Source organism: Esox lucius, chromosome 14 (genome assembly GCF_011004845.1).
Source record: "Esox lucius isolate fEsoLuc1 chromosome 14, fEsoLuc1.pri, whole genome shotgun sequence".
Taxonomy (NCBI): domain Eukaryota; kingdom Metazoa; phylum Chordata; class Actinopteri; order Esociformes; family Esocidae; genus Esox; species Esox lucius.
The window spans coordinates 10,795,612-10,939,790 of record NC_047582.1 but is presented as its reverse complement, the minus strand read 5'-3'; the positions used below and the strand labels follow the sequence as shown (position 1 = coordinate 10,939,790).

The 144,179-nt window shown below is 40.7% G+C and overlaps 6 protein-coding genes across 12 annotated transcripts; 4 read left to right on the top strand and 2 right to left on the bottom strand.

Annotated features, from left to right (window-relative positions):
- Positions 1 to 68,634: 68,634 nt before the first annotated feature.
- gpat3 (glycerol-3-phosphate acyltransferase 3) lies at positions 68,635 to 84,148 on the bottom strand. 5 transcript variants are annotated; one of them, XM_020053425.2, is made up of 13 exons: positions 83,615 to 84,148; positions 83,187 to 83,354; positions 82,785 to 82,857; positions 80,716 to 81,010; positions 80,089 to 80,163; positions 72,745 to 72,834; positions 72,550 to 72,643; positions 72,318 to 72,433; positions 72,040 to 72,095; positions 71,706 to 71,791; positions 71,406 to 71,534; positions 69,631 to 69,710; positions 68,635 to 69,480 (listed from the first exon to the last, which is right to left on the bottom strand). In XM_020053425.2, the coding sequence occupies exons 1-13, from the start codon at positions 83,615 to 83,617 to the stop codon at positions 69,336 to 69,338; spliced, it is 1,410 nt and encodes a 469-aa protein (XP_019908984.1). In that variant the 5' UTR covers positions 83,618 to 84,148; the 3' UTR covers positions 68,635 to 69,335. The 5 variants fall into 5 exon arrangements, with proteins under 5 accessions (XP_019908984.1, XP_010875563.1, XP_010875564.1 ...); XM_010877261.4 differs by having other exon boundaries at positions 83,187 to 83,385; positions 83,658 to 84,148; XM_010877262.3 differs by having other exon boundaries at positions 83,187 to 83,357; positions 83,658 to 84,148.
- Positions 84,149 to 85,237: 1,089 nt separating this feature from the next.
- abraxas1 (abraxas 1, BRCA1 A complex subunit) lies at positions 85,238 to 88,298 on the top strand. Its single transcript, XM_010877267.5, has 9 exons — positions 85,238 to 85,825; positions 86,141 to 86,231; positions 86,314 to 86,350; positions 86,465 to 86,531; positions 86,646 to 86,842; positions 86,945 to 87,064; positions 87,160 to 87,244; positions 87,324 to 87,441; positions 87,523 to 88,298. Exons 1-9 carry the CDS (start codon positions 85,739 to 85,741, stop codon positions 87,933 to 87,935), a joined length of 1,215 nt encoding a protein of 404 aa, XP_010875569.1. The 5' UTR covers positions 85,238 to 85,738; the 3' UTR covers positions 87,936 to 88,298.
- Positions 88,299 to 88,371: 73 nt separating this feature from the next.
- Positions 88,372 to 91,444, bottom strand: mrps18c (mitochondrial ribosomal protein S18C). The gene is made up of 6 exons (XM_010877266.3): positions 91,343 to 91,444; positions 91,018 to 91,079; positions 89,969 to 90,052; positions 89,806 to 89,863; positions 89,552 to 89,611; positions 88,372 to 88,513 (listed from the first exon to the last, which is right to left on the bottom strand). Exons 1-6 carry the CDS (start codon positions 91,401 to 91,403, stop codon positions 88,437 to 88,439), a joined length of 402 nt encoding a protein of 133 aa, XP_010875568.1. The 5' UTR covers positions 91,404 to 91,444; the 3' UTR covers positions 88,372 to 88,436.
- A 19-nt stretch (positions 91,445 to 91,463) lies between these two features.
- On the top strand, positions 91,464 to 100,945 carry helq (helicase, POLQ like). Of its 2 annotated transcripts, XM_029124991.2 has the most exons (18): positions 91,466 to 92,170; positions 92,321 to 92,984; positions 93,283 to 93,461; positions 93,601 to 93,801; positions 93,955 to 94,027; positions 94,114 to 94,211; positions 94,716 to 94,814; positions 94,932 to 95,077; positions 95,184 to 95,423; positions 95,903 to 96,044; positions 96,144 to 96,248; positions 96,366 to 96,573; positions 98,605 to 98,762; positions 98,942 to 99,040; positions 99,511 to 99,684; positions 99,812 to 99,925; positions 100,095 to 100,229; positions 100,401 to 100,945. In XM_029124991.2, exons 1-18 carry the CDS (start codon positions 91,985 to 91,987, stop codon positions 100,482 to 100,484), a joined length of 3,105 nt encoding a protein of 1,034 aa, XP_028980824.1. In that variant the 5' UTR covers positions 91,466 to 91,984; the 3' UTR covers positions 100,485 to 100,945. The 2 variants fall into 2 exon arrangements, with proteins under 2 accessions (XP_028980825.1, XP_028980824.1); XM_029124992.2 differs by lacking the exons at positions 99,812 to 99,925; positions 100,095 to 100,229; positions 100,401 to 100,945 and having other exon boundaries at positions 91,464 to 92,170; positions 99,470 to 99,630.
- Positions 100,946 to 102,918: 1,973 nt separating this feature from the next.
- On the top strand, positions 102,919 to 109,206 carry hpse (heparanase). Of its 2 annotated transcripts, none has more exons than XM_010877271.4 (12): positions 102,919 to 103,408; positions 104,385 to 104,524; positions 104,773 to 104,901; positions 105,011 to 105,184; positions 105,483 to 105,654; positions 106,112 to 106,159; positions 106,467 to 106,560; positions 106,654 to 106,760; positions 107,297 to 107,411; positions 108,105 to 108,223; positions 108,323 to 108,475; positions 108,648 to 109,206. In XM_010877271.4, the coding sequence occupies exons 1-12, from the start codon at positions 103,191 to 103,193 to the stop codon at positions 108,805 to 108,807; spliced, it is 1,629 nt and encodes a 542-aa protein (XP_010875573.2). In that variant the 5' UTR covers positions 102,919 to 103,190; the 3' UTR covers positions 108,808 to 109,206. The 2 variants fall into 2 exon arrangements, with proteins under 2 accessions (XP_010875573.2, XP_010875572.2); XM_010877270.5 differs by having other exon boundaries at positions 104,385 to 104,542.
- Positions 109,207 to 114,089: 4,883 nt separating this feature from the next.
- btc (betacellulin, epidermal growth factor family member) lies at positions 114,090 to 131,929 on the top strand. Its single transcript, XM_010877272.5, has 6 exons — positions 114,090 to 114,343; positions 115,169 to 115,276; positions 120,086 to 120,203; positions 126,788 to 126,934; positions 127,955 to 128,100; positions 129,276 to 131,929. Exons 1-5 carry the CDS (start codon positions 114,304 to 114,306, stop codon positions 128,094 to 128,096), a joined length of 555 nt encoding a protein of 184 aa, XP_010875574.1. The 5' UTR covers positions 114,090 to 114,303; the 3' UTR covers positions 128,097 to 128,100; positions 129,276 to 131,929.
- The last annotated feature ends 12,250 nt before the right edge of the window (positions 131,930 to 144,179 follow it).

Genomic DNA, 144,179 nt, shown 5'->3' with positions numbered 1-144,179 from the left:
TAGGCAATTATTTCCCCAGCTATTGAGATTTGTATTTTTGGTTACTTAATTAATTAAACAGCTTTTATTTTCAACAGGTCTCTCATCTAAATCATTACGCCAGAGATGATGGCCCACTGATTGGGTTATTACATTGTCATTGTAGCATCAAGTTTGAACTGAAGTACATGCACACATCATTCTGACAATTAAATGTAACACCCTTTCTATTTGTGTGGCTGTTATTATACTGGGGATTTTAAAAATGAAAAATACCCCATTGCATTATTCTTTGAAATAGTTCCCAATATAGAGAACAAAAAACATACTACCTAACAATATAAATTATAAAAACATTCAAACTCCCAATGTAATGAACAAAAACCTACTAGCTCCCAATTTTGAGAACAAAAACATACTAGCTCCTATTATAAAGAACAAAAACATACTAGCTCCCAATATAAAGAACAAAGAAATACTAGCTCCCAATATAGAGAACAAAAACATACTAGCTCCAAATATAAAAAAAAACTAACATACTAGCTCCCAATATAAAGAACAAAAACATACTTTATCCCAATATAAAGTACAATGAACATAAAATAGTGGCACCCTTAGTAAATATGAGCATAACAGGCTAAAAATAATGTTAGATTTTTCAGAGTCAGAACGGATCATTATAAAATACAATATAAAGTACAATAAACATAAAATAGTGGCACCCTTGGTAAATTTGAGCATAACGGGCTATAAATAACATTAGATTTTTCGGCTGTGAAAAAATGTCTTTAAACAATAAAGAAATCTTTTCACAGCTGTTTTGCTCATATTCACCCAGGGTGTCAATATTTGTGGAGGACACTGTAGATAGAGGATGACACCTGGCTACCTGTCGCCAATCTACCCTATGGTGACTTATGAGTAGAGACCTTTTTCATCAAGTCATACGGTTAATTTTGTAGGGTGTTAGTCTATACCTTTAGACAATAGAGCTAGACTGTCAAAAACCTTTAAATATATTCCTACATTAATCTAGCCTACCCTTGTTTAGCTTCAAAAAAGGGATTTTTGCAACAAAGCAAATTGGCATCCATAATATCAGCACAGAATTCCAATCCAGAGCAGTGGTGGCTCTGTTGTGTAGCTGTGATATTTTATATCATCAGACATGCATTGTGGTCCCTTCAAGCAATCAATTATTGGTCACAGAAATAAAACACACAGATCTTTTGATCTGTTAACATGTAGGGCATGAAAAAATAATATTGACAAGTGGCAAGCACAGGTTTTGCTCATAACATAACAACTTAGACATCAACAATGGAATATTGATCACAATTAATGCTGCATACTACACTACAATGTACAGAATTGTATTTTTAAGTCAGGTTGACAGAAAATATAATTCGATCGATGGCTAGAAATTATTATTAGCCAACAACAGTAGGGATTCTGATTTACACCACTTGTTTGGAGGAATAAAAGAGAGACATTTCTTGCATAACCAGAAGCAACCATAAACATATAAAGGTTATTATAATATTATAATCTAACAAGTCCTCATTCAACATGGCTGCTGAAGTTGCCTAACTAGTTGGCTACGCTGTAGTATTTCCAATAACAGATGTCCAACTCTAAACATGAGCCAGCAGCTTAGTGTAGCTAACTATGATTACACATTTAAAAACCTTTTCAGGCATCATGTTCAAGTCATGGCTATACCTAAGCTACTTACTCTGACCTCTGAATTATATACTGTAGCTGCAAGCAGTCAAACAGGAAATATGGGAACACTGTTCGTGTGTTATCTCTGCAATACAACAGAAGCATGTAAACTCATCAAAATGTGCTAACTATATATATATTTCTTTTCTCAAAAACCTGAAAAGAATCAAGTTATTACCTTGCATTATGGCAAGAACACAGTCTAACTTTCACACATTGTAAATGTCCTTTCCTTGATCGCCCTGTCCGAATTCCAAAACCCTTACACAGTCCTGGGTTCTCGAATTCTTTGGCTTCTTCCCTAACTTACAGATCAAAACTCAAACTTGACTGTTAACATGCTTCAGCAACCTGTCTTCTAGTCCTGTCTGGCCGTATCCTATGTTAGCTTGGGCTTACAGCTTTACTTATGGTTAGCGTGGCTAAAAGTTAACCAATCTTTTCAAGGTATTTCCAAAGTGTTCAGCCACACATCCATTCTGTCTTTTCAGTCCAGTAACTGCTAGATGTTTCCAAGTTATTAGTATATTTCTTTCATCCGTCGTAATTTATGCTGTATGTTGTTTGGTGCAGATGTACTTCTTATCTGGTCCAATCTCTCTTTTTGTAATAAAGTGAGTAACTATATTGCTTGTTCGTTCGTACCAAACAAGATAACAGCTAATTAGTTTGGTCTTTTAGCTAAATGTATCCACCGTGGGGTTTGAAAATCCCCTTTTTAGAGCCTATTCTGCCCATTATATAACTAAAACTCAGTGAACAAATGTTTTTGTATAATTTTCCCAAGCTAGTGTTTTCCTTGAAAGAAATATAGCATATTATGGGTAAGTTATGACTAGCTAGCTTCCTACATGTGGAGAGTTTATCTGGAGGAGAAAAGAAATTGCCAACAAATTGATTTTGATGTCTGGTTGCAACATCAGCCCGTGTATTCCTCCATCACTTGAAGGGGATGCATATATTTGAGTTACCCCCAGACTGGCAATGCAAAAATACTGTGTGAAAATAAACAAGAGATATTCATTGTGAAGAGCGTGAGTATGGTGACAATAACTCTTGGTCAAGTACATTTCATATATATGCTTAATATAAAAATTGCATTATTCTGTTTTTTATATGGCAGAAATCTTAAAAATGGCACCTTTAACAACATCATATTTTTGAACAGTGGCATGTTAACACATATACCACACTATTATGAGAATTATAAACTGTAATATTATAAACACAATCGTAAGTGGGGCTCACCCCTAATGGCCTAAAAAGCGGGCCGCCACTACTCCAGACCGCACACCTCAGGGAATAACTGTACACCTCAGGGAATAACTGTACACCTCAGGTAATAACTGTACACCTCAAGGAATAACTGTACACCTCAGGGAATAACTGTACACCTCAGGGAATAACTGTACACCTCAAGGAATAACTGTACACCTCAGGGAATAACCGTACACCTCAAGGAATAACCGTACACCTCAGGGAATAACTGTACACCTCAAGGAATAACCGTACAACTCAGGGAATAACTGTACACCTCAAGGAATAACCGTACACCTCAGGGAATAACTGTACACCTCAGGGAATAACCGTACACCTCAGGGAATAACTGTACACCTCAAGGAATAACTGTACACCTCAAGGAATAACTGTACACCTCAAGGAATAACTGTACACCTCAGGGAATAACTGTACACCTCAAGGAATAACTGTACACCTCAGGGAATAACTGTACACCTCAAGGAATAACCGTACACCTCAGGGAATAACTGTACACCTCAGGGAATAACTGTACACCTCAAGGAATAACCGTACACCTCAGGGAATAACTGTACACCTCAAGGAATAACCGTACACCTCAGGGAATAACTGTACACCTCAAGGAATAACCGTACACCTCAGGGAATAACTGTACACCTCAAGGAATAACTGTACACCTCAAGGAATAACTGTACACCTCAAGGAATAACCGTACACTTCAGGGAATAACTGTACACCTCAAGGAATAACCGTACACCTCAGGGAATAACTGTACACCTCAAGGAATAACTGTACACCTCAGGGAATAACTGTACACCTCAGGGAATAACTGTACACCTCAAGGAATAACCGTACACCTCAGGGAATAACTGTACACCTCAAGGAATAACTGTACACCTCAAGGAATAACCGTACACCTCAGGGAATAACTGTACACCTCAAGGAATAACCGTACACCTCAGGGAATAACTGTACACCTCAAGGAATAACCGTACACTTCAGGGAATAACTGTACACCTCAAGGAATAACCGTACACCTCAGGGAATAACTGTACACCTCAAGGAATAACCGTACACCTCAGGGAATAACTGTACACCTCAAGGAATAACCGTACACCTCAGGGAATAACTGTACACCTCAGGGAATAACTGTACACCTCAAGGAATAACCGTACACCTCAGGGAATAACTGTACACCTCAAGGAATAACCGTACACCTCAGGGAATAACTGTACACCTCAAGGAATAACCGTACACCTCAGGGAATAACTGTACACCTCAGGGAATAACTGTACACCTCAAGGAATAACCGTACACTTCAGGGAATAACTGTACACCTCAAGGAATAACCGTACACCTCAGGGAATAACTGTACACCTCAAGGAATAACCGTACACCTCAAGGAATAACCGTAGACCTCAGGGAACAACTGTACACTTCAGGGAATTACCGTACACCTCAGAGAATAACCGCACACTCAGGGAATAACCATACAACCTCAGGGAACAACTGTACACTTCAAGGAACAACCCCACACCTCAGGGAATAACCGTACACCTCAGGGAATAACTGTAAACCTCAAAGGTTGCCTTGTGCATTCTCACACGGCTGAGTTATGCATTCATTCTCTGGTAACTTGTAGTCTGTCGTGTGTTATTACTTACGTAACCCTGATTCTCAACACATGGATCTTCCATCCGGTCAAAGAAAAAATATTGTTGTCTCTATCTCTCTCACATGAGCGACTTGTCACATCACAATTGCATGTCTTACAATAATATTAGTCCAACTGGCTAAACGAGATGATTAAACCCTACAGAGGCTTATCAGCTAACATAAACTCTAGAGTTGAGGCCTTCAGGACTGCAGCTGCTGGTATTTTAATGAGGTGTTAGGTTATGAGGTGCTCCAGGCTTGTTCCATGGGCCCTACATAGACACCACTCAGCCATGCTCATCCTCTGTTAGTATAAGAGACGGAGATGTGTGTGTAGGCACATGTGCATGATAAGGCACGTGTGCGTCTTACGATAGGGATGCCTTCACTGGCCTTCAAAATGTCTGTGAAGAGACATCCAGAAGGTACTCTTACAGAGGGAGCACATTCAGACATTTTCTCTATCAGTGAATGTGTCTTACTGGACAAATTCCATGTTTTGAATCCTCATGGACTTCAAGGCTGCTTAGCTGGGAGTAAAGTAGGCTTTTCTGCAATGGGATTCCGGTTTAATTTTGTGGCCGATTAAGAAGGGTATTACCAAAAAGGTGTGATTCATGTATATCTTTCTTCAGGTAGAACATTTACTCAGACTGTCGAAGTACATGCTATGACGTTAACGGCATCATCTCCCCATCTGTTATTAAATGCATTTATGGGCCACTTTGGATTAAACATGCTGCCAACTTTGCTCTGCATCCACATAAGCCTCAGGTCACACACGCATTTAAAGCTGGCTGAACTCCATTATCGTAATGCTACAATTTAACAGATTATTTCAAACACCGTCATTCACTTCCCCAAGATTGTAATTCATGTCAGAAGATGTACAAAAGTCCAAGTTTTAAGGTGACACCTACTGCATCTGCCAAAAATGGTTTGATGCCTAGCGGTGCCAGTGCAGTATGCTAGCCTGACATTGAGTCTGCCTCTGTTGTGTAATGAGTGATTGTGTGTAGGCCCCAAAGTGAGCTAAGCAAATTATGTCAAGCTTTCTTACAATGATTCATGTGCGCCATGATTTTATAGGGGAACCGAATGAAAAGTGAATAATGCACGCTTTTAATATTGCATTTAAAATGTTTACCGTTTAACATGTATGTTAAAGCCTCTATTAATCAAACATGGCAGCCGCGTAATTTGTCATTTAATTCAGACATCCAGGGCTGCTGTGTCAATACAACAGGGCCCAGGCTCCTATAAAAGGCACGAACACCTCAGCACTTAAATGAACGCAATTAAATGAAGCAGCGATTTCTCAGAGAGATTGTCACATGGTTTATATGAGCTGGCTGCAGAGTGCAGATTCACGTCCACCCTGTCAAGGCCCCAATAACTACAGGGTCTCCTATACATTTTAGATATGATATACATTATATTGGCTGCATTATACTCTATGTACTCAAATGAATAATGCCTCTCTATCTAATGAAGACAAAAACATTGTGTACACAACTGAGGGGATAGAAAGATTTTTGATTGTCCTGTCACGTAAGTTTGTCAACTCTGGTTGACTAATACTTTGTATGATGTCACACAAATACAGAAAAAGCCTGTGTTTCAAAGCAAATACTGCCCTGAGTGAAAAGTGGGGATCTACAATGAAGGCTATTCAAATAATAAACTAGGGACCATTTAAGTATATTGTACAGCTTGACTGTTGTCTGCATATGCATTCTGTGGATATTACTGCAGTCTTATATTGTTCTCAGCCAAATGGCAACACTCATTCCTATAAAACAGGCAGTTTTACACCATGTTTTCATAGTAAGATTTTATTTGACTGCCGTAACAGTGTCGTGAATTCATCAAATGCATTTACAACCCTCACTAACTCATGAATGTCTCTCTCCAGCTGTGGGGATATCTGTTAAATGGTACCCTGCTGTCAGCCAAGTTCCACTTCTCAAATATCAACTATGCAACATGCTCATGTCCGTGGAGAACACACTCAGAATGAACAGCTTATACATTGGCCCTACAGTAATGCCTTTTATATGTGAAGCTGATCTGATTGATCTCCGCCTTGAGTCAGACACTATTCCGAGAGAGCAGAGCAGTAACCATTTCGATAGGAAGTGAAATCCAAAACATTTGAAGATTGTGGTGTTGTGATGCTAGGCTATTCAAATTATGCCATGGGGGAGGAATCAAAAGAAGTAGTAAGGGAAACAGTTTTCAGAACGCTTTATTTTAAACCCAGAATCCTCAGAACATTTATGTACAGCAGCACCTTGTGCCATTCCAGAAATGAACGCAAACTAACTATTTAGCATCAAAATAAAAATGAGTAAGTGAGGAGGATTTTGTGAGAAATGTGGAAGGAGACCTACAGATGTCTTCACTGTACAGCTGATTGACTGATTGACTGACTCCCCCCGTCCTCCCATTGTCTCTGTGAACCGGTCACGGCCCCTCCTCTCGGCCCATCCTGTGCCTGTGAATGGAGGGACCACCCAAGAGCACCATTCGACCAGAGTCCAGGCAGGGTCCAGGGGTTCACAGGCAGGTACAGTAGCCCTGGCAGGGGTTCACAAGTTCCTGCTCTGAATAACAGTTAGGTAGACGTATAGACCCAGCTGAGTACACTATCCTGGGTGATCTGCTATCAATGCAATATAAAAGGTTCAAGGAGGCTGACTAAGGAAATCAGAGATAGGATGCAATTCTTTGCCACCGCATGAGTGCATGTAGGTAATAAAGATTTTAAAACAAAACAGCGTTTGCCATGTGAAACCGAATGACAGGTGCCTTTTGTTGTTGTCTTGTTTTGCCAGATAAGGTCTACAGCATTCAGTGAAAATGGACAGCAACAAGATGGAGAAATTATCAACAAACTAATCTCCATTAGACATACAATTGGTTATGTTGAATGTGTTTGCTTATTATGACAATATTTTTATATTGTCAAGCTGCTAATGAGTTGCAGGTTGGAGGATAGCTGCTGTTATCATAAGCTGGAAATTATGTAAAATGCCGTGAGGAAAACATTTGCCTTTGTCTACAGCACAAACAGAATCATCTTGGAAGTAATAGGATCTGATTTCATTATATTATATTCAGTTTCACACTCATCTGACATGTGGCCCTAATGTGACCCGTGGATTTTAATGGAGCATAAATGATTAATCTAAATTCTTCTGCCTCATCCCAACACTCACAAATTGCCAAAACCAATGGAAATGATTGCCTGGGCGCCGGTACACAAAAGCTTTTCTCCCTGGAAAAGAGAAGGAAACAGGGCAAACACGCACCAAAGCCAAGCTATTTGTGGAGCAACTCCAGAGGGTTATTAAAAACTTTTCAGTCAAATGCTGATTTGCCTGAGTGGATCACAACAGCCTACAGGGAGGCAGAGAGGCAGGCTGCCGGGCCTCCCTGTTTGGACACTCTCATTTCATGACTGGTTAACATTCATTACAGAGTGAATCCCCTTTCACTGAGGGTTGCGGTGGGGTGGGGTGGGGTGTTGGAAATCTGGCACTGGGAGGGACCGGGGGGGTGGGGGGGTGGGAGGATGCCAAAGGGGAGAAGGTTTTTAATTTGACCCCATTCATTACGCAGTCTTAATTCAGCCAAAGAAATAACATGTAACGTCTGTGAGCTCCAGAGACCAACGCTTCATTTAAAAGGCTACATCGATGGACCCTGCTCATTCTGCTGGTGAGAGTCTGTGTGCCTGTGTGTGTGCTTCTACACAACGCCCAAACACAGCCGGAGAGTGAACTTGAGTGTGTGTGTGTGCGTGCGTGTGTGTTCGTGTCCACTGCCTGTATGGGTGTGTCCCGGTCAGGCGGGGACAGGGACATCTGCTTCTGCTTTGGACCAGCAAGAACACAAAGGCCATCAAAGTGACAGAGGTTAAGTCAATCCACGAAAGACCAGCTGCTCCCCCACACCGCACACACACCACACACACACACACACACACTCTTTACCCAATCACCCTCCTTACCCATTCATACTCCACCCACACACGCCCTCCTTACCCATTCATACTCCACCCACACACACCCTCCTTACCCAATCACAGCGCTGAGCAGAACGCCCTCCAACCTGCTTGATGGGTCGACACTAATATCATCAGCTTAAACATTCAACAGATTGTTCCAAACCTCATTCCATCCAGACACTTAAAATCATATAATTCTCCTTGGCCTTAATTGATTTATCAAATTTGCTCCAATAGAATTTACATACAGTTCCATCTCACAAAAGAGGAGCCAGGGAGGAGAAAATCAATTAGGCCTTAAACTGTTGGCCGTTTAGTTAACCAAGAGGATGAGTCAGGCATGCGTGTTAAATCAACTGCATGCAGGGCCTTTAAAAATGACAGGATAAGAAGACTTGAACTGGACTTTAACAGGCTAAAGCCCCAAGGGTCTGACACCCGACTCCCCCAACAGCAGGCACTTTTAAAGGACCTTATATTATAATAAAAAAATATTCTAGAGGTTTACAAAAAAATATTAAAAAGAAAATATTTCAAATTTCTTTCCAGATTACTGAAAAAATATATATTCACTTTGTTCCTGGGTGTACTTTTTTAAACACACCGAGCAGACAAATAGCTTGTGCTTGACTCTGTAGCTGAAACATTTCAAGCCAAATAACTTGATTTCATATCTGCTTTGACATACATAAATACATACATGTCATTTAGCTTATTTATTAAAAAAATATATATTTTTTGATGTTTTCTAAAAATAAGTTGGACCATCAATTTCAGTCTGAGTCTTAAACGAACAGAATAATATTTTGAACCTGTAACACCGCCATCTATGGGACGCGGCCGTTCTGTGGAGAGATTCTCTTGGGAGATAGTGAAGCTATTCCTCAGTTACAGTGTTTTTCCCCCTGAGATTTTTTAATAGTAACAACAGCCGTAGGTTTCCTTTACCCCCAAAAGTAGCAACACGGCATAATGCCCTTCTGTTTCGTTTGAGTATCCAAAGTTTCTTAAATGAAGAGAAAACGAGACAATTGTCGTGACTTTATTTTCTCTCCTTTTCAGATATTGTCTCTCCCGAGAAACGCACCTCCGCTCAGCCCACTGAAGACGTGTAACCGACTGAAGTCACAAACGATCAATCTGGTACTGCAGTTATATATTCAACTAATTACTAGACTTTTCCCACCGTCTGCTCATCTCATGTGCGTTTCACCAGTGTAACAATGATTTATTGTACGTAATACGTTTTTAAAAATGTGTTAATTCATCGAGTTGTGTGCCACTCCCTTACAAAACAACAATAAAATTAAAAAAAAAGGTGGAGAAAAAAAACTGAAAAAAGTTCATGTTGGCACTGAAATGATCGAAAAGATTGCAACAGTCAACACTGAAAAATATGAATTAATTATGGTAAAGTAGCAAATTGTGAGGAAAGTATATTTAAATAAAAAAGTTGTCAAGTAAAATAATAAAATAATAATCGATTTCTGTCATGTACTTGGATTAAAAACATTATTAAGATAATCAGGATTTTTAACGAAATCCATGTTTTATGTAATCCATTACAGTAGTCATACAATACATTCTTGTGACGTGAAAATCACCTGATGTGTAGATTTCTACATTTACCAGAAAAGAAAACAGAATTATATGACTAACGATTTCTGAACAAGAAAATGCCTAATATGAATATGGTTGGTATTTTTAGGCTAATGATGTGATTATGTTATAGATTTCTCCATCATTTACTATCAGATTTTTCCATCACAAAACTATCTGTTTTTTCTCTTAAACATAATGCTGATGGTTCTGATATCTGATGGCAGTATTATTCTGGTAAATGTATGCTGATGCAGCGTTGAATGAGTGAAGTACAGACGGTTCTTGAATGAGTAAAGTACAGACGGTTCTTGAATGAGTAAAGTACAGACAGTTCTTGAATGAGTAAAGTACAGACGGTTCTTGAATGAGTAAAGTACAGACGGTTCTTGAATGAGTAAAGTATTGACGCAGATTGGAATTGCTGCTTAAATGTCAATGTGGGGGGAAAATATATTTTTATGAGAATCATTAATTACCGCAGTTTTTATGAGCTGGATTTCATTACTTTTAAGCATATTGAGAACTTTTTTTGTATGGATTTTCACTATTGCTACTACCTAAATAATATTGTTACTGCTCACAGAGTCTACTAGTTCCACAATGTCCCAAAGGGTGATATTGATATTAATAGCAATGTGAATAATGTAAAAACAAAGAACTGTATTTATTATTTAAGAAATGTCAGATAGTTCATCACTCAAAGGCCATGTTCACACTGTTAAAAAATGTAAACTCTGTCTCTAATGAGATATTTGTTCCTTTAAATATTTGGTCACGCTCATTGATTTTGGTAGTTTCACAATGCGATCAGTCAAGAGCCACAACAACAACCTCCCAGTGGTTCTGTGAAGCAGGCAGGTGACACTCAGGTCTCCATGGCAATGATCTTTAAACCCAGAAGGTCATTGGATGACACCATTTGACAGGGAGACAGGATTGGATGATCCATAGCCCCATCCATGGAAATCAATTAAAACCCAATGTCTATGTGCATTGTGAAGTTTTTTGCTCCTTTTGTCAGAATCTATATCTTTTCATTTTTCCAGTTCTGGCTCTGTGATGCTATTCATTGGTCAAATCCTGAGACTATCTGTGACTGTTTCCACTAGGTCTCTGGGGTGTGGTGGCTGTCTTCCAATGATGACCAATGACATACAATCTGGCCCGCATCAGCTTTTCCCTAAATTACTATTGGAAGTAGTGTACAGGGAGTTTTTGTTTTTGCTGTGAATACAACACAGCCAAACACACTGTTTCAAGTTGAAATAAGCATGATTTGGAACACTGAAACAGCTTGATCATAAAGTGCTCTTTTCAGGCGAGGAATGTTACATTAAATGAATAACCCATGAGGGTAGGAGTGTGTTGATATACAGATATACCTCTTGTATAGTCTCTGTAACTATTTTTATCGTGTCTAGTATCAACAGCATTTTGGATTTGGTGAAATGGTTTACACAATCCATGGAGTCAGAGTGTGATTATTATTTCATTATTTCAGTCACAGTCCAAGTAAAAGTGACAGACCAGTAACAATGACAGACCAGTAACAATGACAGACCAGCAACAGTGACAGACCAGCAACAGTGACAGACCAGCAACAGTGACAGACCAGTAACAGTGACAGACCAGCAACTGTGAATGACCAGCAACATTGACAGATCAGCAACAGTGACAGACCAGCAACAGTGACAGACCAGCAACAGTGACAGACCAGCAACAGTGACAGACCAGTAACAGTGACAGACCAGTAACAGACCAGCAACAGTGACAGACCAGTAACAGTGACAGACCAGCAACAGTGACAGACCAGTAACAGTGACAGACCAGTAACAGACCAGCAACAGTGACAGACCAGTAACAGTGACAGACCAGCAACAGTGACAGACCAGTAACAGTAACAGACCAGTAACATTGACAGACCAGTAACAGTGACAGACCAGTAACAGTAACAGACCAGTAACAGTGACAAACCAGTAACAGACCAGCAACATTGACAGACCAGCAACAGTGACAGACCAGTAACAGTAACAAACCAGCAACAGTGACAGACCAGTAACAGTAACAGACCAGTAACAGTAACAGACCAGTAACAGTGACAGATTAGCAACACATTGCCATTAGCCCTTCACCTGGTATTGTTTTATAAGGCGTTACAGTGGGATGTTGGCTAATTCAGGGACATATGCGACAATAAAACCACATTGTCTACACAATGAAAGCACGATCAGAGTTCTTTTAAACAAAGTCCCCCCCACCCCTCGTCACCCACCTCCTTCTCTCCTCCTCTTTCTCTTCCTCAGCTGAGGGGGGAGGAGAGCGAAGGAAGAAGTCACACTGAGTCTTCAAATATACTTCCCAAGCTTTTGACCGACCACAGACACACTTTGATGTTAATTTGTGTATGGATGTTCATCACTGGAGCGTGGTCTAAAGCAAACAGAACAAGCCTTTTTCCTTTCTCACATCTCCCCTAAAAACAAATTGTAAGTTCATGTTCCAGAAACTGTCCCTTCATCTTTTAAATACCTTTACACCCATAAGACCAAGAGCTGTGCATTTTTCCACGGATGGTTTAGATTGGGTTGTCACAGCACCTGCCATGCCAGTCTACATACAGGGATTCCCAACCTTCTATCACCTGGATCCCCATGTCTCACATGCGAAATGTGCATGCAGAGAGGTGCTTTCCTCTGGCATTTTATTACGGTTTGATATAACGTCCCACAAATACATTTTCTTTTCTCAAGTCAATGAAGGTTCCCTAGGTTGGAAACCTCTATTCTGCAGTATAGGCCCCAGTAACAGCCCCAGTAACTGCTGTTGGCTTGCTTCCCTTTCCCTCCAGTGTGGAGTCAGTATGTCCAGTCTAGCTAAAGCGAGGTCACATCTTTGATGAGGACGTTAATATCTCAGGGGGGTCACCGAAAACACTCACTGAGAACACTTTCAAACAGAGGTCAGTCCTGCAAAAATATTATCCCCTTGTGACATTAGCCAGTTCCCCCCAAGCGGAGCGACCATCTGTAAGATGTAATTCCCAAGCTGAGTAAACTTCTCAGAAGAGGGAGGCTCCGATATCCCTCTCAATGTGGATAGCTGTGTTTATGGTGGTGCAGTGCAACGTGATATTGGAGCTAGGTGAATTGTGTTCTTAAGGCCGTGTGTTTCTTTCTGGGTTTATCCACAGGCTGAGGGTGTCGCTAAGTCGAGTGCCTATTCAGCAGCCTCCTCATATTGTCCTTATCGCTGGTCTAATAAGCTCCCTGACTCACCCTCTGCTGTGGATCCCTGAGTACAGATTAGTCCTCGGAAAATGAGCTTCTCCTCAAGAGGCACGTATCGTCACTACACACCCACAGCTGACACAGGCACGCACATCTTCTGCCTTCCATTCCTCGTCGGAATAGTTTCACGTTTTTGGAGAAAAAAAAAAACATGGGTGTCAGCTTCAGAAGCCAGCCTTAACTCCACGCGAGGGGCGTAGGCGTGATGGCTGCCGGGGAGTGGAATGTGTGTGAAAGACTTGACTTTTCCAGTGGAAAGAATGGGCAGGAGAGGGGGGCTGTGTGTGGAACGGGGCGAGGGGCGTGAGAGGAAGTGTTTGATGTGGGAGGTCTCCCCCTGGCCCTGCTGCGCTGCTCCCGAAGACCTCTCATTAAGCGTGTCATCAAAGGCCCTCCACCCCACCGATCATAACATTAGCGCTGACGTTGCCACACAGACATGCGTTTCCTCCGGGCTGTCCACAAACATGCCTGCGCCAAAGGCTGGACCGACCAAGCCATTCCATCCCGCAGCAGGGGAGGGCGGGGGTGGGGGGGGGTCACACAATTCACGCCGTTCCCCCAGAGCAACGAGGCCTGGCTGGATCCCGGAGTTACAGTCATATAAACACACCGGCAGGCATGGACTGTCAAATGTACAAACACTACCTCAAACCCCCCCCCCCACCCCCCGCACACACACACCGTACATTGAACTGACTCACCAGAAACACACGCAAATAAGCACAGACTGACGCCAGCACGTGGAACATACTTGCACTCCAACCAAATGAATCTGTGTGGCAGATGGATGGGGTTTTTCTGCAGCGTTGTGCTCGATTAAAGCAACAGTGACCGCTCTGTGGATCAGGGGACAGGAAATGACCGTCCTCTTTCCCTCGCATACATTACCCCCCCCCCCCCCCCCCAGTCCTCTAGCCCAATCCCCTACTCCATCACACGTTCCCCCATCTCCTGTCTCAAGGTCAATGGGTCTCCCGTGGCCACCTTGCTTTAAAGCCATCAGACACCCCCATGGGGCGCATGAGGGAGATCTATCAGCATCGCCCCTCTCCAGGTGATCCCTGGGTAATGCACTGAGGGACATGAGTGCACCCATCAGCCCGGACCTCCACGGGGCTGCGCCACACTCCGGCACGCTCCCCGCCTCCTTTCGGTGGGCAATTACGGGAGGGGCTCCCACCGCCGTGGGAGAGACAAACCAATTAGAGAGTGTATTTGCCGTTAAAGAACACTTCTTGTGACCAACCCGGCCACAGGGTCACGTGTTTATTATGTCATCTGCTACCACGCGGGGGTCGTTATTGCAGATAAGTGTCACAGTCTGGAGGTCACTGATGGAAATTCTGTTGTGGCCTCTGGTTTTACATGCCCTCGTGATTATGCCAATGGCTGCCTGAGTGGTTGATTAGGATCATTTGTTTGAGATTCATATTTGATTCTGGCCCAACACTTATCCCTTTAAAAGGGTTTTAACAAATGTCCTGCAGAGATCATTCAGGGACAGTCAGGAGAGACAAGAAAGGTCGGTGCTTGAGTGTTTTGCTCATAGTGGTCATAGAAGAGACCGTAGATCAGAACTGTATGTGTGTGGGTGTGTGTGTGTGTGAGTGTGTGGTGTGTGTGTGTGTGTGTGTGTGGTGTGTGTGAGACACTGGATGTCTTGAGGTAATCTAGCGATATGTCTGTTCCCTCTCAAGGCGTCAGAAGTCAGTTTGAGAGAGGGCTTCTGTAGCTCAGTGGTTAGGGAGTCAGGTGTGTAACAGAAGGTTCAAATCCCGACTGGGCAAGGTACCTTACCCTATGTTGCTCTCTGGGAAAATGTCCATGTACTTACTGTAAGCCACTTTGGGTAAAAGTGTCTATTCAATTAGTAAAATGTAAAGACAAACTCATAGTCTAAACAAGATGCTTGTTGTTCCAAGGATGAATGTGTATACAGGTTTAACAATACAATCCCCATAAATATAGTAAAATAAGGAATATTCAACCTCATGCAACATTTTTCCAGTCCCCATGAGAGATAGAGTTGGTATTAGAGTTAAATGTGGGGTTGAAGTTAGGCTTAAAGTTGGAGGGTGAGGGTTAGGTAAGAGTTGGGCTAAGGAGAACATCCCATAGGCGGAATCTGCATAATCACATAGTTGACCAAATTATGAAAGATTTACTTCTGTATTGCAGAGGTTACTTTTAGGGTTAGAATTGAAATGGAAATATTTTTGAGGTCCCCACAAACCCTGTGTGTGTGTGCTTTTCCAAAGCATGTGGACGTTTAAAAGGTGATTAAACAGCGGGACGAATCCACCAGGGGAGCAATGAGTTTTAGACCATTACCAGCCCTGTCTACATTAACTCTTCACACACCAAACATAGAAGCATTATGAACTGTAGTTTAAGAGTGAGGGATTATTCCATTCTCCACAGGATATCAGTAATAACAGCTATTAATGCTTGTGGAAAATACTTTAGAAAATACAACATTTGCACCCAAACAGACCACATGTTCCAAATATTGGAAACATTGAACAGAGAAGTTGGGTGGGAGCCCTTGTGTGTGTAGATCCATCACATCTCAGTTAAGAGTTGGTTGAACAAAACACTGTGTCTTTAAATTTGTTGAACTAAACACTGTGTCTTTAAGTTTGTTGAACTAAACCTCTATTACCTCACACCTCATTACCTGCTTGTCTGAAACTGATGATCTGCTCGCTCCATTTTCATTTTGCTCTATTTTATTAATGAGGCACAAAGTGCTTAAGTAGAGAAACTAGAAATTGTTCATAGATTTTTTTTTAAACAAGTTGGTGTACCCTTTCGAAATCTAATATTCAAACTGATCAACTGATCAAATGATCAACCAGCCAACCAGTTTCATGTGAAAAGTCCCTCATGTACTTCATGTCACAGATAGGTCTGCACATGGTGAAGGTTATCCAGAGTGCAGAGGGACCGTCCCTCCCTAGCGTATGTCTGAGTTGGGACTGAGTGTGTGGGCCCGGCATCTGCATAAGGCCGGGACAACACCGCAGCTCTCTCCATCAGCATGCACTGACACCAACACTGTTTAATGCACTCCTTCAGTTTATAAATGCCCATCGCGCGTTAACATTGCAGAGGAAGCACACAGGTCAGCCACATGGCCCTCGCATTACTAACCCTCCCGGTGACACCATCCCGGCTGCCCCGGCCTGTCTGTCAGAACCAACCAGATGACCGCCTGGCTTTCCAAAGTCCTTGCTCCGGTCCATTTATTGCAGTATTTGTTAACAAATTGGATAGTTGGTTTGGTAAAGATTGTTTCAGTGAGATGCACACTCAAAAACATTCTTCCTGTGAAACATGGCTTTTTGTTTGGTGGGGTGCCGGGATATAGAATAACCAGGAGGGTTCTCACTCTGTTGGCTCAACAACATTTACTCTTTTATACAGGTACTTGCGCATTAGGCAGCTAATGGTCATTTTGGTAACACTTTATTTTGATAGTGCCAAAACTGTTTTTGTAGATTTTCTACAGATTATTTGTGGACTATCATTTTAACTAACTCTACAAAGCCTAACTCTTAACCTAACCTTAACTCTCATCCTAATCCCAAACCCAACGTTAACCCTTACCCTGCACCTTATTCCAAACATAACCCTAACCCTAACATTAGCAAGTAGTAGTTTATCAACAGATAATTTGGTGATAGTATTGCTATATCTATATACAATTTACAAATGGAAATTGGTCAATTTCCATCTGTAAATTGGACTGTCAAAATAGTGTAACCACTTTTTTTTATTGTTGTCACCCCAAAATGGAGCTCATCACATTGACCTGGAGAGTGACATTTTTTTAACTCTCTAATAAGAGCAAACCCAGTCAGCCTCATAAGCGTTAGTGGCTTAGCAGCCAGCCTGAACCTCAATCATACCCACAGAGCAAACCTCTAAAGACAGACCTGGTCCATAATCTGCTGCTAAGACACTTTTGTCTTTCCTTACAAGTCTGACGATTATTTCATGTAGACATAGTGGGGTCTGTATTGATTGACACCTTTCAAATGGTCCTGTGTGGCAAGCTACATGATTCTCATGAGGGGGACAGAGCGCCAAATTATCAAAATGTACACATTGGTTTTGTATAGGAACGTACACTAAATGACTTCAATGTAAAAATAAAGATGACCAAACAAGACTATAAATAATTTGATTGACCAAAATGCCAAATAATTAAAGAATGACTTAATATGCCTACATCTAGCACCAACAAGATGAGTATTTTAGCAACATTTCTCAACAACATCCAACTAGTGTCCTGTCATCTTCTCTCACAGGCATTCACTGTTCAGTTTAAAGGGTGTGTGGGTGGGCACTAGGTACATGTTGACAATAAAAAAAATGCTTAAACATTGAAAATGACTGTTTTATATAAATCCCAGTCTTAGTTTATATCCAAGATCATGGAGACCAAGATCATCCAAGACCAAGATTTATTCCAGGGCATAGGTAAAGTAGAGTACAGTACTGTATAGTAGAATAAAGTACAGTAGAGTACAGTATAGTAGAGCTGAGTACAGTAGGGTACAATGCAGTACATTAGAGAATGGTACTGCTCAATGTAGTATAATATGGTAGAGCAGGATATGGTATTTGATCTTAGGAGTATGGTAGGGTACAGAACAGCACTATATAGTAGGATAACATGGGGCAATACACTCCCTAAGATCAATGTGTATTTACTGCAACAAAAAAAGAAACGTTTTTTGTATGTTGAAGATGGCTATGCTTAGGGTATTGGATTATATAGTCAAATACATGGCTACAGTTGACAGATTAATTTGTTTTTAATCAAATGTATTTTTTTTAGGAAAGGGGCATTTTTTCCTGCTGCTGGGATAAGATGCCCCCCCCCCCCCCCATTGGGTTAGTTGCCCCCCAAGGAATCTGATCCCAATAGAAGGTAATGCCTTAGGGTTTTTAAGGATCGGCCCTGTTTTTTTACACCACACATTTCCCTTACACACCATTTCATACAGTTAAACTAAACTTATTTTCGTTTAAATAAGGCAATGTTTTAAATCCCAGCAATCCTTATAATGAGATACAGAAGAAAATGTTTTTAATAGTTGGCTGAGAAGGTTTGATGATACAGAGGAAATCTGTAGTTGATTAAGACTAATGGCAGCCAGAGGAGGTGTTGAAAAAAAGAAAGGTGACATTTTGTGGTTTTTGTGAGAGTTTTATCCTAGGGGCCATATTACCCCAGGGGGCATCCTGCCCCATGTTACCCCACAGGGCAATTTAATACAGTAGAGCAAGGAACAGTAGGGTGGGATACAGTACATTAAACATAGAGCACCTTTGGAAATTATTTATGCTTTTCACTTTCTCCACATTGGTGAAAGTAAATATCTGTTTTCATTTTAAATGGCTCATGTAAACACATAGTCAAACCCTTTGCCATGACATTCCAAATTGAGCTCAGATTTAATCATCATTGAGATGTCTCTAGTACTTGATTGGATTTCCAACTGGGGCCAATTCACTCACTGATTGGACATAATTAAGAAACGTATGTGTCTCTCTGTATAAGGTCCTACCATGAAGTACAAGGAACTGTCCATATACCTCTTACATAAAATTACAGGGCATAGATCTGGGGAAGACTCTACCTAGAAATGGCTGTTCAGCCAAATTAATAAAATGGGCAAGAAGCGCCTTGTTCAGTGAGTTGACCAAGAACCCTATCTGACAGAACTTCAGGATTTCTCTGAGATGGAATAAATGTCAGAATGATAACCATCTCTGCAGCACTCAATCCAATAAGCCTCTCTGGTACAGATGCTAGACAAAAGCCATTCCTGAGTAAAAACAATTCAACATGCTACACCTGAGGGCCTCGTGAGAAAAAATATTATCTGGTAAGACAAAGAAGTGGACATCAGACTGGGTGAAGAATCCTCTTTCAGCAGGACATCAACCCGAAACTCACATCCAAGACAATGCTGAAGTGGCTTCAGAACAAGTATGTGAATATCCTTAAGTGGCACAGTCAAAACACCCAAACCCATTGAACATCTGTGGGGATGTATGATGATTGCAGTTCAGTGACGCTCCTCATCCAATCTGACCGAACTTGACAGGATCTACAAGAAAGAGCGGGAGGAAACTGTCCAAGTTAAAACACAACAAAATCTGCTAAATTGAACAGGTCTGAATACTTTCCGATGGCTCAGCACATTACATACATTATTTATCTATATATTACATGTTTAGTAATTGCATCAGCAACTCTTTTGCGACCTACAGACTACAGCGATGCTAAAGAGGGGTGGAAAAAAAATCTAATTCCATGGGTCACATGGTGATGCTTGTAGAGGTGTGTTATAAGAGGTGTGTTTTAAGTATTTTAATATACAGTGGGGAGAACAAGTATTTGATACACTGCCGATTTTGCAGGTTTACCAACTTACAAAGCATGTAGAAGTCTGTAATTTTTATCATAGGTACTCTTCAACTGTGAGTGATGGAATCTCAAAAAGAATCCAGAAAATAACATTGTATGATTTTTAAGTAAATTATTTTCATTTTATTGCATGACATAAGTATTTGATACATCAGAAAAGCAGAACTTAATATTTGGTACAAAAACCTTTGTTTGCAATTACAGAGATCGTACGTTTCCTGTAGTTCTTGACCAGGTTTGCACACACTGCAGCAGGGATTTTGGCCCACTCCTCCATACAGACCTTCTCCAGATCCTTCAGGTTTCGGGGCTGTCGCTGGGCAATACGAACTTTCAGCTCCCTCCAAAGATTTTCTAATGGGTTCAGGTCTGGAGACTGGCTAGGCCACTCCAGGACCTTGAGATGCTTCTTATGGAGCCACTCCTTAGTTGCCCTGGCTGTGTGTTTCAGGTCATTGTCATGCTGGAAGACCCAGCCACGACTCATCTTCAATGCTCTTAATGAGGGAAGGAGGTTGTTGGCCAAGATCTGGTGATACATGGCCCCATCCATCCTCCCCTCAATACGGTGCAATAGTCCTGTCCCCTTTGCAGAAAAGCATCCCCAAAGAATGATGTTTCCACCTCCATGCTTCATGGTTGGGATGGTGTTCTTGGGATTGTACTCATATTTCTTCTTCCTCCAAACACAGCGAGTGGAGTTTAGACCAAAAAGCTCTATTTTTGTCTCATCAGACCACATGACCTTCTCCCATTCCTCCTCTGGATCATCCAGATGGTCACTGGCAAACTTCAGACGGGCCAGGACATGCGCTGGCTTGAGCAGGGGGACCTTGTGTGCACTGCAGGATTTTAATCCATGACGGCGTAATGTGTTACTAATGGTTTTCTTTGAGACTGTGGTCCCAGCTCTCTTCAGGTCATTGACCAGGTCCTGCCGTGTAGTTCTGGGCTAATCCCTCACCTTCCTCATGGTCATTGATACCCCACGAGGTGAGATCTTGCATGGAGCCCCAGACCGAGGGAGATTGACCGTCATCTTGAACTTCTTCCATTTTCTAATAATTGCGCTAACAGACCTCTACATGCTTTGTAAGTAGGAAAACCTGCAAAATTGGCAGTGTATCAAATACTTGTTCTCCCCACTGTGTGTGCATTGGTGGGCGAGATCACAAGGTGGAATAACTTGTTTAAAGATCCCATTCAGTCTTATATTTTATTTCAAAACTGTATGTCTATTTTTTATTATTGAACAATCAGGGAAATCAAGCTGAGACCAATATCTCTTTTAGAGTTGAGCCCTGTATTGTCCTGGATGTATATATAGAAAGAATATATGAAATAAAAAAAACAATGAAATACATGGATTGGGAGCATAAACATTAAGAAAAGCACAGTTCATGGTGAAACGGTCTGATTTAAATTGTCTTATAGGATCCAATGTTTCCAACTTTAGTTTATTCATTCACATGATGAACAGGGATAGTCTTGGTATATCTTGATTAAAAAGTACTCCAGGTAAATGGGCCAGCAGATTGGTGGAACATACACACATCGCTAATGAAGGACTGGGTAAGAAATGTATTCAGGCTGGCTAGTTTAAAGCTTGACAGAGTAATTTATAGACCAAGGCCCGGTATCTCAAAATTATTTGAATTAAGGTACCATTAGGAACCATTGAGTTGCTGTTGTTCCTGGATTAACTTAGCTGTAAGATGTTTGAGGAAACCAAGCTCAGTGTTCCATAGTCCGGGATCAATATTGTGCACAAATTAATAGGTATTGCATGTGATGATGCATGTGACTGCAGAAAAAAACATGATGTAAAATGATACTGCTGTTTTCGTCCTGCACAGGGTTTACAATCAACTTAAACACCAATGCAGAACAAATAAATGGTGTACACTCATTGAGCTGAAAATATTTTAGTTTCCTTGTTTTTGAACAGAGGTGACTGCTAGGCTAAATGTCTTATCTGTCCCACAGATAATGCAGTTTACCAATGTCTGTCATGAAGTAACTGCAGTGTGTCTCTGTGCTGCTTGGCTCTCAACACTGTGTTAGTCGTGGATGTAAAGAACATCCATCAAACACCCTGCCGTCCGAAACCCATCCACTGTATCCAACATCAGTGTACAGCAACCTGTAATTGAGCCAGCAACACAATGGAGTTGTTCTTGAAGTTCTAGAATGTAGATCTAGATCGGGGAGGTTGTGTGTGTGTGTGTGTATATGTGTGTGTGTGTGGGGAGGGAGGTGTTCCTGTGCAAAATCATGATTCAACATGTTGATTGATTGTACCTTTGTCACAGCACTGTTGTGAATACTTGTTAAAGCTTCCTATAAAAATGGGTGCCAATAAATATTTGGTCTAAAGCAATCCAAAGGCTTGAAAACACCATACCGTCTAAAAAGAAGCCAAATAAGTAGTAGCTAAACTGTTTGTCATCATTTTGATGCCATCAAATTGATTTCCGATGCAGTATAATGTTAAAAGCGTTAAATGATTTTCAAATGTTTTCAGAAGGATAAATACATGCACAAATGACCGGTAGATATGTGCAGTTAATGCTTTAAGTTAATGTTTAAAATACAATTGTTCTACAAAATAGATTAGGGTGCCTGAGATAATACACATTTAAACGTTCTCGCTGGACCCTTCTATTAGTTTGACTTGAAATCTCCTTATACTCGCCTTAGACTCTCACAGTGCTATTCTTTCCATCCTATATCACCCTGGACTAGCTAATGCTATTCTGGTCCAATTTGGTAAGGGAGGATGAGGAGGAAACAAGATGTGTTATTGTTTAGAAGCAGGATTCTACCCAGTGCCACTTTAACTAGCTAGGTAAAAGTCCACTGAATTTTGGCTATCTAATGTTAGCATCACTAGCTATTCTTGACAGGCATTGCTAGATAATGACAACATTGCCATATGTCAAAGTAAATTTTATCAACATATGAGGATGGCTATGTTGTTTTTTATTCAATATTAGCCTACTTTAGCAATGTTGAAGTATTTCCTAGTTCCCATAGTGTAACATTGACAAAATGTTAATTAACTCTTGTTTGAAGTCTTCAGCCCTCGTTTAACCTCTAGTCATTGCAGCATATATAGAATGTTTATGTCCAGAGTAACAACGTGACTGAGTGTGGTGCATCCATGAATATTATAATCAACCAACATTAATAGGTAGCATTACTAGTTAGGGGACTTGGTACTTTGTATTTCTTGCTTCTACGTCTACAAGCGTTCACTATGGAGAACATCTCTGTGTGAACACTACAAACACTAAGAGAGAGGTACTAATTCCTCCTGGTGAAAGTGCGTATAAGTACCTGAGACTTTCCACCTAGTTTATCAAACCCCTCCTACCGTCCAGTTCCCTGAGTCCTATCTAGTAGTAGGTGAGAGATGTCAGAGACATTGTCCAGGACAATTTGTGCCTGTCAGAACCATATTTTATTCTACACAATCAAGATAATATCATGAGATGCAGTGACATACACCAGAGTGGATTTGGAGGCTTGGGAAAAGCAATGCAATTTTCCAGAGCACCTAAATCACCCGCGGGACTCTCCTGGTTAGAACTCCCCATAAGAAATAAAACAACATGGCCGCTGTTACACCGAACACCGTGCGACCTCCCCTAACTGCTGAAGATCAAGCAAGGGAGCTCGATTCAATCAAATCTGCATCTCAGTATTGACACGATGCAGCATGCGTGTCCCCTTTTCCTCTGTGAAATTGTTTCTGAGAAGGGTTCCGAAGGAAACTATAAAGACAACATATTTTAGTTGATTTTGTTTTCAATCATGAAAACAGACCCAAAAGCATTTCCAAATACCAGGCAATTTTGGCACAAAACCTTCAGGCGTCTGTTGGAAAGTTGAAGATGAAGAGGAGGTTCACTTTTCAGCACAACAACGACCCAAAGCACACATCCAAATCCACAAAAGCATGGCTTCACCAGAAGAAGATTAACATTTTGGATCAAATCAAAAGGTGCTTCAACAAAGTATTAGTTTAAGGGTGTGCACACTTATGCAACCAGGTTAATGTAAGGTTTTTCTTTTTCATTTTTGCCCCTCAAAGATTTCAGTTTGTTTTTCAATTGAATTGTTCACGTTATAGGTCACATTAAAAGTGGAAAAGGTCTTATCCTCTGTCTTATTCTTTTACACCACAAATACCTGGCATTTTAACAGGGGTGTGTAGACTTTTATATCCACTGTAAATAGTTACTTCATCATAAGCACATTGCACTGAAGACAGGCTTTCTGTGAAGTGAACCAAGCTCCAGCTGGCTGAATGACATGAAATAACTACACCAGAATGGCAACCTATGTTCAAAGCACTCTCTTAATGTAGCAGCCCAATCAATACAGGGAGACCAATGGGAATACCAAGGTTGAGCCCAGCATGAGGTTTTTCATTTGACATCACTAAATGTATTTAGAGGAGCAATTTCAACAATCAAAAAGGCATCGCTCGAAATAATCTGTCAAGTCCATTTCAGCCTTGTCACTTTCACCTTTTCAGTAACGAAAAAAAGATTAAACTTTAAAACGAAGATACAATATATCTGGCATCCCATTATTCTGTCTTTTAGTCTCTCCTCTAAAGTAGACAGGGAATATGTCCACAAGACTTTCTGCGTGATTAACTGTCTCCAAAAATACACACAGAAATATGGACAGTTTAAATGGCCTCACTATTTGCCTTGTTTTAATGAAGGTGTCTGTCTGGAGCAGACGAAGGGGCTTGGAGATGAATTGAGTCTTGGATGCTTTCTGTCCAATGTGGCTTCCAGGGGACGAGGGGCAGAGGGGCGTCCTGGACAGGCCAAAGTAAAGAGACTCATCTCATTAATATATGATTAATAGCCACTGGCCGGGTGATTAATTAGTGTTTGTGACAGTAAACTTTTAACAGGCCTCCATGTCTTCTCCTGGAATGCACCATTTGTCTTTTTCAGTACCCCCCCACCCCTCCCCACCCCTCTCCCCCCACCGAGCCCTCTTCGACACACAGCCCTCCTGAAAGGGAGCAACTTTGCATATTCTAGTCTTGTCCGATTTCATTCCACCGCTCCCCGGAAGAGCTAGCCAGGAATGAGGGCTCTCCAGCATGATTGATTGCTTTGCTTTTTATTTGCAAGTTGGAAATCCAGGGAAGTTTTTTCAGTGCCTGCCCATTTCTTCCCCCTCTCTCCTTCTGTTGACTCGTTCTTCTCCATCGTAGCGAGGTCCAGAGGCTCATGGGTACAGGGATTTCTCCTGCCGCTGCTTTAGAATTGATTTCAATCGCTGCTGTATAAGGTTGTGTATTTTTCTCACAGTCCTCTTGTCCTGAATTTGCCCCCCACACACACACACACCCACCCCCACACAGACACACAAACACACACACACACGCTCAAAGACACATACCCAGACGTTGGAACTGAAAGACACACATATGCTTGTATGCACACGTCCAAACATGTATCAACACATTTCCAAGTGAAGACTCATTTTTTGTGTGTCAGTCCAGTGCTTGTTGTACAGTGGATATAAAAAGTATACACACCCCCCTTAAAAAGCCAGGTTGTTGTGATGTAAAAGAATGAGACAAAGATAAATTTATGTAAGAACCTTTTCCATTTTTAATGTTACCTATAATGTAAACAATGCAATCTAAAAACAAACTGAAATCTTCAAGTGGGAAAAATTCTAATTGAAAACCTTACAATAACCTGGTTGCATAAGTGTGCACACCCCTAAACAAATACTTTGTTGAAGCACCTTTTGATTTTATTACAGCACTCAGAAGTATCTGCAGGTTTCTGACAAGCCTGAAGATGGTACTCAAGCGTAAAGTAGCCTTAAAATATAACTTGGTGTACACCGATGTTGCCAAGTATGTCACGTTAAACGCTGAACGTTAATGTTCAGATCATAACATTTTTATTTTCCCATTGAACTGATAATGGCGGGTTATGGTACATGATGCTCTTAGTTTCTTTACAGCATCAACGCAGGATTTCTTTGTCCTTTGCAGCTTTCCATTTCTTCTTCGTCCTGGGAGTATAAACTTCAAGAAAAAGTTGAATTAATCAGAATATATGGCTTTTAATATAAAAGCCTATCATCCATTCTGTCTGTTTTATTGAGTTTGCAAAGCGGAGAAATGCAGCCAGGGATCAGAGGGTGAGCAGGCGACCACCTGTACAGGCTGCCAGGCTGAAGCACTCATACACAATAAAAAGCCTTTTCTGGGAATTTGTTCAAAAAAGACGGAGACTTTTCATCATGGTCGTGGTGGGGAGTCACTTTTCTTTAGATTATCTTCATTGTTGATAATCTCTTTAACTACAAGGGTAAGCCACTACACCTGAAAGAGAGGTCTTTCTGGGGCGGCCGCAATATCGCTCTGTAGCCGGGCCACTAATCCCATCATGCCTTGGGTGGACTTGGCATGCTCTTCTGCCTCCTGTCTTGCCCCTCTCGCCTCTTGTAGCTCAACTCTACCTCTCCTCGGGTATTAAGATGGGAGGAGCGATTTGCGGGGGGGGGGGGGGGGGGGGGGTGGGGGGGGGGGGGGGTTGGGGTGGTGGGGGGGTTTGGGGGGCAGATTGAGGAGATCCATTTCATTTCAATAACCTGCATGAACCCAGCCCTTCTACTCTCATGGTGCACAGTTCAAAGGTCAGAGTTCAGAGTAGACCCAAGGAGTCCTCTAGGATCATGTAAAGTTGTTTAGGCCAGTGGTAAATCCAACGACCACAATGGTCTAGCAATGTAGCGAGAGATAAACCTTTGGATCCTCAAATAGAAAACGATTAGTGAAAACCTATAAGGTAGATTGCAGTATTCAAGTATTTTAACCGGCGCAAGGGAATTCCCAAGCAAGGTGAATTTAATGTAAAGTCGATGCAAACCAGGATGTCTATATTTCATTTGAAAGGAGTACAGGAAAAGAAGTGGGATATTTTCTCATCATGCATCCTAAATAAGGGCTGGTAGAAAATAATGGGGAGTTAATCAGATCAGTTGCACTCTAATTCACTGGGTATCGATCAGGCTGATTCCTAATGGAACTTCAGACCTGTGTGTGTGTGTGTCTGTGTCTGATTTGAATTACACATGATCTTACTGAAGGAGGAAATGTCAGTGATGGGCTTCTTATGGCTACACTACAATCTCAGCGTGTGTTTGTGTGTGTGAGTGTCTCTGTGTGTGAGTCCATATGTGTGTATTCGCATAAGAGGGCTTTGGAAGAGGAAAATACTGACATAGGATCATCAAATTCAAGGTAGTCATTGGCTTAGGAGACGGCATTTTCTCTCTGGCCTTGTCTCTGAAATTCGCTCAATATTATGTCCGGCTATCGATGAAGATTATTATATAAACAGAAAGGTATTCAGACCAATTGAATAACATTTGCTACAGCTGGGATTTGAAAGTAGATCCTCAATTGCGCAACCTCCTCCATAATATTATTGGAGTTTAAGCTTGGGCTATTTAAGCTCTCTGACAGTAATATCATCTCATTGTGCACTAATGGTTCTCCTTTCCTCCTGCATTGGCATCCACAGCCTACCTCCTCAACTCCAGGACAAAGACAAGTCAAAGCCATTTAAAGCTATTTGCTAAATTGTATTCTTTTTTTTACTGAAGGAATAGCTGTACTTATTTCCAATTTAGAGAGATCAATAACAATGGATGGAGTCCCTTTGAGTCTGAAGCAAGTAGCTAAACTAATACAAATGTCTGCAATATATGATCAAGTCTTACATAAAAGGTAATCAACATTGTGGCTTTTACGATTTGATAAACAGACTAGTGATTTCATTAAGCAACATCCTTTCCAATAATAACTTGTTTTATTCTGTCCCATTAAATAAAGTAGTACACATTTTTTTTTTGCTTTTGGTTTGTTCCTGGTACCAATACATTTTGTATGGCTTTTTTCAATCGACAAAACTTTCATTTGTCTTGTTTACTGTGTTGGTATTAGAAGACGACAGGGGAAAAAAGGTGGAAGCTGTTTTTTTATAATATACTTGACATCAGAGCAACATAATACAAGTCTGAATTAAATGGCCCCCGCCTCTTGCTTACTTTTATTAGGAAGCCTGAGATTGCATTGTTCTTTCCCTGACATCATATCTGGCTCCGGTTTATTTTTGAATGGGATGGGGTGGTTCAACACAGTCCATGCAAATCAAAAGCCTTGATTTATGCACCTTTCCCGAGGCGAATGGAACATTAAATTTAATTTTGCTCCTGTGGAGCGGCTGTTCCACCTTACTCAGGCATTGACACGGTGAACCGGGCCTGCTGTGGTACAGGAATTCATTACTTCTTCCACAATATGCCGAAAGCAACATTTGAATGAAACATTTGTCTCTTGTCAGAACATTGTAGCCTCTACTCTCTCTGTACAGATATATTGAAACTAGGAGGGGAAAGGCCCTCGTACTTGACTGTAACAAAGCAGTGAGTTGCGTCACGGTGGCACATTAAAATGAGGCCTGCTGCCTGTGAGTAGTGGAGCAATCTGTTTCTGTCCCTGATCTCTCATTACAGCTTCGTAATGTCAAGGAAAATGGCACCAAGCAAAGTAATGAAATTTGTTTCCCCCTGCCTACTTTGACTATATGCTTCAATTTTGCACCCAAGAGCCCTCAAATGAACCCTGCAATGCAAACCTATTCACAGACCAGGGTAATAGATGCAAACTTTTTTGTAGTAGAGATATGGACAATCAATTTGATATGTGCGGTCACCAAATGCTAACTGTATCTTATAGTGATTTGATTGTAGCAATCTATTTATGTTTCAGTTTGATAATTGACAGCAATTTAATATATTTTCTTTGCTGAGTAGATGATAAAAAGATAAATCAGCCTCATTTTGTCAGCATTGTGTTCAGCTCTGCTGAGGCAGTGGCCATTCTGACCACTGTATGCTGTGTATGCATGACCTCCAGTGGCGTATTGATAGCTTCTCTGAAAAGAGACTTTACTGTCTCAGCGCTGCAGCAGACACTCGGGGGAAGCATTCTTGAACGAGGGGCTCGTCCTGGATACCTGTATAGCTGGTGTTTTTTTTTGGTCAACCCACTTGAGAATTTCTCGGGAGCGCCATCGGAAGGGTTGAGTGGAGCCACAAGGACCCGAAACATAACGGGGGTCAGCGTCCCACCGCAGAGTCTTGGAAAGCTGAACAACTGAACAGACAGATTACAGCCGGGATGTGGGAGTAGTGAGGCCGGGTGATTACACGGCCAGTGTGGCGTGGCCGACTGTGACCTTGTGAGAAAGTAAATCCGCCATGCATGCACGCCCATGGAAGTCGACTTTAAGGGCGCGCTGAATATTCTGATTGACTACTCTACCTCTTCCTGACTTCCCCGCCTCAGCGGCCACTCTGATGGCAGAACAAAGACGCCCAGTAACAATAGCCCTGACCGTAGATTCACCAGGTTCAATAATTTTCAAGCTGGGTAGACAGTTTTACTTTAATGCAGAACAAAAAGAAAGTGGAAAAAGGTAAATCAAAGTTTAAACAGCAATTCTTACAAATATTTTCCAACAGTGATACAATGTAATTGCCAGTGAAAAACACTGTAATTGTATTTGTTGTTAGTGCAGCATGTAAGGTGTTCGCCATTGCCAGTGAGAATAAGTCTCTTTCCTGTTCTTCAGCCGCTGCAGTACAGAGATGACTCCAGGTCCCCTGGGCTCTTTCCCAGCCAAAGTAAGAAGCCGATGCCCAGATGCAAATGACTTTCCAAGGTCCTTGTGATTGCTCATTAACTTTCAGCAGGCATAAGTCCTAACTTTATTATTGACTGCACAGAATACACAATCCACCGACCTCTGCCACCTGCAACTAAATCTCTTCCCACCGATCCATCGCACTGATTTCTGCTACAGGCCAGAAAACTAGAGCCAGCAGTTTAGTCACCTTAAGTGTTTACATGCCTCCCCATTCTGCTACACACAAATTAATATATGCCTCACATCTCCCCATTACAACATGCCAGTACACTTTCTCTTGTTGGCAGTCTCTCATCAGTACTTCTCTATTAGGTCACTTGTAAAAGTGGATGAGAATGTACTCTTATCCATTATACAATAAATTGATATTTGCAGTTTTCTGTTGTTAGAAACAGAATAATTAGTTATTTATAGACTGTATTATACTGTATTATCATATTTATAAATATATATATATATAATATTAACATGAAACAGTTGAACCTCCCCTTTAATTATATGTACACATATCAATCAGAATGACAGCATAAGGATCCCTGGAAGAGGATCCTGGCATTCAGGGACACATTAGAAGTAGGTTTATTTATTCTGTACAGAACGTCTGTCCCAGTCTGCAGCCTGTACCTGTTTCATCAAATATTTACTGGAGGATTTCTTTTATACATCTTCTGGCCAAGCTGAGGCAAGGTCTGAATCTGGCCGAGCCCAGCGCTTATGCAGATGAGGCACGGTGAATCAACATATTAAATGCGGCTGACATTTGTCCTGATATATTGAATCGTTAGCGCGACAGAATCACTTAAGCCGGATTCACTAACATCAAGTTTCCTCTCGTTATTGACACCCCCAGGCCAAGTCTGACAAGTGGAACTGCAGCAAAGTTCATTAATAATGTGAAATAAATCAATTGGCCAGTAAAAGGTGCTGCAGTGTGAGGGTATTTCAACAGAAAAGGTCCAGACTGTAGTGTTAGGGTGTCTCAACTGAAAAGGTGCAGACTGTAATGTGAGGGTGTCTCAACTGAAAAGGTGCAGACTGTAATGTGAGGGTGTCTCAACTGAAAAGGTGCAGACTGTAATGTGAGGGTGTCTCAACTGAAAAGGTGCAGACTGTAATGTGAGGGTGTCTCAACTGAAAATGTGCAGACTATAGTGTGAGGGTGTTTCAACTGAAAAGGTGCAGACTGCAGTGTAAAAGAGAGTCTCAATTGAAAATGTGCAGACTGCAGTGTGAGGGTGTTTCATTTGAAAAGGTGCAGACTGCAGTGTGAGGGTGTCTGTTGACTGGCTGGTTATTCCTCTCTCCTACTGATGGAGCACTGTTTTCATGTTAAAGACTGCCTGGACTCACCACCTCATGTTTCTAAGGGATTATTAGGCTATGCGCTGTACAACGGCCTACATTAAGTCCATGTTCACAACAAGATAAAGTCACTGGACACTAAATAATATTATACGATCTGTGTGATATTATTTAACTGTATATTTGAAAGCTGTCCATTGGTTACATGACACAAGCAACCCCTTTGTATAACCCAACCAACTACAGTCCAAACCCATCCCTTCAGGGAGAAGATGGACAGACCAGACCAGAGAAAAAGAAACTCTACAGTTTTATCACTGAAATAATTCAAGATTAATGGACATGTTTTCAAAATGGGTTGTACTGAGTAAGTACAGTGCCAGACCAGCACAGTGAAATTTCTGTCAAATGGATGGAGCTCCAGAACTTAATATTTTGTGTTTTTCTGGGGGGTGGGGTCATTTCTCAGGACATGTGGTTTCTCCAGAGACCGAATATAAACAGAGACTCTCACAATATGAAGACAAATAAACCCCGCTCCCCTGGCAACCAACCAAAGATTAGTTTAGATTTCCATATATTCATCAATCATTTCCATGCCTGTGTAGCCCAGTTATTATTGTAATGATTCTCTCAAAAAAGATTTAAGATTTTTTTTTTTTATATCTTCCCTATATTGAACCACAAAAACCAAGGGCCTGAGTTAACATTCAAGCAATCAAATCCACTTTTATGACAGCAAAATAATTTTGTTAAGATTGTGCCTGGTTGGGTATGGCTTACTTTAAGTTGTCAAGTCTCAGGCATTTTTCTTATTAACCTTTTTAGGTAAATTTAGTTGCAATATTAGTTTAGCCTCCAATCTCTGAATTAAATTATAATCCAAATGAAGTGTAGGGCTATCAAAAACAATTAAGGATTTTCTGTGATTAATCGCAATGAATGCACATATTTAAGGTTTTGTATAGATGTATTTATGTGGGATGTTCTCAGTGTAATACAAAAGCTTTCAGGCAATGCAATTAATTTCAGCACAAAAAAATTGCATGTTAACCGGTTAACTCTGACAGCTCTAATTATGTCTATATAACTTTTCTACATTTCCTCTCTTTAAGATTACATTTTAATTATTGATTACTTTACTGGTATGTTATTATCACTGCAAAAGTGACACACTCATTTTTGTGGCCTGTCTGTCTCCGTCTCTCATTTCTTCATCATTCTTCACTCCATCGATTCCTTTTCTTCATCAACTGCCTACACGGCAACCAGACCTCTCACACCTTGGCAACGATCGGCGTGGCAGGGGCAGGCGGAAGTGCAGTGTCAGCCAATCAGGGCGTCCTTCAGTGGCCGCTGTCTCGCTGGGAGAGAAGGTCAGACCTGCTGACAGAGAAGGAAAAAACAGATCACTTAATTTGCCATTTTCACCTGGAAAAGAGATCAACCTTCAGCCCCAGAAAAAAAGAAGGAATATCATTAATCAAAGTAGAATAAGAAATTACGATTGTTGCATGCAGAATGTAACAACATTCCAACTGATGTTGCATGAGTAATGTACTGTATACTTGTTGTATGCATCAATGGCATCCACAACACATTACTGAATAGAGGTATACTGTAATTTTTGATGAGTAACGAATATATTTCTCCACTGTGGATCGTGGCAAATTATTTAGTTGACATGATTTTATTTAAATTGCTCAACTCAGTGTGTATCTCTGTAGAGTTTCGGAGTCAGCTGAGGAAAGTGGTACTGCTGCTATATAGGCTCTGAGTCTACTGGAGTGAGCATCAACGTATGGCCCCCTTCTCTCTGGTGCTATATAGTCTTCTACTACTGTACATTAATGTGTATTTACATTGTCTGCTTTCCCGTCTCTTCTTAACAGTTAATGTTATTGGCCTGTGAGTGGCTCTGGTAAAAAAATCTAACCATTTGATCAATTGCATAATGGTAATTATATTATATTTGAAGGTAATTGAATTGTTCTACACCAAGGAGTGGATAATTTCTGCTGGCTCAGCTCTTCTCTCTTCTACCTCAGCCCGTAGGGGTTTGATTGAAGGTATTTTGACCAGGAGGTTATGGTACATTGCCTACATAGTGCAACTAATTTGCTAATAGAAATGTGATTGACAAATCAAGTCCCATTATCCCATGACTGCGAATCCCCATGGCCAATTTGCAGTGCTGTGTCTACACAGATTTCTACAGATGCAGCATTTTAATTTGAGCTTGTTTCTCACAGATGGAAAATAATCCAGCAGCAACATGAAATGCTAACTATTATGTGGATAATAAAAAAATAACTGTAGGGGATGAGACAGTAAAGTGTGAAATTTTAAATTAAAATGTTTACGATTTCAAATATTTTTACTTTTACACTGAATAAACTATAAGCTCCTGCAACAAGAGTATAATCAAATTAGAATACAGCATCTGTAGATTTCAGTCGCACACTGACTAAAAACAGCTCCTAAGATAGAGACAAATCCTTCATGGTAATTCCCTCTGGGAGACCCGTTCTGTCCTGTGGCTGAAATGTGTTCTGTCAGTCCCTCTGAAGGTGAGCAATAACAAATCTGGAGCCTAATGGCCAGTGAATTAAGCCTTCAGGCAGTATAGACAGTCAGCAGGAGAACAGAGGACAACAGATGTTCTAGCTGAGCAGGAAACGTAGGGCAGGCTAAATCCTATCTGTAACCATAAACCTACAAGTATCAATACCAACCTAACAGCACTTATTACAGGCCTTTAAAATACATTGTACATTATTACATTGTTACTTTATTATTTCATTATTACCTTTGGGCATATTGTTAGAGTTCTCCACAGCCATTGACTGGAATTAACTACAAAATACTTCTTAAAGGTGTCACTTGCATCACACCATGTTGCTGTAAAAAACTATATCTGATCTGCTATCTGATCAGGGTACCTGGTAATATTCAACCTGTATTTCGTTGCTGTCTGATGAAAACCTTTTACATCACATATAAAAACATCCCACTGAATGTAATCAAACCTTTTCATGACTAAAGTACCAAGAAAATCTTGATTAAACAGTTTATGAAGTTTTATAAAAGTATGTTGGTTAACAAGAAGTGTGTTCATTTGTTAATCATTTGTAAAGTGTCTGTTTTGGAGGTTTTTCATGAGACAGCGATGCACCTTGTATTCTGAATCCTTTCCTGTCCACCTTATCTCACTGTATAAAAGTAAATCACCACACAGAGGCAATTCATTTGTGTCATTGATAGATCTGACCAATACATGGACTACATCTGTGGTCCATGTATTGTCTTGCACTGCTTTGCCTTGGCCAGGTGGTCACTGCAAATGAAAACCTGTTTTAATCAGCTAACCATGGTAAAAAATAGGTAAAATACAAGATCAATATAATAACTTTAAATAGCTTTAAGTAATGTGAAGTCTGAAATTACTAATGGGACAGTCTAACTAACTATAAATACATTTTTTAAACATTCATGTTATTTATGTATTGTTTTATTTATTGTCATCAATTATTCTTCCCACATCACCAAGCTCTAACCAATCTCCCACTCTCTTCCACCAAATCCCTCATCATCTGTCAGGTAGACTGGTCCACAATTGACAGAGACAAGCCCGGTGACAGCAGCGGGAGATGAGGGGTGCAGCATCGAAGCCCCACATCCCCAGGGGGAACCCTCAGGAGCCTGTCTGCTAGTTGTCACCCGTTACAGGGGGCTCCACTTGATTAGGGAGAGTGGATCTTAATTACACAAAGAAACTAGAGAAGCCACCAGTAATCATGGACCCTATGCACCTAGGGCTTATCAAAAGGAACAGGCACTAGAAAAGAAAGAAGATTGAGACTTTATAGAGAAAAGATGGGAGAGTAAATAGGGGAGTGCAGGCTGCTGTAATGATGTGGCTAGTCACATTGCATGACAGAGTCAATGGGTTAAGCAGAGATTTAGGGTTTCAATATTACGGATGGAAGGATATGGCCACATACTATTCACTATATTCCACAGGTTCTCACGACTTATTGCATAAATAATGCAGATCATGTTTTTACTGCTAGCAATTTCTGGATGAAAAGGCAAAATAAACAAATTTGGTAAAGCCTTTGGCCCTCCTCCACTCTCTTATTGTCTTCTCACCCTTGACCTCTGTCTATTTATCCAATCCTGGGAGTCCGAAGAAAAGGCCAACCTTGCCGCTCTGAAACAGGTAGTGGCCATATCACAGGAATACATCCAAGTTGCTTTCCCATCACTCTCCTGTTCACACCGAGTGTCATTCATTAATCCGGAGAATTGCTACAGGGAGGTAATTGTCCCTGATTGAATGGCAGCATTTACGGTCAATTTAGCAGCATGCTCTTATCAATTCAGACTTTACATAGTCCCAGTTTTAAAAGACCTAATTAGCTGGAAAATACATGGCAAGTCAATTGTGAAGATGGAAGGCAGAGAATGAAGCAGCAATCTTGGTAAATGTCTGCTTGCGATAGATAAACATGTCATGGTGTCTGACTCCTGCTGCTCTGCTGTTGGGCTGTTAGGCTTTTGGGCTGTTGGGCTTTTGGGCTGTTGGGCTTTTGGGCTGTTGGGCTGTTGGGCTGTTGGGCTGTTGGGCTGTTGGGCTGTTGGGCTGTTGGGCTGTTGGGCTGTTGGGCTGTTGGGCTGGGCTCTGATAACAGCAGGGATAATGGTATCTCATTGTTGAGAAACAAGAGCTCTGAATAACCTATAAACAATTTGTTTTCGATTGTGGTGAATTTGGTTCCTAGTTGTAAAAGAGCCAGAAGTCTTGTTTGAAATAGTTTAGGCACAGCTTTAAGAAAGCATAATGTACCAACGTAAGAGCCAATCCCATTTCTCATTCTTCTCATGGCATCTCTTTCGTAGGGCTCTCCTAGCTGGACTCGCCTCTCCAAAAACAAACGCTTGGCCGTACCTTCAAAGTGTCCTGGGGGGGGGGGTCTTCAGATAATGGGACATGCTAGACCTGCCGCACGCCGGGGGCGGACAAAGGGATCTGCCACTGCTGAGATGCAGCAAGGTGCCTTGGGAAAGAAAACAGGCAAGACCCAGGCAACAACCAACCTCTGTTTGCCAAAGCAGGTGCTGCAGGCCAGAATGTGGCAGGCTCAACATCTGTTTGCCATATAAAACTCCAGGACTCTATCAACCATTTACATACATAAATTATGTGGAAATACAAACATTCCAATTTAAACTCAAACAAAGGCTATTCTAGGGATTTAAACTAAATCTACTATATTGACAAGTTAGGGTCAGAATGGGACAGTGAAAACAAAAAAAACATACTAATGCCACATTACATTGTGGATGCTTATGGTTTTAAGATGCATTCTTATTATATTTAAAAGTTTGGGGTAATTTAGAAATGTCAGAAATACAGAGTGGACACTGTTAATGTTGTAGATGACTATTGTAGCTGGAAACGGCAGTTTCTTAATGGAATATCTATGTAGGCGTACAGAGACCCATTTTCTGCAATCATCAGTCCAGTGTTCCAATGACATGTTGTGTACTCATTTCATGTATGTTTCATGTACGTTTCCATGGAAAACAAGTGACCCCAAACTTTTGAATGGTAGTGTACAAAGATTAAAAATGAATCACACTGACCTAGTCCCCAGTAATGTCAAAAGCAAATTGTTAACTGGGATAATTGGTAATTAGGTGCTTAAGTCGATCATAGAGGATCATGCATAGCCCTAATACCATGTATAGTTTCTCTGTTCAGTGATGCGAATGAGCGATATAAGATCTTTATCCATCACTCACTTCACTGACTGGAGGAAAAAGTATGAACTGTCGCTTTTGGCATCACCCTGGACCAGCCATAAACCAAAGTTAGTGCTGTTCCTTTTTTCTCTTTTGGTGGCAACAGGGAATTTATGTGGCAATGGATCCATGTTACGGGCCTGCCCATCTGCCCAGAGCAGACTCTATTGGCAACCATTCCAAAACGTTGCAGATTGCTAATGTGGCATTGAACAATAAATGGATGAAATGCTATTCCTTCAATAACCAACCTATCATAGTCAGCACTGGCATGGCTTCACTATCCCTCTCAATGTTTGGCATGTTTGAAACTTTCCTCAACCCCGTCCACCCCAGACCGCCAACAGCAAAACTTGCTTTTACACAGCCAGCCTAATCCTGGTGTTGTCTAATCTGAGGGGACGCTCTCATCAAAAGGTTTGTAAACCAAACATGAGTAACTCTTTGGATGCTTTGAAGGAAAAAAGCAATAGTGCTCTGGGGTTGAATATCTGGGCGGCTGGGCCAGCCCTGGGCTACCTGTGGCTCGGGCTGTTTTCTCTCTACACACATGGACCGCTCCATGCCCGGGCACCCGGCTGTCTGACGTGAGCTCACTGTGCGCCGTTTATTTTTGCTGCGTCGTGTGCGGCCGCCAAGACTCCTTTCTCATCCAACATGGTTCGTTCCACTAGTTTTAAATACTTGGGGTTCGGCTCTTCTGTTTAGCTGTTCTCTCTGATTTTTTTAGCCTATGTCCTTAAAACATCACTTGTTTGTTTGAGGTTCAGCAGATATTTGTAAATTGCCATTGCTTGTGAAATACATAACGCCCAGGGTCAGAAAAGCAAGTCAAAATGTCAAGAGAGTGTTTAAAAATGGTTGCTTACGTTCTTTGGGATAAAATTATCAAATGATGTTCAGGTCTGTATTGCCTCTGTGACTCATTATCAAGAGGTGGACTGAGAAGGGGAATTTGTGTATAAGCTTAACTGTAAATTGTAATTACTGTACGAAAACAGTGGCAATGCAAACAGGGACGAACAGGGACTATTCTTAGGAACTCTCAAATGACTGGTTGAAATGGGCTTCTACATGAATTAGAGACCCACTAGCTCTGAGTCAACAGCTACTTTACTTACCTCTCCGAGCCATTCCAGGTCCACCTGGCCGGCAGACGCCGGCGACAGCGGGTCAAGGGTCAGTGGGTTGTCATCATCCTCTACTTTGCCTAATTACAGGGAAGAGAGTAAGAGGGGGAGAGAGGGGAGAGAGGGGGAGAGAGGGGAGAGTTTAGCCCCATGCTGCTGCAGCATTTCCCCACTGCGTCCTGAATAGGACCGCCGTGGCACCAGTTCAAACTCCTCTTATGGAAATCTTTAATATTTAATACTTCGATTAACATTAACAACTTGGGCAGAACTGTTTCAACAATTCCATTATTATTTGATATCTCTCCATAGAGCGATGATGGGTGGTGTAATGAAAGGTGGATCTCTATTTCAACCTTGAAGGGGTTGGGCAAAGTGCCAGTAATGAAGATGTATTAAACCTTAATGTAGCTTAATGTAGCAGGTGTCATATATATAATGTACAGAAGCTCTTTCTAAAGCATTATATTCATCGCTACTACCTTAAAAGCCACTAAATCCTCTGGGCTAAGTTAGTCTGGCTATGATTCTCCTCCAATTAATCGATAGAAAAATTGTTAACACACCTTAACTGGGATCCATTAGAGTATCCCTGGGTAATAAATGTGCCGATGGTGCTCAGAGGGGAGGCAGACTGCCTGCTGCACTCAGGTTAATGGCCAAAGTTGAGGGAAGTGACCACTAAATCTGCAAGGACACCAGATTCACACTGGCTGCTGAGCTTCTATCACTGGCAAATGACGATGCCTAAGAGCTCAGTGCTAATCAATTGTTTCTGTCGGAGAGGAAGGAGGGAGAGAGAAAGACAGTGTGGGAGTGGGGGGGGGGGGTGAGGATGGCTATGGAGACTGTGAGGGAGAAGAGAATACTTGTGTGACTGAAAATGAGAGAGAGGAAGAGAGAGAGGAAGAATGTTGACAACAGGAGAGACAAGGAGAGAGTTAGAGGGACAAGGAGATAGAAAGAGGAGGCAGAAAGAGAGAGAGAGAGAGACAGGGCGTTAAAGAGAGGCGTGTAAAAAAGAGAGAAAGAGAGAGGAGGCAGCGAGAAGAGAGAGAACGAGGGAGAATGTGGTAGACAGAAAGAATAGAGAAGATTTAGAGAGGAGGAGAGAGAATGGGAGGTAGTGAGTAACATGGAGGTAGACATTTTGTGAGACCAGCCTGTGAAGCCGGCATCGACTATGATTCATTCCTCCTCAGTTTGTGTCCATACGAGGAAGCTTCTTATAAGGCTTTGGATTCTGTATTGATACAACCAGTAATGGTTGTTCACATCCTGGCAGGTGGGGAAATGCTTTAATATACTGTTTCAGTCCTCAGAAGAATGACCTTCCAAACCTCTCAAAGAGGAAATGATAATACTTATCAAGTTCATCCCCTGACACGGTGACAATAAGTAATATTGACATTTAATGATCAGTGGGCTGCTGCGGACAGGAGGAAATACTGTACATGCCATCTGGAAGAGTTTTCAGCCACCACAACCGAGGCCAAAACAAGCCATGAAAAACGTGACGAGCTATATACACTCTTTATAACACATTTTCGGGGCCAGTTTTCCAAAGTCTATCTCTGCAGGCCCGTCAAGTTATGCAGTCCAACCAGCTGCCATCCTACAACAGTGCACCTCCAAAACTATAACTTAGCGTCCTACCAGAATGTGATTTAATTTTAGAGAGAGAGAGAGAGAGAGAGAGAGAAGCACAGGAATCTATCTGCCGAGACCTCTTAGCAAAGCTATTATTATTGGGATGAGTCAGCTTCAATGCATCACACTGTAAAAGTCCCAGAGAAGAATATCAATGGCTCTCCACTCCTCACCCATGCCGAGGACGCCAGGCCGGCCGCTCCCCTTCAGCCACACCTCCAGCTGGGGTGAAAATGAGATCAGCGTGAAAGTGTATGTGACGGGGCTAATTAAGTCACATGGTGTAGCCAAACCCGACAGGAGAGAGAGAGGGAGAAAACGCCGGAGGTAATTGCGTTTACTTCATCTTGCGTTGTGGCCGTTCATAACTGCTAATTCAATTGTACGTTCGTTCTGCCAACTCCTCACCATTAAGCGCACGTTTAATTGCTTCCATAAAGCTTTTAATGTGCGCCGCACAAAGCGGTGGACATGACACCGGCCCACACCACAGTCGCACACAGCTGTCCGGTTTCAGTCTCGGCGGCCGCCCGCTGTCGCCACGGTTATCGTGGGGGGGTGGGGGGACGGATGTGGGGGGCGTGAGACATTTGATTTGGGGTGTGTGACTGCGGGTCGGGGGCCGGAAGGGTCACTGGACAGCCCGATCCTGTAACTAATACATAATTATGGGATGAGCGTTTAGGGGCCGGTTTCATGGTTGTGATTCAATGCAGGGGAGGTTAGATATCATCCTGGCACAGGAAGAAACTACAGTTGTAATTTGGGCCTGACAACACTGGCCATTGTTGTGTCACCGCAGCCATTGCTTGTAAGGAATGTCTTATCTTGTAGCCAGGCGAGAGCTAAGGGCTGCTACACAGAGACACCTCCTGATAAGGGGACAAGCACAGAGGAGTGGGAGGGGAGGGGTCGGGGAGAGCGGAGGAGAAGAAAGGAGGCGGAGGAGAAGGAGGGGTGATAATATCCCCTGTTTAGGCAGGGACCGTATTCCTGACAAGCCCAAAGACATATATAAAAGCCCAACAAAGCCCCAGAGGAGACGGCCCATCAATACCCAGGAATGTACACAATCATTATCATTCCCAAACAAAAGCCTGGTGTCAATTGCGCCAGTGTTATGGAGCAGTCTCTCAAATTAAAACCTTGTATCAAACCTCGCATCTGATGGCAACAACTATTTAGTGGCCATATTTCACAGGCCAGGCCAATGAAACGCAATAACTGTTTTAATGTATCTGCTCTCGCCAGCTGCGAGGGGAAAGGGTCTTAATAGGAGCTGTCGATCAGTGTCAGCGTTGGGGGCTGAGGGAACAAGAGGCTGACTGACTGTAATAAACATGACGGGGCGATAACACCAGGAGGACACTGAGAGACATGGCCCCGCTGTCTGTCTACAGATCACAGCCTGGTTAACCTACACCACCATTTGTCATTTTATCGGAGGATAACCTGAAAGACACTTTATTCCCCTCTCTAACCCCAACCCTGTTAATTCACCCCCTGGTATCCATTACTAATCCGAAAGAATGGTGCAGTGAGTCTGAGTTGAAACAACACGTCAGAGACAACTTCACATGTTGGTTAATGAGACCCGTTGGTGTTTAATACTCTTTGTATGTGTGCTTTGGGATGTTCTAATGAATGTTTCCAGGTGTCCGTGATTGGATGTCTAGGGGGGTTTATTTCAAGTCACCCACCTGAATTGAAATCGAATCAAATTGTTCTTGAAACACACTCTGTTAATAAAAGGTTCAGACAAACATGCAAACACTTTGACAAAATAAACAAACATATACATGTTGTTCTATCTTGCTGTTCTTTCCAACCTGCTGAAACGTGACAACGAGCATCTGCGTTGACCAAAAAAAGACATTCGTTTTGGTGGAGATTTTAGACAACAAGCCTCACCCCTCCCTTTTGGCACTGCTTTAGCTCAGGCGTACTACCCCCTGTGGTTCACTGAAATATGAACAGGGAGGTATCATTAAAAGTTATTTATGAAAAACTATATTTTTTCCTAGAGCAGTTGCCATAGTAAGCGGCGATGAAGCCTGTTAAGATCTTAATTATGCAGCTGTAGATTTGTTTGATGGTCTGAGGGTCCATGTTAAATCTCTTCAGACTCCTGAAGGGGAAGAGGTTCTGACCTTCTTTCGTCCAAACTGGATGGACCCTGTTAATTTACTGTTGACAAAGAAAAACTTGATGCTCTGTATTGGCCATTCCTCTTCCTGTAGTCCAAGAACAGCTCATCTGCCTTGCTGATTCTTAGGCAGTGAATGAACCGAACAGCCTACTACTCCCATTGGATATTAAATACATTTTCCATTCATTGTAATTCTATAGCAATGTACAAAAATGAAAAAACAGCTCCTGTTGATTTATGATTCAAGATGGCTGGTGTTGATGTACCTACAGATCTCTGCCTTCTGACTTGCCTGCTGTCATGTTTGCTGTTTTGACATTTCTATCCATGAGTATGTATTTGGGTTTCTGGAGAAGTAATGTAGCAATGCATCCATCACCACAGCAATGTCAATAAAATCTCCAGAAAAACGAATGGCTCTCAATGCCTGCAATAAGGGTATGAATTCAACAAAACAACAAAATGGGAGCATGGAAGTGATGTGTGTGTTTTGGGAAAACCACTTCCTCCATTCCTGATCTCCCTCTGCAACCTCTGTTGATTAGAGCAGAGAGGTACTAGCTAGCTTGGTGGATAATCATGCAGAAAGTGTTCAGGGTGCAGTTTTAATCTTTATAAAAACCTTCACCCCGATCCCCCATCCCATCCCACAGGAAGGAGATTAAATGCTTCTTCACATTAGTAATGTCAGCACAAAATGATTATCTTTTCTGAATAATTTATTCCCAGCCCTCCCTGTAATTTCCTTATCTTTCCCTTTTTGCCTCTTTTACTGTGCAAGAGACGGTAAATGGCTGTTAGTCTTTAGAAAACGTATGGATCTCCGTTTCCATCAATCAATTAAAAAACACTTACCTCACACTCAACATGATTTATATCTTGTTAATATAATTGTCTCACTATATCCCTATATTATTATACCCTTAATTCCATTAGCTATTTGCTCTTTTTAAGGCTGACCTCCAAGAAGAGAGAGATATGGGGGGGATTAGTCTAATATTGGCCAGAGAACAGAGCGTCTTTCTTGGAATTGTGTAGGTCAGGGCAGAGAGAGGGCTTTGGATGCCGGCCCACTTGTCACAAGCCCCTCATCAGATATACTGTAGTCTACTGTAGCCCAGGAACAAAGGCATTGGACCTGAAAAAAATGCTTCACATTTATGTATAACATTCCAATTACATGAACACCTCAATGAATGAGAAATTGCACTATGTTGCATCATATAAACTGTGGATAATATGCACTGAGTCAATGGACTGCTGGCTGAAAAGTTGTCCTCAAGTACCTTGGAAAAATTGACCGGACAAAAATATAAACAAAAATGTTTAATGTAATGGTGCCGTATTGCATGAGCTGAAATAAAATGTCCCAGAAATGTTCTGTACAAAAAGCTTATTTCAGTAAAATTCAGTAAAAAAGTTAGCTTTTGAAAGTAGAATTTTCTATACTACAAACAACGTCCAGAATTGTACACAATTTCTAAAAGCAAAAAATATTAAATTGCATCCATTGATAATGTTTGGGATACTCTTGATTAAAGGTATAGGTGATGAACAGATGCATATCTGTACTCCCAGTCATGTGAAATTCAGACATTAAGGCCTAAGTGATTTATGTCAATTGATTTTCTTGACTCAGTCAAAACTTTGAAATTGTTGCATGTTGCATTTATCTATATTTATTTTTTGAGTGAAGAATAATGAGACTTGTGGTAGAAGCAACAGAGAGGCCAACACTCACTGTGAAGGAGCTACAGAGTTCAGTGGCTGGTAGTGGAGTAATGGTGCACCAGTCAACCATATAAAGAGCTGTGTGTGAGAAGGTGGTAAAGAGCTGTGTGTGAGAAGGTGGTAAAGAGCTGTGTGTGAGAAGGTGGTAAAGAGCTGTGTGTGAGATGGTGGTAAAGAGCTGTGTGTGAGAAGGTGGTAAAGAGCTGTGTGTGAGAAGGTGGTAAAGAGCTGTGTGTGAGAAGGTGGTAAAGAGCTGTGTATGAGAGGTTGTCACCAGTAATCCCATCTGATAGCCGGTCTGGAGTTTGTTAGAAAGCATATTAGACCCACTGTGGTCAGATGAGACATTTTAGTAAAAAGTGTGATATAAGGGGCAGAAACTTAACACTGCCCATGCTTTAAGAAACACCATTCATACAGTGAAGTATGGTGGTGGCAGATTCATGCTTCGGGGATCTTTCCCATCAGCACAGATTGGACATATTTTTTTAAATTAAGAAAGAATGGATAAAGCATTATCAATTTTGTCAGTATGGATCAACATCTCTGTGGAAATATGACCAAATCTTGTACAATCTATGACCAACTTTACTCAGGCTGTTCTAAAAGCAAAGCTGGGTTTGACCATTAATAGATGGGTGTACCTGGTAATCTGCTCACTTAACAAAATAACATACTGTATTTCTGCAGTTGGAAATCTTGTCTGGTTCAATATATATACATGCCCAGCAGCTGCAATACTTCATGTTCTTCTGAGGAACAATGCTAACATATCATTTGGTCAAATGCCCTTGACACAGTGCCTGTAAGATACATTTTAAATATTCATCATGCATTGCCCTACAGACACATTACTGCCCTCTGCCCAATACCCCAGGGGGCCAGTAGCACTGCTTTAAAGGATGAGTTAAAAAACTACCAGCAAGTGTCATCAAATAATCAATCATCTGCCTCCATCCTGATTGCACTCATCTATTACTTAAACATGTTGCATAACATTTCAATACATTAGGAGGGAATTAATAGGGAGCACATGGTCTTTGGGCTCCTTTCGTTTTACAGGAAGCAGTTCAATGCCAGATGAATTCAATGGCCCCACTAATGAGGACCATACTGTATCTCACAACCTTTAATATGAAACTGCCCATCAGCCAGTATAAAACAAAACAGACTGTTCATTTTCCAGAGAGGAGAGAGACAGAGGGATAAAGAGGAAGAACTACACTGCTGTGAAAAGTATTTTGACACTTTTTCAAATGATTATGACGAGTATAATTTTAAACCAAAATATCCAATAACAGGAACCTGTGTAAATAAACAATGCAAATGTTGTGCTTATTTCATTTAATTAATTAACAAACTTATGCAACACCCTTTTTTTTTAATAAACATGTCTCCTTACACAAAACAACCAGTTGTGCCCCTGTTAGTGGTAATAACAGAAACAAAATATTTCTTGTAGTTATTGTTTAGTCATTTACGTTACTGTGGAAGAATTCTGACCAACTCTTCCATACAGAACTGCTATAACTCATCAGCAGTTGGTTTATACGTTTTTTCTACAAAATCTCAACTGGGTTTATGTCTGGACATTGACTAAGCTGTTCCAGAACGCATGATGTGTTGGTTTGTTTGTGTGTTTTGGAACATTATCTTGCTGCATGATTCGGTTGCTCTTCAGCTTCAGCTGTCAAATGGCTGACCTGACATTCTTATTAAGAATTATCTTCCACAGAGCAGATTTCATGGTCCCTGTAATGATGGTAAGTTGTCCAGGCCCTGGAGCACCAACTTCACCCCTAAACATTTCCCTGCCACCACCATGCTTGACCATCACACCACCACCATGCTTGACCATCACACCACCACCATGCTTGACCATCACACCACCACCATGCTTGACCATCACACCACCACCATGCTTGACCATCACACCACCACCATGCTTGACCATCACACCACCACCATGCTTGACCATCACACCACCACCATGCTTGACCATCACACCACCAGCACAATACTATGAATGGACCCACGTCATCCAAGACAACATGTATCCAGGAGTATTGACAAGAGCATTTTTGTAAACCTGCATTGACATTGTGAACAACATTGTATCCCATTATGTTGGGAAGAAGAAACAAACACAGCATTCCACATTATTTCCCTATATACAGTTCTGGAAAAAATTAAGAGATTATCAGTTTCTCTGGTTTTACTGTTCATAGGTATGTGTAAAATGAACAGTTTTGTTTTATTCTATACTACTGACAACATTACTCCCAAATTCCAAATAAAATGATTGTCATTTAGAGTATTTATTGGTAGAAAATAACAACTGGTCAAAATAACCCCAAAAATACATAGTTTTCAGACCTCATATAATGCACATTATTCAAATAATCCACTCCTGGCACAAAAATTCAAGTAGCTCAGCTTTGTTTGATGGCTTATGACCATCCATCTTCCTCCTTGATCAAATTCCAGAGGTTTTCAATGGGGTTCAGGTTTGGAGATTGGGCTGGCCATGACAGGGTCTTGATCGGGTGGTCCTCCATCCACACCTTGATTGACCTGGCTGTGTAGCATGGAGCATTGTCCTGCTGAAAAACTATTCTCAGAGTTGGGGAACATTGTCAGAGCAGAAGGAAGCAGGTGTTCTTCCAGGATAACCTTGTAATTGGCTTGATTCATGCGTCCTTCACAAAGACAAATCTGCCCAATTCCGGCCTTGCTGAAGCATCCCCAGATCATCACCGATCCTCCACCAGATCTCACAGTGGGTGCGAGACACTGTGGCTTGTAGGCCTCTCCAGGCCTCCATCTAATCATTTGACGACCAGGTGTTGGGTAAAGCTGAACATTTTACTCGTCAGAGAAGATTAACTCTATTCCTGTATGGTCCAATCCTTACGGTCTTTGCCAAACTTCAGCCTGTCTCTTCTTTGCTTCTCATTGATGAAGGGCTTTTTTCTAGCTTTGCACGACTTCAGCCCTGCCCCTAGGAGCCTGTTTCAAACCGTCCTCACCGTGCACTTCAGTCCAGCTGCTGTTTGCCATTCTTTTTCCTACGGTTGTTGAATGACATTCGAACGAGTTGACAGTCATCTCGGTCAGTGGACAGTCATTTTCGCCCTCTGCCAGTCTGTAGCTTTGTTGTCCCCAATATCGGTTGCTTGACCTTGTTCTTATAAACCGCCGTCTTTGAAATTGTCAGTATAGAAGCAACCTGACGCTCACTGTATCCCTCTGCCAGTAAAGCCAGAATTGAACACGTCTTTTCCTCTCTCAAAGCTTTTTTTTCCAACACTTTTGTCATGTTGAGTAGTTCTTTTTTATTCAAATTACCTTTGAGGTACTACACTTGCACTGTTTTTGCCATCCAGCTGGTCCTATTACAAGAGGATAGTGATTACCACAGCAGTGGATTTTATACTTTTCCTTGTTAAATTAGATTTGGTTCAGGTAATCACCTAATCAGTACCTCATTAAGTAAAATGAGGTGTGCCTGTGTTGGAATTTAACAAACACTGGACTGGAATGGCTGCCATACATGTAGAGAAGCTGATTTAAGAAAAATTAGGAGTGGTCTCTTAATTTTTTTCAGAGGTGTATGTGGTTCAGTGTGTAATAGAGTCATTTTTAAGGTCCTTATTGTACATTCCTACAATGAATCTTTCTACCCGGTGTGGTTGGGGGGAAACCAATAATCCATTCCGGTAACAGCAGAGACAGCAGCACCCTGTGGCGTGGCCGTGGAAGGAGGGACAGGGTTTGTCAGACAGCAGCACCCTGTGGCGTGGCCGTGGAAGGAGGGACAGGGTTTGTCAGACAGCAGCACCCTGTGGCGTGGCCGTGGAAGGAGGGACAGGGTTTGTCAGACAGCAGCACCCTGTGGCGTGGCCGTGGAAGGAGGGACAGGGTTTGTCAGACAGCAGCACCCTGTGGCGTGGCCGTGGAAGGAGGGACAGGGTTTGTCAGACAGCAGCACCCTGTGGCGTGGCCGTGGAAGGAGGGACAGGGTTTGTCAGACAGCAGCACCCTGTGGCGTGGCCGTGGAAGGAGGGACAGGGTTTGTCAGACAGCAGCACCCTGTGGCGTGGCCGTGGAAGGAGGGACAGGGTTTGTCAGACAGCAGCACCCTGTGGCGTGGCCGTGGAAGGAGGGACAGGGTTTGTCAGACAGCAGCACAGCCGGCTGTGTATTGGCCCCCTTATTAAATTAGCCATCATCTTTATGACATGATCAATAGCAATGTGTTTATTTTCCTGCACAGTGTTATTCATTTGAAATTCAGAGAGCCTTACAGGGGCTCATTAGGTTGTGATTTACCAGGGCCGACTGAGACGTATATGTCCTTTGTGAAGAAAGCAAAAGGCCAGGGAGACAGTGGAGGGCAGATGGCCTCCACAGCACGGGCTAAATATAAAGGTCTGTTCAGCCAGTGTGGCTCAGAGTCCCACAGATACCCAGACAGAAACATAGATGTACAATGAGCCATGCTGTTGATGCGGCGTTTTATAGACACACATCCAGAGATGTATAACGTGTGTAGGCCTCTGTACAGAACAACATTGTATAGCTACAGCAACAAAAATTCGCACTTTTTATAGCAGGACATTATAGAACATTCTGAAAATATTACAAATATCAATATACAATGCAGGTAGAACAACTTAACCTAAGGCGTGTGACAACCAAAAATATATATTATTATAGAAAACGCTATTATAATATGATTGATACTTAATTATCCTAAATAATACTAGATAAAATATTATGGTGAGAATGAACATACGAGTGTATCTTTGAAACAGTAGGAGGGACCGTGAAATAAATGCAAAACAATGCTAGGTGGTCATTATCACATTATTACATTATCATTATTCACTGTACAGTGGCCAGTCCCTTATAATTCAGTCTGATTGAATGAAAGTGCTCAGACCTGATGTGAACCTGGAGATGGAACATTAATTGACATTTGCTGAAGCCAAACAAAGGACACCAAAGCACTAATGCTTAGTTAAATACATTAAAACGGCAGAGATAAATTGGACTTTTCGATCTTTTATTGCTTTGAAAATTAGTTAACAAGGAATGTATCTAGAAAATGAGCAAGGACATACTACGATGCCCATCTTTCTAGTTTTCTGGGAAATATTTAAATCAATATTCAGTTGTGCGATTAGCAGAGTATCAAGGTTATCCTCATTTATAGAAAAAAATAAATGGAACGACATGCCCTTTATCATGGGGTGGGGGGGGGACGCGTCTGCCCGTCCCTCCTCTTCTAGTCCTGCTACAGATATTACGAAATCTCAGTGCTCCCTCACCTCCAACTGATTTTAAAGACGGCGTGATTGTGGAGGTTTGGGATGAGGGGTTAAACTGGTAAGCGCATGTTTGCTAAGCCGTTTGAGGCACATTCCCATATGGGCGGCGGTAAAGACGGAGTCTGTGGGGGAGGCGTATTTCTTCCCTGTTCCCTTTCCATCTCAGTGCACCTGAGTGCATTGATGGAATGACCCGGACTTGATCTTTCAGGGCAACATGCCTGATGGTTCCTGCAGATTGATAAATTGATTCAAAACTATTACCATGGTAAAAAAGCAATAAGGTCATAAAGAATTGCATCGGTCCGGCTGGCTAAGTAAATCCCGGGCCTTTTGGGGAGAGGGGAGCTCGGGACAGGAGGTGCCGGCCCGGGCATGAGGTGGAATGAGAGACCGAGAAATGACTTTGAAGAGCTCATCATCTTCAATCTATTTTTCCTGCCTCTGCTCCATGCCGCCGCATAGAGGCACTTCATTACGGGGGAATAACTGTACACAGCAGGCGGAGGTCTGGCCAGCCTCCTACTCCCCGGGCCTCCAGGGGGCTCTAGCTGGGTAATACCTCATCACTGGCTTCATTGAACGCTTTAATCTGCACTCGTGTGATCAATAGAATCCCGCTGTAAATTAAAAAGGCCATTTCATGTAATCAACCCTGTTAATGCTCATTCTGAAAACCATTATTTGTGGAAGGTATTTACGGGTGAATTGCCACTGTGACAAGCCCCTGTGCCTGAGACCCCCCCCCCCCCCCCGCCAAAACCTCCTCTTAGTCACCCCCATACCCAAGCCACCCGTGCTGACAAAGATTATCGAAGGACAAGGCTTTGGAGGAGACGCAACAAGGTAGACAGAGGCGTCTGTGTGTGTGTGTGTGTGTGTGTGTGTGTGTGTGCGTGTGTGTAAAGGAAGAGGGATTCAGAGGATGACATGGGGGGGTGGGATGGGAGGACATAGTCGGCAGAGAGAAAGAGTAGACATTGAGTGGATGGCTCTATGTGAGGAGGAGAGGGAGTGGGAGATGGAGGAGAGGACAGATAAGTTAGGAAGGAGGGGATGTGCCCTCCCCACACATACACACCCGATGGGGAAGAAAATGACATTTTCCAGCCCGCTATTTCTGCAGCAAATTCAATTACTGTAGGCACTTGTACAAAGAGCTGTGACTTCCCCGGGCCTGAGATTGGAAAAACCTGATGGGTGATGACAGTGAATAACAGGACAGACTTTGACAGGACAGGTAAAATGGTGGAAATGGGAAAGAGACAAGTGAATTATATTGCACTGCTATGGACAGATGGTATAATGGTGGACGTGTGTGGCGCACAGGTGATGGTAACATAGTAGTGAATACTACTATGTAGTTGCAAACAGTTTACCGGTAATGAAATACTGTATCATACAGCAGTCTGTAACAAACTGTTGTGGGCCCTTAGTAAGATCTGACATTACACCCCTGCGGTCACAGATTGGTTGAGCCTACCAATGCGTTATGGAATCATTAAACAAATGCAGATGTTTATTACTTATTAAAGTCAGAATATGTACCGTCTAAACAAAATTGTATAGAGCAAAATCAGTTACCAAAAACATCTAACCCTCATCCCACCGACTAGGGTACTCCCAGACCCCAGGGGTCATCATCATGTCATATCTCACAGATGCTTTATTCAAATTTTTCATGACTTTGTTAATCAATTTGTTCCTAATGACTTCATACCATTGTTTTCAGTTGGTTTTTTAATAGGTGCTTTTTAAAAATACAAAATTATTGTCAATCAATTTGTTCCTAATTACTTCATACTGTTGTTTTCAGTTTGTTTGAATAAATGCTTTTTAAAAATACAAATGTCTTGGGGACCTCAGCTGCCTATGCAGTTTTACTAAATGTAACTATTTATTGTTTCCCATAGGTCATAATTGAAAGTATCACAAAATATCGGGGGGGGGGGGGGGGGTCACTCTGTCAGTCATTTTGAAGGAGACAGTCACAGATGCTGCAGACACAGGTCACTTTGTTCCCACACCAGCAGGCTCAGGAACAGTTTCTTTCCAGCTACTGTAACCCTGCTGAACTCTGTGACCAAGCACTAACCATTCCCACCCACCCATCGCTTAATACTGCCTCTCAGGGACCTTGTTGCACTACTCTCTTTGTACTTCTGGACTCTGACATTGCATTGCAAAGTCTGATAAGGACATTTTCAGTTGATACATGTACACGCCTACCTTGGGAACCTCATTGCTGCTATTCCTGTATTCCAGTTGCACATGCTACCATACTCCTTCAATTTGCCTTCGTTGCACATTTAGAATAACCATTAGTACTTGCATTTGCCTTCATTGCACATTTGTTCATCCCACTAATAACATACATTGGTCAATTTTTTGCACTCTTCTATTTGCAATTCTGGGTAGATGTTAAATGCATTTTGTTATACTGCACTTCTACCTGTTCACTGACACTAAAGTTGAATCTAATCTAATTTAATTTAAATGATTTTATATTGGGGTTTCACCATATCAATATAATACAAATAATGTTTACTTGAAATTACTGAAAACTAAATGATACCAGAATCAAAGGATGGTAAATAAGCTTTTAAGTACTAATGTGGATTGTACTTTGTACAAAAGCTGCAATCTGTATTAAAGAAAAGTATATATTTTCGTTTTACAGTATATGCAAATTAACTGTAACTTTCCCAAAATAATAATAATCAGTTATCTTTTCTTCAGATAACATAAATTACATAACTAACAATGTTTTAATATTATTTAACATTTTGATATAATGGGGGTTTATTAGAGTCGTCTATTATTGGGGTCCCAAGGGACCTCAGTTAAATGTGTTGGTAGGTTTGAAAATGCAACTTAACATTTGACATCACAAAAATAATTCAGCTAAGTTTGAGGTTTTCACCTGGAATCTGGTGACAGCCCATTACAGAGGCTATTCTAAATAAGGTATGCAATTATATTGCATTCGGAATTGACATTCCCTGCCTTCCAGTGCAAACAAGAATTGTTATCTGAAAACACAGGAATGATAATATGTGGAAATACAAGCCATAAGAAGCCTAGGTCTATACGAGGGTACCCAACATAAAGGATGAAATAGGGCCAGGAAGATCCCCTACAACATGTGGGTTACTGATTTGTTTGAGTGGTATAGTACCCGCATAAAACAATGTTTGTACGGCTTCCATAAGCCAACCATAAGTTACCGAATGATCGGGGATGGGGAATTGTTTTAATAGTTTTAGTATACTATAGCTATTTTGTGCGTCAAAGAAGGAGCAATGTCTCACCTATGTTAATGGTGTCACCTATGTTAAAGGTGTCATCTATGTTAAAGGTGTCACCTATATTAAAGGTGTCACCTATGTTAATGGTGTCACCTATGTTAAAGGTGTCATCTATGTTAAAGGTGTCACCTATGTTAAAGGTGTCATCTATGTTAAAGGTGTCACCTATATTAAAGGTGTCACCTATGTTAATGGTGTCACCTATATTAAAGGTGTCACCCATGTTAAAGGTGTCACCTATGTTAAAGGTGTCACCTATGTTAAATGTGTCACCTGTGTTAAATATATCATACATGAGGATGTTTGTTTACATTTATATGTTGTAGTATGCTAACATTTGCAAGCTGCTCTACTTAAAACTAAACCAACTTACTGCATATCTGCATATCTATGCTTCCTATGTCTGTCTGGATGTTCCATACTGTATGTAAAAGGGATACTATGTAAATAATTCAAAAGAGAGAGCTTGCAATTGGATGGTTGATGAAATTGTAGGCTATATCCATGAGAAAACGTCTGTCACCAGAAGAGCGCACAAAACTTGATAGATGTGGAACAAATATGATAGGTAGGCTGACAAAAACAAAAATGAATCCACATTAGTTACTACAAGATTAATTTTATTGAAGGAATCTATTTATGTTGATAAACAATGCAATGATGTGCAAATAATTCAAACCATATATTCAATAGAAAATAGTTCAAAGATAACTTATCAAATGTTAAAACTGAGGCATTTTATTGTTTCTTGAAAAATACATGGCCACTTTGAATTTGATGCCAGCAACACATTTCAAAAAGAGGCAACGAAAGACCGGAAAAATTGATAATCCTAAATAACTAAACCTGGTGGAACATCACACAACTAATTAGATAAATTGGCAAAAGGTCAGTAACATGATTGGGTATTAAAAGATCATTCCAGAGAGGATGGGGAGGGGTTCACCACTCTGTGAAAGACTGCACAGGCAAATAGTGCAACAATATAGGAGCAGTGTTTCTCAACGTAATATTGCATTTGGGGATCTCATCATCTATGGTACAGAATAAAATTAAAAGATTTACAGTAGCCAGAGACAATCTCTGTACGCAAGAGACAAGGCCAACACCAATACTAGATGGTCCGAGCTCATTTAAGACAGACTGAGGTGAAATGGAAAACAGTCCTGTGGTCTGATTTTCCAAAAACAATAACATTTCTCAATTTCAACATTTGATATGTTGTCGTTGTACTATTTTCATCATTGCATTCTGTTTTGATTTGCATTTTACACAGCTTCACAACATTTTTGGAAATATTTTAATATTATTCAATACCTAGTACTGGCTGGGCAAGGCAACATTAAACATCTGATGTCGGTAAGAGATAGGAGGGTTTTAAAACCTGTAATTATTAGGATTCCTTTACTTTGAATTCCAAACTCAGGGAAAAAGCATGCCGTTTTGAGTAAAGGGCAGGGTTATTGATCCGAGGGAAAATATGAAAATAGGGTCACATTGAGAGGGTTGGTCAAATATTAAGTAGTTTACTCAATAAGAAGTGTTAGTAATTGAATGGGAATTTGGAGATCGTCATTTTAGGATTGTTCAAAATGGAGTTAGCCCATTTGTTGGCCTATGTTATATATGTGCAACACATTTTTTTACCTTTGATCACACATCTGTTCAAAGTCGTCTGCTTTGGGGCATAACACAGTGTGGTTTTTCATTTTGAAACAAGTTGTTTCTATTTTGCCATGCTGTTATGATAAAATACAACATTAAACCAATTTGGACTAATTTTTCCTTAAATTATTTTTGAAACTTGTTTACAGCTAATTTCCTTGTTAGCATCCTAACTGAGTGACCCTCAGAGACTGATTCAAGAGTAATTTGTACATAACAAAAACTAATTATTTTACATTTGGGTTGAGGCCCCCTGGTGGTCGGGGGTCAGCTCTGTGTAAACATAAATATAGTTTTAGAACAAACAAACTTCAGAAGTTGTTGCTTATCTTTTACTGAGATATAGTGAAAAGCTCTATGAAATAGCACATAGCTCATGTTAGCCATGATAAATCACATAGTGTATTCTCTGTTGTGGTTCACAGCCATTACTACCAGTACATATTACTCATCCTCCATCACCCTCCACTTAAGATAAACACACCTGAAATGAAAAATTGAACTTCTGACAGGGCAGGATATTAACCTCAGAGAACCCCTACTCCATCCCTCATGCACTTTTAGAAACTCAAAACGAACAACTGTACAATAAAGTTAATTCGAATCCAATGAATTAATGGTGAGTTGCATGGTGTTTCACTGAATGAAAAATATATTTTTCCTGAACAAAGGGGTTGACTCCTTTCCCATTTGTAGATCCTTGTTTTACAGACAGAAATTCATGGGGCTCAACTGCACAATATCGAAAACCCATTGATGTGGTCTTAGTCAGGCTTTGTCTAGCTTGGCTAGCTACTGGAAAATTAGTAGCCTGTCATGTAATCCTGATCGCCTGCTCCTCCTTCCCATTGTGCTCTCGTTTAATTTCTCCTTTTTCAGCTACAAAGCCCTTGGAATTAAGCACAAGGAAGACGGGATCTATAGCTTTTGATTCCAATTCCAACAAAACCCTGAGAGGGACTTCATAAGCACAGCATCCTCTCATGTTTCACATGCAGACAGACAGAAAAGGGAGAGAAAAGCTATTAGTTGTATCTTAAAAGGTCAATAACATTCGGCGTAATGACTCTGACTATTTAATCCAAATATATGGGTCTGCCGCTAAGCCCTTTCCTGACATTGATAGACTTGAGTGGCAGTGAAGGATCCCCCTGTCAAAACAGCCCTGCCATACAGGTAATGAGAAACGCCACTTGAGCGTAAAGTCTCAGTGGCCCTTAACGATACGATAGGTGTCACAAAAGGTATTGTTTCTTCTTCTAATCAGTGGGATTGTCTGGATTCAAGTGGTATGTTGTGTGTGTGTGTGTGTGTGTGTCCATGCGTGTGTGTCTCTGCCTGTGCCTATCTAAGTGAGGCTGCGTTGTGGGGATTGTGTTTTTGAGATCGGCAGATATGTTCCTGACCAGAATCTTAGTGTGATATCATCTCTCCCTCTCCCGGACATCTAATGTGATATTTGCTCTTGTCGTGGCCCCAGAATCCGGTGTCAAGCCAAGCATCTCATCTGCAATGTAAGACAATTTCCGCACATCTGAAAAGACACTGTCTCCAGTCAATAGACTATAAATTGCTCTTGGAAATGGGATAATCTTCACTAAAGGTTACCCGCTCTCCTCCTGGAGTCCAGGGGGTAACCCCGCCTTTTTTAATAATTTGTATGTTTAGTTGTTTGGTCAATCTACCCTGCACTTGTAATGTCTCATCGGCAAGCCCATCAATCAGATTGGGCGTGACAGAAATCTCCTGCCACAATATTACAGGTTATTAAAAGGATGATGCGTGTGTGTGTTGTGGTCTGTTGGCTGAAACCTTTTAATTTTCCGAGTGCATGGCCCGACATATAGTCTAGTGATTCATCCTCTGCATCCCGTCAACAAGTGTCTGCCCTCCCCACACCTTCTGCCCCCAGCCTATCCCTCTGCTGAGGAAACACTGTTCATCTCAGACTTGACACACATATAATACCCAGACACCTAGCCAGCCAGTCAATCACCCAGCCAGCCAGTCAGTACCCCAGCCAGCCAGTCACCCAGACACCCAGTACAACTAATCAGTACGAAAACAGCAAGCCAGATGGAAAACCAGTCAGAATAAACACACCCAACCAGAAAAAACCTTTAGGTTAACAAATAGTAAGACAGCCAGACTGACAACTGGTCAGTCGGAAAAAAATCTAGACAACCATTCTGCCAAACAGCCAGTCAGGATGACATTTCTCCAGCTCATGGGCCTTCTGTGACAGTTTTCATATAGTTCAGTAAATTGGCTGGAATCTGCATGGAGATCTTTTTCGATTTCTTATTTCTATCATCCAAAAAATCTGCAATCAACATCGGTTAATTCTTAAAGCAGGGGTTTCTAATAAAATGATAAGATTAATGACCTCAACCCAGTCTTGATGAATGCAGACAGTCTAGCAAATTACATTGAGAAAAGTGATTCAGTAGAGAGAAGAATTTAGAGGGCAACACTAAACACAGACAATATGGGGAGACTGTGCGGTAGACAGAGAAGAATACAACAAAACATAATTTACATCATTCTCAAGTCTCTGATCAAAGTCTTAAAGCAAGTGTAGTGGTTTACTGGTTGCCTTTTTTCTCTCAGAAAGCATTCTCTTGATGAAATGGAATTTTACTACTTATCTTTCACCACAAACACATTTTAGGAAACACCAGTATTTCGACAATTCAATCTGAAATAAAATTGAAAGATTAAATAGATTGTATTTTTTATCTGACGTAGCTACTGTACCTGTGGGACCTTAAAGAGTTATAATATTTTACCTATATTTCCCAAAACCCCCGAAACATGTAATGATGATGTTTTAGAAATTAAGACTAAATTAAGTGACAGTTGAAATGTTGACAGATTACATTTTTGATTCATGGCAATAATAAAGTGATTGCTGTACACATTCACATTTGATTAAATCAGCTGTGACAACCCTTTTAAGAATGATGTCTTTGCCCACACTAAGAGGACTAGGGAGATATGAGATTAACTGAAACAATAAATGATCCATAGGCAAGAAGATTTATGATAGAACTTTACACATTTTGATTACAAAACATTACTTTGATTAGTTGGGATTAAAACCAAAAGAAAAAAGAAAATTAATGTCTTGATTTGAATTGAAATAAAGTGTTATCATTTGGTATTTAAATAAGACAAATGGTGACAGGGATAAAGTAATGACTGTCTCTTTTGGCCTTGTGTTAATATTACTTTTTATCTCTGTTCAGGATATTAATAATAGAAGATAGTGGGAATTAATACTTTAGATCATTAAGAGTTCAGAGATAAATGAATGGAATCAGTGGGTCATGTTGTTATAAAATGTAAGGCCTAGACAATAAGATACCTCTAGGTTTTTAATGATAATACTACAGCAACGGCAAATTTACATACTTTTAGTTCTCACAGAAATTACTTGCAAACTTATAAGATAGGTAACACAATGACAAAACACATGCTAGGAGAACTCTAATGGATGAATATAAAACAAACAATGAATTAAACCTCAGAGGTGTTAAATTATCCACTTTACAATGTATTAATAATCCTCTTAGCTGTTCACTATCCTCTCCGTCCTGATAGATTCCAGGCATCTCAACCCAACCCCTCTCCTCCCATAGATTTATTTGAAAAGAGCAGAGTGGGGCGATGCCACCAGCGTTAGGGTGACCCCATACATCACGCCTTGTGTGAGCACATATTAAGAGCTTTTCTCACCCCTCCCTCCCCACCCGCCCATTAAAAGTAAATAATCCGCAAACAATGAGGCATTTGTAAAAGAGGCCTCCTATCCCTCACACCTGACAGGTATCTGTTTATAGATACAGCCGGCAAGGTGTGCAGGGAGGAAGGACGACAAAGGGAAATTATGAGGTGAACTGTTCCAGGGAGAGGAAGGACGACAAAGGGAAATTAGGATTTAAAGTGTACCAGGGAGAGGAAGGATGACAACGGGAAGTTAACATTTAAAGTGTACCAGGGAGAGGAAGGACGACAAAGGAAGGACGATTAGGATTTAAAGTGTACCAGGGAGAGGAAGGACGACAACGGGAAGTTAACATTTAAAGTGTACCAGGGAGAGGAAGGACGACAAAGGGAAGTTCACATTTAAAGTGTACCAGGAGGAGGAAGGACGACAAAGGGAAGTTCACATTTAAAGTGTACCAGGGAGAGGAAGGACGACAAAGGGAAGTTCACATTTAATGTGTACCAGGGGGAGGAAGGACGACAAAGGGAAGTTCACATTTAAAGTGTACCAGGAGGAGGAAGGACGACAAAGGGAAGTTCACATTTAAAGAGTACCAGGGAGAGGAAGGACGACAAAGGGAAGTTCACATTTAATGTGTACCAGGGGGAGGAAGGACGACAAAGGGAAGTTCACATTTAAAGTGTACCAGGAGGAGGAAGGACGACAAAGGGAAGTTCACATTTAAAGTGTACCAGGAGGAGGAAGGACGACAAAGGGAAGTTCTGATGTAAAATGTTCCAGGGAGTGGAAGTAAAGTGGTTGAAGGCTTTTTGTAGATTCCATTGATTGCAACCACTACTTCTTCATCTGTAAAGGAGACAGGTTTTATTTACTCACAGGCTATTCAACTGAAAAGCCTAGTAAAAGGTAGAAGAGGAACATTATTAAGTTCATTAAATTAATTGCTTCTGATAACGAGCAAAAAGTAGGGAAAGAAAAAGGAACCAATCACTAATTAAGTCCCATCATCACATTAGAATAAATGAACATTATGCAGCTACATCGCTTTTATGTTGTTGCATATTTATTACACTAAATTAATTTAATACGCCCCATATAAATCATGCAAATTGATGAACTGAAGGTTTCGTTTTATTACAGCATATTAAGTCATGTTCAATGTAGGAGGTGTCGTGGAAATGAGGCAATACCCAAGGTTAGCCATTGTTATTTATGGCCTCCTTGTCAATTCATACTAAGCTAGCTTTTAATGCACTTAAATGTGCTATAGAGAAAGGTGAGGGCATTGACTAAGATCATCAGACCAACAGACGCTACACAGTCTAGGGCAATACTGTCAGGAAGTGATGAAACCCCATTGAAGCGTGACATTTTTGAGAGATTCTTTGCCATTTTGGAAAGCTATTACTGTTTCATTTTTGTTGCTAACTCTAAAAAGATGGAGGTTTTAGAGAGTAATGGTCTTGAATAAAGCAAAATGTACCTAAAGTGGCTCAAATGACCTGGTTTCACTGAAAATCTATATGTTAACTGTTGGGAAACTGTACAGGTCTTTGAAAAGATAAATACCCTTGGTGAGAATGTAAACATGAAGACAAAAGTATGCCTTCATCTTAAAGAGACTGTTAATTTTTACTTTCGGCCTTAATTCAACAGTTTCTAACATTGTAGGTTATCCCCAAAGCATTTCATTGATATTTTGCTTAGTTTTTTATAACATTTTAACATTCTTACTAAATAATGTCCTTACTGTGCCAGAAATCCATGCTTGAATGATGTTGTTTCACCAAAAAAAAGGACAACATTTTCAAAAATGTATTTATGGGACACTGTTCAGTTTTACAAATATGCTGTGGTTTAGAAATAATGTAGACACATTGTCATTTTGCATTGTAGTCATTCCAAGTGATAACAAAAAGTGACAACCTATTTTCTCTATTACAAAACAAATATATATATTTTAGTTGGGGGGCTCAACTACAAGCATAGAAAGTATTAAAATAAGCATGAACTTCCCCTTTACATATTCTTCTCAAAAGAGTGTGCAGACCATTATCAGTCAGTGGCGATCAGTGGAAACAGACATCACTGTCATCACTGTCGGATGTTTTTCCACCTTCCTAGTATAATGTGGAGTTCTTGTGGTATTCTCTGGGTAAAAACCATCACATTTGCATCAACACCATCTCCAAGAAACTGGAATGGCCAAGAGTTTGACTTTGCCATCTATGCATTTAGCAGTGTGCAATTCAACCTCTTTGTTTCAAGGAAACGCCAAAAAGGTAGCTTGAGGTGGCAGCTGAACCAGTATACAGGGATTTCTCTGCAACTATCTAGGGAGCCCAGCATGCAGGACCCTGACTGCATTTATCTAGGGGAAGGGCTGGCGCTAGAACCAATGTGTTGGACAGGCTTTTGATTTCCATGGGCAGGCATGTTTATCATACTTACCAATGTAGAATAGTAACTTCAGAATGAGAGACGGAAAGCAAATAATTTTAGCATGCATGGCTTACAGAGGCTATATAATAGCAAAATACACAGCTGTCAATCAAATTCAAATGTTTTTAGTAACTGCAGTAGTTACACATTCTTTGTAGCTTAGTGATCACATAACTTAATAAAGCACATATTTGACCACATTTGCAGATGAAGGCAAAAGAGCTACATTCCCAACAGTAATTAGTTAAGTAAAGTATTGGTAAACATCTTACTCAAATCATTTTTGGGGTGCAAAGCATTCTTGCTGGGGGGGACCCCCAATGCCCCACTGTGCCACCGGGTATGTCTAAGGGGCCCAATGTGCAGGACCCTAACTGTATTTATCTAGGGGGCCCAGCGTACAGGACCCTAACTGTATTTATCTAGGGGGCCCAGCGTGCAGGACCCTAACCGTATTTATCTAGGGGGCCCAGAGTGCATGACCCTAACCTTATTTATTTACAGGTCCCAGCGTGCAGAACCCTAACCGTATTTATCTAGGGGGCCCAGCGTGCAGGACCCTAACCATATTTATCTAGGGGGCCCAGCATGCAGGACTCTAACTGTATTTATCTAGGGGGCCCAGCCTGCAGGACCCTAACTGTATTTATCTAGGGGCCCCAGCGTGCGGGACCCTAACAGTATTAAGCTAGGGTGCCCAACATGCAGGACTCTGATTGTATTTATCTAGGGGCCCCAGCGTGCGGGACCCTAACAGTATTAAGCTAGGGTGCCCAACATGCAGGACTCTGATTGTATTTATCTAGGGGCCCCAGCGTGCGGGACCCTAACAGTATTAAGCTAGGGTGCCCAACATGCAGGACTCTGATTGTATTTATCTAGGGGCCCCAGCGTGCGGGACCCTAACAGTATTAAGCTAGGGTGCCCAACATGCAGGACTCTGATTGTATTTATCTAGGGGCCCCAGCGTGCGGGACCCTAACAGTATTAAGCTAGGGTGCCCAACATGCAGGACTCTGATTGTATTTATCTAGGGGCCCCAGCGTGCGGGACCCTAACAGTATTAAGCTAGGGTGCCCAACATGCAGGACTCTGATTGTATTTATCTAGGGGATTGTGAAGATCTTAGACATTTTTCTTTGATATGGAAACCTCTCAGGATGTTTTCACAACACCTGAAAAATGTTAGTTCCAAATGTATTGCTTGTACATAATGCACCTCATAACTAGGTTATGACAGTGTCCTCATCTGTAATATTTGTATTATATTAATAGGTTTAAATCACACTACTGTTTGGTTAGTTAAAAGGGCTTTAGAAATAGTCCTCTGTTACATTTCAAGCGGTTGTAGCACAAACCGGCAAAGAAAATGTGCATACTTGAAAAGGGTAATCAATATTAGGTCCTACTTGTAATCAAACCATGACTGTGATACATTATCGACAGCCATGGTGATGAAATGTGTCTAGTATACAATAACATCATGAGGGAGTTATGGTCTATTATACAGCAGGGGAGGTTATATAGTTTTAAGATAATCAGACAATTTAAAATGGTATCCGTGGCAAAAATAAACATGTGGATGGTGGCACAATATTGGAGAGTAATGTAACGCACAGGTCACAGTGTTTCCTGTGACCCGTCCATGCGCTGAGAGGATTCTCATATAAATAATGGATGCAGACAATCTATCGGCAGCTGTATCATCTGGGAGAGAAAACCCTGCCACGTTATTAGATGAGCTAATGTGGAATGAAAAGCACACAATGACTTAGAGGCAATAGCTGCACAGGGTTAAATGCTGAGCAAATGAAATCCACAGACAATCTGTGTTGCTCTTGCCTGTGTCAGGAACTTTTAAACATGAAATGATTCTGTAAAACCCTCCCTTTTAAATGACTGTCCTGTTGAGCGTGACCCCCTGACTCACAATTGGCGTGGTGAACATGATTGCCACGGTTCGCAGTGGAATATTCAAACGGCGCTTTATAAAGCCTGGAGTGCGGGTCGTAACACTGTGATTGTTCCTAACTACTGCAGGGGCTATGCACGAGCAAGGTCATCTCTCAGTCGTTAACGAATTTCTGGCGCGGCCCTGTGCCATTAAAGTGCTACGGACGGCACATTCCCTGCAATTTAGCGGCAGTAATAGATGGGGGTCGCGCCGGGTCACTTTCAATTTCCACTCGGTGGCGAGAAAAATGGAAACAACTCATTTGCACAAATTTGAATAATTTGCTCACTCAAAACAGGGAAAAAAGAAAATATGATGGGATGATGAGTAAGAAGGAGAGGATAAAGAAACTGGGGGAAGAGGAGGAGGAGGCTGTTGCACTATAATGATGGACCGGCCTGCAAAGGCTAATGATGAAGACGACAGAGGAGAGGATCCAGATGCAGGAATAAAGCAGCCTTTTCTCTGCAGTCTCACATGGGAGCCTGCATTGCCTCTAGTGAGCTTTTAAACTTATCATAAATGTATTAAGATTGCGCCGGGCCATGAAACAGCTGTAGACAATTAATCTTCTGCAAATCTTATCAGAGGAATTGGTTTCTGCAAAGTAACATCTGCTGCGAGAGGCGATTATTCATGGGCAACACACACCCTCCGCGCTTTTATGCATAGGGCACGATCATTGCCAATGAAGTAAAAATTTATAGTTTTCCCTGTTCAGTAAAAATAACATTCAGCAGCATTAAAACATCATCCATCAACATTGTCCAGGGGCTCTGGGTGATACCAGGCAGAAAAATTAAAAAGTATTCATTTCGCTTGAAAGTTGTAAAGTGTGCTGCTCTGCTGAACAGCTATTTGAAGTGCTGTGTTTGAGAATGAAATTGCAGCAGTGAAGTTGTGGATTATGATAATACTGAAGGAAAAGAGCAGGAGCCCCCAAACCACTGAAAAACCTTTACCAACTATTCTTTATGAACATGAGGGCCATGTTAGGTGGTATTCTGCAGCACGGGAAAAGTTACGTTTACTATACACGCTTAAATTTTTTTTCCAAAAAGGTTATTCTGATGTGCCCATAGGAGAACCTTTTATCTTTTCAGGTAGAACCAATTGTGGTTCCAGATAAAACACTTTTGTGTTAATCCTGAAATTATTCTTCCTAGAATGTAAAGTGTTCTACCAAATAACTACCAAGTGTTATTCAAAGAAGGGTTCCCAACAAGGACATCCGAAGATTTTGGAACCTTTAATTTTCTGACCATGGGTAATTAGTTATTATTTCAAACAAGTGAAAATGCAAGATAAAGAATTACAACTGTAGTTTGGCGGAAAAATCTATTTATAGTTTAGCTCATATGTTATCTTTCCTATTGTAGCAAAGCAGTTATGTACAATGGTGCTGGCTTGTATTATATTGTGTACAATTGTAAAGGAATAACTAAGAGTAATGTCATTTAAGTTGCATTACTGAATGTTTACAGAGATCCCAAGGCATCATCTTTATTTTCTCCCTATTAATTCCATCCTCGTTGTGTCTTCTTCATTTCCCAACTGTCACCATCCCACAGATGGCAATATTATTTACAATATAGGCTGTTGCCTGGAGCCAAGCCAGATGCAATCTTAATAGGAATTTGATCATCTGTAACTTTGGCTGTGTGTCAATTTGTTTAGTTTTTGTTTTTTGTGGGGCTTTTTTTACAAAGCAAAGCCAACAATATAGCCCACCAATTCTTTTGACTAGTTTAGAGTTATTTGGGAAGAGAAACTGAAAGGTTAAGGCCTCTGTGAAAAACAATGTGCATGAGAAAGGTTCATCTCCAGACCAAATGGGAATTACATAAATGAAGTAAATATGCTACTTAAGTCGGTTAAATATAGTTAAGGATCTGATCCAGAATCAGGTCTGTCTCTTAATCCAGACTCCCACAATGCCATGGCACTGATAGGTAGGCCTACACAAGGCTTTGGACGTTTATGCATTTCATAGCACAGTCGTTCATCAAGGGCACTCAATTATTCCCTGCAAATCAACGCCAAGGAGCGTCCCTCTAGCTTTACGCCTGGCCTGCAATGGAAAAGCCATCTGAGAAGTGTGAAGAGTTCCGTCAGACTGAGCTACCTGCTCGTGGGGAGGAGATGATGTTTAAACCTGAACATGTATTGTTCAATGTGACATGCTCAATTTATCATTAGTTGTGAAAGAGAGAACGGATGAGTACACTTTCAATTTAGTTCCGTTGCTTTCTTCATTCATCACAGCCTTCCTCATCATCCATCATTTCTCCCCCTTTGATTTGTACAAAAACACACTTTCATAGTTTAATGCAATTAATCATGAAGGCTAAGATAATTTTATATTAATGGACCAAGACATTTATTTTATTATTTATTTGATGAACCTCCACCACAGTGAGTTTCATTGAATCCCCTTCTTGGATTAGATAATATCCACTGTTCAGTGAGCATGAAAGTGACGGGTGTTGAATATGTTTCTTTGGTATTGTTTCTTTATGGGTTTATGTACATTTCCAGAGAGTGGTCTCATTCTGTCATCAGCACCCACTGGGCATGCCTTTTATCCTCATATAACAAGTCCTAAGAAATTGGAAAAAGTTGCTGCAATAGATAGGAGGTGACCTGGAAACAAAAGCAATCAGAGGGAGGAGAGGCACGGGGAGCAGGAAGCCACTGCCAGCCTTCACCACGCTCCACATTCAAGGTGATATTCTGCTACTCTGTCAATAAAAGAAGAAATACCATTTGAGGTACAGGGCCGAGGGCAGAGTGATGCCTGCAATTACACACCTTCATGTACCTCACCAAAATACATTTTTCATTTAGCCTAGCTCAGCCTTGTTAGCTTCCCTACCAACACAATGCATTTTTTGTTGTGAAAAAGGGGGAAAAAAGACTGTGGAGAGTAATGAGTGTTTTAGGTTGTGATCATAATTAATGGCCACACTGATACTTGGCCTAATTTATTTGGGTTTTTTATACCGGGAAAAACAAATGAGACTGAGACCTCATTTACTGTGGGGCCATGTATTAGAACAATAAACAATCAAAATATATAACATTTGATGTAAAACACATTTGAAAACACTAAGATTACAAAGACAATTCACTTTAAAATGGTAATTCAACAAGTGTCTAAACTGCATATAGGCGGAGAGTGGCCTTCAACTTAAGGTCTTCCTGGTTACATGTCAAATGATTACATTTAATTCAACTTTCTAATTGGTAATAATCGTAATAATATTGTTGGTCCTTTTCAATGTAAGAGATATACTACTAAATGTGTTATCTTACATAAAATAAAATTCCCTAATGCAAAAGATTTGCAAATCGTCAATGAAAAGGAGGGAACATTCCTTTAAGTCAAAAAGATTCCTTTCAGCATTTGATGATAACTACATAAGAACATAATTATATCCCATACTAAATTATCTTGAATTTAACCACAAATCAATCAGCTCTCCACTTGAAGAACTTCAGACTCTATTGTAGCTCAATCAAAAATAATCAATGTGGCCCAATTATAGCCCGTTTCATTAGTGTATGCAAATCAGACAGGAACATGAAAGAGTTGGTCTTATATTTCCCCCTCCTGGCCACTAGTCACTGTAGAGGGTGTATCAACACACCAACAGGCACAAACACACTAGAAACTACTGAAAATGGAAATCCTTGAAACTTTGCGCAACTTTGTTGAAGATATATTTGAGTTGTTCGTTTAAAACTAGCATGTCGGTAATGCTGCATGTCTGTCTATGACAGGCTTGCTTTGCCTGGTGTTAAGCCTGATTTGGTCCTGGCTATGGTTTGACAGCATCACAGTACCCCTGGGTGAGCTATGGCCTAGTCTAGCCTGGGAACAGCAGACACACTACTGCTCACACAATTGAAGGATTGCACACTTATGTCAATGTATTATTTATCTGCCAAACAGAGCAGCATCCTTCATCCCTTCCCAAGTGTAGCATGAAAATTTTTTTATAGTCTGGATTGTGCTGGAGAAATGCTTGAAAAGAAAAAATAAAATTTTTCAACGAGACATCACATTTGATTACAGTCAGATTAATTTAGATGAAATGAAGCAGGTTGTGGGTCAACTTTTTTATGTTCTTCTATCTTTAGGTTAAATTTAAAACAAAAATGCAAATGACTTGTCTTGATGCTGAATATTGACTGAAGTTAGAAAATAGCTACTCTGTCATTAGTGGAGATGTATGCAGTGGTAGCCAGCCTCTCTCTGGCTGATCTCACTCACTGAGCAGCGTCAGAAGAACTGGGATTAAAGCGATGGATGACTGCTGGAGGCAGGGCAGACAGCAGAGGTTAGCTAATCTTAGACAACCAAGATCATCAGGACACTTCGTCCATCCATATACCTGACGACTGTCTCTTGACTATGCCCATAAAAAGATTCATTTCAGGCAACAACATTTGGGGCGAGTGAATATTAGATATATGTACATATATGTATTGAGGTGCATCATTGATCTGTCAAATGAATATACAGTCGTTTTCCTAACATTCTTCTCAATGTCTTAATATTGACTTCTCTTTGTGAGTCACATTGTACCCCAACATAACATAGGCCCACATTAGCGTAGGAATTCCACCTGAAGCAAAGAAGGGAAGACAGAACAATGTTTTTAAATACATTACGCTCTCCCACTAATGGCAGGTCTTAGACAGAGCCACAGTCATTTACCCTCATGAATGGTCAAGGAGCTCAGTTCCAAACAAAATGTGATTTGAAATGATGTCCTCCATGAACTACATTCTCTGGGAAAAATGATTCAATTTGTCAACTTATTCATATTTACTGAGTGTACCTGCATTACATTTGTATAGATCACTTCGGACTAAAAGTGAAATGGAGAAAATCGAATCAACATATTAAGACATACTGGGCAGTTGTATGGAGTCTCCAGTCACACAGGCCCTGCAGGGGTCACTGCCAGGCTTTTTATGATGTCCCTTTGAAATCTATCCGAATCACATTAAATTGGATATAAAGATGTGCAGACACATACATCACAGTAAATGGTGTGGTGGAGCATCGCCCGCCAAGAGTCCCACCTCAACAATCGGGTTATAAAATCGGCTTTAGATCCGATTAATAATTCACAATCCTGTTAGAAGAGAACAAACATTTCTTTTCAAGCAATTTAAGTTGCGAGATTGTGTACAGCCCCGGTGCTTGAGCCGGGCTGGGCGGTGGTCTCGGTCTGACTCTGGGATGGAGGAGAAGCTGTGAAATTTAAGATGGCTTCAGCTCGCCGTGTGCAGAAGAATATCTCAGTGCTATTTCACAGTCTCTGCTTCCTTTATCAGAGGAGCGTCACAGTAAACATGTCTTGCCCACACTCATCGGTGCAGCCTTTTTATTTGGGATCACGCCCCCCCTTCACTACCTTCCCACCTCCCGACCCTCACACTGCTCTCAGGGCACGGCCAGGTGCTGTTACTGGCACTCCAGATAAAGATGAGCAAAAGAAAAAACGGTGCATAAAAAGTAACATTATTTAGCTATATTAAATGCCAAATAATTGGGGAAAGCCGAGAGATTATTTGATATTAATACATTTGCTCTGAGTAATACTTATTTGTATATACTTTTATAAATATATATATATATATATATATATATATATATTCAAAAAAATATATATAAGGATCTAAATTCTTGGCATCCTTGTTTTCAATACTCAAAGCCTCTCCTTTGTTGAGTGTAACAATTTTAAAATGTTTTATGAGATTGGAAAACACCCTGGGAGAGATGAGACCAGTCCTCTGTATAGAATCATTCGAGGTCCTTTATATCCTTAGTCTTCTCTCTTAAGTTCAAACCACTTCTTTTTAATGAGGTTCAAGCCTGTTGATTTTAAATCAATTAACACATCTTCTAGCGGATATTGATGTGTGCAAGGAGATACGGTCTTGTATAAAGATCCACATGCATGGCAATTTACAGCCTCCTGGCAAGAGGCAACCAGGTTTTGGAATAAAATGTACTTGAAGTTCAGCATCTCCTTAACAAGGGTCTCTGTAGCAGTAGACCAACATAGCCCCATATAATAAAAGATCCACCACCATTTGTTGTGTTCATAAGCAAGTCAGAACAAGGGAATTCAGAAAATGTTCAACACAGTGTATGCTTACATTTTGTTTTTAACAGCAAATATGACACAGTTGTACATCACCAAAATAGCTATATTTTAATAACAACTGTTCTGGATATTTGTGTTTTGTATGCTATTTTTTTAATTGTACATCTGAAACCTTTAAATTGTATGTTATACCAAATAGTCTTAATTGGGCATACATTTCCCCACACCCCATTTTGATTAAAATACTAGAATATGTATATTAAAACTTTTGATTGTAAATAAGTGTTCCTTTAATAAAGGTAGGGAGATATTTTAGTGCGAGTGTGCACAGAGGAGGTTAATGACGGGATCACTATTTGTTGGTCAACTCTGACACCTAGTGTTTCAAATACAATACTACAAGCAGAATTTTACAAGTCCAGTTTGTACCAAACTTAACTAGCCAACATTTTAACACCTACACAGTACATTGAATCATTTCAGATCTACACAAAAACCTACAGAGGCCCCCCAACTAGCCCTACCTTCCAAATCAATCGTCCATCCCCTCCCACCCACTGCAACAATATCAGACCAGGGAAGAAAATATCTTTTTTTATTTCTTTAGGATTTTCACCTAAGAAACATGTATGTAATGAGGATATTTAGTAAGGGTTAGGGGTTGTATTGTAGGGAGCATAATGTAACATACCAAGAAAACCTCACAGATTCAGGGCTACATTGTATCAAACCCACATGCAGTGGTTCTTTTTGCAATGGTCAAATTAACCTAAAAGACTGATCTTGGCTTCTGTAGAAACCCTACCAGTGCTACCAGGGGCATCCACCTCACAAGCATGATGTCACAATAACAAGTGTGATCGTGGGCCAAATATTGTCAATAAGCACACTGCCATTACATTGCAATGGCTGGTTTGAAAGAATCCCAGCCTCATTGGTAATACTCCTACAAAATACATAACTGAATACTGGTGAGTTGTGTGGTGAGATCAATCATAAAACATGTTACTGTAACAGCAAAATATCTTTAAAAATTGTTGATGTTTCTATAAAACACGTAATTGCAGTCTTTAAAAGTAGGCATTTCATGCATTAAAAGGTCATGTGTTGGATATCATATTCAGATACCAATCAAAGCTCTGTTCACCTCACAGTTATGATGAATCTGCAGTTTATAACAAACACCATTGATGTTGAACAAATCCTGTTCTGACACATTGTAGTATGTGAAACACTTTGATATTACATCCACTGTCAGAGATTGTCCAGTGTTCATTCCAATATCACAGTGTCCTGATTGTCTTTGCGAAAGGTTTCTGACTTTCTACGTTTCTTTCCCACAACCATACTGCTGTACATCTTCTGTTGCTGCTCTTTAAACTCTTCCTTCACTTTGTCTCTTTTCAAACTCCCATCCCTGCAGATGGACGAACATAGACAACAGATCACCAATCAGTGCTGAAAAAAGCCACATAACTGTAATGTATGGTCCACAAGAACTCATTTAAAATAGAATAAACTGAGCGGGAAAAAAGCAATGAAAATATAGTGCAGGAGATCTTCTTACCACGCCATGTCCAACAACCCTCCCTGATGTGCAATAGCAGACTTCACTCTGTTGGCAAACTGTGCAGCATCTTCCCCTTCCTATACAAAGTAATAAATAAGTTAGGTAAGGAAAGTAAGGAAATAATAAATGATCAGTTTGTCTAGTTTTACTGTTCATAGGTATGTGTTTGAGTAAAATTAATTGTTGTATTCTATAAACTACTGACAACATTACTCCCAAATGACAAATACAAATATTGTCATTTAGAGTATTTATTTGTAGAAGATCACAACTGATCAAAATAACCCCAAAAATATGCATTGTTTTCAGATCTCAAATAATGCATTTGTATTTGGCTTGATTCATGTGTCCTTTACAAAGACAAATCTGCCTGATTCCAGCCTTGCTGAAGCATCCCCAGATCATCACCGATCCTCCACCAAATTTCACAGTGGGTGTTAGACACAGGCTTGTAGGCCTCTCCAGGCCTCCATCTAACCATTAGATGACCAGATGTTGCAAAGCTGAAAATTTGACCCGTCAGAGAAGATGACCTTACTCCATTACTCTACTGTCCAATCCTTATGGTCTTTTGCAAACTTCAGCCTGGCTCTTCTTTGCTTCTCATTGATGAAGGGCTTTTTTCTAGCTTTCAGCCCTGCCCCTAGGAGCCTGTTTCGAACTGTCCTCGCCGTGCACTTCACCCCAGCTGCTGTTTGCCATTCTTTTTGTAGGTCACTTGATGTCATCCTACAGTTGTTGAGTGACATTTGAATGAATTGATGGTCATCTCAGTCAGTGGACAATAATATTTTCCCTCTGCCAGTCTGTAGCTTTGTTATCCCCAACCTGACGCTAACTGTATCCCTCTGCCAGTAAAGCCAGAACTGAACCCTTCTTTTCCTCACTAAAATCTTTTGTCATGTTGAATAGTTATTTTTTAAATTTAAATTACCTGATGTACTACCTGTACTGTTTTTGCCATCCAGCTGTTCCTATTAATAGAAGAAAGTGATGACCACAGCAGTGGTTTTTATACTTTTCCTCGTTAAATTAGATTTGGTTCAGGTAATCACCTAATCAGTACCTCATTAAGTAAAATGAGGTGTACCTGTGTTGGAATTTAACAGACACTGGAATGGAATGGCTGCCATACATGTAGAGATGCCGATTTAAGAAAAAGTAGGAGTGGTCTCTTAATTTTTTTCAGAGCTGTATATGGTAGTAATAATAATATTAATTTTTGCCTTAGAAGGGTCTCATGTGTGTTTACGGGAACTGACAGTGTCTTACCCGTCTGGTCATTAAAGTGATAGTTTAGTCTGTCTGACAACCTACCTGTCTGGTCATTAAAGTGATACAGTATCTACAGTCTGACAACCTACCTGTCCGGTCATTAAAGTGATACAGTATCTACAGTCTGGCAACCTACCTGTCTGGTCATTAAAGTGATACAGTATCTACAGTCTGACAACCTACCTGTCCGGTCATTAAAGTGATACAGTATCTACAGTCTGGCAACCTACCTGTACAGTATCTACAGTCTGACAACCTACCTGTCCGGTCATTAAAGTGATACAGTATCTACAGTCTGGCAACCTACCTGTCCGGTCATTAAAGTGATACAGTATCTACAGTCTGACAACCTACCTGTCTGGTCATTAAAGTGATACAGTATCTACAGTCTGACAACCTACCTGTCTGGTCATTAAAGTGATACAGTATCTACAGTCTGGCAACCTACCTGTCTGGTCATTAAAGTGATACAGTATCTACAGTCTGTGACAACCTACCTCTCTGGTCATTGGGGGCAGGTACCACACATTGACCACAATAGCCCAGCTGGTCATCATTCTCAGCAGGTAGCTGACCATATTGTATTTGGCACTGTTCCAGAAGGCATCTCCAAAACGTGGATCATACTTACAGGCAAAAACAAAAGAGAAGAGATTCAAAATAAATAGTCCAAGGCCATTTACTACGAAAAATGAGAAAACGGCCAAGCAACGGTCCGTATGATGATTTGTGCTGCTCCTCAATGGATGAGCAGGGGTAAAAGAACGCACACGTCTTGAGGAGACACTGTCGTGTACCTTGATGGCAACTGGGTATATTGTCCCTCCAATCTCAAAGCTTCCCTTCTTGAACATCATGACAGACGTGTTGTTGATGCAGGTTCCTGCAGGAGGGGTTAGAAAGGTCATTAGATCACCACAACATTCCTGAGACCATCTTCAATCAGGAATCCATTCTATTTTAACTCAGTCCATTCAGAAAATGGAAGCAATTCCATGTCAAAAAGTGACAGGGAACATTTACCTTTAAGGTCACTTTCTGAATTTACTGAACTGAATGGAATTGACACGACAACCCCTAATTCCAAATATCAGCATGATGATGGATAATGTCCATGTTACAGAGATTTACCTTCTGGAAAGATCAGGATGGGTAAATTGGTCTTAGCTGCAACATGAGCCCGCAACCTGGAGAGGATGGAGGATCAACAACCAGGACAAAACCAATCGGCATGAAAACAATAAACATAATTTAATTTGAGTGGCTGTAATAGAAATGTCACATATATTATCATACACTCAATATATTAACAATTACCATTGCCTTGAATTTACTTTTCATAATATAACTGTAAAAGGTAATAGTAAATGCATCTCCTGTTTTCTATTTCCATTCTTTTGCTGTCTCACCTACTGGTCACAGCATGTCGGTCTCTCATCTCCGACCTCTCGAACCACACATGGGGGCAGGACCTTACCATTGACCTCTGGATGACCCCCATCAGCCCACCGTGACATTGACCCACCTGGGAATAGTACCAAACCCAGAGACCATGACAACTAAAGCCTGCTAAGACCAAAAGTGATGGATAAGATATCAAATATGGGTGATGTGTCGACCCTACATGCTTATGTTACCCACCATAGCGTAGCATCCATCATTGGCCAAAATGACAATGTCAATGGGTGAGGTGTGATTTGCTACACATATTCCTCCTTTCTGTGGTTTATTCTCTCTGTGGAAAACACACAATTCTTTCATTGACACCATGACATTTCAAACTTTATTTAAACGTTTTGAAGCTGTAATTATTAGTTGTTTTTGCTGTATACAAACTTGTTGTGGTATTGGATGGTGGCAGACAGGCCTCTGGCACAGATCCTGTAGCACATGAGATGGACCAACTCACTGAGCCAGGTCTTCACTCTGAACACAAAAGTCATTGAAGGTAACAGCCAGCATTGCTCAATTCTCACGCAAACCTAGAAATATCTAGCTATTTAGCTGTTATGAGTGACACATCACCACAACTGATGACATTCTACCACTCTACATTCGCATTAACATGTGTAGTGTAGGACAATGCACTCCTGTTTTCTTAAAAAGGGATAATGTGATGAGGTAACATGATCATTAATAAGTTAGTACATTTAGGTAATAACATGTAATAACATCACTGAAATCAACTTTTTATTTAGCCTCCCTCTATTTCATTGCAAAATTCTATACTAACAAACTCATGTACAATCATCCATGAAGACTCACAGACACCCACAAGCACTCATTGAAACACACACAATAATTTGATCATGCTGTTGTTGCAGGAATTGTTTTGTTCAGCAGAAAATGCAAACTAGTGTTTGAGGTTTAAAGAACTTTACATTAAGTAATTTGAGGTTTAACGATTCACATTTAGAAATTTCCACTTTAAAATGTCTGACAAATTTTTTCCTTATGAAACAAAAGCATTAACACTTTGTGTTAATTAAATCATCATTACAATATACATTTCCTGATGCTTTAGAATTATTGAGCTGTGTGACAACGGGTTCAAATTAAGATTAAGCATCTGTTAACAGGTGTACAGACAGAGACACAGCCACTTACACACATAAACATGGGTAACACATTAGTTGATTACAGGCTGAAATCCATGAAGACCTCAAAGAAAAATGTATGACATTGGTGGAATGTAATTTTCTAAATAAAATGTATTTAAAATAGAACACCTCCATAATTAAATCCATTCAAAATTTGGGACCAGGCAACAAAAACCTCTCACGTAGATTGAATTCAAAGAAACCTTGTTGACATGTCGGCTTAATCTTTAAAATGCTAATGACACTATGACGCAGATCTCAAGGTGTAAATAAACAAGAAACCAGGCAAGTCTAGTTCAGCCGGCCTGCAATAATGATCGTTGTTGCCCTCCCAGAATTCAAACCCGGATCTCCCACATAAGAGGCTGTGTCTTTAACCACTACGCCACAGAGCTACACATCTACCCTGAGTTTGAACATGTCGCTAGACACCATTAAGCATAGTGCTAAACTGAGAAACGGTTCATATTAAGTTTACCTCCATCACAAAAAACATCTATAAAATGTACGACTTTTGCCACTGGCCATTTTAAAAGCTTATTAGCAAGTCATATTTTGCTAGATAACATTAGGCATTGTGTTAAACTGACTAACGTTTATCTCAACCGCAAATAGCATCTATGAACTGTATGGCTTTTGCCACTGGCCGTTTTAACAACTTATTAGCCATTTGTGAATGATAGCTTCATTTCATGGCACAACAACGTACATTTTTCTTTAATTCGTAAATTACATTGATACAATAACTATCAACATAGGTGACGATAAGATAAGATAAGAGAATCGTGTAGCCAGCAGTTTTTGTCTATCCTGAACAAATCCTAATACATAATTAGAAAAATCCACCAGAAATAGTCGCAATATAACAGTAAACTGTTTTATTTTAGGCTTCCTACTGAAGGTAGTAGCCAGCAAAGGTTTTGTATATCCTAAACAAATCCTCTTTTGCCACTGGCTGTTTTAACAGCTAATTAGCCATTTGTGAATTACATTGATACCAATATAGATGACGATAAATTACTTTTTCGTCAAGTGAAAAGACGAGAGAATCATGTAACCAGCGAAGTGTTTGTGTGTCCAGAACAAATCCTCAGGCATAATGTGTTTTGACTGAGATGGGAGTCAAACGTGGGAGCTGCTGTTCCGTAGTCCGCGTCTGTCTGTCTGAGACATTCGCTCTTCTAGGCCAGCTCCGCTTACGCGGTCTGGCAAAAATAAGCCCCCTTTTTCTTCTGTCTGATTGCAGCAACTTCCCATGAATTTGGGAGAGTTGAAGATTGCAACAAGCCTTCCTAATAGGCATTCATGATGAGCCATTACGCTTTCCCCAAACAATGCTTTTTGAACCAAATCACGAGGGTCAACACAAGCGTGGGCATGCTCACTAACCTGGGGATCTCCTGAGCTGCGCAGGCACCCGAGGTAATAAAACACCATTTAATCTGTCATGCAGTAAATAGTAAAATGATTTATGTCATGCAGTAAATTTACTTAATCAATAGTGTCAAAACATGTTAACCCCAATGCAGTTGGTATAATACACTGCTAAAAACATTAAGGGAACACATAATCACCACAGTATGACACCAAGTCAATTAAACTTCGAGTTAGGAAGCAAAAGCAATTGTGAATCAATGTCACCTGTTTTGGTGTAAATGAAAGTGACAGCAGGTGCACTGGAGAGGCAACAGCAAGACAACCCCCAAAAAGGGAATGATTTTACAGGTGGTGGCCACAGACAAATGCTCTTCCCTTATCCTTCCTGGCTGATTCTACCCTAGTTTTGCATTTTGCTAGTGTCCTTGTCACTACTGGTAGCATGAGGCAGTACCTGCAGCCCATTCAGGTTGGACATGTAGTCCAGCTCCTCCAGGATGGCACATCCATGCATATCGTCACAAGAAGGTTTGCTGTGTCTCCCAGTAGTCTCAAGAGCATGGAGGAGACACCAGAAGACGGGCCATTACATGAGGAAAGTTGGACAGGGCCGTAGAAGGGCATCAACCCAGCAGCAGGACCGGTATCTGCACCTTTGAGCAAGGAGGAACAGGAGGAGCACTGCCAGAGCCCTACAAAATGACCCCCAGCGGGCTACTGGTGTGAATGTTTCTGACCAAACAGTCAGAAACAGACTCCATGAGGGTGGAATGAGGGCCCAACGTCCTCTAGTGGGACCTGGCCTCACAGCCCAGCACCATGCAGCTCCACTGGCATTCGCCAGAGAATACCAGAATTGGCATGTCCGACATTGGCGCCCCGTTCTTTTCACAGATGAGAGCAGGTACACACTGAGCACATGTGAAAGACGTAAAAGAGTCTGGAGTCGCTGTGGTGAACGTTATGCTGCCTGCAACATCATCCAGCATGACCGGTTTGGCGGTGGGTCATTAATGGCCTGGGGAGGCATATCCTTTGAGGGTCGCACAGACCTCCACATGCTAGCCAATGGTAGACCTCCACGTGCTAGCCTGACTGCTGTTAGGTACCAGGAGGAAATCCTCAGACCCATTGTCAGATATTACACTGGTGCGGTGGGCCCTGGGTTCCTCCTGGTGCAGGACAATGCCCGGCCTCATGTGGCCAGAGTCTGTAGGCAGTTCCTGGATGAAGAAGGCCCTCACGTTCCCCAGACCTGAATCCAATTGAGAACCTCTGGGACATTATGTGTTGTGCAAGTGACACCACCAAGTAGCTCCACAGACTGTCCAGGAGTTCACTGATACCCTGATCCAGGTCTGGGAGGAGATCCCCCAGGACACCATCTGCCGTCTCATCAGGAGCATGCCCAGACATTGTCGGGAGGTCATACAGGCACATGGGGGCCAAACACACTACTGAGTCACATTATGAGTTGCTGTGATGAAATTCTTGCAAGTTAGAACAGCCTGTCATTTCAATTGTTTACTTTGATTTTCGGTTTGAATCCAGCCCTCAATCGGTTGGTGATTTTGGTTTCCATTGACCGTTGTTATGTTATTTTGTTCTCAACAAATTACACAATGTACAGTAAAGATTTTGATCTTTAATATATTTCGATCATTGAAACCCAAAATGTGATTTAAGTGTTCCCGTACTTTTTTGGAGCAGTGTGTTTCAGTATTTTGGGGTGTCTGTATATATAACTATGCAGTATCAACCAACAGGCTTGAGATAAGATCAGGACATGCATCATCTATAAAATGTTCAGACAAGCTGTGCTGCTTCTTACAGTGCCTAGTTAACTAGAAAATAAGCCAAATCAATGTGCCAGTGGAGAATTCTCTGAATGTAAAACTAAATCCGCATGCATAAGGCCAACCTGACAAAAAGGAGTTGCTAGTGCTGAATGAGCACCCCAGTTGCTCTTATTGGCCCTCATTTATCAAAAGTGCGTACACCAAATTTCCAGCGTACACCTGGCGTACACCCAAAACCACGGTGACTTTGAGATTTATCAATATGGACGTTGGCGTACGGCACTCTCAAATCCTACGCCAGCTCAGGAGGTGGTGTACGCACGTTTTGAGTTAGTGCGGAAATGCGCAGAAAAAAAAATCCTAACGCACTGACAAACTAAAAGATATGATATATTATGACCCACTGTAAAAAAAACAACAACATAACAACACTTCAGTGTTTATTTTTGTGCAACATGGACTTCAATGTTTAATTTGTGTGACTTTACCAAAGCATTTGATTTATATGTATTCTTTCAGATGCGAGCCTGTGCGATTTACATGACGTTTCAGGGTTAGGCCCGGCAGTTGCGCACGGACTGGGTTCAATAATAAAAGGCTTTTAATGACCAAAATATAATTCAGACTGACAAAATAATAAAAATGACATTCTTCTTTTAAATAATAATAATAGAAATAATAATAATAACGACATTCTTCTTCTAAATAACAATAAACGTCATTAATTATAAATATCATAAAATAATAAGACGAATATTACAAATTGTCATGCAATTATTAATGTGAATGAATGGTACTCCACATCACATCATCTTTTATTCCGCTTTTTAAACTGCCAAATAAAACAATTTTATTTCTTTCTACCTCCCTGGTGATCGTCTCAATCTCCACGTCAGAGAAGTTTCACTTTTTTGCCGTCTTCCGTGTGTCCATGGCGTAAAATGAGGGCGTGGGGGAAGCGGAGACTTGAATATATAGGGGCGTGTTATTCTAATGACGATCGTTTTCAGCCGCGGCATTTATCAAGGTAGGTATTGCATACACCTGGATTTTAAAGGTACGCACAGCTACATAAATTAGGCGGTGAGAGGAGTGTAAGCAAAATCTTACGCCAACATATACGCCCGTTTCTACGCGAGAATGATAAATGAGGCCCATTGTGTATTATACCTCACAGAAATAAATGTCAAAATGGCCACTAGGGGCAGTATTCTGCGTGTGGCTTCTTCCACGTAAGTGGAGCTGGCCAAGAACAGCAAATGTCACAGACAGACAGACAGACTGCCCCTTGTTAAATAGCGTAGTGGTTAGAGAAGCATACTAGCATGCAGGTGACCGTTGTTCGAGCCTCACTGCAATCAAAACAAATAATGCATTATGATTTGTTCAGGATAGACAAAAACTTCACTGGCTACAACCTTCACTAGCTATGTTATAGTAAGCCTAAAATAAAATTATTTGCGGTTATATTACAACTATATCTGGTAGATTTTTGAAGCACACATCTGTGCATGCTTTTTGGGGTAATATAGATCACAACCCCTTGCGCAGTAAAAGAGGAGGTATTTCCACGATTCTCTCATCTTTTCACTTGGCAAAAAAGTCAGTTATCTTCACCTATATTGATAGTTATTGTATCAATGTCATTTACGAATGAAAGAAAAATATACTTTGTTATGCCATGAAATGAAATAGCTTTGGCAGTGTAAAGTTCATCTTCAGTCTTGCGAGCAATTGCTCAATTCTGATGACTATTCCAAGTAGTAAGTAGATACTAGTACATCATTACTGGCTAATAAAAGACACACATTTCATAGATGCTATTTGTGGTGGAAGCGGAAATGCCAGGGTCCTTTCCTTCCAGTGCTACCATTGCACCCATTTTTTCTTAATTCATTGTCATTCATTCACCATATACTCCCATTCATTCACCACTGACCTCCATTCATTCCACAATGACTTCCATGTGTTCCCCATAGACCCCAATGAATTCCCCATTGGACCCCAATCATTCCCCATTGACTTCTACAGTGGGGAGAACAAGTATTTGATACACTGCCGATTTTGCAGGTTTTCCTACTTACAAAGCATGTAAAGGTCTGTAATTTGTGAGACAATACGGAGGCGGACTGACAACCAGCAAGACCTGTGGTCTTGTTGGAACATCCCTGACATTCAATATTTTGACCCCAATTCGATTCCCCTCCCAGACGTTCCAGTTCTTGTCTCTAAATATTTATCCACTCAGTACTTTTCAGCAGTCGCACAACAATATATATCCACTCTATAATACCATGAATATCATATATTTAAGAGAATAATTGTATTACGAGACCCTTTTATACTGTTATAGTTTTAAAAAAAACAAAAAAACAGCCATGGAGTGATTGGAGTCATTGTTTTCATTATAGGTACTGTATAGCTATTAGCTAGCCATCTACAGTAATTTCTGTATAAGAGTACACTTCAGTTCCGTTGATAAACGTTCCAATTTCCACGTTATTTCAGGAAAAATAATATTTTTGTTTTCTAACCTTACTACATACAATTATCACACTGGAGTGTGACCTAAAAGTAACTGTTTCAGTTGTCTAACTTTAACTCTAATCTTAACAATGCAGAAGAGTTGAAGGCCACTATCAGAGCAACCTGGGCTCTCATAACACCTGAGAAGTGCCACAGACTGATCGACTCCATGCCACACCACATTGCTGAAGTAATTCAGGCAAAAGGAGCCCTAACTATGTATTGAGTGCTGTATATGCTCAAACTTTTCATGTTCATACTTTTCAATTGGCCAACATTTCTAAAAATATTTTTTTTGTATTGGTCTTAAGTAATATTCTGAATTTGGGATTTTCATTAGTTGTCAGTTATAATCATCACAATTAAAAGAAATAAACATTTGATATATATCAGTCTGTGTGTAATTAATGAATTTAATATACAAGTTTCACTTTTTGAATGGAATTACTGACATAAATCAACTTTTTTATGATATTCTAATTATATGACCAGCACCTGTACATATGCTATATGAGATTGTGGGTTGCAATGACACCTAGAATGCCTCGCTCTTCCTAGCTAGCCAGGTGACCCAAGACCAACTGTCAATTGCCATTAGAGCTTCCCAGTCACAACCAGCTTTGACACATCTTGGAATTGAACCCAGACCACTGCGCCACTAGGGAGAGTATGTGGACACGGTTCAGTGTGTGCTTGTGTCTCTATATTTGAATACTTGTGTATGATGTGAATTAGTTTGTGATGTAATTGGCAATGGGTGGTGGTACTGCCATCAACCACAGGTTGATGCAATAAAAACGTATTATATTAACTATTCAACATTCCATTAGCCGGGAAGGTATTATATTAACCAATTTTAGTACATCCTTGTTACATACCTATTTTTAGGTAGAAACCCAACCAGAGTGGTCCCGATCACCAGCCAGCTTAATCCAATGATTGCCAGGGTTATCCTAAGAGGAATATCAAAACAGAAAATGTAAATGTTGTCAAAAAAAATTGTCAGATCAAATTGTCAGATGTTTATGCAGTCCTGTCTCAGTGCAACCACTGACAACGTTTTCAGGAGTGATGAAGATTGTGACAAGCCTTCTACCCGGGCATCAACCTCAAGGCATTTTTTTGTTTTACCCTAGACAACAGCTCTAATGCAGTTTGACAAAGCTTTTAGAATATGCACATGATGAAAGGTAAGAGGTACTCTAAAAATGCATTATTTCAGCAAAATAATTTAATAACTAAAATATGACTAAAAGTTTAGTTTACTCCATTTTATTTAAAAGTAATTTTTTTCTAGTAAATAATGAGTATTTAACTTTGATCAGGTGCACATTCTGATAGCCTTGTGTAACTACAGTAGACTTGTTACCCAGAGTTTTAGCCGATAGTTAGTAACAAAACTCTGTTCTGCCACCGCCCAAGCTGCTATGAAAGAATGCTGAGCCACCTGGAAGACCCACAGCGCAAGACTGTCTGAGAAGGATGGAGGTAAAGGTCACACACACCTCAGAGGGAAGAGGACACAGTAACGAATAATCACGCCAAGGCCCCAGATGATGGTGAGGCGCAGGCTGATGTAGTGGAAGTTGTGGTTGGTGCGCGTCAGAAGGTTCCAGGAGACCAGCTCCTCAGAGGAGAAGCGCTGAGTCACCTGATCATCCACAATGCTCTCCAGGCCCTTTCTGTAGAAGTAGAATGAGTCGCTCAGCGCAAACTCTCCCCTCGATATGGACTGCGTACGATACCGGCGCAGTTCCCCCATCTCCTGTTCCATAGAGCCCCCCTCTCTCTGGATGAGTCCTGGAATGAGAGGACAAACAGATGTTTCACCTACAGTGGTCAGAGTGGCCATGCAAGAGTCCAGATGTGAATCACATCTATAACCTATGGTAAGATTAGAAAACACCAGTTGTTTCACCTCCAGGTCCACATCACCTATACTACAAATCTATTACAGTACAGACCAATGGCATGGATAATTAACAACCTATTAAAACTCAATGGAAGTATTTCATAAGTAAGTAAGTCCTTTTAACACTCAGAGAACGTAGCTCTCTACACAGCAGTAATGTTCTGAATCTTACTCAGCTTTAATAAAACATGAAGGCTTTTCTGTTAACTTACTGGTTAACATTTTGCTTGTGTCATGATTATACAGTAACAGGCTTAAGTATTACCTTCATAGAACGGAGCAAACATGTCTTCCTCATCTCTACTGTTGAATGACTTTCTAAATCTTATTGCATAACAGAATTGTCTTGACTCTGTACTGCCATAACTGCATCACAATACCAGTGTTTATGTGACCAACATCTGAATGAATGTCAAATTATTTAACTGTAATTTTACCAGGTAAGTCTGCTAAGAACACTTCCTTATTTAAAGACAGGACCTGATTTGCACACCATGTCCTCAAAACCACTCTCCTTCAAACATGTAATTTCATGGGCAACTGAGTGATTGTATTGATTCTACTTTAAGATTGTGTATATAAACAACATATTAAACATACCAAATTGGGAGGGTTAAAACTATATTTTGTTTTAACCTTATTAAAAGTCTAGGACTGCATCTAAAAATATCAAATTAATATACTTTAAGTCAAATTAGTAATCTTAAAGATTGCAGAAGATGGTGACGTATTTAAAAAAGTGTACAATATATTTCCAGAAAGACCCGAAGAATGTAACAATCCACACAAGGCGTTTTGGTTATGTTTGCTCATAAAACATTTTGCTGTGCAACATTTGTCAAATGTGAAAAGGGAGCAAAGTTGCAAAAGATAAAACATTGCTGAAATACATCTGTCAACTAGCCCTTTAAAAGTACTAAATTACAAGAACAAGTTGTAACCCCTATTTCTGCTGCTGATGCTCCTGAATTATTGGTAACATCCACAACAAGTATTTATTTCATTTTTTATTGTGAGGCCCAGTGAGACCAGGATCTATTTTATTTTAATTAGAGCCCTACATTGAAAGCAGAGGTGAAGGGTTAGGCTACACAGGGAGTCTTCTGCTGGAGATTACGCAATTCCCTATTGCACCATCAGCTGCTCCACTCTGCACCCCCACATCAACCACGGGAGCTGAGCTGACCAATCATAGGCCCCCACACACACACAAACAGTCACATGTGCAGGGTCTAATTTACTCTACCCAGAGCTGAATTCAATCCCTTATACTACAGAACAGAACGTTATAAGAGATAAACACTACTATCCATAAGCATAAGGAATGTTATAAAATAAGTTATTTTAAACCAGATTTCTTACAGACTATCATTACTTAACTGAACTTCACGGATGTATCCTATAATGACATTATTACTGTGTAATTCATTATTATAATATGGTTATACACAATTCACTAAGGGCCAAAAACAAAAAAGTACTGATTCAAATGACATGAAATAAGAGAAGGAACTATTGAAAATAATGACGTGTATTCAAAGGTGATTGAAAAGATAAAAGTTTGTTAGAAATTAACAGTAAGCTGCAAAAACACAATCTTTCCAGACCAGTCCATACCCCAAAATGAATTCCCTGTTCAGTTGTGAGAGTAAAGCCACTCACCATTGGGTAGCGGAGCAGGCACTGGCAGAGTGGGCTGCTCTCTGTGTCCTCTCTGGATCCGCAGGGTGGCCCACTGCCCAGACAACAGTTATTTTCATTTGACCTCTCACAATAGTTTCTACATACAGCCCCTTGCCTAACTGCCCTGGCGTGCCCTGCTTATGACATTAATTATGACTCTGCACCGCAACATGAACACAGTATATGTAGCACAAAATCATACTTAATGGTAGTACAAATAGCACAGCATCCATATTTGCATTTGATTAACTGCTTAACAAAATACGTTTTTTAATAAATCATATTTTCCACAATATATCTAATTTACCTAGGTAAACAAAATATAAACGTTATATTCTGTCATTCCAGAATTTGACCTATTTCAAAATGTCCAGCAATTACCTCCAGTATCTTGACCAGGATCTGAATGTAGACTGAAGTGACCCCCAGGGAGAAACCAAACATGGCAGGTATCATGATGAGGCCAATCATGACGGAGAGCCACACCTGCAGCAACACAACTGCTATACTCCACAGATCCTCCATCCCTCCCTCAAATAGATCGGTCATCTACTAAAATGGCACATCTGAGTCAAGTTAACTGCAAGACAGAGGCACAACACTCTATAGCAACTCACTCCAAATAAGTATTAATTATTGGTGCTATAAATGACAATTCCTTAAAGGGATAGTGAATTACTGAAAAGTATGTCAACAGAACCTGAAAACGGATATGAACACGGCCTATCCCAAGTTACTGATACAGCCAAGCTGATCAGAGAACCGCTAGACTAGATAAACCTTAGCTACTTTACAGTCTTTTTGCATACCATCTCCGAGTTTGACAAGTTTAGAAATGTTGAAATAGCGAACCTAAAGACCTATCATTTGTTTTATCGAATCGTCCATTCTTCTTTACTTCGCTGAAGCAGTGGTGTGGACAGAGACGGGACTGGACGCAAGTTCTACTGTACAAATAAAACCCCTCCCCCGTTTGCGAGAGTCTTGAAAAAAGTTCCTCTCTCTTGCAGACTCTCTCATTGAGCTCGTGTGCTTAGCAGTTCATGTGCTGTTTACGCAATCTTAAAACACATTCGATGAATAAATTAAACATAAATAAGTAAAACCCATATGAACACCTCCCTGCTCCGCTCCACAGCACCCTCAGCCCTCCATTTGCGCGTTCACGCGCTGCTCCGCCATTTGCTGGAGTGTCCGAAAGCTGAGGAAGCAAAAACTGTTAAGGGTGTAGAGGGGCTGATTAGACCCTGTGGTGGCTTCCTCTAGCGAGTGTGCGATGATGCAGACTGCACGAGCGAATTGCAACCACAGATACAAAGCAGTGTTCTCCTATCTCTGAGTGGAATCCCGTGAGGTCGTGGAGTTATATTTGAGCTTGCGCAATTCACACAAACTAATGGACTGGCGTGCCTAATTATATGACACGTGCATTTGTTTATGTCTTATTTCGAGACTTGACGCGTACAAAATGAAATACCTCTTGTATGCAATGTTACATTTTTAATTGTTTATCTTTTCTTTGAAAACGATACGAGGGTTTTGCTCATTTGAATTAATTTAAAGTGGAACATGAATTGTAAAATCCAAGTCACGACTGTATCCGGAAGCTAATGTGTTTATTAAACCTCTAGCCACTGTAAGTTCGACTCTTTCTACTGACTCTTTCTACCGATACTTTCGAGTCATTTCTTTCATTTGAGTCAGTAATGCCCACAACGTCAAACTAAAAGCTGTTGGACAAGAGAGTAGGCAATTGGGCTGGAAGCCAGCGGTCAGGGTAGAACTCCGCTGGCAGACGTTCAAATGAACGAAACAACTGTTCAATTGAACGATAAATCTGACCGAGTCAGTGGTTCACGAGTCTTCTTACTTAGGCAAAGGCTCAGGGTGTGATTTTATCTGTGTTTATCATTACAATAAAAAAATAACTACTATATTAATTATTTTAGACGTACCACGTGTCCAATTATCTGTTACAAACATGTCTTTATTGTGCTATTGTCTTGATCTATTTTTCTTTGAGAACGTAGAACCAATAGCGTAGAACAAAAACTGTCCAAAATATCAAGCTGTTTTGGACAATATTGCAACCACGTTAATAAAAACGGTATAATTTCATATACAAATCCCATTGTGAATAAGTAATTTGTAGACTAAAATTAAAGAAATACAATTTTAATAAATTATGAGTATGCTATCGGAATAACCAATATGCTTGGTCTCAAACTCTGCATCTGGTTTAATACAGAGTTGGTCACTATTGGCCATAATGCAAAACGCTGTACTGTATATGAAATACATACTGTAAATCGTGTTTGGGTGCAATGTTTTGGAATGAAAGCTTTTATTTTTGAAGGTTTCCTTATTACCATACGAACGTGACGTCATCCTCACTGCTCACTTTCCACACATTTTTAGACAAGCGATCTACAGTTTGTATTAACCCCGTCAGTCCGGTTGATGGCGGTAAAATGTCGATTTGAGTTAAGTCTGTAAATATCTTTACAGAAGAAGTTATATTAATTGACAGTGTTATGCATGTTATGGATTCTTTGTTTTATTATGTCGTTTTTCCTTTCTAGAAGAAAACCAAAACAAATAACATTTTATTACTAACGGAGACAAGCGAAAAATTAATCTACGTAGGTTTCATTTAGCCTTTCATTTTCCCCGTAGTGAGTTTCTATGGTTTTCATTTTATTCAAGTAGAGACTTTTCCCAATCAATTCCACTGCTAGCTAACGAAAGTCGGAGAACAGCACAGAAACGGGAAGAGTGCAAAGCTGAAGGGTGCGCCAACAAAGGACGGAAAGGCTTCGTTTGCGATTCTCCGTTAAAAGTAGTTTACAACAGCAAAGACTTAAGTTTCAGTTGAATACAATGATGTAGTATTATTAGTGTTAATATAGCACGACGTCTTCCTGACAACAAGCATGGCTGAATCAAACTCCTCAGTTCGCATATCTGGATTTGTTCTTGGTTCTTTGATGTTTCAGCACTTTAACAGTGATTCTGATGTGGTAAGTAGTCCGCTAGCTAGGTGAATTAGACCGATTAGCCACATAAGTAACGACTGGAAAAATATCAAACATGAACTAAAAATATGGCCAACTAACATTAGCTAGATCGTGCTGTCAATAGCTAACTTTTGCTAGCAGGCTAGCTTGATAACTACACTCGCTAGACCCACAAAAGGAGAGGTATTACCAGAAATTAACTAGGTTAATTAGTATTTGCTCGAATCCTGGTTGTTTACAGGTAGTTTATATTCAACTAACGCTACGCTAATAGTAATATACATGGATGCCGTAACGTTACGCTATACTCTTTCGCAGGAAGGTCTCATTCTTGGCGAGAGCAAAGCTGAAGAGAGAAGCAACATTACTGATTCCCAAATCGAAAACATACAGTTTGAGCATACAATAAGTGAGTCGTCAGCTGTTTACTTGAGTAATATTGTATTAGTTACAATGTCAGAGTTGAATTATCTCCCCATTTTCTGTTCCAGACATTCAGAAACATATATCCTGTCGCAAGCTCAATAGGTAAATTGCAGCGACCTGAGTTTCTTAAAATTGTGATTCATCAGTGTGTATTTAAACAGAATTGGTAATCCAAACATCCCGTCACTGAAATATTTTTCTCTTCATTCCCCTTAGCTTCTATAATAGAATAGGCGAGGTAAACCAGGATGAAATAAGGCATATTTTGTCCAACTATAAGGAGGTAAATGAAACTAGGTAATATTGATATCAGAGTTAAAAAGGGAATTGTGACTTACACAATTCTTAACTTTTTTTTTTTACTTGTAACTCAATTTTGTTTAACTTTTCTATGAAGGAGAATGTGATTGGATGGTATAAACAGAGAAGAAACACAGATCAACAAATGACATTCAGAGAACAAGTAGTCCATGAGAACTTGAAGAAAGCACTCTCCAACCACGAGCTGATCTTTCTGCTTCTCACACCCAGTGAGGTCACGTCATCAGGCTCCACTCACAAACTGGAGTATGCGGTCTACAGATCATGTGGCAGGTCAGTATATTGTATATGTTTTGAATCAATCAGAATGTTTTGCAGTGGGTTTATGTTTAGTGATTGTACGTGTTAAAGTTGTATCACTGTTGCACCAACTAGTCAGTACCGCAGTGTTCCCGTTCTCGTCAGCAACCTGGGTTTGTTGGAACAGCAGGACTACTGGAGGCTCTCTGCGTCTTGTTTGTCTGTCAACTACAACCGCGCTGTAAGGAAACACAGGTACTACTACTCAACCCTGGCCATTGAATAGAGAATGCTGTTTATGGGTGTCTGGTGCCTGTATGACTTAAGCTTTTTACTTTTGCTTCGTATAGTTCTCGATTCTTCTCGTCAGATGGATCCCTGCAGGAGGTGGATGAGATAAATGACATGAACAACTCCTTGCAGGGTGAACTGAAGGTGAGCTGAATGGCATATTCATTAATTATCATTTAGTAAACATCACGGCGGATCATCTGGGATTTGTTTCTCTTCATAGATGGCATGTAACGAAGTGGAGGAGAGTGAGCGATTGGTAGAGAAGCTTCTTGCTGATGTTTCTGCTCTAAGGAGGACTGTCAGTGAGAGGAAAGAAGAGCAGAGAAAACATATTAAAGGTTTGTCTGCTGCTGTACTGAGATGTACCGCGCTGCTCTTTCCACTTCTGTTATTTTCTTAAGCTTATTTTCCCTCTCCAGTTGGCGACTCTACTCCATCGCAGCCCCAGGAGAATGTGCTTCTCTGTGAGGCCATTAAGACGCTGTTCCCTGGGGAAGCTCTACTCCAGACAAAGGCTCTTACTTTTCAGGGGTTCCCCATGCCCGAGTTCTGCTGCAGCACTGACCATGACATAGACATCACCACAACACTGCCGTTGATCCTGACTCATAGGCTCCCCAAAGCCAGGAAGGCGAGGCTGAGAGGCGGTAGGGCATCCTGGAGGAAACGTCCCCTCTGTGAATCATCTGAGGCACCAAAGAGGAGGAAATGTCCACTGGAGGAGACTGAGGGGTCTTCATTGTCAGCAAGCGGGTCAGAGACCGAAGAGGATCTGATAACTGCTAATCAGAATGGAAATCATGTAGATGTGACTAACTCCCCTGTCTTCTGATCACCAGAAAGAAATTGACACGTTGCATCAAATGTAACTTGGTGTGCTATACAAGAACAAGAAACTTGGACATTCCTCTATAAGCCTTTTTTTTTTGTCAAAATATTTCTGGACATTCTGTGTTGACAGAAGTGGGGAATGATAGGAGGCAGCAGCACTGGACCACCACAGTCCCTTCTCAATGGCTGTTCATCTGTTCTTATGGATGCTTTCAGTTAGCTTATTTTGGGGGTAACACTCAAATTATAGAAACTGTACACATCCTTGAAATTAAAATAACTGTGCAGTGTTTATATTAATGATTTTAATAGTTTAGCCTGTTATTGAACATGTACATAATTTAATTAAATTATTTTCACATGTGCTGTGAGTTACAATTATTGCTCTCATCACTCAATCCAAGCACAGCGGCTCAAGGATGAGACTAAGAAACAACTGACATATTGAGAAATATTTTAATACAAGTTACAGTATTTATGCTAGACTAGTACACAGTGAAAGTTACTCCAAGTGCCGGACGTCACAGACGTTTGGATCTTTCATAAAATGTGGGTCTTTGTGGGTTACAGACATGAATCCTGTGGAGGAAAGTTTTACCATAATTAATATAGAAATTACTGGATAATCAAAACATGGTCATTAAGCCATAGACAAGCCTGTAGTATGATGTACAAAAAACCTCTGGACATGTTAATAAACAGTACATTAAAGATTCAAAAGAGAAACTGTCACAGAAATGTCAATGCCTTGTGCTGCAGTTTTTTTGAACATACAGTAGCATGCAAACCTGTGTAAAAAAAAATCTGCACAGACAATGTATTTGCCAAACAAGACTGGATAGGGAGCATCTACTGGTGCATCTAGTTTATTGAGTCTGCCAATTTTGAATCATTCAGAAACGCAGCTTACTTTCATCTTACTGCACAAGCCAATGAGAACAGATCAACTTTAAAACCTGCAACTGAAATAAAATGTATGTAGTATGTACCACATTCAACTGTGGTTTCCCAATTTTGTGCTTTGTTGTGACAGAACATGCATTTTTCACATAGGGGATTATTTTACAAAGTTCTCTCAAATCGTTTGTGAGGGGAGAGAAATGCCCTACTCTCATCAAGTGAAAGTTGCGTGTATAAAGGGACAGTCCAAAAATTCAACTAATTTATGAACTAGACCAGGGCTATTCAAATCCGCTCCTGGAGGCCCGAACACTTTTTGGTTCTATCTGCTAGTTGATTGCCTTCACCTGGCATCCCAGGTCGGATTCAGTCCCATATTAATAGTAGATAAAAGCCAGAAATGTTTTGGCTCCCCAAGGACTGGAATTGAATAGCCCTGAACTACACAAATCTTAGATATTCATTGTTATTCCCCTTTGTATGACAGGATAGGCAAAAAAATAATTTGTTGCATATATTGACATTTGTAAGCTATTATGATAATAAAAACAAGGGCAGATATCAACTCTTACAGGAGCATACTTTAGTGGCACAATTGATGGCACGCTGGGTAAAGGTTATGGGTTTGCCCGCCACTGTGACATGCTTATGTCGTTTTGTTACTATGAATAAAAAGAAATACTAGCCAATACTAAAATGTGTGATTGAACAACTTACCCATCGAATGGGCTTTCTTTACAGCTTTGGATATCTCCCTTTGTTTCTTAGCACACAGTCCTGGAAAATAAAATAACAATATAATGAATGCCAGTGGTCTTCATTGCAAGGCCTTCAGTGGCACTCATGACATGCTACCCAAATGCATGGCCCTCAGTGGTGTCTTATCAATGTGTCCTCCGACAGAAAATTACTGAATAACACTGGCCTATGATGTTATACATGTGTTTTGCTTTACCATGCCAAGTTCTCACCTGTTATGTGCCTGCCATAAATTCTTCCTGAGTGCGGGGATATAAACTGTGACAGCAGCTAGTGGATAAATGTTTGGAGAAAAATTAAGCAAATTATTAAAAATAGAACAATTGTATCTTAGTTTGTCATTATGGTATTTAGAACTGTTGTTCAATGACAGACCTGAACATTCTTGAAGTCCACTGTGATGTTACAGAGAATGCAGCCTTTCTGAGGTTGTTTGTAGGGATTCTCCATCTGTAAAGGCTTGGGAGACACATTTGTAAAAGTATGTGAATGCATACAACAATGTATTGGTCACGTACTTTGCAAAACAAATGAAATAAAAATTCAAATCATGTTTAAAAACTTAATAATGCTTTTCATAGGAAATATCACCCCTAGAGCACAAAGGACACCGAAACATAGAGGTAAATTAAATACACCACCATGTTCCAGTTTATTGGCTTCATAACCTCGTAGACAACACCTGAGCACTCCTGCAAAAAGTGAGTCATGAAACCATGGCTTGATTTTTAAAGTAGGTAGTAGGTAAACTGAATATCAAAATGGGCAAATTCTACCTTCTCAAGTTATCCTATGTTACCCTGCTTCTTCAAACTCTACACTGGTTTCCAGTGGATGTTCAAAACTGCTTTAAAGCTCTTTCTTGCCTGCGGAGCAACAAGGACCTTCTGCTCATAAGCTTCAGGCAATGCTGAAACCCTACATCCCTACCAAGCTCTTCTTTCAGACATTTCTGGACTCTTGGCTCTCCCACCCCTTCGGGGCAGTTCCTGATCCACACAGTCAAAGTTCTTCTCTTTCCTGGCACCTCAGTGGTGGAACCAGCATCCCTAGGAGGCAGTATTTATAATAGTTCCACTGCCATTACCTGTCTGTTGTCTTTGTTAACTCACACCTGCATATTTTGTTTATATTTGTATGGTCTTCTTTTCAGCACTGACCTTTGCCGATAACTAATTAACTGATAGGAATGCACTAAATTGTGTGGTTGTTTTACTTAAGACTCAAAATGTATGTGCTTACCATAAGTGTCTCTGGATACGAGGATCTTCTAAATTACTAAAATGTTAAATTATAGCATGTAGTGGTATTGAAAAGTTATCAAACAAACTGGCTACTGATGACTGAAATCAGACATGGTTAGGGCTGAAATGTCATACAGGACATTTCTTAGTGTTTTTCTTAGTGTACTTCAAACTGCTTACCATGTCATCACTCTTCTGGATAACACTGGCCGAGGATGAGAGACTTCTGAGACATTCTTCTGCTATAAAAGTAAACATTCTCTAAATGAAATACAAGTGTTATTCTAGCCAGCCAGTTAGCTAGCTATATGGGTTCTTGGGTACAGTCAGTACTGGTATAACAAGATGCATCATGATGTAGTTGAACTAACGAGACTGACTTGTAGTAGAGGTTAGAGAAGTAGCCATCTAGTTAATAGGTTATCTTTATAATATAAACGTCAGTTTTACCGTGCTTTTATCACTAACAACGTAATATATTGAAAACATAAAACCGTATTCTTACGTGTGCCTGCAAACTGCGTAAATGGAAATTGTAAAGATCGAAATCGTCGGAGCGCAATCATTTTTGACCTGTGAAGGAAAGGACAGGATGTTGTTTGACGTAACTTCGTGTGTTCAACTTGAAGAGTTTGTGCATGAATAATAGTTCCTACCAGAAATATTGGACTTGCGAAGTAATAGTTTGTTTAAGTTCTACATAACAAATTAAATAATTCCATATAACGAAATAACGTCTATATTCAAATTCGATACTGCATATAAGAACAAAGCAATTGGTTGTACATCGGGAAAAGTTCCATATCAGGAAAACGTTCCGTACCCCACCGGACTCAGTACTGGTCTCTTATTGGCTAATCCTTTAATGTTTGTGTCAAATTTAAACTAGATTTCTAGCTAATGTTCGCAGTTACTTCTATATTCATACATCTTGGGTCGTTACTAGTTAAGAAGGTTAGGCTATGTCATGCCTAGTTAGCATGCTAATTTGGGCTGGTACGGGATGCAAATTGTTAGGTAGTCAGTTAGCTAGCTAACTGTAGCAAACATGAATCTATCTTGTTTCTACGTAGGAGTAGCTAGCCAGGTTGTGTTATGTTATTTTTCGATTAGGGTCATTTTGTTGAATGAGGTGTCAGGTTAGATAATGAGTGGCGAAATCAAAGTAAGACGAGTGTCTTCGGGGAAGAGGTCCAGGGATGGACAGAGAAGTCACCTCACGCCCGCAAGGAAAAGAACAAGTGGTTCTGCACAACAGTGTCCAGGCAGCACAGGAGAAATTGAGCTTTCCAGAGCTATGATGACCCAGTCTTTGCATGGAAAATTCAATGAGGTTGGTGGGTGGCTAAACTCTCGAAAGACAAAGTAAATGTTTAGTTCTACTCGTTTAAAAACTGGTGAATATTACATGATATTTTGGCTGATTATTTTGATATTGTATGAGTTACACGTATTTACAGTTTCTTAATGTTGCTTTTTGCAGCAGTACTGCAGTGATACTGAAGATTTATTTGGGGATTATGACAGCATTTTAGCCGACAGCTCTTTCTTGGCAAAGCTCGATGGAGCGGAAGAGAACGCAAAACAAAATGACATTCACTCTGCAACCAGAACAAAATGCCCCGTGGTTCAGAAGTATGACAACATCGACTTCACTTCCCTGAAGTCTTCGACCGATAACTGTCCGAAACGATCATGTGATGACTCAATGACCGACTCAATATTGGAGGGTTTGGGAGATGACTCTTTGATAGACATTCCAAGTTCACAGCTTGCCTTTCAACAAGACATTCTTCAAACAGCAGAGAATAACTGTTGCACAGATGAGGACATAACCTCCACCCCTGTGAGACATCCTGAGAAGTCTTTCAGTGTTGAGAATAGAAATGAGAGTCATATCACCCACAAGGCAAGGAAGAGCATATCAGACCATCTGAAGAGAACTATGATGGGTAATGCTACAGCTCCTTCCAGTGTGTCACGAACTGCAGTACAGGAGGCGGCCATAGTTACAAAAGAGATCAATGTTGCCATGGAGGCTATGAAAGCAGTCTCGGTGGAAACAACGGATCTTGGGCCTTTCTTTGGTCTCCCCACCAAAGTTAAGGAGCTGATACGTAATCTCAAAGGAATCAACGATTTATATGGTGAATAGCTCTCTGTGTTTTCCCTGTCTCTTGCCACATTCACATGCTGCCTGAACACAGAAATTTCAGAATGGCCAATCCAGTGAACAAAGAACATGATTAACAACAATCAGTTAGGAAGTTAAAATGTTCTGCGTTTACTAGTTTCCACCAGCATGTGAACATGGCATAATTTCATGTCCTCAATATAATTTGGCATCAGCCGGGAATGCTTTCAAAGTTTGTCGTTATCTTGTAAAGTATGAATTGTTTTAGCTCGTCTCCTGCTTCGTGTTATCAATGCTGTCTTATATTTCAGAATGGCAAAACACTTGTCTAAACCTTGACTCAGTTCAGCAGAGGAGAAATCTCATCTACTCCCTGCCCACCAGTGGCGGGAAGACCCTGGTGGCTGAGATTCTCATCCTCAAAGAGCTTCTGTGCAGAAACAAGGATGCCCTTTTCATCTTACCCTACATTTCTCTAGTGCAGGAGAAGGTACTACGGTCATTATTACATGTGTATGATTCCCCTTTAAACTAACAGTGCACATTGATTTCAATTCAACTTTTGTATTTAAGCCCACATTTCAACTTTGTTGTTTCTTGATGGCAAATCCGAGCACTGTATTTTGCAGGTTCGAGGGTTGGCCAGTTTTGGCGTTGAGCTGGACTTCATGGTGGAGGAGTATGCTGGCAGTAAGGGCAGGTTCCCTCCAGTGAAGAGAAGGGGCAAGAGGTCCCTTTACATTGCCACCATAGAGAAGGCCCACAGCCTGGTCAACTCCCTTATAGAGGCTAATAGACTGGACAATGTTGGACTGGTGGTTGTGGATGAGGTATATTTTGTTAGCTCAACATGTGAGACGTAATCATTACCAACTATAGAATAGCCACTCACTAGACATTCACAACTATTAATCTGATGCCTTGTATATTTTATACTTATAATGACACTATATGTAGAATCTAAAGGTTTTTCTTTTCATTAGCTACATATGTTGGGTGATGGTAGCAGAGGTGCTATCATTGAGATGACTCTAGCCAAGGTGATCTATGTCAGTAGTAAGTGAGAGTACTATTCTAAATCATATTAATGTAGATTGATGATATTTTGAAAAAGTGGGATACAGATTTTCTTCTTTACACAGATTTAACTCAGATCATTGGAATGAGTGCTACTTTAGGTAATGTCCAAGATCTTCAAAGGTTTCTGAAGGCAGAAAACTACACTAATGACTTCCGACCGGTATGTCATTTGCATACATTTACTTATTTGTTAATGCTTTTTATAAGGTACCGTTTCAAAAAAAGATTATTTATTATATGGGTATTATTTATGGTTATTATCATCAATGGCTCGTGAATGCTTGCCATATAGTGACATATTATTTACCTCCAGTTATAAATGCACTTAGAAATGTTTGTAAGCTGAACCCTTATGTACCTACTTTTTGACGTTTACGTTGTTAAAGAATACAGTTTGTTGTTACTTTCCACTGTTTGAATGTGATGTGTTGGTGCTGTCTTGGAAACAGAAGTGGTAATGTGAGAAATAGGGGTCCTTGTGAAAAAAGGTTGGGAAACCCTAATCTACACAAATATATTTTATCCTCTGTGATATGCCCACTGGTGGTTGGTGAATATCCACATAACATATTTACATTTACCAATGCAAGATTAGTAATACAAGTTAGAAAGCTGTTGTTTCTGTGATTATAGATGATTGATAGACAAGTTTTTTTGTATTCAGATCGAGTTGAAGGAGTATGTGAAACTGAAGGACAGTATATACGAGGTGACTCCTAAAGAGGAAGAGTGCTTCAGGTTCTCCCGACTTCTGAACTTTAAGGTATAATTATCCATTTAATTCAAATATTCATCAGTTTAACATACACTGGACTCCAGTTCCAGACAATCACCTCCCAAGGCTGACAGGTTTTTGTTTATGTCTACTTCTGCTTCACAGTACTCCAGTGCAATGCAGAACATTGATCAGGATCATATTGTTGCCCTGGTGACTGAGGTAATTCCAAGGCAATCCTGCCTTGTGTTCTGTCCTACCAAGAAGAACTGTGAGAACGTGGCTGCGATGATTTGCAAATATCTGACAAAGTAAGAGAATACCTTAGTTGCTCCTCCCTGTTCCAAATCACGCCCAGACTTTCCGAAAGCAGTCAGTGTGTGGATTGTAATTTACCCTCCCCCTTGAATTTCCCAGGGAGTTTCTTCAGCACAAGCTGGCGGAGAAGGCAACGTTGCTGGGGGAGCTGAAGAACAGTGGAAACGGATCCCTGTGTCCGGTGCTGAGGAAAACGGTGCCGTATGGCCTGGCATACCACCACAGTGGGCTGACAAGTGAGGAGAGGAAGCTGGTGGAGGAGGCCTATTCCTCTGGGGTTCTCTGCCTCCTCACCTGCACCTCCACACTGGCTGCAGGCATCAACCTACCTGCCCGGAGGTAGGAGACATTAAACCAAAACCTGTCTCTCGCTATGTTACTGACATTGGGATCTGTTTTGCTGGCCTTGGGATCTGTTTTGCTGGCCTTGGGATCTGTTTTGCTGGCCTTGGGATCTGTTTTGCTGGCCTTGGGATCTGTTTGACTGGCCTTGGGATCTGTTTGACTGGCCTTGGGATCTGTTTGACTGGCCTTGGGATCTGTTTGACTGGCCTTGGGATCTGTTTGACTGGCCTTGGGATCTGTTTGACTGGCCTTGGGGCCTGTTTGACTGGCCTTGGGGCCTGTTTGACTGGCCTTGGGGCCTGTTTGACTGGCCTTGGGGCCTGTTTGACTGGCCTTGGGGCCTGTTTGACTGGCCTTGGGGCCTGTTTGACTGGCCTTGGGGCCTGTTTGACTGGCATTACTAGCAGATGTTGCATCCGTGTGTGAAATAGTCCAGGAGACCTGACTGGATCCATCCTGTGTGTTTAATCCAGGGTGATTCTGCGTTCTCCGTACGTGGCGGCAGACTTCCTGAAGAGGAGCCAGTACAAGCAGATGGTAGGGAGGGCTGGGCGGGCCGGAATAGACACTCACGGAGAGAGTATCCTCATCATACAGGACAAAGACAAAGAGTTGGTAAATGACTTCAAACCTCTGTGTAGTACCATGTGATGACTGGACACATTCTGACATACATCTGATGCATCGGCACTCACCACCCATTTGGATTTACAGGCCAAAAAGCTTGTCTCTGCACCAATGGAGATCTGTAAAAGCAACCTGATGTATGATAATGGAAAGGGTGTTCTTAGTTTGATCCTCTCCCTAATTGGATTAAATGTAAGTACTTCTGAAGAATATCTGTCACTCAGATGACTGAATTACAAAAAATGACAGTTCTTTTGGTTGAACTTTCTTTTTTTCTTTTCAATTTTTTTTTCTTTTGTCTCGGTTTAGATCACAAACAGCCTACAGCAGGTCATGGACTTCATGCGTGGCACATTGCTGTCCGTCCAGGAGAAACAGCTGTGCCTGGAGAGGAGTCTTTGGGAGGTGACCCAGGACTGTGTTGAGCAGCTGAAACAGAAAGGCCTTGTCACAGAGGCTGCAAAGCCAAAGGAGGGAGGTCTGCAGGTTACCAATCTAGGAAGGGCTACATACAAAGGTGAACTACTCACAGGAACACTAGAGAATGTCAGGGTTACTTACAATAGTGAACTACTCACAGGAACACTAGAGAATGTCAGGGTTACTTACAATAGTGAACTACTCACAGGAACACTAGAGAATGTCAGGGTTACTTACAATAGTGAACTACTCACTGGAACACTAGAGAAGGTCAGGGTTACTTACAATAGTGAACTACTCACAGGAACACTAGAGAAGGTCAGGGTTACTTACAATAGTGAACTACTCACAGGAACACTAGAGAAGGTCAGGGTTACTTACAATAGTGAACTACTCACAGGAACACTAGAGAAGGTCAGGGTTACTTACAATAGTGAACTACTCACAGGAACACTAGAGAAGGTCAGGGTTACTTACAATAGTGAACTACTCACAGGAACACTAGAGAAGGTCAGGGTTACTTACAATAGTGAACTACTCACAGGAACACTAGAGAAGGTCAGGGTTACTTACAATAATGAACTACTCACAGGAACACTAGAGAAGGTCAGGGTTACTTACAATAGTGAACTACTCACAGGAACACTAGAGAAGGTCAGGGTTACTTACAATAGTGAACTACTCACAGGAACACTAGAGAAGGTCAGGGTTACTTACAATAGTGAACTACTCACAGGAACACTAGAGAAGGTCAGGGTTACTTACAATAGTGAACTACTCACAGGAACACTAGAGAAGGTCAGGGTTACTTACAATAGTGAACTACTCACAGGAACACTAGAGAAGGTCAGGGTTACTTACAATAGTGAACTACTCACAGGAACACTAGAGAAGGTCAGGGTTACTTACAATAGTGAACTACTCACAGGAACACTAGAGAAGGTCAGGGTTACTTACAATAGTGAACTACTCACAGGAACACTAGAGAAGGTCAGGGTTACTTACAATAGTGAACTACTCACAGGAACACTAGAGAAGGTCAGGGTTACTTACAATAGTGAACTACTCACAGGAACACTAGAGAATGTCTGGGTTACTTACAAAGGTGAAACACTCACCGGAACACTAGAGAATGTCTGGGTTACTTACAAAGGTGAAACACTCACCGGAACACTAGAGAAGGTCTGGGTTCCCGACAAACATTTTCCCATTGTGGTACAGGTGCTAATGAGTCATTCAGTTGGTTGCACTAGCACGTGATCTGCAAAACCCTTAAAAAGGGTACCGTACATTTGAGTAAAACATTTGGCTTATTCAATTATTTGTACATAAAGATTAATTCAGTAATATGTTTTGATTTTATCTGTAAACTGATGTTTTTGACATCTATGATAGGGTACTAGAACTGGGTTGTTGATTGTATGTTTATGTTATGAATGCAGTCATGGCTGGATTTAATGGAGCAGTTGTAGAGAACATTCAATTATTCTTGGGTTGATTTTAGCATTTATGATCTTACAATTTAGTAAATGCTTCTGTGTTGGCATGCTAGACTTCAAAGTGGCCAGTAAGGACTAGTGATATAAAGTTTGACTCTTTTTACTAACTTGGATCTTTGAGTCTTGCAGAAAAACATTAGGATCTTTCAACTCATTTGAATTGAGTTTGCTCGATCATGATACCTCCTTTGGCGCTTTATTTTGAAAAGGTCTGGAAACCAACTGGTGATAATGACATTTCTGTCCACATCCATTGCAAGTGTTCAGTAAAATCAATTTATGGTGGCGCCCAAATATTTTAACCCCTTTGAAAATGTCTGCATTTTATTGTGTTACAACATGAAATCAAATTAATTTAATTAGGAATTTCTGCCTCTGTCAAAGTCAAAATCTACAAATTGTTCGAAAATAATTGCAAATAAGCAGTGGCACAACATGTCTTTAGAAGTGGTTTTTTCTTGAGCAGTGTGTGCGTAGGGTGAAAGGAATACTCATGTTGTAACACATGAGGCCAGGTCCAATGGGGGTGAATCCATTTGAGAGGGTCTGTAAATCCCATTACAGAGACATGCTATTTTCTTTATTGAATTAATGGTACTTTTTTCTGATTTTCTTACCTTCTTCACTAGGCTCAGTGGATCTGACCTACTGTGAAGTACTGTATAGAGACCTGTCTAAAGGCCTTGAGTGCCTGATGCTGGGTAGCTTCCTTCACCTGGTCTACCTTGTTACCCCATATGACATGGTTTCCCAGTTTAAGCCTGACTGGATGGTCTACTTCAGACAGGTTAGAGCCCAGCCCTTGTTTCTCAGTTGTCTACATTCATAAAGATGGATAACGATGGTCTTTTTATACCATTTTAGATTGACAATTAAATATTGAATTATGGAAAACAAAATGTGCAATTGTTTGTCTTCAGTTCTGCATTACTTATTGTCTGAGTTTGTTTTGCCCATTAATTCTAGTTCACAATGTTGTCTGATGTGGAGCAGAAGATGTGTGCAGCAGTTGGTGTGCCTGAGAGTTTAATTGCTAGAAAGGCTGCTGGCCAGAATATGAAGAAGGTGAGGATATTGAATAACGAGGAAGCATCTCATGGTTTAAATCATGTCGAATTCAATAGGATCATATTTTCACATTTCCCAAGATTATCATTAGCGTTAAAGCCCTGTCATTTTAAAGGGATTATTATGAGAGCTTATACTTAAGTAGGTTGTCTTAAAACCATTATTCAGGTAATCTCAATACTAATCCTCTTAATTAAGTTTTTTTTATTATAATTTTTCTTATATACCAGATTGAAGGCATACTTAATTAATTTATGTCCTGACACAATAGAACAAAATCAACCATAAATTCAAATCTACACTCAACATTTGTGGTCATTGATCATACGTGATAAAAGTAATGACATTGTAATGAGACAAATAGTCAGTTAGGCAATTCTGTGCCAGTCCCTTGTACTCAACATTTTATGATTTCCTTCACCATAGAAGAATCCTCTTATTTGTATTGTCGTCGTCCCCCCCACCAGAATGTGGACCTGGTGGGGGTAAACAGGCTGTACATGGCCTTGGTGCTGCTCTCCCTGCTGAAAGAGACTGACCTATGGAGCGTGGCCAACAAGTTCCAGCTCAGCAGAGGCTTCCTCCAAACACTGCTCAGCTCGTCCTCTGCCTTCTGCTCATGTGTGCTGCACTTCACAGAGGTTGTTTGCTACTTGAATAGATATCATACATATACATACGTACACACATTTACCCAAATCATGGCTGTTATTTAGCGTTTTCTTTTGACCTGGCTGATCTCACATTGCGTCTCTGTGTTGTCATCAGGAGCTTGAGGAGTTCTGGCCCTTCAAAGCCCTTCTGACGGAGCTGACCCGCAGGCTGACCTATTGTGTCCAGGCTGAGCTAATCCCTCTAATGGAGGTAGCCGGAGTTATGGAGGTGAGATTTCAAATAAGTAAAGCTGTAACATGGTGACACTGTCCAACCACCTGTCCGTCAAAGGTCCCAAAACTCATATCCAGTCAAGAAGTATTGTCCCAATTGCAGTTTTCAAACATTGTTCCAGATTAATTGGGTCACAGCATGTGGAATTATGTTCTTTTGACAGGGAAGAGCCAAGCATCTGTACAACGCTGGGTACAAGACATTGGCTCATCTGGCAAATGCAGACCCAAACATTCTTGTGAAGACTGTGGAGAACCTCTTCAAGAAGCAAGCCAATCAGATTGTTGCTTCTGCAAAAGTATGACCACTGTCAAATGCTTAGGATATGCAACAGTGTAACTGTCTTAACCTTGATTTCCTACCGAAATCCATGTAAAATATTACAGTTTAAAAGTTGATTGCGATTTGATGTGTGCATTTGCTGAAGTGGCACTCGGTTCATTATAACCTTTACTGGTCTCTGTTTCAGATGCTACTAAATGAGAAAGCAGATGCACTCCAACAGGAGGTGGAAGACTTGTTGATGATGCCCCTTGATCTCCCCTCTTTGTAAATATGTTGCTATGATGTACAGTATTTATGTGAAAATCCATTTTATTGAATTTGCTGTGATGTGTGTTGTGTGGTTTGTAGTTTAGATATTTTAGTAATGGCAATTCCATCCCATAGATAGATAGATTAATAAATTAATAAAAATCTAATTTAAAATGGTGTATCAAATGAATTGTGTTGGTGCTGTATGCAAACAATTTAAGTGACTTTATAAATGATCTTAAATGTAGGATTTTACTTATTACAAACCTAAGGAGACATTTTTATGTTCTCTCATTGCTTTAAGAAATCTCAAACCTCCATCTTGTCTTATTGAGTTATTCTGCTTCACATGTGTTTCTGGACTATATTGTCTAGGTTGAAATCATGTGACTGAAGTATGTATGCTACATACAGTAGATATAAAAAGTCTACACACCCCTGTTAAAATGCCAGGTTTTTGTGATGTAAAAGAATGAGACAAAGATACATCATGTCAGAACTTTTTCCACATTTAATGTTACCTATAATGTAAACAATTAAATTGAACTGAAATATTTGAGGGGGAAAAATGTAAAATTAAAAACCTTACAATAACCTGGTTGCATAAGTGTGCACACCCTCTTATAACTGGGAATGTGGCTGTGTTCAGAATTAACCAATCACATTCAAACTCATGTTAAATAGAAGTCATTACACACCTGCCGTCATTTAAAGTGACTCTGATTAATTACAAATAAAGTTCAACTGTTCTAAAGTTAAAATTTTCTTAGTTGCATCTCAGCAAATTCATGGTCCGCAGAGAGCTTCCAAAGCATCAGAGGGATCTCATTGTTGAAAGATATCAGTCAGGAGAAGGGGACAAAATAATTTCCAAAGCATTAGATATACCATGTAACACAGTGGAGACAGTCATCATCAAGTGGAGAAAATATGGCACAGCAGAGACATTACCAAGAACTGGATGTCCCTCCAAGATTTAAGAAAAGACGAGAAGAAAACTGGTCAGGGAGGCTTCCACAAGGCCTACAGCAACATTAAAGGAACTGCAGGAATTTCTGACAAGTACTGGCTGTGTGCTACATGTGACAACAATCTCCCGTATTCTTCATATGAATGGGCTATGGGGTAGGGTGGCAAGATGGAAGCCTTTTCTTACAAAGAAAAACTTCCAAGCCCAGCTGAAGTTTGCAAAAACAATCATCAAGTCTCCCCAAACCATGGGAAAATGTGTTATGGTTTGATGAAACCAAGGTTGAACTTTTTGGCCATAATTCCAAAAGGTATGTTTGGCATAAAAACAACACTGCACATCACCCAAAGAACACCATACCCACAGTGAAGAATGGTGGTGGCAGCATCATACTTTGGGGCTGTTTTTCTTCAGCAGGAAGAAAAGGCAGGGGCAGGGGCCTTAGTCAGAATTATGAACAGTTCCAAATACCAGGCAATTTTGGGACAAAACCTTCAGGCATCCATTAGAAAGATGAAGATGAAGAGGAAGTTCACCTTTTAGCACGACAACGACCCAAAGCACATATCCAAATCCACATAAGATGGCTTCACCAGAAGAATATTAACGTTTAGGGAATGGCCCAGCCAGAGCCCAGACCTGAATCCAATTGAACATCTGTGGGGTGATCTGAAGAGGGCTGTGCACAGGAGATGTCCTCGCAATCTGACAGATTTGGAGCACTTTTGCAAAGAAGAGTGGGCAAATATTGCCACATCAAGATGTGTCATGCTAATAGACTCCTACCCAAAAAGACTGAGTGCAGTAATACAATCAAAATGTGCTTCAACAAAGTATTAGTTTAAGGGTGTGCACACTTATGCAACCAGGTTATTTTTAAAAAAAATTTCCAACTCAAAGATTTAATTTTGTTTTTCATTTGAATTGTTCATATTATAGGTCACATTAAAGATGGAAATAGTTCTGACATGATTTATCTTTGTCTCATTCTTTTACATGACAAGGACCTGGCATTTGAACAGGGGTGTGTAGACTTCTCATATCCACTGTACATAGCTAGGTCCAGAGCAGGGATGGGTGAAACATGGATTAATGTAAACACACAAAAAATCCTCTGTTCTGTCAAAATACTGTTGGAATAGTAGAATACATCATGTACATTTTCAAAAATTGGTTGTGCATCTGCAGTTTTTAACGGTTTTTCTGGCATTTTCACTATTTAACAGACTTGAGATGCTAAATATGTCTATGCTTTAGCAAGATATCTAGATTTCTATGGATTTTTTGTCACTCACATTAACTAAAATTGCAATAATTTATCTTCACTCTGTTGTAAAAGTTTCTGATCAAACTGCACAATTCAAATCCCTATCATAGCAAAATAGCATGGGAGCCGATACACATTAGATAATATCTTCATCACATGGCAAAAATGTTTCTTTAAATTTGATAGATTTAATCCCTATGTCAAAATAAGTGCAATGGCTTAAATATATAAAAATTGTAAAATGTAATGTTTAGCATTTTTTCCACACTGCTATGGCTTTTGGCTTTTATTTTGAAGTTTTACTCATTACGATCACCTAGACTAGTGACGTGATAACAACAAAAACGAAATTGTAACAAGCAACATGCTTTGCATTCGGTTTGGGACCCCTTTGACAACGAATATTCAGTACCAGGAAATGCTTTGATTGTTGTCCTCAAGTTTTGTACGAATTTAAAAGACACCGATGATCTCAGTCTAACTTCACCATGATGTCAGGCTTATCAATTTTGTCATTGGTGATATTTATTGTGTCTCATGGATACTATGTCGGAGCAAGTGTCAGTTCTAGTCCTGAGGCGGATTTTCATTCCGTAATTCTGAATGTGGACCTCTCTGGAGTATTCAAGAGAGTGAACGAACGTTTTTTGTCTGTGGCCATAGATGCGAGTATAGTTGCTGAAGAGAAGTTCATTTACCTTTTAACGTGAGTATGAGCTGTACCAATGTTGGCAGTTTACATGTGTTCCTACAATGTTCATACAATTGTCTCTAAAATACGTAAGTCATTGTATTCTATTTGGCTTAACAGAAAATAATTGAAAAACGTTTCCTGCAAACGCAATTTAATGTTATTTAGCCGCGGTCGAGTTCTGATTCTTTCTGAAAGGTGCTATACTCGGGTTATATTTTGCTTTATTGTAATGTCCATAATACAGAATCTTTCAGCCCCATCTTACTGCCTGGAATGGTGTTTTCTGTAGCAGGGCCAATGCCTGTTTTCCGCCCTACCACCCAGAATGTATTTTTGGTTGTGATGTCTGGCTTTGAGGCAGCCCCTCTGTATGTTAGGTGCAATAAACAATCCTGGCCCCAACTGAATACAAAATAAAAATTGACATAGGCTAGTTAACACAATTTTATTTGAATGAGAATACTTGCTCTAATAGTATAGATAATCATGTCAATAACTATATCGCGGTGACGTAATTTTTAGTTTTTACAGCACTTGAAATGTGTTGGATTAAACCCGACGTTGAAAATCACCGTTATATTATGGGAAGTGTTTAATAAAGAATGAAGCATTTGTAATTCCCCTATCCAAGCTTGCGGAAGAAATATAATGTCTGGCAGTTTTAAACAACTGAAGGCTACTGTAGGAACTCGCAAGACTTCACAGAAGGTAGAAGAGCCGATGATTGTTTTGTTGTCTAGAGTCTATTTAAACTTAGTCCTTTTTATATATGTGAATTATGCAACCAACATTTAGTTTCTTCGATGGAAGATATTGAAGAACATGTTTGAACTTGAACTTCTATTTACGAATGATAAAAAAAATCTCAAAAGCTTGGAAATTGTGGAGGTCATGTTTTCTCTGAGATGTTTTGGTGGAATGATTACACCCTAGCACAACAATTTAATGACATTCTATGAATACACAAAATGAAACCTCATTTCACCAGGTCTCCGAAGCTGAGGACGTTGGCAAGAGCTTTGACCCCGGCATTTCTAAGATTTGGAGGGACAACACAAGATTTCATGATCTTCAACCCTGCATTTCAGCTTTTCAATACGCACCACACAAACTCTGTTTTTGAACCAGGTGAATGTGTCAGAAATGGTCAGCTCAACTGCTGTGTCATATTACCACAGATAGTCACATTAATGAATGTCAAAAAAAGCTCTTGTGATGTGTGTGTGGTTTGATTGTGGTCATCTAATTCCTGTTTCGCAACATGGAGATTGAGAAAGCAATAAGTGTATTCATACAGTCACCAAGTGAGTTTGATGAGTTTGACAGAGACCTTCGGCCATCTGGTTTCTGATATCTGTTTGCTACTCTGTGGTCAGGGGATATATGTGAAAGGCTGGAGCTTCCTCCACTACTAGAGGAGAGGCTGAAGCAGGAATGGACTCTACAGAAAGTGCATCTTCAGAACGAGGACTTGCAGAAGAAGTACAGGAGCATAACATTCACAGGTGCTGTTACTGAGTAATTTGCAGCGTCTTATCAAGCTCACAACACATACAATACTGTACAAAACACACCATTTCAATTTAGTTCTAATTGTGTATTTTTATCTGACAGAGTATACAGTGGATCTGCTCTACTCCTTTACAAACTGCTCAGGATTAGACCTAATTTTTGGCCTCAATGAGCTGCTCAGGACTGCTGGCAACACCTGGGACAGCAGCAACGCCAGGGCTCTTCTACAGTACTGTGAATCCAAACAGTACAGCATGTCTTGGGAACTGGGCAATGGTAATTCTTTTTAGGCCATGGCTAAGAGATGTTTTTATTATTGCTTGAGACTGTTTACCACGCTAATGACATCACATCACTTTTCTCTGCTCTAATTGAGTAGGTAACCAGTTCGTACACCACACCTCCTTGTGTCTTATTGCTTACACATATCGCTTTTTCAGCATTCAGGATTCAAAGCACTTAGTTAATAATAAGCCATTGTTCGTTGGGGGGTAATGACAGAATTAGGAATTTCCACGTGCATGAAGTTGTTCTAAGGTTGGTAAGACAATACATAAATCCTGTCTTCCTTCAGAGCCAAACAGCTATGAGAAGAAAGCAGGAATCCGGGTGGACGGACACCAGCTTGGCCTGGATTTCGTTGAACTCCGAACAATTCTGCAGGAATCAAAACTTTACCATAACACTGGACTCTATGGACCAGACATTAGCCAGCCCCGAGCCCACAGGAGAGACTTATTGGAGGGGTGGGAGTTTGTACCTTTATGTTGCCTGTACATGAAACTTTCAATATAGTACTGTTTTATAATCCAAAGCATTGATAGCACAGTTCCTTGCTAACTAGTAAACGTTTGAAATGAGGACATTTTATTTACTTATGATACTACTATTTTATGACAACATCACCTGCATTTGTTATTTATTAAGGGTAAATATAACTTCCACTTTAGTGGTTGAGTAACTGCTGCCACTTTTCTTTGCCCAATACCGCTGTACAATACAGTCACAGCTGTTGATCTTCTACTCCACTTATGTGGCTTGACTTAAGCCTATCGCTCCGGTTGTAACCTAACTGTCACTCCTCCATTAAGTTTATCCAGTGGTCCTGGGGCTGCTTTGTGATTGTTATCCATAGATTATCTTTACTTAATCACCATTGATGCAGAGTATATTAAACAGTCCTAGCCTATTTCTTTTGTATAGGTTCCTGGAGAGTGGGGCAGAAGTAATTGATGCCTGCACTTGGCACCAGTAAGTTGAACTGTATCTCAGCGCATGTTAATTGGTTAGATGTCATGTGCTGCTGCTTCTAACTTTGACCTCCAGACGCATACACTTAACAAACACTGGGTAGTTTATGAGTGTGCTTTTGTGGTTGCACAATTGGCTTTACCACAAGGAAAAAAGAGGAACTGTAATAACTGTGCTTGCAATAACCATATTTTACATTTACAGTTTACACACTGTTTTTTTATCTGAAAATGTGTATGATATTTATCCTGATTCTGTTTGATATTTAGATACAACTCATCCTTAGTTACTCTGCCCTTCCTGTTAGTTATTACGTAAATGGAAGAGACACATCACTAGAAGATTTCCTAGACCCTGAGGTGCTCAACACATTGGCTCTGAAAACACAAGAAGTAATGGAGGTAATGAAGTAATAATTGGGTTATAAATGTGCTGTAAAGTTGTTATAATTCCATGAGGAAGTTGAATGGTTCTTCTGTGTCTTGTATCCTCAGACCGTTGAGCGGTTGTCCCCTGGGAAAAAGGTGTGGCTTGGAGAGACTAGTTCTGCCTTTGGAGGCGGGGCTCAAGGCCTGTCTGACACGTTTGTTGCTGGATTTATGTGAGTGTGTGCCTGTGTGTTAGGTTAGGTAGACAGTCCAAGTATCACCCCTCCCTGATATCATGTGATCATTTTCGTCTGCCTGACTCTTTGCAGCTTCAGAGCACAGGCAGCAATTGAGTCAATTAAAACGGAATGTCTAACCTCATGGAACGGTATCTGAGCTATTTGGGAATTTGGTTTTCATTGAATTTCCCGGTCACCTGCAAGCCCTGTTCTCATGATCATTCTTTAAACCATTCCCTGTTCCAGGAAGACTTAAATAGTTTACTCACATGCCAACTTTTCTTAATGAAAGGATTGCCACAAAATGTCTTGTGTCCCATGATAAGTCCAACATTGACTTAATCAATGTTCTCACAAAGGATGACATTATTTAATTATCCCTTGTTTTTTTTTCTAAATCAGATGATATTTTAATGAATCTCCTGAATATGAATGTCATAATGTCTTACAGTGCTGTAGGTTGTGTTGAATCATTGTTTAAATCAGATGATATTATAATGAATCTCCTGAATGTGCTGTATGTTGTGTAGGTGGCTGGATAAACTGGGCCTGGGTGCGAATCTTGGATTGGATGTTGTCATCAGGCAGGTTCTGATTGGATCTGGGACCTACCAGCTAGTAGATGATAACCTGGATCCACTTCCTGTAAGATTCATTTGTATTTATTATTCTCTTCTATCTTTTGAACAGAAATAAAAATCAAGTTTATCCAAAAATGATAACGATGTGTTACACATGGATTTTGTTGCTTTTTACATTGTAATTATCTTCTGTAATAGTAGAATGATGTCTCACATTATATTTAACCACCATGTTACCATCCAAACCGCAGTGAAATATCAAGCACAGGCTATTAAAAGTATGGGCATACTCTTATGGGTAAAATGTCTCCGTTTTGGAACCATTGTGTCAACATCAATGTTAATGCCAAAACTTTGGGGTTTTGACCCTAGAATTCACTGGAAGCTTCAACAGAATCTCAAAGGATGTTTTTTTTGGGGGCAGCCAAAACATTATTCATAAAATAAATAACCTTAATACTGAGCTATATTGTGCATTGAAGAAGTTGGGAAATTATTACTACCTATTTTCAAAGATCTGACACAACTCCCTTGCAAGAAAACTGCTCTGAGCGTTTTTCGAAAATGTTTGATTGGTTGGTGGACTGCCCTATTCAATTTAAAGGTTTTAATTCAAGGGTTTCAGTGTGGTTCAGATAGCCATTGCAAAATGTTAAGAGTACTTTATTAATATTTTCTTTGTCAGTAACCAATCATAATTAGATCAGACTGTATATTAATTTGTCTATTTGTCTTTATGGTTGTACGCTTTTTGCAGGATTACTGGCTGTCACTTTTATACAAGGGGCTTGTTGGACCTGAAGTGCTTCTTATAAAAGCCTCATCCAGAAAGACAAAAAGAGTACGGGTCTACCTGCACTGTACAAACAAGAAAAGGTATTCCAAAGTCCCTGTATATTTAAGAAATGAGTGAACAGCCTGTGATTGTGTGTGAGACCAATGTGTGCCCAACATCCTGCCTGCTCTCTATTCTAGCGCCAGCTACAGAAGGGGAGCAGTCACATTGTTCGCCCTGAATATGAGTAAGAGTCCTGCGATGATCACTCTGCCTGCTGCCCTCTCTAACAGCACTGCGGAGGCTTTCGTTCTACAGTCTGATCAACCCGGCAAGGAGGGCCTCTTCTCCAAGTAGTAACCTTCATTCCCATTGATGGGGCTACACCCTTGTGTTTTTTTGCTTGAACTTGTTTGCATAAGCTATTTTTCAGCATAAACTATTTGAGCGGGTCCTGCCTTGTAATATTGTCATTGTTAACATTGTCGAAGTAAACCAATAAGTGAGGTATGCTGTGATCCCCAGATCTGTGAAACTAAATGGAGATGTGCTGAAGATGGTGGATGATAGAACTCTTCCATCGCTCCAGGGAGCTCCTCTTCCTGCAGGAGAACATCTCAGACTCCCTGGTTATTCCTTTGCCTTCTATGTCCTCAGTGAGGCCCAGGCACTGGCTTGCCAATGAACACAACTGGAGAGGAGAATTTCAGAAGATGTCTAGATAAATTCAGATAAATAATAATTGACTATTGGACCAAACACTGCTGTATGTTTTTCCCAAAGACTGTAAACCAGGTGAATGTGAAGAAGGCATTTAGTAGTTTATTTTTTTATTTCATATTACATTTTTAACATATCCAAAGACTCTGAAGACAAGACTGTCTTGAATGAAATTGCTTTTCAGGAAACCCATCAATACGTGCATATAAAATGTTTTCTTTTTAAAGCCAAAACATTATTTACACTCAGGAAACTTGAATTTCTTCTGTCATTTCAAGTCAACTTTATAGTTTCATTGTGTAATTGTCTATTTTGCCACACTGGGATGTGACTTCATTATGTGTGAATACATTTGTACAAAATCTTTTTTGATGAGAAACTGTCGTTTTATTCTTGTTCAAAGTTGATGTATAATTGACTTTAGGTGCATGAAAACAGTTTCAAACACAGATTCTGATGGTAGCATCACCAGCGCCTGTCCTGTGTTGATGAGGCCTTCACAGATCCCTTACTCCTGTTCCTCCCCATGTGTGATGATGTAACAGAGGGATTTGTAGTCCAGGTTTCCTGCTGGGTCGATCTGTTTAACCTGAAAGGTCAGAGGGCAAGTTTTGTATGTGCGTCTTCATCGTGTGGATATCTGAATTACTGAGGTAATGGTTCTGATTGTCCAACAAAGGCTCATTTGTAGATTGTATGGACAGTATTGTTTTGGATTTTAATATTTAACATTCAAACAGTTTTATAATGTTCTGTGTATGTATCTTACCTCCTCAGCTGTGAATTTGTCTGCTTGGGTCATTAGTGTGAGCTCTAATCTGGAGGAAAAAAAACATTTGTGGATGATTACATTATCAGCATGTCTTTTTCAACTAAACTTTGCATCACAGGGTTATTAATTAGTATCAAACACAAATGACGTACTCGTCTTTGTGTGAAGTAGCCCTTGGCATCGGGATCAAACATTCTGAAGGCATTTAGAATGGTATCTTCTGGGTCGGTCCCATGCAGCTTCTCTCCAAATAGTTTGAGGAACATGGTGAAGTTGATGGGACCGGACCGCTGGCCTCTTTGAGCATGTCTTCTATATAAGTCATAAAATGTTGAATAACAGAATTCCCTTTAAAATCAGGGAAGGTCTTTTACACACCATGTCTATTGTTGCCAAAGTGATGTTCTTCCAGTGAATGTGCATAAGTGATTTGGGAGGAGACAGCAGGTGTCTGTAAAGTTGTCATGGATGTCATGTAGTAGGCCTCAGACAGGACCAGGCTGCTCAAATGGGGGCCGTCAGCCAGGCTAAAGGACTCCATACATGGGCGTGTTGTTAGGCAAGGCCCAGGGTTCTCCAGAGGCGTTTCTATAGTGTTTCTCAGTTCTAAATTGTGAAATTATTATTAAGTAACAACTTTTTACCTAACCCGTGTATGTGTCCTCTGGTAGGTTCTTGTAATTGTTATGATGGTCTTGTGTCGCAGCTGGTTGACTATTTGTGAAAAACATTCAGGCCTCTGAAGATTTTTATTACTAGGTGTCCAAAGTATGTGATGAGTTGGATGGCAATGGATTTGTGTTTCTTGAAATACATTCTCTTCGTCTTGTCCGCTGTGCGTGGCAGAAATGTGTGGGCTACTGTCTATCTAAAATATGTAATGTTTAAACTGTTAATCCTTCTGAGAAAAGCCATGTTGACAAAATGATGTCCATTTAAACTCAGCTGGCAGGGAAGACCTGGGGGGGAGCTGTAATTCACCATTGCCTCTTGCTGGTCCATTAATACTGGTCCATTAATACTGGTCCATTAATACTGGTCCATTAATACTGGTCCATTATTACTGGTCCATTAATACTGGTCCATTAATACTGGTCCATTAATACTGGTCCATTAATACTGGTCCATTAATGCTGGTCCATTAATGCTGGTCCATTAATGCTGGTCCATTAATGCTGGTCCATTAATACTGGTCCATTAATACTGGTCCATTAATACTGGTCCATTAATACTGGTCCATGCTAGACTTCTGGCTAAGTTGTTGTACCCTACATCCCTCATTGTTTCACAGTTCTTTATGTAAACTGACTGTACCATTGTATGAGACAATTAATATAAGAACGTTTTCTAACATATTATTTAAATTAAGTATAATCATTTTTTAAGCTCAGGACAAGAGGTATTTGAAGTGGCACAAATCCACATGGGAACTGATGGGTCTTGTACCATTCCAACATTGACATAAGCGGCAACAGCACGGTGTGGCCACTGGGTGGTGCTATAACGCTGGGAATAGCCTGTTAGTCCACAGCTGCTAAATGTGCAACTGTATAAGGTTTCAAAATGTTTTATTGGTCGGCTTTGATTGCATGCATGTTATAGCAAATGTTTCTGTTGCAAAATGCTTGTTTATTGGATCCTAAACAATGCAGTGGACTAAATAAACATCTAACGTAACGTCTTGAGAACAGTAAAACAAGGAAAAGCACAAAAAGTACAAATTAACAGATGAGGGTGCAGAAAGGCCTTTTATTTACCAGTCTGAGGGGCCTGGGGGGTAAATGTTTTTTTACTATGTCTCTTTCTGTCCCTGTTTTATGATAATCTAAAACCTTCCTTATCCGCTAGATGGTATCAACCTGAACAACCCTTGACTAGTGTATGAGGTCCGTGAGGATATTTGTGGTCTCTCTTGCAGGAGTAAATGTCCTGGAGGCCAGGCAGCATGCCAGCGATGGTGCACTGGGCTGACCTCACCACGTCAGGAGAGCCATACTGCCAGGGTAGTTTCCGTTCCTGACAGGCTGTCAGTCACAGTATTTCTTTTTCTCCATTTAGCCTCCATCCATTAAAAAAATATAGTAATTTACCTAAGTAATTTCATTAATGACTGATGGCTGTGAATTGACACTCGTAGTAACCATATAGTTCTGGAATTGTTCCTTCAGGGGATGCATTTTAATCTTGTCTAGTATTTCCTATTAACACCACATAGTGGCCCGCTTTGCAGCGCTGATTCATATACTTGCTATTCCTGCATTTAGCAGAGGGCTCATTGTGCAATGAGTAGGCCTTGATAGTGTGGTTTGAAAGTGGGAAAAGAGCACACAGAAGTAGAGCAGGCCAGACTCACACGGCCTCTGCCTCCTGGGGCATCATGAGGTCTGCTCGCCAATGAACACAAACACACTCTGTGGCCACAGCTCTAGACTGGCCCAGGGTCTCATTAGCCGGCGCCATCAGCCATTTACCAACAGTTCAGAGTACAGGTCACTGAAATGTGCTGATGCAGGTAAAACACTGGATTTCAGTTTATAAGTGGAGTCCATTAAAGGTGCATTATACAATTTGGGCAACTGCTACATTTGCGTATGCACATTTAATGAGATGCACCTTGAAACATCTTTCAGTCGTTTAGGCTACATGTTTGTTATCAAGCTATTTTGCTTTGAGACTGCTTTTAGAGAGTCTTAATCCTCTGGATGAGACGCTGGTAACAGATGTTTTTGCTGTGAGACCCATGCTGCGTCAGTACACGTCAACCAGAGACAGGAGCTTGGAACGCTGAACCACCACAGGCACCTGCAATAATGTCATTTGTTGCACTTTGTGCTTTATTGGACAGGGAAGTGAGGGAAGGTAGGGGAGATATCTTTTTGCTGAAAGAAGGCGATCGAATTTCAAACCACCATGCAGCAAAATCCTATATGTGAACCAGAGGCAGAGGCTTAGACCGCTGAACCGGAAGCCTAGCCAGAAATGTGTTGGTGGGAGGGCAGAAAGGTACTGAAATTGTATAATTACGTTTACCTGAAAAGCATAGACTACTACTGACATTTACGCTTGCACATAAACCATTTAACCCCTAATTTCACTGAGTGATTTTTCTTTGGTTTTACTATGTGCATGTATTGTCTTGCATTTCACTAGCGACCGATCCCAATTAAATACACCCCACAACGTAACTGCAGGGTGCTATAGGGAAGGTCACCCCGCCTGATGTTTCTGTCAGTGGGCCTGACCCTGCAGCACAAGTAGACCAATAGTTTGAGGGCGCTGTGTAATTCCTTTTTAAAATATTACAGAGCTATTTTGGGGATGTATTTTGCTCACTTACAAAAGTAATATGAATGTTTTGCCTTCTCGACGGATAGGTGTTTCCTCAATATCAGTGTTTACCAGTGGCATCGTTCGGCCTAGGCTTCCGGGGTTTAGCCCTAGGTCTGTTTGGGGTATCCCAGTGTTTTTCGATCTAATTCCAAAGATAGATTTGTAATTTCTCTTTGTTTTGATGAGTTTGCATCAGCGCAAAGATGTCTGCATATGTTGCAAACTGACATGAACGCGACTGGGACGTTGTTAACAAACGAGTGCTTCGTTTTCACAACCCCCTCTTCGTTTCAACTGCGCAGGGTTGCATGTAGGCCTAAATAAAATGTAAGATTTTGACGATACCACCAGCATGAAAAAGTGAAAATGACCAGTAGATGTCTACAGTTAATATTTTAATTGAATGTTTCAAATAATATTTCTACAAAATGAACCAGTGACCAACATATTCCCCGGTCCGCCTGTCAGTTTGCAGTACTATACCGGTCTTGTTCGGTGCGGAAAGACGAGGACGCGAGTAAAAGGCAAGATTCTATGCAGTTCCCCTTTAAGAGGTTTTAACCTATTTTAAACGTGCATATTTGGCACAATATAAGCGTAGTAGTTCACAAACAAAGCCAACAGACAAGACACATTTATTGTTACAAAACTGCAGTTTATGATTGGAGATCCCAACTATTGGCCCAATTTGAAGTTGGAACGAGAAAGATAGCTGTCACTCGAAAACATCGGAAACCTGCTCTGCGCTCAAGCCAAATTACGCGCGTTCCAGTCCCTAGATTCTCCAATCTCCACTCCAAACATGTACTGCGGCAGTGACCAATTCATCAGTCGGCCTGTTAGCATACATGCCGTATTGTATGCTTATCAGACGAAGGTCTACGTAATTTTAGAGAATAACGTTAAAACGGCTGGTCAATATGGGTGGGCCAAGCTCTCCAGTGGATACGCCGGTGTCCAGCCGTGCCTACGCCCTTGCGCTGGACCAACGTAGTTCACAACAGAGTAAGTTCTAAACAAGATTAATCTTCTGTAATTGTTTATCACATTAACAACAACCAATGGAGTATGCACACATCTAACGGATTTAACTAAAAGTCTGTGTAACCAATCTCAAGTTTGCCATAATAAACTGCACACGAGTGCATTCGTCCATACGTAGGTGGGCGTGTCAGCATCAGGTTTCATTTCAACCATTAGATCATCTAGGCTATGTAGCTTGCGCGATTACACATGAAGTTACAGCATTATTCGTGATTCGCTAAGAAGTGTATCCTACTAAGCAGAGTTTATAATGGTAAACTTTTGACATAGTTTGATATAAATCCACCCGGGAAAGTACAAAATTTGCGCACGGACATGGCTAAGGCATACAAACTGTATGTAGGAATAGTGACAGGTAAGATGCGTCATGGCCTACTGTGTTTCAGCTGAATGACTCTCCAGTCTTCACTATATTGTATATATAATTGCTTATAGTCTGGTCAGTGAATTAATACGTATTTTTTTAAACAAAATGACAGCATATTACATTTATACATTTCAAATACCAGTACCAGTAACATGTCATTTTTCACTTGTTCTTTCGAATTAGTACTTCCATTGGCTACCTTTTTTATAGGCAGGCTATACTGTAATGTTAAAATTGGTGGGAGGCCAACAGACCTACAATTCCTATGTAAATGTGATTCATTCTCAGCTCTCCGATGGTTTGTTTTTACCAGAGGCTATAATTGAAAAACAGTTGATTATGTTAATTTATAAGTGATGCTGTTTTCAGTTTTCATGGAAAAGATTTGCCTTTGTGATAATATCTACAAATATTAATGGAGTTCACAATAGTTTTATTATTTCCCCTGTCTAGCTATTGCCTAACATTATTAATGTGGCTGTGCTCTGTCTTAATCACTGGTTATAGTTTCTTGTTATGTTAAACTTGGTTTTTATAGTCTGGTTTACCTGTCTATTTTGTGGTTGACAGCAGCAATTAGCTTGCTGGTGTGTCAAAAGTTCAGCAAATGAAACTCATACCACCCAATAATCTGTGTAAAACTGTCAATCACAATATGTTCCATATGTGTGGTCTGAACTCTGTACTTACCTTTTGGGATTTTAAAACTAATGTGGTGCAAGTCTAGATGCTCTGTCTAGATTTCTGTCTAGATTTGAGTTGATGTTCTGGCATTGTGTGACCGGATCAGTTTTTTTTTTTTTTTGGTGGTAGCTTTGGCCCTTTGCAAATATTCTCTGGCTGAATGGAATGCAACTGAGGACGAGCATGAAAACAAGACTGTGTCCCTTCATCGCCAGGGCAACTCAAACAACTTCACAGGTACATTGTTTTCCTCCAAAGAAAAATTAACAGATTAATGGGGTTATCATGCCATAATAACTGAATATGGCATAACTTATCATCGGAAATGTACACGTGTTAAAAGGAAAGTTCACAGTTTTTTCTCTCTTTCTATGTGAAACCAACATCAGTGTGCTATTAGTAATGGTTTAGCTTCCTCCACTGACTGTTCGCCTTGCCACACTCTGGGCACAAACTCCCGGTTCTCTACTTCCCAACACATGTACACCCTTTCTGACAATATTCCAACAGTTTGAGCTACACAAAGGGTACTAGTTGGATTTCCCCATCAGTGACATTTCAGGCTAGCTATAGAGTGAGCTTATGGTACGTTCTTAACTCACTTCCGTTACTACGCTGCACTCAACTCTACTAAACTTGCTTAACAGCAACCGACCCCGACTCAGCTGAGTCCAACTTAGGAATCCTGGTCACAGCATCAGTAAAACTGACTTCACCTTGCTTGCTGCTAACAGTTAAGCTTCGTCCACTGACAGTTCAACTTGCCCCAATCTGGATGCCAATTGGACATCACCAACATTTCTAGCTAGCTATAGAGTGAGCTTCTCGTACATTGTTACTCGTATATGTGCTTGTAGTTTCTTTTCTTTATTTCTTTATTTTGTTTTGTTACAGACAAAATCTGTTAGCACATTTAGCTGAGTTACCACTTGCCTCTCATTTTAAAGCATTGTGATAAATGTGTGGTTATAACATTTTGGAAAATGCTCAAAACCCTCTTGGCAAAAACCAATGCATATTACAACAGAATCCAATTCTGAATGCTGTATCTGCACACATTTCATTTTAAATATTGTAATATGCCATACAAAATATCTGTATTGAAACAAACCTTGTTGTTGGAGCATCAAGTACAATCACAAACATTTGGGCCACATATACAAATGTATAAACATCCCCTTTAACATGTTTAAATAATTTTAACTTCAGAACTAGCCAGTTTTACACAAAACCTGTTAGTTTACAAATGGAACATGTTCGTGATTAAATATATTTGAGACTGATAGTGCACTTCAAAAACATTTCTATAATAAGTTTTACTGCTTTGTTGACTGTCATTAAATGAATTAAAGCCCATGCTCCCGGACTGCAACACAGTATGAATAGCAAATACCTCTCCACTCAGTCTTTTAGTTAAAGGAGGAGATCCTCCTTAATGTGCTATCCCCTACAAAGACTCCAGTGCAAATTAAAGCCTTCCTGCCACCAGTGACCATGTAGTCATTACTCCTCCTGTGAGTGTTATTGTGAAATGTAAAACCATCTTTTTATGTGCCCGGGATTATGTTTCTCACTGATATTTATATGTGCACTCTGTGGGGGGCAGTCGGACATCCCGTGTGATTAGAAGCCACCTTAGTTACAGAAGGTATAAGGTTTATTTGCTGTTTGATGATAATCCTCACACCTACAAGGTATGTTTAACAACCGACCAGGCATTTGTACTTACCAGGGTGAGAATTGACGCAATTTCTAGGAACTTCAGCAAATTGTAAAAAGGGTTGTGATGAATGTAAATGATGGCCTCATGCTTCCGATTTTAACATCCGCTAGGCTATCTAGCAGAAAGCCTAGCTTGTGGGTGGGCAGGTGGTCTACTAAATCATAATGTGGAAAACAAATGTAGCAATTTGTAAGCAACATCCTTCTTTTCAGATAACGACTAATTCATAAAACAAACTGTCAGTTTAGACAAATACTACAGTTGTGCTCATAAGTTTGCATACCCTGGCCGAAATTGTGAAATGTTGGCATTGATTTTGAAAATATGACTGATCATGCAAAAAAACTATATTTTCTTGGAGGATTGTGATCATATGAAGCCATTTAGTATCACATAGTTGTTTGGCTCCTTTTAAATTATAATGATAACAGAAATCACCCAAATGGCCCTGATCAAAAGTTTACATACCCTTGAATGTTTGGCCTTGTTATAGACACAAATGACAATTAAAGGTGAGTTTCCCACAGCTGTGGATTTTTAAATTACAATTAGTGTCTGTGTATAAATACTGAGCAGGCTAGATACTGAGCAGGGGGAAGCAGAAAAGAACTGTCAAAAGACCTGCTTAACAAGGTAATGGAACTTCGTAAAGATGGAAAATGATGTAAAATCACTTATTAAGAAGGGTAACATTCAGGGATCTCTTGATACTAAGCCAAGGTCATGTATACAAAGAAAGATTTCAGCCAAAACTGCCAGAAGAATTGTTCGGGATCCAAAGAAAAACCCAGAAGTAACCACAGGAGAAATACAGGCTGCTCTGGAAAAAGACGGCATGGTTGTTTCAAGGAGCACATCATGAGTAGCCAGAAAGAATCCTTTACTGCGCCAATGCCACAAAAAAGCCCTGTTGCAATATGCCCGACAACACCTTGACACGCCTCACAGCTTCTGGCACACTCTAATTTGGAGTGACGAGACCAAAATAGAGCTTTATGGTCACAACCATAAGCGCTATGTTTGGAGAGAGGTAAACAAGGCCTATAGTGAACAGAATACCTTCCCTACTGTGAAACATGGTGGTGGCTCACTGATGTTTTGGGGGTGTGTGAGCTCTAAAGGCACAGGGGAATCTTCAGAAAATGTATGGCAAGATGAATGCAGCATGTTATCAAAAAATACTGGCAGACAATTTTCATTCTTCTCCACGAAAGCTGCACATGGGATGCTCTTGGACTTTCCAGCACAAAAATGACCCTAAGCACAAGGCCAAGTTAACCCTCCAGTGGTTACAGCAGATAAAGGTGAAGGTTCTGGAGTTGCCATCACAGTCTCCTGACCTTAATATCATTGAGCCACTCTGGGAAGATCTCAAATGTGCGGTTCATGCAAGATAACCAACGAATTTGCATGACCTGGAGGCATTTTGCCATGACACATGGGCAGCTAAAGGGAGGCATGACACAGTATTAAGAACTAAGTGTATGCACACTTTTGAACAGGGGTCAGTTAATTATTTTCTTTGTTGCTATGTTTTGTTTTATGATTGTGCCATTCTGTTATGACCTACACTTGAATGTGAATCCCATAAGAAATAAAAGACATATGTTTTGCCTGCTCACTCATATTTTCTTTACAAATGGTACATATATTACCAATTCTGCAAGGGTATGCAAACTGTATCTCCTAAAAAAAATTACATGTCCTGAGCCTGTGTTAACCTTAGAACTATTTCTGGCATGCAGTTCTCTCCAGATAAAGATTAGTAAAACAGGCAATAAAAAACAAGAGAGAAATCAAACCTTTGAGGTAACATTGCCAACCTTTGTTAAACATCAACTTTTTCTCCCAAAACCGTTTTACATCAGCAGTTGGATCCAAGTGTTTTACCTAAAATCCCAAGAGCCTTTGCGTTATGATTATTGTCACCCCAGCATTTAGTAAATTATTTTCCTCTTGAGCCAGTCTCCTCAATGTGTGTGCGGGCAAAATACACTTGGATTCTCTTCCAGGCATGTTCATCACAAGGTTATGATGGCGAAATGTTTCTGTGTGGGAGGCCATATTAAATGTTAACTTGAAGTAATACTTAGAGTAAAAAAACTGTAATGAGTTGAAACACACGTTTGACAGTGTGCCTGCTAGTCCTCTTGATCCATCTTATTTGCCCTACTCACTTCAACTACTTCCTGATCAAACAGTATTGTTTTATTGTTCGGTGCCATTCAAAAACATAGAAAACATAGTTAAATATTAATTCTGATATTTGCAATATTCTGTTCCACAAAGCTAACTAGCAAACCACACCATTCCATTTTCTACACTACAGCTAATGCTAATTAACGACAACAGCTTATACTTAAAAACAAATAAAATACAAAATGCAAAATTTTTTCTCAACATAGAACTAATATCTATTTATCTTTCTAACAGTTTATTGAATTCATATTCAATGACGTTTACTATTTTCAAATGGCCAGAACCAGGAAAACACTTGCACATTTTTGGAATCCCCAGTGTTGGCAAGGATGGTGGATTGTTTCTTCACATAGGATATGTCATCTGTGATCTGCTTTTACACTTTTTGGTATTTACTTAAATACAGTAAGAGTAATGCATAGATGTACATTTAATTAGGGGAAGGTAGTTCCTGGTTACCTCTCTGATATAACACTTATTGCTATGTTTGTTCAAACCACAGCAGCCTTTCCTAGTTATACACTTGGGAAGTGGGCGTGGGAAGTAGTGTGCAATGACTGGCAGCATTTACAGCTACCCAACTACATACCTATCAATTTACACCTGTTGTTCTTTTGTAACCAGATCAGTGCCTATTCAGTTATTTAGGCCATTTTAGAAGCATACTTGTGTTTCACCCTAGGGCTTTCTACCTCTGTGATGGGAACTCTGTCTAAACCATATTGTTTTATCTATCCATGTTCACCACTTATTAAGAAGGCATGACAATAGATTAGTAATGAACTCTTTACTAAGAGGGGTCCAAAAAGCTGAGGTTCTTTGAAACTGAAATAATTTAATTATGAATAGATCTAATATTGATGTATTATTATATACAGCCACACAATTCTTATCTCAGAGGTGACAGTTCAGTTCCCAATCCTTCCTCAGATCCTATTACCAAGACTGTATTTATAGTGGACGCACTGGTCACCCTGACTCAGGTTTCTAAAGGAATAGATGACCCTAGTTCAGAAGGGGCCTCTCACTTCAAACCCAGTTTATTATTGTACATACACATCTAAATACTCTATTATTTTCAGGAGGAAATTGAATATCAAAACACTTTCTCTTTGTCCACTCAGAAACTCAAACCCAAGATGAATTTGATGGCCTTTTCACCAAATGCCCAAAGGAGTACCAGCATTACTGTATTCATGGGTCATGCCGTTTTTTGGAGGAACAGGACAGTCCTTCATGCAGGTAAAGCTTACCCGTCCCTTACTGTGCCCTACCCGTAGGTCCCTTACTGTGGGCCATGACCATTTATCTGTACACCTTCAATGCAGATAGATGGTCTCAAGCAAAGAACAACAGAACTCATCAATTTTCTCCAGTAAATGTATTAAACAACTGACTTGTGTCTCAGCATTATTGTACATAATAACAAGTGTAAAGTTCTTATTCACTTCCAAAATTATTGGCACCCTTGATAAAAAATGTACTAAAATATTATATTTCTTTAAGTACATCTCAGTTTTAAACAGTATTGTTGCCATCCATGGTGTTGTTGAAGTAATATGCATGGAATATCTATTTTTCACCTGTCACCATAATTTAAGGTAAAGAACATACAAATGAAAAGAGACACATGATTTTTGACCTCAGAAAGTGGAAACAGCTAAAAAACCAATTATTAACTTTGTGGTTGGAATCCTGAAACCTGATTGACTGAAAGCCATGGTATATGAGCACTTATAAACCGGGTGGTTTGAATCCTGAATATACCACATCCCTTTGTGCCTTCTTCTCCCGTTTTCTGATTGGCTCAGAGCTGGTGATTTAACAAGAAGAAACACTAAGCACTAGAAGCTAACCGTGGGTGGTCAACAAAAAGTGTGAGGTGAGTTAATGATTGGAGGTAAGATGAATGCCGAGTGGTCAAAAGTCTGCAGTCGCTGCAGTGCTCCTCGGCCTTAAAGGGTTCGGGCTCGTAGCCTATAATAGGGGCTTGGTGTGTTCTCGGACACGAGCAATTTGCACATTGTCCTTTTGCAATTGTCCCATTCACACAGACTACTTCTTCAGCAGGAAACGCTGTGTAGACGATTTTGCGCAAGCTCAAGGAATACCTCCATGTTCTCGTTTTCTTAGAATTTTGGTAGGGAGTTCTCCTACTGTTTTCTGATTGGCTTAGAGCTGGCGTCTGAGATTCAACAAGAAATTTGTAAATTCCCCCGCATTTTTAAGGAAATATAGTACTACTGTATATAGCTGACTTAAAGTAACACAAAAATAAAATGTTTGTGTCTGACAAATTCCACTGACACCACTTGTTTACTCATACTAAATCTACTAACCTTGTTCACTGTGAACATTCATAGAAGATGAGCCTCCTTAGCAGAATCTCAAACAACCAGTCCAGCTCATTTGTAAGCGGTTTAGTGAACTGAACAGAAAACAGTGTGTTTTTAGAGAAGGTTGGTCATTTGAATTGGGTGATCATATTACTGTTCTTTAACATCATGTTACTTTAAGTAGCAAAGTGTATTGCTTTGTCACTTCATGTCCCACATTGGAGAATTTCTCTGAGGAAATTTATTACATGGAATATGTTGTAACAAAGAAAGGGGTCCTATATCCTTACAGGGATTAGGACACTCTTATTCCAGCTAAGTCTGTAGCCAGAGAAGTTACCTAACAAATTGATCAAGCTTAGTATAGGTTGGATGTACTGGATTTAGGGTTAGTTTCCTTTCCAAAAAAGGAAGGTTTTGAGTGAGGAACAGGAGGGTTAAAATAAAGAGACCACTGCAAATTGAATGCTTCTGTTCCTCACTCAAAACTTTGCTTTTCAACTTTTTTGTTAAGGAAAGAAAAAGGTGCAGCGGTCTCTTATTTTTTTCCGGGGCTGTATATGTGTCACCAGTAACAGACTTGATTTTGTGGATATTGCGGTTGCTTGCAATCTTTATGTAGCTGTCTAGCCAGGACTTTGTTGCCAAATGTATATATTTTTTGTATGGTACAAAGAAAGGATCAACACATTTTTGATGAAGGAATCTGACTATTTTAATTTCAAGGCAGATTCTTTTTTTTGGGGGGGGGGGTGTTTCTCTATATTTCTGGAATAATGATACAGCTTCTCAGATATGCCTTAAGGGCTAAGGCGGGAAAGTATCTGTGTTATAATTAGTTTCAAAGAAAAGTGGGATTTTAACTTTCAAATATTCACACAGACACTGATTCTGTGAGGAGCTGAGGATTTGACCTACAGACCATCACATTTAGTCGAATACACCAGAATGTCATCTAATCCCAGATGTTCAGAAATCACAATTTTATAGTACTTCACGGTATTCTTATGAGAGAGTACTTTACCAATGAAAAGAAGTAGTAGCAAGTAGTCAATTTGGGAATAGACACTGGGCTTAAAGATTCTCCATAAATCAAATTGATTACAATTCTTGATTACATATGTTTGGCCCATAACATTAAGCAGGTAACCAAGATTCAGTGTATCTGCCCTACCATGATTCGTTAGCCATGACCTTGTATGTAATGTCAGATCACAACAAGACCGTGCTTGTATAATCAATATACAGTGGGGAGAACAAGTATTTGATACACTGCCGATTTTGCAGGTTTTCCCACTTACAAAGCATGTAGAAGTCTGTAATCTTTATCATAGGTACTCTTCAACTGAGTGACAGAATCTAAAACAAAAATCCAGAAAATCACATTGTCTGATTTTTAAGTAATTAGTTTGCATTTTATTGCATTACATAAGTATTTGATACATCAGAAAAGCAGAACTTAATATTTGGTACAGAAACCTTTGTTTACAATTACAGAGATCATACGTTTCCTGTAGTTCTTGACCAGGTTTGCACACACTGCAGCAGGGATTTTGGCCCACTCCTCCATACAGACCTTCTCCAGATCCTTCAGGTTTCGGGGCTGTCGCTGGGCAATACGGACTTTCAGCTCCCTCCAAAGATTTTCTATTGGGTTCAGGTCTGGAGACTGGCTAGGCCACTCCAGGACCTTGAAATGCTTCTTATGGAGCCACTCCTTAGTTGCCCTGGCTGTGTGTTTCGGGTCGTTGTCGTGCTGGAAGACCCAGCCACGACCCATCTTCAATGCTCTTACTGAGGAAGGAGGTTGTTGGCCAAGATCTCGCGATACATGGCCCCATCCATCCTCCCCTCAATACGGTGCAGTCGTCCTGTCCCCTTTGCAGAAAACCATCCCCAAAGAATGATGTTTTCACCTCCATGCTTCACGGTTGGGATGGTGTTCTTATGGTGGTACTCATCCTTCTTCCAAACACGGCGCTTGGAGTTTAGACTAAAAAGCTCTATTTTTGTCAGACCACTTGACCTTCTCCCATTCCTCCTCTGGATCATCCAGATGGTCATTTTCAAACTTCAGATGGGCCTGGACATGCGCTGGCTTGAGCAGGGGGACCTTGCGTGCGCTGCAGGATTTTAATCCATTACGGCGTAGTGTGTTACTAATGGTTTTCTTTGAGACTGTGGTCCCAGTTCTCTTCAGGTCATTGACCAGGTCCTGCCATGTAGTTCTGGGCTGATCTCTCACCTTGTTCATGATCATTGATGGCCCACAAGGTGAGATCTTGCATGGAACCCCAGACCGAGGGAGATTGACCGTCATCTTGAACGTCTTCCATTTTCTAATAATTGCGCCAACAGTTGTTGCCTTCTCACCAAGCTACTTGCCTATTGTCCTGTAGCCCATCCCAGCCTTGTGCAGACCTACAATGTTATCCCTGATGTCCTTACACAGCTCTCTGGTCTTGGCCACTGTGGAGAGGTTGGAGTCTGTTTGATTGAGTGTGTGGACAGGTGTCTTTTATACAGGTAATGAGTTCAAACAGGTGCAGTTAATACAGGTAATGAGTGGAGAACAGGAGGGCTTCTTAAAGAAAAACGAACAGGTCTGTGAAAGCCGGAATTCTTACTGGTTGGTAGGTGATCAAATACTTATGTCATGCAATAAAATGCAAATTAATTATTAAACATTTTGATTTTCTGGATTTTTGTTTTAGATTCCGTCTCTCACAGTTGAAGTTTACCTATGATAAAAATGACAGACCTCTACATGCTTTGTAAGTAGGAAAACCTGCAATATCAGCAGTGTATCAAATACTTGTTCTCCCCACTGTAGATCACACCGTTGTAATAACATAAATGCACACATGTACGATGATCACATAGTCCCAGATCGATGAAGAGGAGTGCTTTATAAATGGACAAAATATTAATTAATTTAACTCATTTTGACGGCCACAAACATGACTGTGTGATGCTATTCATACCTATACAGTGAGGGAAAATTATTTGAACTCCTGCTGATTTTGTATGTCTGCCAACTGAAAAATAAATGATCAATCTATTATTTTAATGGTAGGTTTATTTGAACAGTGCCAGACAGACAAAAATTATACAGGTAACAAGCTGAGATTAGGAGCACACTCTTAAATGGAATGCTCCTAATTTCAGCTTGTTACCTTTATAAAAGACACCTGTCCACAGAAGCAATCAATCAATCAGGTTCCATACTCTCCACCATGGCCAAGACCAAAGAGCTGTCCAAGGATGTCAGGGACAAGATTGTAGACCTACACAAGGCTGGAATGGGCTACAAGACTATCGACTAGCAGCTTGATGAGAACGTGACAACAGTTGGTGTGATTATTTGCAAATGGAAGAAACACAAAAGAACTGTCAGTCTCCCTTGGTCTGGGGCTCCATGCAAGATCTCACCTTGTGGAGTTGCAATGATCATGAGAACGGTGAGGAATCAGCCCAGAACTACACGAGAGGATATTGTCAATGATTTCAAGGTAGCTGGGACCATAGTCACGAAGAAAACAACTGGTAACACACTACGCAGTGAAGGACTTAAATCCTACAGTGTCTGCAAGGTCCCCCTGCTCAAGAAAGCACATGTACAGGCACGTCTGAAGTTTGCCAATGAACATCTGAATGATTCAGAGGAGAACTGGGTGAAAATGTTGTGGTCAGATGAGACCAAAATCGAACTCTTTAGCATCAACTTATCTCGCCGTGTTTGAAGGAGGAGGAATGCTGCCTATGACCCCAAGAACACCATCCCCACCGTCAAACATGGAGGAGGAAACCATTATGCTTTGAGGGTGTTTTTCAGCTAAGGGGACAGGACAACCTCACTGCATCAAAGGGACAATAGACAGGGCCATGTACCGTCAAATCTTGGATGAGAACCTCCTTCCCTCAGCCAGGGCATTGAAAATAGGTTGTGGATGGGTATTCCAGCATGAAAGTGACCCAAAACACACGGCTAAGGCAACAAAGGAGTTGCTCAAGAAGAAGCACATTAAGGTCCTAGAGTGGTCTAGCCAGTCTCCAGACCTTAATCTCATAGAAAATCTGTGGAGGGAGTTGAAGGTTCGAATTGCCAAACATCAGCCTTGAAACCTTAATGACTTTGCCTTAATGACCTTAATGACTTAATGATTTGCAAAGAGGAGTGGGACAAAATCCCTCCTGAGATGTGTGCAAACCTGGTGGCCAACTTGAAAAAATGTCCGACCTCTGTGATTGCCAACAAGGGTTTTGCCAGCAAGTACTAAGTCATATTTTGCTGAGGGGTCGAATACTTATTTCACTCATTAAAATGCAAATCAATTTATAAAAATGTTGACGTGTTTTCTGGATTTTTTTTGTTGTTATTCTGTCTCTCACTGTTCAAATAAACCTACCATTAATATTATAGACTGATAATTTCTTTGTCAGTGGGCAAATGTACAAAATCAGCAGGGTATCAAATAATTGTTTCCCTCACTGTAGCTAAAGAAACCTGAACGACCTGTACCACTGCTACTGGGGATCCCTGAAAACAGCCACTTTTGTTTATATGAATCTTTTTTTATGATTGAGGAAGGCACGACTATGTCCACTTAAATGGTCATATTTTGGAAATGTTATGTAAGCATTTCACCGTTGGTTGTTTATGAAGCATGCGACGATGGCAGTACATTTTGAAATGCTTTGTAAAGTGAAATAGGAGGATAGATGTCCCAAAAACAGATAAGTTGTGGCCAGGAATATTCTAAATAATTAGATCAGACAGAGGTGATCCTCATTTACTCAGTTATTTATCTCAACTATGGTAAGTTTCAGTTGCCTACACAGGGTATAAATTGCCCATTCAACAGGGTTTGAGAAAGAGACAACAGAAAACTCTGCTCCCTCTACCACTTTCAAGAGAATAAATACCTTATTAATACCTGAATAATATCTGAGGATGTCAGAAACAAAATATTTCTCAAACAGACCAAAGGTTGCGGGCCATCTCCCAGAACCTTGTCAGAAGAAACGCTGGACTGTTCTGAAGTGGCCAGTGATGAGTCCTGATCCCATTGAAAACCTATGGCAGAACTGACAACAGTAGTTGGCTGAAGGTGTCCTTCAAATACACCAGACCTGAAAGAGCTTTCAGCTGAAGATGACATGCCAGTAGAGAGGTGCTGGAACTTGCTTACATGAACCGTTTAACTGTAGTTGTCCATCCTTAAATATAAGGTCTTGGGTGCCAATAAATGTGTCCACGGCATTCATGTTTCTTAATAATTTATTGCAATAAAGCACTTAATTTTCAGTCAGACAAATTCATTCTGGAATTTTTCTATGTAAATAATGCATGGAAACCAAAAGGTTCTTCATTTTCTATGTCATTTTCTATGAAAGAAAGAATATTTTGAAATAATACAAGGTTGTGAATATCTGTTGTGACACCTATTTTTATCACAGCAAGTGTATTTTGTTTTTGCTTTGTTTCAGATGTAACAAAGGGTACATTGGGTCCAGGTGTGAGTATTTTGATCTGGACTGGAGTATACAAGACCAGAGGCAGATCATCGTAGCCTGTGTGATAGCAGCATTGGTCTTCATGATACTACTCATCATCTTCATCTGCGTCTGTGCACAGTGAGCAAAATACAATGCTTTGAAAGCAGCCAATTTGCTGCTTTTTGTGTGCGTGTGTGTGTGTGTGTGTGTGAGTGAGTGAGAGTGTAGTGGACAATAATTCCCAGATACCTCCACCCAAATCTGGAAGGTCTGGTGGAGCAGTGTCTACCAACCAATCATCTCCCACGACACCTTCCCCCACGTATCTTGGTCAGCTAAGCACCAATCACTATAGTGTAAGATTGTTGTGGGGACAGCTGAGCAAACAACGCTTCTGAGCTGTCTCGATACTCCAATGACTTTAAAGAGCAAAGCACTGCTTCGTTGAGAGATGTATTAATTGTGATAAAAGCAGCTAGCCAGCGAGCTTACTAAAGTGGCATTATGTTTACTGTTCTAGGGTAATTATTGGTTATCTTCCTTTTGTGAAATGACTGGCATCAACTAAACTAGATGTTACTGTATTTTACTTGTGAGGTCACTCCCATAGAATGATATAGCCACTCCCACTGAGGCCAACTTTGAGTGGTTGACTTGTACCAGCACTAGACTTGGGATAAAATAAGTGAAGGAACTGACAAATCTCATGTTAGGCTGTGTTCATCAAAATGTATGTATTAATAAGGTTTGCCTAAATAAGGAACCGGAACGGTGTTTGGCAAAAAAAATGTTTTACCAGAATGCCAATAGTACTGTGAGATTACAAGTCATTGCAAACTGATATACTGCCTGGTGAGAAGGTTTAAATTGGGAATATGTCAATCATTAATTTTGTAGAAAAACATTATCTGCAGATGTCTACTGGTAATGTTTGCTTATTTTTATATGTGTAATATAATTCCTTTTATACTTGTATTACGTATTGCCCCTTTAACCACTTATTGCCCCTTTAACTACAGGTTAAAACTAATCCCAGTTTTTACTAAGCAGTCACTAACCAGATTCTAGGTGAATGTTTTTGCCACGCTATTGTCAGTCATGAAACAACAAATACATCTTTAAAAGTGTTACTTTTTAATGTTTTGCATTATCTCTCAGTCGACATAAACTTTGTAGACAGAAGAGAAGAAGAAAAGAAGAAACAGGGAATGGAACAGAAAAGCTCAATATGAATATAATGAACAGAAATGGAAAGCATTCCTCGGATTCAGCAGAAACTTCAGACACCAATGCAGTATGATGAGGTATGTAAAAATATGAAATTTAGTATCATTATCCTCTCTGCCTGTATTAAGTAGGAGTGGGATTGCAAAAGGCAATAGACAAAAGCTATGTTAGACAAGGGATTTGAAGAACATACTGTATGAAATGCAAGTTTGTTTGTTTGCTACTACCCAAACCATCTCTTTGTTCCAGGGACTCAAATATGTACAGAACATATTTTTATTATTTATTAGCGCAAACTGCATTTTGGGGTTGAGAGTTTTGATTATCTTGAACACGGTACTTTTGTGACATTTTGAAACTTTGAAATGATATCCCTCTACTAACTTCAATAATATCTCTATGGGAAAAAATCACTAGTCCTTGTCTTCTTGCTGTTGTGTGGATATATTTCAAAGTTGTATCAAGCCAGGGATTACAAGGTAGCTCACAACTGAGGGAGGGCCTCAATTGGAACTAAGACTTGTGTTCTGCATTCCCCTTTCTTGAACACATTGATGCATATCAGAAAGACAGAGAGTGTGAGATCATCAGACAATGTTTCCACACCCTATATAGCCCATTTTCTGTGTGGTCTAGGCAGGCTGACTTACTCTCAGAATTTGGCTGTGATAGTTGGTTCAAAGAAAAGGTGCATCTGGTCCCTCTCTGCGTCCGTCTCTGAAAAAAGAATGTGACAAACAGAACATTACAAGCAGAACAAGACACCAGGCACTAGGATGTGTGGCATAAATATGAAGACACCAGACACTGTATGATCTATTCACTGGGTTTATCTTACCAGGGATGTGAGGTCAATTTTAAACATGGACTATATATCTTTTAAATACTATTTTCAGTGAAAATCTCACAACAAATTTGTATTCATACCCAAATAATGATGTTGACTCCTATACTTACTAAAAGCATGAAATAATGGAAGAACAACCCATCTTAGACCTGTATGTCAAACAGGGTGTTTCAAAGAAATGCCTTGGCGTATGTTCCAATAATCCGAGGAGGAGGAGCTGGCCAATCAGAGGCCTACTTGCATTAATATTTTTACGATTAATATCATTATTTCATAGATATCTGTAAACCTTTGGCTGACGCATTTGCTTATTCAGTGGATATCAATCATCAAAAGCTGCCTTGTGATTGCGTGGTAACAATTGACACAACTTCTATAGTAACAGCTGTTGCTTTCTTCATCAAGCCACAGGGTCTATTCATGGTATTCTCTGGCCGGTCGGGATGATGGCCTTGGATGGGAGTGACTGTTGGGAAAAGAGAGTGCTCTATAGTGTCACCAGAAGATAAACAACCCCGTTCTTTCCAGCTGCTGCTCACCGTCTAACAAAGTCGAATGCACTGGTTGTAAGCCACTCTGGATAAGAGCGTCTGCTAAATAGCTAACATGTCAACGCTGAAAACCCTGTTCAGTGCAGAGATGTAGTAACCCACGAGAGAGACTGGACCAACTCCCTGGAACTGTCCTATCTTTACGGTCACCATGGAAATGGATCAACAAAACAGTATCTCCCTTTGCCTTTGTGTAAATGAAATAATGTGATTCATGTTTCTTTTAAATACTAATTTTGTGTAAATGAAAGGTTCGTCCATGTTCATCCAACCATAATGAGCTGGAACTGGAAGTTAAACCAGATTTTCGATAATGTTTCGTGGACAACAAACATACATTTTAACGGTCCTGTAACCTACTGTTATTTGGGCATGGATTAAATGAATGATGTGTATTTAAGCTAGAACTCCAATGATGCTTTCTTGTGGATGTGGTGTGTTATAATGGAGAGACCTGCCATGTAGCCCCTCACGTTGGACAGGCTGCATGTCTAATAATGCTGAAGGGTGGACCCTTAATGTGCCTGTACATGGTGGTCAATTTGACCTTTCTGAAACAGAGTAATTCCAATGTCGTTGTAATCATGTTAAAGTTATCACTTTTCACAAGCTCCGTTTTTTTCCCAGCAGCTGTGGGATGTATGTAATGAATGTATATATTTTTACACATAGGCAAAGCAAAGAAACTCCTGGTATGGGCTAAGGTGTCTGTTACTGAATTAAGCTGGAGGGTTCTCAAACCTGGATGAGAAGGTTACAAACAAGAACTTATTTCGAGACATACAGCCTCCTTGCTACCAGGACAGCTGTGCTTGTGTACTAATGTGGGCAGATATAAAGTAGTCCACTGTTAAGGAAGATGTAATGGTTTCTCCGAATATCATCAATATCACCTCTATACTTAGAGGGAGTATAGACTTTGAGTCAGCACTGTGATACGTTAGCCCTGCAAAATGAAGCACATTAAAAAAAGATTTTTTGTAATAGTTCGTATGCTTCTTTTTCTCACAATGTGCCCGAGTAGAGTTTTGTCCACCTTGAACCTGATTCTGACAGCCTAGTGGACCACGGCACCATGTCTCCACCTGGCTGTGTAGACTTCCTGTTGTCTGGCTGCTGTCTTTACTCTGCCTTTCCGGCTGGCTGGCCCAGTTCACATCACCTTTTTACTGCCGCCCAGCTGATAATGGCGGCAGATAAGAACTCCTACATGTGTGGACGGGTTTCCACATCCTCTGAAGTTTTGGCCGGCCCACACATCCCATGCCAACCAAAACTAGGCAGAGCTGAGGAAAGCTTTCACCCTGTCCATAAATAGTGTCCACTGGCCTAGAGTAAGTATGTGATCAAAGAACGATAGGAATCCAGCAGGCACAGGGGAGGGATCATGTGATTGATGCCCGCTCTGCGTCTGAGCTCTCAAGGATTACAGCAGAGGTACGTTGTAAATCCATTCAATCCCAACAAATCAGTCAATGGTTTTAAGGACTTACTGCAGTTAGTTACAGCAGGGATTCCCAATCTAGGAGGCGTGGCCCTGAAACAGGTCCCTGGGCCTTACCTGATTTATATATACAAATATATTCTCAACCTATTTCAAAGTGGGGTGTCATGTGTAATTACATGCATTAGTCTCAAACAATACAGAGCCCTCCCCTGATGGTATAAAGTACTATTATTATGTTATTATGAGCCGGTGGTGAACTTTATCTCCCGAAACTGCGGTGTTGTTCAAAGGGCTCTGTGGAATGGCAGCTGTGGAATGTGGAATGCTTACATAATGATGGGTGTGTCTCTTGAAGATAAGAAACTTCTCAATAAATTATATCACGTTATCCATCTTGTTTGTTAGGCTTGGCCTGCATTTCTCTGTTCTAGGTTTGTGACCAAATGTCAAAATTCCCCAGATATCCCCACCTACATCTGATCTCTGTGTCATTTATATATATATTTCAGGTGTACTTTCAGGGAAGATTTTAGTTAAGTGTTTTCGGATCTATCAAGTAATCTATGCATGAAAGTCCACAGTTAAACCTGTTCAGTTACACTACTAAATAGTTGTAAAGTGGTATATTATAAGACCATCGTTATCTATATACATTACTTTTACACATTTCCAGGTACTCAACCAGAGTTGGGGTCAGTTTTTTTCTATTTCTGTCAATTCAAATGGTGAACCAAACTCAATGTAAAACAAATAAGTCCCTTATTGACTCAAACCTTGCTAGATACTGCCATCTGGTGTACTAAAGTCTTGTCAGCCATTACTAGAAAATAGTACTAAGACAGCATCAGAAATGTACAGGATCAGAAATGTACATATATTGTGGTGGATGAAATGATAATATTGCCTTGTGTTTTTTGTGTGACTTTATTATATAAATATATTAGATCTCAGTGTCTGCATGATGCTGCTCTCATTCCTAGTTCTCTGTTGTGTGCAAGACATCAATTGTGCTTATAATGTGCCTACAGTCAAATAACCCACAGCCTATACTGGCTTCTAGGCCAGGCTTATGTCAGGCTATATAAAATGCAGCCTTTGATAAGGAAGTGTCACGTTTATATTTCAATAAAAATTACCTTCACAGTTTTTCTCGCTGCATGCTATGGGCTTGATAAAACCAGGCTACACTGCAATATCACAATCATCCACCCTGGCCTGACACAATCCTTTTGATGTCAACCTTTTGATCCCTAATCAATGTCTGTGCTGTGTACTGGCACTTCAGGAGGAGAGTGAAATGCTTCTTCTGAAAATCATTTCGGATTTACCCCAAAAATCAATAGGCCAATCTGTGTGTGTGTGTGTGTGTGTGTGGGACACTTGATGTTGTTCAGTTTGACAGGGTGAGTGGAAAGATTGTAAAGGTTAACTTTAATAACTTGCAACATCTATAATCTATTTGAATAAAAAAAATATGAAAGTTACTGACCTTACAATAAGCCAGATGCTAGTATTTTACTCAATAGCCTATAGATTCATGCAATCAATCAGATATGGATTGCTCATAGGTACTGAAGAAAATTCAAGAAAGTCTTCTTTTAAAGTCTGGAACATAACAAATGTGGACAAAGTGAAGGGGTCTGAATACTGATGAATGTGTGAGGCAATGAATGTGTGAAACATCAAAGATGAGCACAGCTTATTGTTACAATTATAATAAGTTGAAAAGGAAAGTTTTGAGTGAGGAACAGAAGCATCCAATTTGCAGTGGTCTCTTAATTTTAACCCTTCTGTTCCTCACTCAAAACCTTCCTTATCAACTTTTTTGGAAAGGAAAGAAAAAGGTGCAGTGGTCTCTTAATTTTTTCCGCCCCTCTGTATACACTCACCTAAAGGATTATTAGGAACACCATACTAATACTGTGTTTGACCCATTTTCGCCTTCAGAACTGCCTTAATTCTACGTGCCATTGATTCAACAAGGTGCTGAAAGCATTCTTTAGAAATGTTGGCCCATATTGATAGGATAGCACCTTGCAATTGATGGAGATTTGTGGGATGCACATCCAGGGCACGAAGCTCCCGTTCCACCACATCCCAAATATTGGGTTGAGATCTGGTGACTGTGGGGGCCATTTCAGTACAGTAAACTCATTGTCATGTTCAAGAAACCAATTTGAAATGATTCGAGCTTTGTGACATGGTGCATTATCCTGCTGGAAGTAGCCATCAGAGGATGGGTACATGGTGGTCATAAAGGGATGGACATGGTCAGAAACAATGCTCAGGTAGGCCGTGGCATTTAAACGATGCCCAATTGGCACTAAGGGGCCTAAAGTGTGCCAAGAAAACATCCCCCACACCATTACACCACCACCACTAGCCTGCACAGTGGTAACAAGGCATGATGGATCCATTTCTCATTCTGTTTATGACAAATTCTGACTCTACCATCTGAATGTCTCAACAGAAATCGAGACTCATCAGACCAGGCAACATTCTTCCAGTCTTCAACTGTCCAATTTTGGTGAGCTCGTGCAAATTGTAGCCTCTTTTCCCTATTTGTAGTGGAGATGAGTGGTACCCGGTGGTGTCTTCTGCTTTTGTAGCCCATCCACCTCAAGGTTGTGCGTGTTGTGGCTTCACAAATGCTTTGCTGCATACCTCAGTTGTAACGAGTGGTTATTTCAGTCAAAGTTGCTCTTCTATCAGCTGGAATCAGTCGGCCCATTCTCCTCTGACCTCTAGCATCAACAAGGCATTTTCTCCCACAGGACTGCCGCATACTGGATGTTTTTCCCTTGTCACACCATTCTTTGTAAACCCTAGAAATGGTTGTGCGTGAAAATCCCAGTAACTGAGCAGATTGTGAAATACTCAGACCGGCCCGTCTGGCACCAACAACCATGCCACGCTCAAAATTGCTTAAATCACCTTTCTTTCCAATTCTGACAGTCAGTTTGGAGTTCAGGAGATTGTCTTGACCAGGACCACACCCCTAAATGCATTGAAGTAACTGCCATGTGATTGGTTGATTAGATAATTGCATTAATGAGAAATTGAACAGGTGTTCCTAATAATCCTTTAGGTGAGTGTTTATATATATACAGTGGATATAAAAAGTCTACACACCCATATCGACTATTCAATAGCTTTTAATGGCATATTAGTTTTGACCTGAGAGTAGAATTAATGAATGATTACCCAAAACCTTTGGGTGGTTCCACAAGTTTAGTGCCTTTTGCCTCGTGTTTACAGTGGATATAAAATGTATACACATCCCTGTTAAAATGCCAGGTTCTTGTGATGTAAAAGAATGAGACAAATATTAATCATGCCAGAACTTTTTCCACTTTTAATGTGACCTATAACATGAAAAATTCAATTGAAAAACAAACTGAAATCTTTGAGGGGGCAAATAAAAGAACTCCTGGCATTTTAACAGGGGTGTGTGTATATATATATATATATATATATACACTAAATATATATATATATATTTAGTGTATTATTATTTTTTATTGGCTCAGTGGGCATAGAAAAAAAATAAAGCTAGTAAATCCCCCTTAATTTGATAAATTGTTATTGCTATTAAGTCTGATTGAATTGTTAGCAGTTACTTTTTGGGATAATTAAGCGTAGATTGCCACTCTGTTTGCACATGATGAGTGGATAGTCAAATGTTACAGGACTCACTCCACAAGCAATCAAGAATTTTTAACTGATTTACATGAATTATTGCATAATGTCTTCCTCAAACAAAATCTCTGTAGTCTTTTATCCTTGTCCTTGGCCCCTGATATACTTCATACTGTAGCATGCTTGCTAACTTGGGTAATGATCAAAGAAGAGAGGGACACAGACGATTGATCTCTCAACACTGTTTCATGGGGAAAGCTCCTCAGCTGTACAGAACTACTGGATAATGAACAGCATGGTTGATCCTCAATTAATCCATAGTAACACTTTCCAGCATTGGACAAAGCCTTCATGGTTATTGAATTTAAACACACTATTGTCTGTCTCCTCAACATCCTCAGGGCACCTTTTATCTGGTACATTCATTCATTTCCAAGACATCAGTCAGTTTTATAATATTTCTTGCCAAATGTATTTTAATCTTCAAGCATGGTTGATAACTGCAATAGTGCACAGTAACACGCAAAGACAGTTTGTCTAATGCTGAATTCCAGAATGACAGTAACTACAGTAGGTGATACACCTTGATTATTTTATAAGCTTATTTCAATAGAATGGTGTTGAGCTCGAATACTTTTCTGATTTGTTTTGGGAGTTGGTACAAAAGAAGATTTGTGATGTCACTGTTCATTGACAATGATTGGTTTATAATCTGCTTTAAGACAGAACTGGATTCATATAGTTTGACTTTACAGTGCTACAAATTGAACATGTTTTTTGTTGTTGTTATTGAATATTTGGTAATTTGTTATGGATGTGTACTGATATCTGTTCAATCTTCAGACTTGAAGATTGTCCACTTTTACTGATTATCGTTATTTTGCAAAGATAAAAAGAAAGCAATCTCTTTGGAGCACAACTCTTCCATAATGTCTCTGCAGGATGATTGGATTGATCAATAAAAATGTCCTTATCTGATGTTTCCTTATCTGATGTGGGTGTAGCATGCAGTAGCCACTTGAAGGGAGAGAAGCTGGTAATTCTGTAATGTGAATTCTGATGAATGTCATTGGGTCCAACCACCTTTTCCAAAATGAAATACTGAAATGTCAACAACCTCTGTTATACATCATCACAAAAAAGTATTGCTGTTTGTTTTCATTTTCCATGTTACCCACATGTAAGATCCTGGGCCGTGCACCAGTGGCATCATTAGGCTTGAACATTCGGGGCTATAACCCTGGGTCTTTTATGAATAGCCCCTGATCTCAAATTGACCAAAAAAAAAACTAGCCCCTAATCTATTAATCTATAATTCGATTGATCGCACCAACATGTACATTCACAAACTTGTACTTTCTGTCCGGGGGTGGGATTGTGATTGTAAATGAGAAATGATATATGTATTGTGATCCTAGCAACGCCACTGCCATACACTGAAGAGAGTATGCTCAGTAGTCATTTGTTTACATTGTTGGTAAAACAGGAACCTTTGAGTAACTGCATAAATTATAGCTTTAGGGATCTCCAAAGAAACAAATCCAGATCACTATTTCTTTTGCACAGCCAAGGGAAATCTCTGAAAACCTTACCATAATCAGAAAGCATCCCTGCACAATATTTTAGGCCTCTGTCTCGGTGGGAGAGAATTTGTGGATTACTGATAAACAGTATGAGTGTGATTTGATCCTGTGTTTTGGCACAACCTGAAATTCAGGATAAAGAATCATTTCATGGGCCATGAATAGTCAAGTAAGTAGGAAGACTGATACATTGTAGCATTTCTAAATGTCATAATAAAGATCCTCTGTTGGACACATATATACATTTTGCTAAATTTTTACACCCTTTACATTAAAACAACATAATTATCATGTGTCCAATTCCCAAAAGCATGTAAACCTGATTTATGTGTACTGAACTGAGTGGCAGCAGGTCACAATGATTGTCACTGTAGACAATATTATTGTACTTTCCATTGTTTGTCTGATTGTGACTGTGCTGGTGCGCTTGTGAAAACGTATCTAAAGAAAAGAACATAACGAAAACATTTGAATCGTTCGTTTTGTTTCCTTTCCCTTTTTGCCTCTTTCAACCACTCGTTATATTCGCACCACCACAGTATATCACATCACTGAACAGTACTACTGACTGGAGCAGCATATAACAACATGGACACCAATTTTCTTGAGATCCCAAAACTGGCCCATTTTCCCCCAGTTGCGTTCCCCCATTATTAATAAAGAAAATAATACATTTGCCCAAATAAACAGGTTAGACAAGCCTTCCTCCGAGGCATCCTTGCCAAACCTTCCTACAAGGTATCCGTGCCAATGCTTCCTCTGAGGCATCCGTGCCAAGCCTTCCTCTGAGGCATCCGTGCCAAGCCTTCCTCTGAGGCATCCGTGCCAAGCCTTCCTCTGAGGCATCCGTGCCAAGCCTTCCTCTGAGGCATCCGTGCCAAGCCTTCCTCTAAAGCATCCGTGCCAAGCCTTCCTCTGAGGCATCCGTGCCAAGCCTTCCTCTAAAGCATCCGTGCCAAGCCTTCCTCTGAGGCATCCGTGCCAAGCCTTCCTCTGAGGCATCCGTGCCAAGCCTTCCTCTGAGGCATCCGTGCCAAGCCTTCCTCTGAGGCATCCGTGCCAAGCCTTCCTCTGAGGCATCCGTGCCAAGCCTTCCTCTGAGGCATCCGTGCCAAGCCTTCCTCTGAGGCATCCGTGCCAAGCCTTCCTCTGAGGCATCCGTGCCAAGCCTTCCTCTGAGGCATCCGTGCCAAGCCTTCCTCTAAAGCATCCGTGCCAAGCCTTCCTCTGAGGCATCCGTGCCAAGCCTTCCTCTGAGGCATCCGTGCCAAGCCTTCCTCTGAGGCATCCGTGCCAATGCTTCCTCTGAGGCATCCGTGCCAAGCCTTCCTCTGAGGCATCCGTGCCAAGCCTTCCTCTGAGGCATCCGTGCCAATGCTTCCTCTGAGGCATCCGTGCCAAGCCTTCCTCTGAGGCATCCGTGCCAAGCCTTCCTCCAAGACATGCACTTCAATCCATTCAGTGTTTTTTCACACCAGGATGTCACATGAGTCAATGTGTGTGTACGATCACTAACCTGCCAAACACAATGAAAGCAATAAGTCCTGGCTGATGATGCTTCCCCCCTCACCAGGCAATGTGGGCAAATTTGAATCTCCCCCACAACTAGAGGTTCTCTGAAAAGCACACAATGATTTGATAAAAACACAGCACACACTGACTAATCACATGTTGACCTCCACGTGTGCTGCTTTCTCTCACTGTAATATTGTGAGGACGATTGTTTCAGCAATTGCAATGGAAATATGCTTTGACTGAGGATCAAAAGCCGAAAGCAGACAATAGCATGTTATTTGTGCTTATAGACTTTCTCAAAGGTGTATCTTTATAGAATTGAACAAAAGGTATAGAACAAAACAAAATGCAGAGCACCCAGGGCAAAGATATTTGGGTGGCAGGTAGGCTGAGGTAGTCTCCAATTGAAGATCTTAAAATTTGAAGAAATTAAAATGATTAATTCTAGGATGCAGAGCACAATATTCAGTGAGGGCCCTTTTGTCTACAGCAGAGGATTGCCACCCAGGACCCCTTATTTTATATTCAAAACATTTATTGCCCCTACCATAAACATAGCTGGCTTGCTAGCAATGGTTAACAATAGGACAGCTATGGCATCCAAATAAGATACATGATAGTGTGTTAAGTTAATAAGTTGCATTCAATTGTAATATCAGAACATTTTCATAATATATCTGAAGTAATAGTGGAATCACAACATTTATTCACCAGAAATGATTTTGGGAGCATTCAAAAAAGAATCCCAAAATGCAGAATGTATATTGATCATACAAAGAAGCTGCACCCTCCAGCTGCACCCTCTAGAAACAAACAACAGCAGGCATGGGCAAGCAAATTCCCTCTTTCATATCCTGATTGCTGACATTTCACTAATTTTCTGTTCAAGTGAGAAAACAAGCACACAAGACTTTAGGAAATCATTGTGCCATCTAATTAACTTTTTTTTAAATTTATTTTTATTTTGTAAAGATCTGAAGAATTATATTTTATCACTCAAATCAGGTAAGGCCCAGATGACAGCATATTTTTTCCAGTCCTTGGGATTATAGCTGCTTATAATGATAGGTTTAATGGACAGGAGAGGGCTAAAATATCAGAGGCAGGGAGACTCAGGAAAAAGGGGTCCAGATCATTGAGCCCAGCTGATTTGTAAGGCCCCAGATTAAACAGTTCTTTCTACACCTCAATTACCAGTATAGGATGAAAGGAAAAACATGGGGTGCTCCTGAGGGATGCTCTACTATCGGGAAGGACTGCAGGACTGGCAGCAGCAGGGCTAGGCAAGGTAGATTAAAATGCATAGCCAGACCCAAAAGTGACTGTTGAAGCTCTCAGAAATATTTTCTTTATCAGTAGAGACTGTTTTAATATTTCAGTGCTGTATGTAACTGAAATTATTCATTTGAACTTTCCATGGACTTTACGGTGTTCAATACGTTTTTAAGACCAGAACCACAAGCGGTATATTCATGTTTGTAAAATCTTGCCTTTGCATTCCTGATCACCTGTGTGCAGTGATTCCTGGATTCCCTGAGGAGATCTGGAAGCCAAAGATATATGGCAGAGCAGGTGTTGGACTAGCTTAAACAATTCAGAGCTAAACCAGGGGGCACCGCTGGTTTTTGGTACAGACTTTCTTAAGTTGGGCATGTATATTAAGAAATGTAAGGAAATGGTATTTAAAGTCCGACCAGATGTCCTCAACTGAGCCGGTGAGGTTGATTCTAAGCCTATGTACAGATGCCAGGCCTTCTCAATTAAATGTTTTAATTGATGTTTGACACTTATACAATGATTTTAATGTTTAACTGCAGTGATCAGTAAATGATTGGAAGAAGACTAAGGAGTACTTGGTAGTCATATACTGAATGACCAAACCTGTCAACTCACCTTCAAAGATTAACTAGGCACTGTAATTTCCATGGCAGTCTGGGAGAATAGGAAGCACATAATTATTATAATTTTTTGTAATGTCTATTGCTCAGTTCTGGTTTTATAGTTTCTTTTAATCAGAAAGGACAAGAAAAGAAACACACCCACTGTATTAGTTCTAATGTCCTCCATTCTTCTTTTAATGAGTGTTCAATACAACGTATTTGAAATACATTGTTTTGTGTTTGACCTGCATAGAAAATGGTAAAAAGCTCTTTAATGTGAGGCTAAATATAAAGGCAATCATCTCTTCTCAAACAAAGGAGATACAATAAAATATTTAATGTATGTAGTTTTATATATTTCTTATTTGATTTAATATTTCCAGTTGTTGCTGAGAAAGAGCACAGGAAGCCACCAAATTACTACATAATACAAACTCAATGATAATGCAGCAGATCATCACAGCTATGGGTTTATCTAAGCTTTAGGGCAAAGACATGGAAGCAGCTTATTATAATCAGGGGTATTCATCGTAAAAGTTTGTTTATCAAGGTTATGTCTAGACACTAATAATGCCTGAGACACTGAGTGTGGGAGGATCACAGATGAACACAAAAGACACTTGGAATAAAAAAGACAAAGAGAGTTGAACTCCAAAGGTGTCTGAGCAGTGACATTACATTTTATCTCTGTCCTCCTGTACTTTGGATTTAAAACAGGTTTAGAATTAACAACATGTTATGTGCACGGTAGCCCTGTTTTAGGGTAATAAAAGTATTTGGAAAGAGTCAAAAAATGTCCATTAAGCAGACTGAATATCTTGCTCTGCCAGGTCTGTATAGCAGCCATCTTCGGTTCCTGCTTGTTTGGGGGATTTTTTGCCTTTTGTCTTCAGCATATAAATAGCTCATCTGGACACAGATTGGGTGATTGATTTGGCCACTGCACCTTTCGCACTATAACACACAGTTTTGAAATATAGTACCAGAAGAAAAAAATGTGTCACTCTCAAACACTTTGGAATTCACTGTACTTCATCCATCCATCCATCATCTTCCGCTTATCCGGGGCCGGGTCGCGGGGGCAGCAGTCTAAGCAGGGATGCCCAGACTTCCCTCTCCCTAGACACTTCCTCCAGCTCTTCCGGGGGGGACAACGAGGCGTTCCCAGGCCATCCGGGAGACATAGTCCCTCCAGCATGTCCTAGGTCTTCCCCGGGGTCTCCCCTCGGTGGGACGGGACCGGAACACCTTCCCAGGAAGGCGTTCGGGAGGCATCCGAAACAGATGCCCAAGCCACCTCAGCTGACCCCTCTCGATGTGGAGGAGCAGCGGCTCTACTCTGAGCTCCTCCCAGGTGACCGAGCTTCTCACCCTATCTCTAAGGGATCGCCCAGCCACCCTGCGGAGAAAGCTAATTTCGGCCGCCTGTATCCGGGATCTTGTCCTTTCGGTCATGACCCAAAGCTCATGACCATAGGTGAGAGTAGGAACGTAGATTGACTGGTAAATCGGTCCACGACAGACTTTCTTCACCACGACAGACCGATACATCGACCGCATTACTGCAGAAGCTGCACCGATCCGTCTGTCAATCTCCCGTTCCATCCTTCCCTCACTCGTGAACAAGACCCCTAGATACTTAAACTCCTCCACTTGAGGCAGGCACTCTCCACCAACCTGAAGTGGGCAAGCCACCCTTTTCCGACTGAGGACCATGGCCTCGGATTTGGAGGTACTGATTTTCATCCCCACCGCTTCACACTCGGCTGCAAACTGTCCAAGTGCATGCTGAAGGTCCTGGCTTGAAGGGGCCAACACGAAAACATAATCCGCAAAGAGCAGAGACGAAATCGTGTGGTCCCCAAACCTGGCACCCTCCCGCCCTTGGCTGCGCCTAGAAATTCTGTCCATAAAAATTACGAACCGAACCGGTGACAGTCCAACATGCACAGGGAACAAGTCTGACTTACTGCCGGCAATGCGGACCAAGCTCCTGCTTCGGTTGTACAGGGACCTGACAGCCCTAAGCAAAGGACCCAGGACCCCATATTCCCGAAGCACCCTCCACAGGATGCCGCGAGGGACACAGTCGAATGCCTTCTCCAAATCCACAAAACATATGTGGATTGGTTGGGCAAACATCCAGAGACTTGAGGTACTCAGGGCGGATCTCATCCACCTCCGGTGCCTTGCCACCGAGGAGTTTCTTGACCACCTCTGTGACTTCAGCCCGGGTGATAGACGAGTCCACCTCTGAGCCCTCATCCTCTGCTTCCTCAATGGAAGACGTGACGGCGGGATTGAGGAGATCCTCGAAGTACTCCTTCCACCGCCCGACGACTTCCCCAGCTGAGGTCAATAGCTGCCCACCTCTACTGTAAACAGCGTTGGTAGGGCACTGTTTCCCTCTCCTGAGGCGCCGGATGGTTTGCCAGAATCTCTTCGAGGCCAGCCGATAGTCCTTCTCCATGACCTCACCGAACTCCTCCCAGGCCCAAGTTTTTGCCTCCACAACCACCCAGGCTGCAGTCCGCTTGGCCTGTCGGTACCCGTCAGCTGCCTCAGGAGTCCCACAAGCCAACCAGGCCTGATAGGACTCCTTCTTCAGCTTGACGGCATCCCTTACTTCCGGTGTCCACCACCGGGTTCGGGGATTGCCGCCTCGACAGGCACCGGAGACCTTACAGCCACAGCTCCGAGCGGCCGCTTCGACAATGGCAGTGGAGAACATGGTCCACTCGGACTCAATATCTCCAGCCTCCCTCGGGATCCAGGCGAAGCTCTGCCGGAGATGGGAGTTAAAAATCTCTCTGACAGGAGATTCGGCCAGACGTTCCCAGCAGACCCTTACAGTACGCTTGGGCCTGCCGAGTCTGTCCAGCTTCCTCTCCCGCCATCGGCTCCAACTCACCACCAGATGGTGATCAGTTGACAGCTCCGCCCCTCTCTTCACCCGAGTGTCCAAGACATACGGCCGCAGGTCAGATGAAACGACAACAAACTCGATCATCGACCTGCGGCCTAGGGTGTCCTAGTCCACGTGCACTGATGGACACCTTTATGCTTGATCATGGTGTTCTTTATGGACAAACTGTGACTAGCACAGAAGTCCAATAACTGAACACCGCTCGGATTCAGATCAGGGGGGCCGTTCCTCCCAATCTTGCCCCTCCAGGTGTCACTGTCGTTGCCCACATGGGCGTTGAAGTCCCCCAGTAGAACGATAGAGTCCCCAGTCGGAGCACTTTCCAGCACCCCTCCCAGAGACTCCAAGAAGGTCGGGTACTCTGCACTGCCGTTTGGCCTGTAGGCACAAACAACAGTGAGAGACCTATCCCCGACCCGTAGGCGCAGGGAAACGACCCTCTCGTTCACCAGGGTAAACTCCAACACATGGCGGCAGAGCTGGGGAGCTATAAGCAAACCCACACCAGCCCGCCGCCTCTCACCATGGGCAACTCCAGAGTGGTGAAGAGTCCATCCTCTCTCAAGGAGTGTGGTTCCAGAGCCCAAGCCGTGCGTGGAGGTGATCCCGACTATCTCTAGTTGGAACCTCTCAACCTCACGCATAATCTCAGACAACCCTTCCCCGCCAGCGAGGTGACGTTCCACGTCCCTAGAGCTAGTTTCCGTGTCCAGGGATCGGGTTTCTAGGCCCCTGCCTTCGACTGCCACCCGATCCTCTCCGCACCGGCCCCTTATGGTCCCTCCTGTGGGTGGTGAGCCCACGGGAAGGCGGCCCCATGTCGCACCTTCGCGTATGAGCCCCAACCCCGGGCCTGGCTCCAGGGTGGGGCCCCGGCTGCGCCATACCGGGCGACGTCACAGAACTCAAAATGTTGCTCATCCTTAAGGGGGTTTTGAACCACTGTACTTCATTCAAGGTAAATTCTGCTACAAAAGGTAAACATTTTCTAAAGGGGGGGGGGTTTACTTTCTCTGCCCACAGTGCATGAACAAACAAAAAACATCAAATTGAACTCAAACACAATGTAATTGATTCTGTGCTTTGCTGTGTAGGATTTGGAGTCTTTCAAGATGAAAATCTCTGAGCATGAATTTAATGAAAGTCTTGATACCTGACACCAAACAATACATGAAAACACCCCAATCATCCAGTCTGTATGTTCATTACAGGCAGATAATTGGTACGATACCACAAAACCATGCACTTGGGTCAGTGTCTCTTACAACATGACTCACAGAGAAACACATCAGACAAAGATAACAAAATGGAAAGGAACATGTTCATGTTGGAATTTAATTGCGTATAGTCAGTCTTAGATGTGTGCAAAGACAACTTCCAATTTGGAAAAGGTACTGTTTAATTACTGCTGTAGTATTTGATGTTGGCAGGATTTGGTATGACTATGAGGGTTTTGAATCTTAAATCTTAATTTTTCCTTCTTGAAAGTATGCCTGGAAATAACAAAGCACCATGATATATCCAAATGTAGTCAAAAGAGTAAATCATGAAAAAAGTGCCTGTTATGGTCACAATTTCTTGCTGACAGAAAATACTGTCTTATTATGATTTTGGAAAAAAGTGGAGGAAATTTAATGCCAAACAATTTCAGACTTTAAATGTTAAATGAGCATATCATGTTCGACATTTGTTTGACATAATGAATAGGATTTAATCCATTAAGGGCTGAATAAAACCTTGTAACTACTAACTATCTATTTTTCAGAGG

Bases quoted from the DNA above. Each gene is read 5' to 3' on its own strand.
- btc (XM_010877272.5), top strand. From the start codon at position 114,304: ATGGCTAAGGCATACAAACTGTATGTAGGAATAGTGACAG. The intron at 114,344-115,168 runs GTAAGATGCGTC...TTTTGGTGGTAG, and splicing joins GTATGTAGGAATAGTGACAG to CTTTGGCCCTTTGCAAATAT. The intron at 126,935-127,954 runs GTGAGCAAAATA...ATTATCTCTCAG, and splicing joins TTCATCTGCGTCTGTGCACA to TCGACATAAACTTTGTAGAC.
- mrps18c (XM_010877266.3), bottom strand. From the start codon at position 91,403: ATGATTGCGCTCCGACGATTTCGATCTTTACAATTTCCATTTACGCAG. The intron at 90,053-91,017 runs GTAAGCAGTTTG...GTGTCTCCCAAG, and splicing joins TCCAGAAGAGTGATGACATG to CCTTTACAGATGGAGAATCC. The intron at 88,514-89,551 runs GTAAGTTGTTCA...TTTCCTCCACAG, and splicing joins AAAGAAAGCCCATTCGATGG to GATTCATGTCTGTAACCCAC.
- gpat3 (XM_020053425.2), bottom strand. The intron at 72,096-72,317 runs GTGAGACAGCAA...CATCCTCTCCAG, and splicing joins CGACATGCTGTGACCAGTAG to GTTGCGGGCTCATGTTGCAG. The intron at 71,535-71,705 runs GTACACGACAGT...TTTGCCTGTAAG, and splicing joins TATACCCAGTTGCCATCAAG to TATGATCCACGTTTTGGAGA.
- helq (XM_029124991.2), top strand. From the start codon at position 91,985: ATGAGTGGCGAAATCAAAGTAAGACGAGTGTCTTCGGGGAAGAGGTCC. The intron at 96,574-98,604 runs GTGAACTACTCA...CTTCTTCACTAG, and splicing joins AGGAAGGGCTACATACAAAG to GCTCAGTGGATCTGACCTAC. The intron at 99,685-99,811 runs GTTGTTTGCTAC...TGTTGTCATCAG, and splicing joins GTGTGCTGCACTTCACAGAG to GAGCTTGAGGAGTTCTGGCC.
- hpse (XM_010877270.5), top strand. From the start codon at position 103,191: ATGATGTCAGGCTTATCAATTTTGTCATTGGTGATATTTATTGTGTCT. The intron at 104,902-105,010 runs GTGCTGTTACTG...TTTATCTGACAG, and splicing joins CAGGAGCATAACATTCACAG to AGTATACAGTGGATCTGCTC. The intron at 106,160-106,466 runs GTAAGTTGAACT...CCTTCCTGTTAG, and splicing joins GATGCCTGCACTTGGCACCA to TTATTACGTAAATGGAAGAG.
- abraxas1 (XM_010877267.5), top strand. From the start codon at position 85,739: ATGGCTGAATCAAACTCCTCAGTTCGCATATCTGGATTTGTTCTTGGT. The intron at 86,351-86,464 runs GTAAATTGCAGC...CATTCCCCTTAG, and splicing joins TCCTGTCGCAAGCTCAATAG to CTTCTATAATAGAATAGGCG. The intron at 87,442-87,522 runs GTTTGTCTGCTG...TTCCCTCTCCAG, and splicing joins GCAGAGAAAACATATTAAAG to TTGGCGACTCTACTCCATCG.